Below are 104120 nucleotides of genomic sequence, written 5' to 3'. Positions count from 1 at the left end.
ATCTGGCCCATCTTTGGACACTGTGTTAATTAACCTCCAGACGAGCTTCAATGCCATACAACTGTCCTTCCGTGGCCTCCAACTGCTCTTAAAGGCAAGTAAAACTAAATGCATGCTCTTCAACCGATCGCTGCCTGCACCTGCCTGCCCGTCCAGCATCACTACTCTGGATGGCTCTGACTTAGAATATGTAAAATTAAATCTAGAATCGGCTTCCTATATCGCAACAAAGCATCCTTCACTCATGCTGCCAAACATACCCTCGTAAAACTGACCATCCTACCGATCCTTGACTTCGGTGATGACATCTATAAAATAGCCTCCAACACTCTACTCAACAAATTGAATGCAGTCTATCACAGTGCCATCCGTTTTGTCACCAAAGCCCCATATACTACCCACCACTGCGACCTGTATGCTCTCGTTGGTTGGCCCTCGCTTCATACTCGTCGCCAAACCCACTGGCTACAGGTTATCTACAAGTCTCTGCTAGGTAAAGCCCCGCCTTATCTCAGCTCACTGGTCACCATAGCAGCACCCACCTGTAGCACGCGCTCTAGCAGGTATATCTCTCTGGTCACCCCCAAACCCAATTCCTCCATTGGTCGTCTCTCCTTCCAGTTCTCCGCTGCCAATGACTGGAACGAACTGCAAAAAATCTCTGAAGCTGGAGACTCATATCTCCCTCACTAGCTTTAAGCACCAGCTGTCAGAGCAGCTCACAGATCACTGCACCTGTACATAGCCCATCTATAATTTAGCCTAAACAACTACCTCTTCCCCTACTGTATTTATTTATTCATCTTGCTCCTTTGCACCCCAGTATCTCTACTTGCACATTCATCTTCTGCACATCTACCATTACAGTGTTTAATTGCTATATTGTAATTACTTCGCCACCATGGCCTATTTATTGCCTTAACTTACCTCATTTGCACTCACTGTATATAGACTTTTTGTTTTCTTTTGTTCTACTGTATTATTGACTGTATGTTTGTTTTACTCCATGTGTAACTCTGTGTTGTTGTATGTGTCGATTGTTATGCTTTATCTTGGCCAGGTCGCAATTGCAAATGAGAACTTGTTCTCAACTAGCCTACCTGGTTAAATAAAGGTGAAATAAATAAAATAAAAAAATACCACCTGGTTCGGTGGTTAGGTGATTTGTGGCAAAACTGCAAGCCCTCTATAGCCATTAAATTCTACTGTGCAAATTTACCGTGTATTATAAGAAAATAATGCACACTCTAGAATGCCCTTCAAGCCAATCAGAAACAAGTATTCAACAATGTTATTGTATAACATCATATTTAAGTGATAATGCCCGAGAAGACGGTGTTGAGGATATCGTGACAATATATCCTCCAAACAGTGGAGCAGGTTGAGAGCTTCCTTGGTGTCCACATCACCAAACTGTCAATGGTCCAAACACACCAAGACAGTCGTGAAGAGGGCACGAGAATGCCTATTCCCCCTCAGGAGACTGAAAAGATTTTGCATGGGTCCTCAGATCCTCAAAAAGTTCTACAGCTGCACCATCGAGAGCATCCTGACTGGTTGCATCACCGCCTGGTATGGCAACTGCTCGGCCTCCGACCGCAAGGCACTACAGAGGGTATTGTGTACGGCCCAGTACCTCACTGGGGCCAAACTTCCTGCCATCCAGGACCTCTATACCAGGCGGTGTCAGAGGAAGGCCCCTAAAAATTCCAAGGACTCTGCATAGCAAACGGAAACGGAGCGCCAGGTCTAGGTCAAAAAGGCTTCGTAACAGCTTCTAAGCCCAAGCCATAAGACTCTTGAACAGTTGATCAAATGGCTACCCGGACTATTTGCATTGTCCCCACCTCACCTCCCATTTTTACGCTGCTGCTGCTCTCTCTCTATTATCCATGCATAGTCACTTTACCTCTAACTACATGTACATATTACCTCAATTATCTCCACTAACCTGTACCCCCACACATTGACTCTGTACCGGTACCCCCTGTATATAGCCTCCACATTGACTCTGTACCGGTACCCCCTGTATATAGCCTCCACATTGACTCAGTTCCGGTACCCCCTGTATATAGCCTCCACATTGACTCTGTACCGGTACCCCCTGTATATAGTCTCCACATTGACTCTGTACCGGAACCCCCTGTATATAGCCTCCACATTGACTCTGTACCGGTACCCCCTGTATATAGCCTCCACATTGACTCTGTTCCGGTACCCCCTGTATATTTTATCTTATTTCACCTTTATTTAACCAGGTAGGCAAGTTGAGAACAAGTTCTCATTTACAATTGCGACCTGGCCAAGATAAAGCAAAGCAGTTCGACAACATACAACAACACAGAGTTACACATGGAGTAAAACAACATACAATCAATGATGCAGTAGAAAAAAATAAGACTATATACAATGTGAGCAAATGATGTGAGATAAGGGAGGTAAAGGCAAAAAAATGCCATGGTGGCAAAGTAAATAAAGTATAGCAAGAAAAACACTGGAATGGTAGATTTGTAGTTTGAAGAAAGTTCAAAGTTAAAATATAAATAATATGGTGCAAAGGAGCAAAATAAATAAAATAAATAAATACAGTAGGGGAAGAGGTAGTAGTTTGGGCTAAATTATAGATGGGCTATGTACAGGTGCAGTGATCTGTGAGCTGCTCTGACAGCTGGTGCTTAAAGCTAATGAGGGAGATAAGTGTTTCCAGTTTCAGAGATTTTTGTAGTTCGTTCCAGTCATTGGCAGCAGAGAACTGGAAGGAGAGACGACCAAAGGAGGAGTTGGCTTTAGGGGTGACCAGAGAGATATACCTGCTGGAGCGCGTGCTACAGGTGGGTGCTGCTATGGTGACCAGTGAGCGGAGATAAGGGGGGACTTTACCTAGCAGGGTCTTGTAGATGACCTGGAGCCAATGTGTTTGGCGACGATTATGAAGCGAAGGCCAGCCAACGAGAGCGTACAGGTCGCAGTGGTGGGTAGTATATGGGGCTTTGGTGACAAAACGGATGGCACTGTGATAGACTGCATCCAGCTTGTTGAGTAGGGTATTGGAGGCTATTTTGTAAATGACATCGCCGAAGTCGAGGATTGGTAGGATGGTCAGTTGTACGAGGGTATGTTTGGCAGCATGAGTGAAGGATGCTTTGTTGCGAAATAGGAAGCCAATTCTAGATTTCACTTTGGATTGATGTGAGTCTGGATATATATAGCCTCCACATTGACTCTGTACCGTAACACCCTGTATATAGCCTCCACATTGACTCTGTACCGGTACCCCCTGTATATAGCCTCCACATTGACTCTGTACCGTAACACCCTGTATATAGCCTCCACATTGACTCTGTACCGGTACCCCCTGTATATAGCCTCCACATTGACTCTGTACCAGTACCCCCTGTATATAGCCTCCACATTCCCCTGTATATAGCCTCCACATTGACTCTGTACCGGTACCCCCTGTATATAGCCTCCGCATTGACTCTGTACCGGTACCCCCTGTATATAGCCTCCACATTGACTCTGTACCGGTACCCCCTGTATATAGCCTCCGCATTGACTCTGTACCGGTACCCCCTGTATATAGCCTCCACATTGACTCTGTACCGTAACACCCTGTATATAGCCTCCACATTGACTCTGTACCGTAACACCCTGTATATAGCCTCCACATTGACTCTGTACCGGTACCCCCTGTATATAGCCTCCACATTGACTCTGTACCGGAACCCCCTGTATATAGCCTCCACATTGACTCTGTACCGGTACCCCCTGTATATAGCCTCCACATTGACTCTGTACCGGAACCCCCTGTATATAGTCTCCACATTGACTCTCTACCGGTACCCCCTGTATATAGCCTCCACATTGACTCTGTACCGTAACACCCTGTATATAGTCTCCACATTGACTCTGTACCGGTACCCCCTGTATATAGCCTCCACATTGACTCTGTACCGTAACCCCCTGTATATAGTCTCCACATTGACTCTGTACCGGTACCCCCTGTATATAGCCTCCACATTGACTCTGTACCGTAACACCCTGTATATAGTCTCCACATTGACTCTGTACCGGTACCCCCTGTATATAGCCTCCACATTCACTCTGTACCTTAACCCCCTGTATATAGTCTCCACATTGACTCTGTACCGGTACCCCCTGTATATAGCCTCCACATTGACTCTGTACCGTAACACCCTGTATATAGTCTCCACATTGACTCTGTACCGGTACCCCCTGTATATAGCCTCCACATTGACTCTGTACCGGAACCCCCTGTATATTGCCTCCACATTGACTCTGTACCGTAACACCCTGTATATAGCCTCCACATTGACTCTGTACCGGAACCCCCTGTATATTGCCTCCACATTGACTCTGTACCGTAACACCCTGTATATAGTCTCCACATTGACTCTGTACCGGAACCCCCTGTATATAGTCTCACTATTGTTATTTTATTGTTGCTCCTTAATTAGCTGTATCACATCTGGCTGTAATTGGGAGTCCCATAGAGCGGTGCACAATTGACCCAGCGTCGTCCGGGTTTGGCCAGGGTAGGCCGTCATTGTAAATAAGAATTTGTTCTTAACTGACTTGCCTAGTTAAATAAAGGTAAAATTAAATAACAATTTATTATATGATGAAAGTGGCTCTCATGAGGACCGCCACAGGAAAGGAAGACCCAGAGTTACCTCAGAGTTACTAGCCTCAGAAATTGCAGCCCAAATAAATGCTTCACAGAGTTCAAGTAACAAGCACATCGCAACATCAACTGTTCAGAGGAGACTGCGTGAATCAGGCCGTCATGGTTGAACTGCTGCAAAGAAACCACTACTAAAGGACACCAATAAGAAGAAGCAACTTGCTTGGGCCAAGAAACACGAGCAATGGACATTAGACCGGTGGAAATCTGTCCTTTGGTCTGATGAGTTCAAATTTGAGATTTTTTGGATCCAACCGCCGTGTCTTTGTGAGATGCAGAGTAGATGAACGGATGATCTCTGCATGTTTGGTTCCCACCGTGAAGCATGGAGGAGGAGGTGTGACGGTGCTTTGCTGGTGACACTGTGATTTATTTTGAATTCAATTCAGCATTCTGCAGCGATACGCCATCCCATCTGGTTTGGGCTTAGTGGGGCTATCATATGTTTTTCAACATAACGTGTTATTTCACGTGTTATTTCATAGTTTTGATGTCTTCACTATTATTCTATATATATATATATATATATATATATATATATATATAAATGTCTATATATATATATATATATATATATATATATATACATATATATATATAAATGTCTATATATATATACATATATATATATATATAAATGTCTATATATATATATATATATATATATATATATATATATATATATAGAGACATTTATTACCAGTCAAAAGTTTGGGTTTTTCTTTATTTTTACTATATATATTCCGGACTCTGACATTGCTCGTTTTGATATTTATTATACTAAACAAAAATATAAACGCAACATGCAACAATTTCAAAGATTTTACTGAGTTACAGTTCATATAAAGAAATCTGTCTATTTAAATAAATTCATCAGGCCCTAATCTATGGATTTCACATGACTGGGCAGAGGCACAGCCATGGGTGGGCCTGGGACAGGCATAGGCCCACCCACTTGGGGAGCCAGGCTCAGCCAAATCAGAATGAGTTGTTCTCCACAAAAGGGCTTTATTACAGACAGAAATACTCCTCAGCTTAGCAGCTGTCTGGGTGGCTGGTCTTACACGATCCCGCAGGTGAAGTAGTGGTCCTGGGTTGGCGTGGTTACACGTGGTCTGCGGTTGTGAGGCCAGTTGGACTTACTGCCAATTTCTCTAAAATGACATTAGAGGCGGCTTATGCTAGAGAAATGAACATTCAATCTGGCAACAGCTCTGGTGGACATTCCTGCAGTCAGCATGCCAATTGTACGCTCCCTCAAAACTTCAGACATCTGTGGCATTGTGTTGTGACAAAACTGCACATTTTAGAGTGGCTTTTTATTGTCCCCAGCACAAGGTACACTTGTGTAATGATCATTCTGTTTAATCAGCTTCTTGATATGCCACACCTGTCAGGTGGATGGATTATCTTGGCGAAGGAGAAATGCTCACTAACAGGGATGTAAACAAACTTGTACACAACATTTTTGTTAAAGAAGCTTTTTGTGCCTATGGAACATTTCTGGGATCTTTTATTCCAGCTCGTGAATCATGGGACCAACACTTTACATGTTGCGTTCATATTTTTGTTCATTATAATTTCTTTCTTTTTACTTGTTGGATTATGTGTGAATTGTTCTGTATTGCTAGGTACTCTATTAATGTACTGTTGAAGCTAGAAACACAAACATTTAGCTGCACCTGCGATAACATCTGCAAATCTGTGTACGCGATGTCACAGCTCCTCCTCTGCAGTGCAGGGGCGGTTCCTCCTGCAGGCAGAGGAGGGTCGTTAGTGATTGGAGCCACCTGGGCTCAGGGTATTTAACAAACTGCTCCACTAACCTCTCTCTCTCTCTCTCTGCTCCTCCAGGTATGATCCTGTTTTGTTTGTTCCCTTGTAGGTTTATTTAGTTTCCACTCAGTCATGTTCCCACACACATATTCATGCATCCATGCACTTTACATACACCCTACATTATGACATTTCCACACCTCATTACTTTTTCTTTGGTTAAAGTTAATAGTTTTGTTTACAATAAAGAACCTTTTGATTGGCCTATACCTGTTGTTGATGTCCCCTCATTTTTGCCACAGGCTATGAGCCGGCCTGTGACAGCGATCAATAAACTTTGATTTGATAACTTTGCCACAACTGGAAACTAGTGTCTTTGACTTATTTTCGACTTCGCCATCTCCAAAGTTTTGGCATCTTCCACAAATTGCGGCCGCGAATCCGCCATAGAAATAAGGTGAAGCTGTAAGATGATAAATATTTCTTTGGGACAGAGATGCATGTTTCTACATTCTAACGGACAACGTGCAACCACAGATACAACAAAGAGCCAGATGTTTCACTGGATGTATAAATCTGAAGCATCCGCTTGGAATTTCTACTCAACACCAAATATGGTGAGGAGAGGAAGTCCAGTGCTGGCAGTGCGGAGAAGCGAGATGGAACTGGGCCGACATTCTGCTGGAATCTTTTACAAACAGAGTGCATTAAGTTTGGTAGACTTGACCTAATTGTTTATAAAGATCACTTTGTTTAGGACGAGTGTACTAGGTAGAGGACATTTTCTTAATGAAGCCATTTGACTGACATCTGATAAACCAATAAACGAGACTGTGAAAATCCCTCCCCACACACTTGATCCCACTCGGCTTCACCAGCCTCCCATTGGAAACGACCAGCTGTAGTCCATCTTGGGTTTGTTATTAAAATCTTTGGTGCAACCTTTGGTAGGTTGGCTGCTGGCAGGCTTCGGCTGCGGTACAGCAGAGCCAAGTCAACCTGTGCTCATGGTTCTCACAGGGGAAGTGAAATGATAGGCTACAAGGACTGTTCTCATGATGCACGCCACAAACGACACCTAACAACACCCTGAGTGCAGTGGACACGAAACACCAATACAAATGTAACAGCAGCACAACAACATAGATAAACAAGTTCCTTCCATGTTCTTTTGCGGGTGCCTTTTCATTATCATAGACACTTGCGGTTTAGCTGTATCAGATCCGGCCGTGATTGGGAGTCCCATAGGGCGGCGCACAATTGGCCCAGCGTCGTCCGGGTTTGGCCGGTGTAGGCCGTCATTGTAAATAAGAATTTGTTCTTAACTGACTTGCCTAGTTAAATAAAAGGTTAAAACGCTGCACCAATCAAAGCAGTGGAGGCGAGTGTTGTGATTCAAAACTTTATTGTTCAAAACCATTGATCTTGGGGCGACGGGGGAAGTGGGGTCATATCATGCATTTACACCATTTATAAAATGGTGATATGAATATATATAATTTTGGTGTGAACATGTCCAAATGATCCAATAGATTATAATTTTCTGGTAAAAAGGTGGATGTGCAAAAACAAAAGTTGTAATTTGCTCCAAGCCCCACCCCCACACCTGCCTTTCCACAAAGCCCCACCCACACACCTGCTTTTACACAAAGCCCCACCCCCCACACCTGCCTTTCCACAAAGCCCCACCCCCACACCTGCCTTTACACAAAGCCCCACCCCCACACCTGCCTTTCCACAAAGCCCCACCCCCACACCTGCCTTTGCCCCACCCCCACACCTGCCTTTACACAAAGCCCCACCCCCACACCTGCCTTTCCACAAAGCCCCACCCCCACACCTGCCTTTCCACAAAGCCCCACCCACACACCTGCCTTTCCACAAAGCCCCACCCCCACACCTGCCTTTACACAAAGCCCCACCCAGTAGTAATTTGCTCCATGGCTCAGTCGACAAAATAACTTCACAGCTGTTTCTGATGAATAAATAAGGCCATGCTGGTTGGTGGTAACATTCAAATAAAACCTTGAAATGAAGCGCAGGCTGACGTCATCTCGTAGGAATAGACGCGGAATTCCATGAATGTCCCACTTCTGATTTGTCACTTCAAGGCCAAATATATCATACTTTGGCACCACAACAAACCTGCCAAGAGAGGGCTGCCCACCAAAACTCACAGACCAGGCAAGGAGGACATTAATCAGAGAGGCAACAAAGACACCAAAGATAACCCTGAAGGAGCTGCAAAGCTTCACAGCGGAGATAGGAGTATCTGTCCATAGGACCACTTTAAGCCGTACACTCCATAGAGCTGGGCTTTACGGAAGAGTGGACAGAAAAAAGCCATTGCTTAAAGAAAGACATAAGCAAACACGTTTGGTGTTTGCCAAAAGGCATGTGGGAGACTCCCCAAACATATGGAAGAAGCTACTCTGGTCAGATGAGACTAAAATTGAGCTTTTTGGCCATCAAGGAAAACGCTATGTCTGGCACAAACCCAACACCTCTCATCACCCCGAGAACATCATCCCCACAGTGAAGCATGGTGGTGGCGGCATCATGGTGTGGGGATATTTTTCATCGGCAGGGACTGGGAAACTGGTCAGAATTGAAGGATGGGGCTAAATACAGGGAAATTCTTGAGGGAAACCTGTTTCAGTCTTCCAGAGATTTGAGACAGGGACGGAGGTTCACCTTCCAGCAGGACAATGACCCTAAGCACACTGCTAAAGGAATACACGAGTGGTTTAAGGGGAAACATTTATATGTCTTGGAATGGCCTAGTCAAAGCCCAGACCTCCATCCAATTGAGAATCTGTGGTATGACTTAAAGATCGCTGTACACCAGCGGAACCCATCCAACTTGCAGGAGATGGAGCAGTTTTGCCTTGAAGAATGGGCAAAACTCCCAGTGGCTAGATGTGCCAGGCTTATAGAGACATACTAAGACTTGCAGCTGTAATTACTGCAAAAGGTGGCTCTACAAAGTATTGACTTTGGGGGGGTGAATAGTTATGCACGCTCAAGTTCAGTTTTTTTTCTTATTTCTTGTTTGTTTCACAATGTTGTGAAAATCAAATGATACAAACCCCCCCAAAATATATTTTAATTCCAGGTTGTAAAGCAACAAAATAGGAAAAATGCAGAGGGGGATGAACACTTTCGCAAGCCACTGTACATGTAATAGGCTGCACTTGTTTAGAATTATTAAGCCTTGTAGATTGAGTCATTGAGCTGCAGTGAACCATTAATTATGAAGCCTTGTAGATTGAGTCATTGAGGTGCAGTGAACCATTAATTATGAAGCCTTGTAGATTGAGTCATTGAGATGCAGTGAACCATTAATTATGAAGCTTTGTAGATTGAGTCATTGAGATGCAGTGAACCATTAATTATGAAGCCTTGTAGATTGAGTCATTGAGCTGCAGTGAACCATTAATTATGAAGCCTTGTAGATTGAGTCATTGAGCTGCAGTGAACCATTAATTATGAAACCTTGTATATTGAGTCACTGAGATGCAGTGAACCATTAATTATGAAGCCTTGTAGATTGAGTCATTGAGATGCAGTGAACCATTAATTATGAAGCCTTGTAGATTGAGTCATTGAGCTGCAGTGAACCATTAATTATGAAGCCTTGTAGATTGAGTCATTGAGCTGCAGTGAACCATTAATTATGAAGCCTTGTAGATTGAGTCATTGAGCTGCAGTGAACCATTAATTATGAAGCCTTGTAGATTGAGTCATTGAGATGGAGTGAACCATTAATTATGGAGCCTTGTAGATTGAGTCATTGAGCTGCAGTGAACCATTAATTATGAAGCCTTGTAGATTGAGTCATTGAGCTGCAGTGAACCATTAATTATGAAGCCTTATAGATTGAGTCATTGAGCTGCAGTGAACCATTAATTATGGAGCCTTGTAGATTGAGTCATTGAGATGCAGTGAACCATTAATTATGAAGCCTTGTAGATTGAGTCATTGAGCTGCAGTGAACCATTAATTATGGAGCCTTGTAGATTGAGTCATTGAGATGGAGTGAACCATTAATTATGCCACTTGGGATGTACTGATGTCTGATCTGGCTGTTGTTCACCCAATAAAAATACACACAAAACAACAACTTGAATGGTTACCAGTGTCTGATTAGGCTCCTGCCGATAAAAGTATGAATATCAACAAGAACAGATTGTCAAAGTTTATTCTTAGCTTGGTTTAAAAATGATTACACAAATATAAAGATAAACTGCATTTGAAAACACATGCATATATAAACATGATCAAAATACTAAATAATAGTTCTGGCGATCAGTTATTATTGAGCTGTTCTAAGGTGATACACAGACTACAGACAGACAGACCAAAGGCAGACAGACAGACAGACCAAAGGCAGACAGTCTACAGGCAGACAGACAGACCAAAGGCAGACAGACTACAGGCAGACAGACAGACTATGGACAGACTACAGGCAGACATACAGACTACAGGCAGACAGACAGACTACAGGCAGACAGACAGACTACCAGACAGACAGACTACAGGCAGACAGACAGACTACCAGACAGACAGACAGACTACCAGACAGACAGACTACAGGCAGACAGACAGACTACAGGCAGACAGACAGACTACAGACAGACAGAAAGACTACAGGCAGACAGACAGACTACAGGCAGACAGACAGAAAGACTACAGGCAGACAGACAGAAAGACTACAGGCAGACAGACAGAAAGACTACAGACAGACAGAACTTACATGCAGACAGACAGAACTTACATGCAGACAGACAGAACTTACATGCAGACAGACAACAGGCAGGAAATATGGTTCTATACACATAGTATCAATACTATAGTATAAAACACATAGTATCAATACTATAGTATAAAACACATAGTATCAATACTATAGTATAAAACACATAGTATCAATTCTATAGTATAAAACACATAGTATCAATACTATAGTATAAAACACATAGTATCAATACTATAGTATAAAACACATAGTATCAATACTATAGTATAAAACACATAGCATCAATACTATAGTATAAACACATAGCATCAATACTGTAGTATAAAACACATAGTATCAATACTATAGTATAAAACACATAGTACCAATACTATAGTATAAAACACATAGTACCAATACTATAGTATAAAACACATAGCATCAATACTATAGTATAAAACACATAGCATCAATACTATAGTATAAAACACATAGTATCAATACTATAGTATAAAACACATAGTATCAATACTATAGTATAAAACACATAGTATCAATACTATAGTATAAAACACATAGTATCAATACTATAGTATAAAACACATAGTATCAATACTATAGTATAAAACACATAGTATCAATACTATAGTATAAAACACATAGCATCAATACTATAGTAGAAAACACATAGCATCATGCATAATAGAAATACAATATTAGAGGTTTGCTTTAATTTACATGGTGTGTGTGTGTGTTGTGTAGGGTTGTGTGTTAAGGCAGTGTTTACACAGGCAACCCATTTCCGATATTTTTTTCACTAATTGGTCTTTTGACCAATCAGATCATCCTCTGAAAAAGATCTGCGATAACATCAGATGTGATTGGTCAAAAGACCAATTAGTGAAAAGAAATATCCGAACTGGGCTGCCTGTGTAAACACAGCCTAACTGTCCCAGACTGATGTAGCATTCTGTCCCATTATCATAGCTACATATAAATACACTGCCTTCAGAAAGTATTCATACCTCTCAACTTTCTCCACATTTTGTTGTGTTACAGCCTGAATTCAAAATGGATTAAAATGTAATGTTTTGTCACTGGTCTACACACAATATCCCATCACATCAAAGTGGAATTAGAAGTGGAATTAGTGTTTTTAGAATTTGTTTCAAATTAATACAAAATAAAAAGCTGAAATGTCAATAAGTATTCAACCCTTTTGTTACGGCAAGCCTACATATGTTCAGTATTAAAAATGTTCTTAACAAGTCACAAAATAAGTTGCATGGACTCACTCTGTGTACAATAATAGTGTTTAACATGATTTGTAAATGACTAGCCCATCTCTGTACCCCACACATAGTTATTTGTAAGGTCCCTCAGTTGAGCAGTGAATTTCAAACACAGATTCAACCACAAAGACCAGGGAGGTTTTCCAATGCCTCACAAATAACTTATTGTTAGATGTAAAAAAACAACAACATTGTAGTGACTCCACAATACTAACATAAATGACAGAGTGAAAAGAAGGAATCCTGTACAGGATAAAAATGTTCCAAACATGCTTCCTGTTGCAATAAGGCACTAATGTAAAACTGCAAAAAATGTAGCAAAGAAATGAACTTTATGTCCTGAATACAAACTGTTTTGTTTGGGGTAAATCCAACACTTCATATTTTCAAGCATGGTGGTGGCTATATCATGTTATGGGTATGCTTGTCATCGGCAATGACTAGGGAGTTTAAGGTAAATGAAACAGAAAAGAGCTAAGCACAGGCAAAATTCTAGAGGAAAACTTGGTTCAATCTGCTTTCCAACAAACACTTGGAGACAAATTCACCCTTCAGGAAGACAATTACCTACACTGTAGTTGCTTACCAAGACGACATTGAATGTTTCTGAGTGGCCGAGTTACAGTTTTGACTTAAATCGGCTTGAAAATCTATGGCAAGTCCTGAAAATGGTTGTCTAGCAATGATCAACAACCAACTTGACAGAGCTTAAAGAATTTTTAAAGAATAATGGGAAAATATTGTACAATCCAGGTGTGCAAAGGGGATACCTGTTGTACAACTGTTGTACAAATGAATGCCTTCAACTGAAATGTGTCTTCCGCATTTAACCCAACCCCTCAATCAGAGAGGTGCTGGGGGGGGGGGGGGGCTGCCTTAATCGACATGACGTCTTCGCCGCCCGGAGGACAGTGGATTAACTGCCTTGTTCAGGGGCAGAACAACAGATTTTTACCTTGTCGGCTCGGGGATTCGATCCAGCAACCTTTCGGTTACTGGCCCAACGCTCTAACCACTCTAACCCACTCTTAGTTAGCCAGAAAGACACCCAGATGTAATCGCTGATTATAACATGAATACTTACAGTTGAAGTCGGAAACTTACATACACCTTAGCCAAATACATTTAAACTCCGTTTTTCACAATTCCTGACATTCAATCCTAGTAAGAATTCCCTGTCTTAGGTCAGTTAGGATCACCACTTTATTTTAATAATGTGAAATGTCAGAATAATAGTAGACAGAATGATTTATTTCATTCCCAGTGGGTTAGAAGTTTACATACACTCAATTAGTATTTGGTAGAATTGCCTTTAAATTGTTTAACTTGGGTCAAACGTTTCGGGTAGCCTTCCACAAGCTTCCCACAATAAGTTGGGTGAATTGTGGCCCATTCCTGCTGGCAGAGCTGGTGTAACTGAGTCAGGTTTGTAGGCCTCCTTGCTCACACACGCTTTTTCAGTTCTGCCCACAAATGTTCTATATCATTGAGGTCAGGGCATTGTGATGGCCACTCCAATACCTTGACTTTGTCGTCATTAAGCCATTTTGCCACAACTTTGGAAGTATGCTTGGGGTCATTGTCCATTTGGACAAGCTTTAACTTCCTGACTGATGTCTTGAGATGTTGCTTCAATATACCCACATCATTTTCCTCCCTCATGATGTCATCTACTTTGTGAAGTGCACCAGTCCCTCCTGCAGCAAAGCACCACCAAAACATGATGCTGCCACCCCCGTGCTTCACGGTTGGGATGGTGTTCTTCGGCTTGCAAGCTTCTCACTTTTTCCTCCAAACCTAACAAATCAAAATCAAATCAATTTATATGGCCCTTCTTACATCAGCTGATATCTCAAAGTGCTGTACAGAAACCCAGCCTAAAACCCCAAACAGCAAGCAATGCAGGTGTAGAAGCATAACAATGGTCATTATGGCCAAATGGCTCTATTTTTGTTTCATCAGACCAGAGGACATTTCTCCAAAAAGTACGATCTTTGTCCCCATGTGCAGTTGCAAACCGTAGTCTGGCTTTTTATGGCGGTTTTGGAGCAGTGGCTTCTTCCTTGCTGAGCGGTCTTTCAGGTTATGTCAATATAGGACTTTATTTACTGTGGATATAGATACTTTTGTACCCGTTTCCTCCAGCATCTTCACAAGGTCCTTTGCTGCTGTTCTGGGATTGATTTGCACTTTTCGCACCAAAGTACGTTAATCTCTAGGAGACAGAACGTGTCTCCTTCCTGAGTGGTATGACGGCTGCGTGGTCCCATGGTGTTTATACTTGCATACTATTGTTTGTACAGATGAACATGGTACCTTCAGGCGTTTGGAAATTGCTCCCAAGGATGAACCAGACTTCTGGAGGTCTACAATTTGTTTTCTGAGGTCTTGGCTGATTTCTTTTGATTTTCCCATGATGTCAAGCAAAGAGGCACTGAGTTTGAAGGTAGGCCTTGAAATACATCCACAGGTACACCTCCAATTAACTCAAATGATGTCAATTAGCCTATCAGAAGCTTCTAAAGCCATGACATCATTTTCTGGAATTTTCTAAGCTGTTTAAAGGCCCAGTCAACTTAGTGTATGAAAACTTCTGACCCACTGGAATTGTGATACTGGAATTGTGATGAATTATAAGTGAAGTAGATGTCCTATCCGATTTGCCAAAACTATAGTTTGTTAACAAGACATTTGTGGAGTGGTTGAAAAACTAGTTTTAATGACTCCAACCTAAGTGTATGTAAACTTCCAACTTCCACTGTACCTAATGTCAAAATCTTCCACTTTGACATTACTTAGTATGTTGTGTAGATCGTTGACAATTAAATGCATTTTAATCCCAATTGGCAACACAACAAAATGTGGAATAAATAAAAGGGTGTGAATACTTTATGAAGGCTCTGTATGTATGTTATAACTGGTCAATTCTATTACAACTGCTGAAGTGGAGGAATATTCTGTTCATCTTTCATGCCTCAATTTAGCAGCCTGCAAGTTAAACAACACGTTGAGAAATTGTCCCACTTATAAAGAAGATTGTTTGTTGATATATGTAGGCATAACTAACAAAGATACATACTTATGGGAAGGGAAAGGCAGGTGTGAAGTATACAGGGATGAAAGGCAAACTGAAGATTCTCTCTCCTGTGAAAGGGAAGGAGGGAGGGAGAAAGGAGGAGGGAGAGGGGAGGAGAGGAGGAAGGAGAGAGGAGAGGAGAGGAGGAAGGAGAGAGGGGAGGAGAGGAGAGGAGGAAGGAGAGAGGGGAGGAGAGAGGGGAGGAGGAGGGAGAGGAGAGGAGAGGAGGAAGGAGAGAGGGGAGAAAGGAGGAGGGAGAGGAGAGGAGAGGAGGAAGGAGAGAGGAGAGGAGAGGAGGAAGGAGAGAGGGGAGGAGAGAGGGAGAGAGAGGAGGGAGAGGAGAGGAGAGGAGGAAGGAGAGAGGGGAGGAGAGAGGGGAGGAGGAGGGAGAGGAGGAAGGAGAGAGGGGAGGAGAGAGGGGAGGAGGAGGGAGAGGAGGAAGGAGAGAGGGGAGGAGAGAGGGAGAGAGAGGAAGAGAACACCAGCCACATTCCTTAGTACCACATAATGTATCTCTCTATCTCCAGTCGTCAAGGGCCACAGTGTCTACTGGGTTACATCCTGGGAAACCAGCCAATCAGTGGCCAGCTAGGTTCAAGGGAGACAGGTAACACCCAGGAGAGGAAGTGGAGGGGTGGAGTCTCGTTCCCTGTTGTGTAGTCTATAACTCATCAAGTCAGTTCATTATGTACTACTGTTGTGTAGAGTCTATAGCCAAGTAGGTGTGTCTATAGTGTGTGTGTGTGTGTCTATAGTGTGTGTGTGTGTCTATAGTGTGTGTGTGTGTGTGTGTGTCTATAGTGTGTGTGTGTGTGTGTGTGTCTATAGTGTGTGTGTGTCTATAGTGTGTGTATGTAGTGTGTATGTAGTGTGTGTGTGTCTATAGTGTGTGTGTGTGTGTGTGTGTGTGTGTCTATAGTGTGTGTGTGTCTATAGTGTGTGTGTGTGTGTGTCTATAGTGTGTGTGTGTGTGTGTCTATAGTGTGTGTGTGTGTCTATAGTGTGTGTGTGTGTGTGTGTGTGTCTATAGTGTGTGTCTATAACCAGAGAACAGTATCCATGTCACTCAGGAGGTCTGAGCTCAGGGCTTCCTGGATGCTGGGCATTAGCTCCTCCCCATCGGTAGCCATGCACACCCCTGGGCCCGCCTCCAGGAATGCCATTGGCTGGCCTGCTCCAGAGTCACCTATCACAGCACATAATACAGTCATTAGGATGCTGTGGGTGTTGCTAGAGCTCTGAGATGTAAGTATATATTAATGTGACTATGGTAACCTGTCAGTTACCAAGCATTTCACTGTTAGTCCTGTTGTTGACAAAGTGATAAATAACATTAGGTTATTGTATTTGACCTTTAAAAACGTCCCATTTAAACCAAGGTGTGTGTGTTACCTGTATCCATGAGTTCCACAGTGTTCAGCAGGTCGTCAGGAGTCCGTGTGAAGCTGCTGCCACTCAGACCACTGTCAGTACTCTGGTTACGGGAGTGGGCCCTACGAGCAGTAACCAACACACACAGTTCTAATATTGGCTAAAACATAGAAATATTTATTTTAGAAGTGACTACCTCTACATGCACACAGACAGACAGACAGACAGGCAGGCAGGCAGGCAGGCAGGCAGGCAGGCAGACAGGCAGGCAGGCAGGCAGACAGACAGAGACAGACAGACAGACTCACCCGTTGAGGGCGGGGTCTACATGGTTGTTCCTCATTTTCCCATCATGCTCCAGTCCACTCCTCACCGCCACATCCTGACAGGGGTTACATTATTTATTAATTATTTATTACTAGTTTACTTTATTTTACTTCCAGTATTATTATTATTGGTTCTTTAAAAACAACTGATATTTAAAACTCTGCTGGTACTTTGCTGTTACAATAAAAACCTTTTAAATAAATAACTCAACATATTTACACACACATATACAATGCATTCGGAAAGTATTCATTTACTGGCCCAACGCTCTAACCACTAGGCTACCTGCTGGTTACTGGCCCAATGCATTCGGAAAGTATTCATTTACTGGCCCAACGCTCTAACCACTAGGCTACCTGCTGGTTACTGACCCAATGCATTCGGAAAGTATTCATTTACTGGCCCAACGCTCTAACCACTAGGCTACCTGCTGGTTACTGGCCCAATGCATTCGGAAAGTATTCATTTACTGGCCCAACGCTCTAACCACTAGGCTACCTGCTGGTTACTGGCCCAATGCATTCGGAAAGTATTCATTTACTGGCCCAACGCTCTAACCACTAGGCTACCTGCTGGTTACTGGCCCAATGCATTCGGAAAGTATTCATTTACTGGCCCAACGCTCTAACCACTAGGCTACCTGCTGGTTACTGGCCCAATGCTCTAACCACTAGGCTACCTGCTGGTTACTGGCCCAATGCATTCGGAAAGTATTCAATTACTGGCCCAACGCTCTAACCACTAGGCTACCTGCTGGTTACTGGCCCAACGCTCTAACCACTAGGCTACCTGCTGGTTACTGGCCCAACGCTCTAACCACTAGGCTACCTGCTGGTTACTGGCCCAACGCTCTAACCACTAGGCTACCTGCTGGTTACTGGCCCAACGCTCTAACCACTAGGCTACCTGCTGGTTACTGGCCCAACGCTTTAACCACTAGGCTACCTGCTGGTTACTGGCCCAACGCTCTAACCACTAGGCTACCTGCTGGTTACTGGCCCAATGCTCTAACCACTAGGCTACCTGCTGGTTACTGGCCCAATGCATTCGGAAAGTATACATTTACTGGCCCAACGCTCTAACCACTAGGCTACCTGCTGGTTACTGGCCCAACGCTCTAACCACTAGGCTACCTGCTGGTTACTGGCCCAACGCTCTAACCACTAGGCTACCTGCTGGTTACTGGCCCAACGCTCTAACCACTAGGCTACCTGCTGGTTACTGGCCCAACGCTCTAACCACTAGGCTACCTGCTGGTTACTGGCCCAACGCTCTAACCACTAGGCTACCTGCTGGTTACTGGCCCAACGCTCTAACCACTAGGCTACCTGCTGGTTACTAGTCCAACGCTCTAACCACTAGGCTAACTGCTGGTTACTGGTCCAACACTCTAACCACTAGGCTACCTGCTGGATACTGGCCCAATGCATTCGGAAAGTATTCATTTTGTTGTTACAGCTTTATTCAAAAATGGATTCAATAATTATTTTCCCGCATCAATCTACACACACTACCTCCATAATGACATCACAATACCTCCATAATGACATCACAATACCTCCATAATGACATCACAATACCTCCATAATGACAAAGTGAAAACAGGTTTTTAGAAATTTTAGCAAATGTATTACTTATTTACATAATTATTCAGACCCTTTGCTATCAGACACGAAATTGAGCTCAGGTGCTTCCTGTTTCCATTGATCATCCTTGAGATGTTTCTACAACTTGATTGGAGTCCACCTGTGGTAAATTCAATTAATTGGACATGATTTGGAAAGGCTCACACCTGTCTTTATAAGGTCCCATAGTTGACAGTGCATGTCAGAGCAAAAACCAAGCCATCAGGTCGAAGGAATTGTCTATAGAGCTCTGAGACAGGATTGTGTCGAGGCACAGATTTAAATGTTGTATTTTTATTTAACCTTTATTTAACTAGGCAAGTCAGTTAAGAACAAATTCTTATTTACAATGACTGCCTAGGAACAGTGGGTTAACTGCCTTGTTCAGGGGCAGAAGGACAGATTTTTACCTTGTCAGCTCAGGGGTTTGATATAGCAACCTTTCGGTTACTGGCCCAACGCTCTAACCACTAGGCTACCTGCTGGTTACTGGCCCAATGCTCTAACCACTAGGCTACCTGCTGGTTACTAGTCCAACGCTCTAACCACTAGGCTACCTGCTGGTTACTGGTCCAACACTCTAACCACTAGGCTACCTGCTGGTTACTGGACCAACACTCTAACCACTAGGCTACCTGCTGGTTACTGGTCCAACACTCTAACCACTAGGCTACCTGCTGGTTACTGGACCAACACTCTAACCACTATGCTACCTGCTGGTTACTGGACCAACGCTCTAACCACTAGGCTACCTGCTGGTTACTGGACCAACACTCTAACCACTAGGCTACCTGCCTCCTCTAACCACTAGGCTACTTGCCGCCCCGATCTGGAGAAGGGTAGGGTACCACATTTTTTTGGCAGCCTTGAAGGTCCCCAAGAACTCAGTGGCCTCCATCATTTTTAAATGGAAGAAGTTTGGAACCACCAAGACTCTTCCTAGAGCTGGCGGCCCGGCCAAACTGAGCAATCAGGGGAGAAGGACCTTGGTCAGGGAGATGACCAGGAACACAATGGTCACTCTGACAGAGCTCCAGAGTTCCTCTGTGGAGATGGGAGAACCTTCCAGAAGGACAACCATCTCTGCAGCACTCCACCAATCAGGCCTTTATGGTAGAGTGGCGAGAGGGAAGCCACTCCTCAGTAAAAGGCACATGACAGCCCGCTTGGAGTTTGCTAAAAGGCACCTAAAAGACTCAGATCTTGAGAAACAAGATTATCTGGTCTGATGAAACTAAGAACTAACTCTTGGGCCTGAATGCCAAGCGTCACGTCTGGAGGAAACCTGGCACCATCCCTACAGTGAAGCATGGTGGTGGCAGCATCATGCTGTGGGGATGTTTTTCAGCAGCAGGGACTGGGAGACTAGTCAGGATAGAGGAAAAGATGAACAGAGCAAAGTACAGAGAGATCCTTGACAAAAACCTGCTCCAGAGCGCTCAGGACCTCAGACAGGGGCGAAGGTTCACCTTCCAACAAGACAACGATCCTAAGCACACAGCCAAGATAACGCAGGAGTGGCTTCGGGACAAGTCTCTGAATGTCCTCAACTGGCCCAGCCAGAGCCCGGACGTGAACCCGATCGAACATCTCTGGAGAGAAAATAGTGAAAATAGTTGTGCAGCGACACTCCCCATCCAATCTGACAGAGCTAGACAGGATCTGCAGAGAAGAATGGGAGAAACTCCCCGAATACAGGTGTGCCAAGCTTGTAGCATCATACCCAAGAAAACTCGAGGCTGTAATCGCTGCCAAAGCTGCTTCAACAAAATACTGAGTAAACGGTCTGAATACTTATGTAAATGAGATATTTCAGTATTGTTTTATTTATACATTTGCAAAAATGTATATAAACCTGTTTTTGCTTTGTCATTAGGGGGTATTGTGAGTAGATTGATGAGGGGTAAAAACAATTTAATCAACAGTGAATTACAAGTGAAATAATCTGTCTGTAAACAATTGTTGGAAAAATGACTTGTGTCATACACAAAGTAGATGTCCTAACCGACTTGCCAAAACTATAGTTTGTTAACAAGAAATTTGTGGAGTGGTTGAAAAACGAGTTTTACTGACTCCAACCTAAGTGAATGTAAACTTCCGACTTCAACTGTATATACACACACACACTACTGGTCAAAAGTTTGGTCACACCTACTCATTCAAGGGTTTTTCTTTATTTTTATAATTTTTTACATTGTAGAATAATAGTGAATACATCAAAACTATGAAATAACACATAAAGAATCATGTAGTAACCAAAAAAGTGTATATAACTGGGTATTTGACATTCTTCAAAGACACCCTTTGGCAGCTTTGCACACTCTGGGAATTCTCTCAACCAGTTTCATGAGGTAGTCACCTGGAATGCATTTCAATTAACAGGTGTGCCTTGTTAAAATTACATTTGTGGAATTTCTTTCCTTCTTAATGCGTTTGAGCCAATCAGTTGTGTTGTGACAAGGTAGGGTTGGTATACAGAAGATAGCCATACTTAGTAAAATACCAAGTTCATATTATGGCAAGAACAGCTCCAATAAGCAAAGACAAATGACAGTCCATCATTACTTTAAGACATGACGGTCAGTCAATATGGAACAATGCACTAACTGTAAGTCGCTCTGAATAAGTGTGTCTACTAAATTACTAAAATGTCAAATGAATGCAACCTCTCGGGGATTTCACCATTTGGCCAATGGTGACATTAAAACGGTTACAGAGTTTAATGGCTGTAATAGAAAACTGTCTAGAAGAAAAAGAAACGCACACCTATTAAGGCGAGGTGCTGGCTAGCGGAGTAGAAAACTTGAAAATAAGGGAGAGCCGCACACTCTAGGAGCTCAGATGCAAAAATGTAATATCCAACGTATTGATACCCTGATGAAGACAGCTTGGCTGTCGAAACGTTGGATATTACATTTTTGCATCTGAGCTCCTAGAGTGTGCGACTCTCCCTTATTTTCATGTAATAGAAACCTGAGCATGGATCAACATTGTACTTACTCCATAATACTAAACTAAATGATAGAGTGAAAAGAAGGAATCCTGTACAGAATAAATATATTCCAAAATATGCATCCTGTTTGCAACAAGGCACTAAAGTAAAATGTGGCAAAGGAATTAACTTTATATCCTGAATACAAAGCTTTATGTTTGGGGCAAATCCAACAACACATCACTGAGTACCACTCTTCATATTTTCAAGCATAGTGGTGGCTGCATCATGTTATGGGTATGTTTGTCATCGGCAAGGACTAGGGAGTTTTTTGGGATAAAAAGAAACAAAATAGAGCTAAGCACAGGCAAAATCATAGAGGAAAACCTGGTTCAGTCTGCTTTCCAACATACACTGGGAGATTAATTCACCTTTCAGCAGGATAATAACAAGAAACACAAGACCAAATCTACACTGCAGTTGCTTACCAAGACAACATTGAATGTTCCTGAGTGGCCGAGTTACAGTTTTAACTTAAAAACGGCTTGAAAATCAATGGCAAGATTTGAAAACGGCTGTCTAGCAATGATCAACAAACAACTTGTTTTTAAAAGAATAAATAGGCAAATACTGAACAATGCAGTGCAAAGCTCTTAGAGACTCAGAGCTGTAATCACTGTCAAAGATGTACTGGTTCAGAGAGCCGAATACACTGGTTCAGAGAGCCGAATACACTGGTTCAGAGAGCCGAATACACTGGTTCAGAGAGCCGAATACACTGGTTCAGAGAGCCGAATACACTGGTTCAGAGAACCGAATACACTGGTTCAGAGAACCGAATATACTGGTTCAGAGAACTGAATACACTGGTTCAGAGAACTGAATACCAAAAGTATGTGGATACCTGCTCATCGAACATTTCATTCCAAAATCTTGGGCTCCCAAGTGGCACAGCGCTCTAAGGCACTGCATCTCAGTGCTAGAGGCGTCACTACAGACACCCTGGTTCGAATCCAGGCTGTATCACAACCGGACGTGATTGGGAGTCCCATAGGGCGGGCGCACAATTGGCCCAGCATCGTCCGGGTTTGGCCGGTGTAGGCCGTCACTGTAAATAAGAATTTGTTCTCAACTGACTTGCCTAGTTAAATAAAGGTTAAATAAAATAAATAAATAATACATTAATATGGAGTTGGTCCCCCCCTTTGCTGCTATAACAGCCTCCACTCTTCTGGGAAGGCTTTCCACTAGATGTTGGAACATTGCTGCGATAACAGCCTCCACTCTTCTGGGAAGGCTTTCCACTAGATGTTGGAACATTGCTGCGGGGACTTGCTTCCATTCAGCCATAAGAGGTGAGGTCGGGCCCTGATGTTGGGCGATTAGGCCTGGCTCGCAGCCGCCGTTCCAATTCATCCCAAAGGTGTTCGATGGGGTTGAGGTCAGGGCTCTGTGCAGGCCAGTCAAGTTCTTCCACAACGATCTTGACATACAATTTCTGTATGGACCTCGCTTTGTGCAAGGGGGCATTGTCACGCTGAAACAGGAAAGGGCCTTCCCCAAACTGCCACAAAGTTGGAAGCACAGAATCATCTAGAATGTCATTGTATGCTGTATCGTTCAGATTTCCCTTCACTGGAACTAGAAGACCTAGCCCGAACCAGCCCCAGACCATTATCCCTCCTCCACCAAACTTTACAGTTGGCACTATGCATTGGGGCAGGTAGCGTTTTCCTGGCAACCGCCAAACCCAGATTTGTCCGTCGGACTGCCAGAGGCAGTGTTGCAACTGAGGACAGACGATTTTACACGCCACGCCACGCGGTCCTGTCCTGGGAGCTTAATGTGGCCTACCACTTCCCGGCTGAGCCGTTGTTGCTCCGAGATGTTTCCACTTCACAATAACAGCACTAACAACTGACCGGGGCAGCTCTAGCAGGGCCGAAATTTGAAGAACTGCCTTTGATGGAAAGGTGGCATCCTAAGACGGCGCCATTTTGAAAGTCACTGAGCTCTTCAGTAAGGGCCATTCTACTGCCAATGTTTGTCTATGGAGATTGCATGGCTGTGTGCTCGATTTTATACACCTGTCAGCACCGGGTGTGGCTGAAATAGCCAAATACACTGTTTTGAAGGGGCGTCCACATACTTTTGTATATATAGTGTATATTACTCTCTAGAGACAGTAGGAGCGGTAGAGATATTCTCAATGATTGGCTATGAAAAGCCAACTGACATCAATAAAAAAACAAAAAAACATTTGGTTTAAAAAAAAAAAAAAAAAATGCATGAAATTGTATGAAATGTATGCATTCACTACAGTAAGTCGCTCTGGATAAGAGCGTCTGCTAAATGACTAAAATGTAAATGTAAATGTAATTTACTCTTGAGGTGCTGACTTGTTGCACCCTCGACAACCAATGTGATTATTATTATCTGACCATGCTGGTCATTTATGAACATTTGAACATCTTGGCCATGTTCTGTTATAATCTCCACCCGGCACAGCCAGAAGAGGACTGGCCACCCCCTCATAGCCTGGTTCCTCTCTAGGTTTCTTCCTTGGTTCTGGCCTTTCTAGGGAGTTTTTCCTAGCCACCGTGCTTCTACACCTGCATTGCTTGCTGTTTGGGGGGTTTTAGGCTGGGTTTCTGTACAGCACTTTGATATACAGTGAGGGAAAAAAGTATTTGATCCCCTGGTGATTTTGTACGTTTGCCCACTGACAAAGAAGTGATCAGTCTATAATTTTAATGGTAGGTTTATTGAACAGTGAGAGACAGAATAACAACAAAAAAATCCAGAAAAACGCATGTCAAAAATGTTATAAAATGATTTGCATTTTAATGAGGGAAATAAGTATTTGACCCCTCTGCAAAACATGACTTAGTACTTGGTTGCAAAACCCTTGTTGGCAATCACAGAGGTCAGACGTTTCTTGTAGTTGGCCACAAGGTTTGCACACATCTCAGGAGGGATTTTGTCCCACTCCTCTTTGCAGATCTTCTCCAAGTCATTAAGGTTTCAAGGCTGCATTTGGCAACTCGAACCTTCAGCTCCCTCCACAGATTTTATATGGGATTAAGGTCTGTAGACTGGCTAGGTCACTCCAGGACCTTAATGTGCTTCTTCGTGAGCCACTCCTTTGTTGCCTTGGCCGTGTGTTTTGGGTCACTGTCATGCTGGAATACCCATCCACGACGCATTTTCAATGCCCTGCCTGAGGGAAGGAGGTTCTCACCCAAGATTTGACGGTACATGGCCCCGTCCATCGTCCCTTTGATGCGGTGAAGTTGTCCTGTCCCCTTAGCAGAAAAACACCCCCAAAGCATAATGTTTCCACCTCCATGTTTGACGGTGGAGATGGTGTTCTTGGGGTCATAGGCAGCATTCCTCCTCCTCCAAACACGGCGAGTTGAGTTGATGCCAAAGAGCTCCATTTTGGTCTCATCTAACCACAACACTTTCACCAGTTGTCCTCTGAATCATTCAGATGTTCATTGGCAAACTTCAGACGGGCATGTATATGTATTCTTGAGCAGGGGGACCTTGCGGGCGCTGCAGGATTTCAGTCCTTCACGGCGTAGTGTGTTACCAATTGTTTTCTTGGTGACTATGGTCCCAGCTGCCTTGAGATCATTGACAAGATCCTCCCGTGTAGTTCTGGGCTGATTCCTCACCGTTCTCATGATCATTGCAACTCCATGAGGTGAGATCTTGCATGGAGCCCCAGGCCGAGGGAGACTGACAGTTCTTTTGTGTTTCTTCCATTTGCGAATAAACGCACCAACTGTTGTCACCTTCTCACCAAGCTGCTTGGCGATGGTCTTGTAGCCCATTCCAGCCTTGTGTAGGTCTACAATCTTGTCCCTGACATCCTTGGAGAGCTCTTTGGTCTTGGCCATGGTGGAGAGTCTGGAATCTGATTGATTGCTTCTGTGGACAGGTGTCTTTTATACAGGTAACAAGCTGTGGTTATGAGCACTCCCTTTAAGAGTGTGCTCCTAATCTCAGCTCGTTACCTGTATAAAAGACACCTGGGAGCCAGAAATCTTTCTGATTGAGAGGGGGTCAAATACTTATTTCCCTCATTAAAATGCAAATCATTTTATAACATTTTTGACATGCGTTTTTCTGGATTTTTTTGTTTTTGTTGTTATTCTGTCTCTCACTGTTCAAATAAACCTACCATTAAAATTATAGACTGATCACTTCTTTGTCAGTGGGCAAACGTACAAAATCAGCAGGGGATCAAATACTTTTTTCCCTCACTGTATCAGCTGATAGAAGGGCTTTATAAACACATTTGATTAGTGTTTTATTTTTCATAAATGTTTTACAAATGTTAGAATTTTTGTTCCACTTTGATATTAGAGTATTTTGTGTAGATTGTTGACATACATTTTTTTTTAAAAGACAATGAAATGCATTTTAAACCCACTGTAATAAAATGTGGTAAAAGTCAAGGGGTGTGAATACTTTCTGAAGGCACAGTATAGAACATAATATCCATATATATTCCAGTGTGTTTGACCCCTGACCTGTACTCTGATTGGACGGGCCAGGTCCTGTTGTTTCCGCCTCAGCCTGTCCTTCTCCACCTGCAGCTGCTGCCTGCGCTTGGTTACCACTGTCGCAATGCCAACCGGGTCTGAGGTCAGGGTTGAGGGCTTCACCTGGGCTACAGCACTCTGGACTGGAGGGAGAACAGGGTCAGAGGTCAGGGAGGGAGGACAGGGTCAGGGGGGGAGACAGGGTCAGAGGTTAGGGAGGGAGGACAGGGTCAGAGGTTAGAGAGGGAGACAGGGTCGGGGGGGAGACAGGGTCAGAGGTTAGGGAGGGAGGACAGGGTCAGAGGTCAGGGAGGGAGACAAGGTCAGGGGGGGAGACAGGGTCAGAGATTAGGGAGGGAGGACAGGGTCAGAGGTCAGGGAGGGAGACAGGGTCAGGGAGGGAGACAGGGTCAGGGAGGGAGACAGGGTCAGAGGTTAGGGAGGGAGGACAGGGTCAGAGGTTAGGGAGGGAGACAGGGTCAGGGGTTAATGTTAGGGAGGGAGACAGGGTCAGGGGTTAATGTTAGGGAGGGAGACAGGGTCAGGGGTTAATGTTAGGGAGGGAGACAGGGTCAGGGAGGGAGACAGGGTCAGGGAGGGAGACAGGGTCAGGGGTTAATGTTAGGGAGGGAGACAGGGTCAGGGGTTAATGTTAGGGAGGGAGACAGGGTCAGGGGTTAATGTTAGGGAGGGAGACAGGGTCAGGGAGGGAGACAGGGTCAGGGGTTAATGTTAGGGAGGGAGACAGGGTCAGGGAGGGAGACAGGGTCAGGGGTTAATGTTAGGGAGGGAGACAGGGTCAGGGGTTAATGTTAGGGAGGGAGACAGGGTCAGGGGTTAATGTTAGGGAGGGAGACAGGGTCAGGGGTTAATGTTAGGGAGGGAGACAGGGTCAGGGGTTAATGTCAGGGAGGGAGACAGGGTCAGGGGTTAATGTTAGGGAGGGAGACAGGGTCAGGGAGGGAGACAGGGTCAGGGGTTAATGTCAGGGAGGGAGACAGGGTCAGGGGTTAATGTTAGGGAGGGAAACAGGGTCAGGGGTTAATGTTAGGGAGGGAGACAGGGTCAGGGGTTAATGTTAGGGAGGGAGACAGGGTCAGGGAGGGAGACAGGGTCAGGGGTTAATGTTAGGGAGGGAGACAGGGTCAGGGGTTAATGTTAGGGAGGGAGACAGGGTCAGGGGTTAATGTTAGGGAGGGAGACAGGGTCAGGGAGGGAGACAGGGTCAGGGGTTAATGTTAGGGAGGGAGACAGGGTCAGGGAGGGAGACAGGGTCAGGGGTTAATGTTAGGGAGGTAGACAGGGTCAGGGGTTAATGTTAGGGAGGGAGACAGGGTCAGGGGTTAATGTTAGGGAGGGAGACAGGGTCAGGGGTTAATGTTAGGGAGGGAGACAGGGTCAGGGGTTAATGTCAGGGAGGGAGACAGGGTCAGGGGTTAATGTTAGGGAGGGAGACAGGGTCAGGGAGGGAGACAGGGTCAGGGGTTAATGTCAGGGAGGGAGACAGGGTCAGGGGTTAATGTTAGGGAGGGAAACAGGGTCAGGGGTTAATGTTAGGGAGGGAGACAGGGTCAGGGGTTAATGTTAGGGAGGGAGACAGGGTCAGGGAGGGAGACAGGGTCAGGGGTTAATGTCAGGGAGGGAGACAGGGTCAGGGGTTAATGTTAGGGAGGGAGACAGGGTCAGGGGTTAATGTTAGGGAGGGAGACAGGGTCAGGGGTTAATGTTAGGGAGGGAGACAGGGTCAGGGAGGGAGACAGGGTCAGGGGTTAATGTCAGGGAGGGAGACAAGGTCAGGGGTTAATGTTAGGGAGGGAGATAGGGTCAGGGGTTAATGTTAGGGAGGGAGACAGGGTCAGGGGTTAATGTCAGGGAGGGAGACAGGGTCAGGGGTTAATGTTAGGGAGGGAGACAGGGTCAGGGGTTAATGTCAGGGAGGGAGACAGGATCAGGGGTTAATGTTAGGGAGGGAGACAGGGTCAGGGGTTAATGTTAGGGAGGGAGACAGGGTCAGGGAGGGAGACAGGGTCAGGGGTTAATGTTAGGGAGGGAGACAGGGTCAGGGAGGGAGACAGGGTCAGGGGTTAATGTTAGGGAGGGAGACAGGGTCAGGGGTTAATGTTAGGGAGGGAGACAGGGTCAGGGGTTAATGTTAGGGAGGGAGACAGGGTCAGGGGTTAATGTTAGGGAGGGAGACAGGGTCAGGGGTTAATGTTAGGGAGGGAGACAGAGTCAGGGATTAATGTTAGGGAGGGAGACAGGGTCAGGGGTGTGTGTGACTGTTAGGGAGGGTGTTATCTACCAGTTATTCCTGTTTAACCAGACTGTTCTCTCTGGCCTTGAGGCAATTCTCCCTCTCTGTTTCGGTCTCTCCCTCCCCCTCTCTCTCTGCCTTCCTCCGTCTCTCGCTCCCTCCCTCCCTTCCTTCCTTCCTCCCTCCCTCCCTGTCTGTCTGTCTGTCTGTCTGTCTGTCTCTCTGTCTCATTTTGAACAAGCATATCTCCTGTGCTGTTTGAGCTGCAGTCATGACATTTTATACATATACAGTGCATTCGGAAAGTATTCAGACCCGTTGACTTTTTCCACGATTTGTTACGTTACAGCCTTACTATAAAATGTATTACATTGTTTTCTCCCCTCACCAATCTACACAAAATACCCCATAATGACAAAGCAAAAACTGGTTTTCAGAAATGTTAAAACTCAGAAATATTACATTTACATAAGTTTTCAGACCATTTACTCAGTACTTTGTTAAAGCACCTTTGGCAGTGATTATAGCCTTGCGTCTCCTTGGGTATGACGTTACAAGCTTGGCACACCTGTATTTGGGGAGTTTCTCCCATTTTTCTCTTCAGATCCTCTCAAGCGCTGTCAGATTGGATGTTGAGCTTAGCTACCCAGCTATTTTCATGTTCGATCGGGTTCAAGTCCGGTCTCTGGCTGGGCCACTCGAGGACATTCAGAGGCCTGTTTCCGAAGCCACTCCTGCGTTGTCTTGGCTGTGTGCTTAAGGTTGTTGTCCTGTTGGAAGGTGGACCTTCACCCCAGTCTGAGGTCCTGAGCGCTCTGGAGCAGGTTTTCATCAAGGATCTCTCTGTTCTTTGCTCCGTTCATCTTTCCCTCGATCCTGACTAGTCTCCCTCTCCCTGCTGCTGAAAAACATCCCCACAGCATGATGCTGCCACCACCATGCTTCACCGTAGGGATGGTGCCAGGTTTATCCAGACGTGATGCTTGGCATTCAGGACAAAGAGTTCAATCTTGGTTTCATCAGACCAGAGAATCTGGTTTCTCATGATCTGAGAGTCTTTTAGGCAATCTCCAAGCGGGCTGTCATGTGCCTTTTACTGAGGAGTGACTTCTGTCTGGCCACTCTAACATAAAGGCCTGATTGGTGGATTGCTGCAGAGAAGGGAGAACAGAGGAAATCTGGAGCTCTGTCAGTGTGACCATTGTGTTCTTGGTCACCTCCCTGACCAAGGCCCTTCTCTCTGACTGCTCAGTTTGGCCGGGCGGCCAGCTCTAGGAAGAGTCTTGGTGGTTCCAAACTTCTTCCATTTAAGAATGATGGAGGTCACTATGTTCTTGGGGACCTTCAATGCTGCAGAAATGTTTTGGTCCCTTCCCCAGATCTGTGCCTTGACACAATTCTGTCTAGGATCACTACGGACATCTGTTTTTTATTGTTAATACATTTGCAAATTTGTAAAAAAAATCTGTTTTCTCTGTCATTATGGGGGATTGTGTGTAGATTGATGAGGATTTAAAAAAAAAAACAATTTTAGAATAAGGCTGTAACGTAACAAAACGTGGAAAAAGTCAAAGGGTCTGAATACTTTCCGAATGCCCTGTATGCAGCCTCTCATAAGGACCTACAAGCTCCGCCCATTAGATGTTCTACTAATTAGTCACCCAGCAGACTTTGAATAAGCCGCCCAGCTTGCCCTATTTTGACAAGCCGCCCTGTTTGCCTTATTTTGACAAGCCGCCCTGCTTGCCTTATTTTGACAAGCCGCCCTGTTTGCCTTATTTTGACAAGCCGCCCTGTTTGCCCTATTTTGACAAGCCGCCCTGCTTGCCTTATTTTGACAAGCCGCCCTGCTTGCCCTATTTTGACAAGCCGCCCTGTTTGCCCTATTTTGACAAGCCGCCCTGCTTGCCCTATTTTGACAAGCCGCCCAGCTTGCCCTATTTTGACAAGCTGCCCAGCTTGCCCTATTTTGACAAGCCGCCCAGCTTGCCCTATTTTGACAAGCCGCCCAGCTTGCCCTATTTTGACAAGCCGCCCAGCTTGCCCTATTTTGACAAGCCGCCCAGCTTGCCCTATTTTGACAAGCCGCCCAGCTTGCCCAATTTTGACAAGCCGCCCAGCTTGCCCTATTTTGACAAGCCGCCCAGCTTGTCCTATTTTGACAAGCCGCCCAGCTTGCCCTATTTTGACAAACCGCCCAGCTTGCCCTATTTTGACAGAACTTGGGTGAATGATGTCTTGGCATCGACATCTGTCATTTACAAAAATACACTGATTGGCCCAAGGGGGGCATTGACCTGTTTAAAGGTCTTGCTCACATCGGCTACCGAGAGTGTTATCACACAGTCATCCAGAACAGCTGGTGCTCTCGTGCATGCTTCAGTGTTGCTTGCCTCAAAGCGAGCATAAAAGGCATTTAGCTCTTCTGGTAGGCTCGCGTCACTGGGCAGCTCAGGTTTCCCTTCGTAATCGTAATAGTTTTCAAACCCTGCAATCTTAATCTTGTATTGATGCTTGTTTGATGGTTCGTCTGAGGGCATAGCGGGATTTCTTATAAGCGTCCGGATTAGTGTCCCGCTCCTTGAAAGCAGCAGCTCTAGCCTTTTATGGCAGAGGTACAATCAGTAAAATGATACAAATATCTTTGCTCCTGCTGTGCGCCCCTCAAATGATACATAACAGCCAAAGTGCACTGAAAAAAGCAATACAGAGGGAAGAAACAATACAGACAGAGGGAAGAAACAATGCAGGCAGACGGAAGAACAATGCAGACAGACGGAAGAACAATGCAGACAGACGGAAGAACAATGCAGACAGACGGAAGAACAATGCGGACGGAGTAACAATACAGACGGAGTAACAATACAGACGGAGTAACAATGCAGAAGGAGTAACAATACAGACGGAGTAACAATGCAGACGGAGTAACAATTCAGACGGAGTAACAACGCAGACGGAGTAACAACGCAGACAGAATACAGGTGGAGTAATAATACAGACAGAGTAACAGCGCAGACGGAGTAACAGTGCAGACGGAGTAACAGCGAGCACGGAGTAACAGCGCGGACTGAGTAAAAGCGCGGACGGAGTAACAACGCGGACAGAGTAACAGCAAGGACGGAGTAACAACGCGGACGGAGTAACAACGCAGACGGAGTAACAGCACGGACGGAGTAACAGCGCGGACGGAGTAACAGCGCGTACGGAGTAACAGTGCGGACTGAGTAACAACGCGGACGGAGTAACAGCAAGGACGGAGTAACAACGCGGACGGAGTAACAACGCGGACGGAGTAACAACGCAGACGGAGTAACAGCACGGACGGAGTAACAGCGCGGACGGAGTAACAGCGCGTACGGAGTAACAGCGCGGACGGAGTAACAGCGCGGACGGAGTAACAGCGCAGACGGAGTAACAGCGCGGACGGAGTAACAGCGCGGACGGAGTAACAGCGCGGACGGAGTAACAGCGCGGACGGAGTAACAGCGCGGACGGAGTGACAGCGCGGACGGAGTGACAGCGCGGACGGAGTGACAGCGCGGACGGAGTAACAACGCGGACGGAGTAACAACGCGGACGGAGTAACAGCGCGTACGGAGTAACAACGCGTACGGAGTAACAGCGCGGACGGAGTAACAGCGCGGACGGAGTAACAACGCGGACGGAGTAACAGCGCGGAAGGAGTAACAGCGCGGACGGAGTAACAGCGCGGACGGAGTAACAGCGCAGACGGAGTAACAGCGCGTACGGAGTAACAGCGCGTACGGAGTAACAGCGCGGACGGAGTAACAGCGAGGACGGAGTAACAGCGAGGACGGAGTAACAGCGAGGACGGAGTAACAGCGCGGACGGAGTGACAACGCGGACGGAGTAACAACGCGGACGGAGTAACAGCGAGGACGGAGTAACAGCGCGGACGGAGTAACAGCGCAGACGGAGAAACAACGCAGACGGAGTAACAACGCGGACGGAGTGACAAGGCGGACGGAGTAACAGCGAGGACGGAGTAACAGCGAGGACGGAGTAACAGCGAGGACGGAGTAACAGCGCGGACGGAGTAACAATACAGACGTAATGTATGGTAATGTATGGTAATGTCTGGTAATGTATGGTAATGTCTGTTAATGTCTGGTCTGAGTGATAATCTTTCTAGCGGCACTGGTGCTCCCAAATCAACATTCCCCAGGTCACATTTAAAACAGATCTAGACGAGGGAATATTGGGTAGGCCACATTTAAAACAGATCTAGACAAGGGAATATTGGGTAGGCCACATTTAAAACAGATCTAGACGAGGGAATGTTAGGTAGGTCACATTTAAAACAGATCTAGACGAGGGAATGTTAGGTAGGTCACATTTAAAACAGATCTAGATGAGGGAATGTTGGGTAGGTCACATTTAAAACAGATCTAGATGAGGGGAATGTTTGGTAGGCCACATTTAAAACAGATCTCGACGAGGGGAATGTTTGGTGGAACACTAGAGTTCCCTAAGGCACAGCAGCTGAAAACCACTGCACTAGACTGGGGCTTCCATAACTGTTCCTGTGAATGAGTGGGTGGGTGTCCGTCCTATCTGCTGTAATTCTCCTGTTTTATCAGGTGTTCTGTGATTCTCTCTCTCTTTATGAATGCTTGGCTATGAAAAGACAACTGACATCTACTCCCAAGATATTGAACTGTGGCATCCTCTATAACCACTGGGATTCTCTCTGTGGCATCCTCTATAACCACTGGGATTCTCTCTGTGGCATCCTCTATCACCACTGGGATTCTCTCTGTGGCATCCTCTATAACCACTGGGATTCTCTCTGTGGCATCCTCTATAACCACTGGGATTCTCTCTGTCTCTCACCCTGCTCTCTCACTACTTAATAAAAAATTTAAAAAATATTAAAAAATAAATATATATATATATATATATATATATATATAATTAAAAAATAATAATAATTTAGGTAGTGATATATATATATATATAAATTGTAATTAGATCGCCAAGATGGCCTATTTATATAGTGATATATATATATATATCACCTTTATTTAACCAGGTAGGCCAGTTGAGAACAAGTTCGACCTGGCCAAGATAAAACAAAGCAGTGCGACAAAAACAACAACACAGAGTTACACATGGAATAAACAAAACATACAGTCAATAATACAGTAGAACATCTATATACAGTGTGTGCAAATGAAGTAAGGAAGTAAGGCAATAAATAGGCCATCGTGGCGAAGTAATTACAATTTAGCAATTAACACTGGAGTGATAGATATGCAGATGAGGATGTGCAAGTAGAGATACTGGTGTGCAAAAGAGCAGAAAAATCTAATATGGGGATGAGGTAGTTGGTTGGATGGGATATTTACAGATGGGCTATGTACAGCAAAAATGATCGGTAAGCTGCTCTGACAGCTGGTGCTTAAAGTTAGTGAGGGAGATATGAGTCTCCAGCTTCAGTGATTTTTACAATTTGTTCCAGTCATTGGCAGCAGAGAACTGGAAGGAAAGGCGGCCAAAGGAGGAATTGGCTTTGGGGGTGAGCAGTGAAATATACCTGCTGGAGCGAGTTGCTATGGTGACCAGTGAGCTGAAATAAGGAGGAGCTTTACCTAGCAAAGACTTGTAGATGACCTGGAGCCAGTGGGTTTGGTGACGAATATGAAGCGAGGGCCAGCCAACAAGAGCATACAGGTCGCAGTGGTGGGTAGTATATGGGGCTTTGGTGACAAAACGGATGGCACTGTGATAGACTGCATCCAATTTGCTGAGTGGAGTGTTGGAGGACATTTTGTAAATGACATTGCCGAAGTCAAGGATTGGTAGGATAGCCAGTTTTACGAGGGTATGTTAGGCAGCATGAGTGAAGAATGTTTTGTTGCGAAATAGGAAGCCGATTCTAGATTTAATTTTGGATTGGAGATGCTTAATGTGAGTCTGGAAGGAGAGTTTACAGTCTAACCAGACACCTAGGTATTTATAGTTGTCCACATATTCTAAATCAGAACCGTCCAGAGTAGTGATGCTGGACAGGCGGGCAGGTGCGGGTAGCGATCAGTTGAAGAGCATGCATTTAGTTTTACTAAAGTTTAAGAGCAGTTGGAGGCCACAGGAAGGAGAGTTGTAGCTCGTTTGGAGAATTAGTTAACACAATGTCGAAATAAGGGCCAGATGTATACAGAATGGTGTCGTCTGCGTAGAGGTGGATCAAAGAATCACCCACAGCAAGAGCGACATCATTGATTTATGCAGAGAAAAGAGTCAGCCTGAGAATTGAACCCTGTGGTACCCCCATAGAGACTGCCAGAGGTCTGGACAACAGGCCCTCCGATTTGACACACTGAACTCTGTCTGAGAAGCAGTTGGTGAACCAGGCGAGGCAATCATTAGAGAAACCAAGGCTGTTGAGTCTGCCAATAAGAATACAGTGATTGACAGAGTCGAAAGCCTTGGCCAGGTCGATGAAGACGGCTGCACAGTACTATTTTTTATCGATGGCGGTTATGATATCGTTTATGACCTTGAGCGTGGCTGAGGTGCACCATGACCTGCTCGGAAACCGGGTTGCATAGCGGAGAAGGTATGGTGGAATTCGAAATGGTCGGTGATCTGTTTGTTAACTTGGCTTTCGAAGACCTTAGAAAGACAGGGCAGGATGGATATAGGTCTGTAACAGTTTGGGTCTAGAGTGTCTCCCCCTTAGGAATCTCAGAGGACACGAAAGAGAGGTTGAACAGACTAGTAGACTAGGGGTTGCGACAATGGCGGTGGATAATTTTAGGAAGAGAGGGTCCAGATTGTCTAGCCCAGCTGATTTGTAGGGGTCAAGATTTTGCAGCTCTTTCAGGACATCAGCGGTCTGGATTTGGGTGAAGGAGAAGTGGGGGAGGCTTGGGCCAGTTGCTGTGGGGGGTGCAGGGCTGTTGATCGGGGTAGGGGTAGCCAGGTGGAAAGCATGGCCAGCCGTAGAAAAATGCTTAATGAATTTCTCGATTATCGTAGATTTATCAGTGGTGACAGTGTTTCCTAGCCTCAGTGCAGTGGGCAGCTGGGAGGAGGTGCTCTTATTCTCCATGGACTTCACAGTGTCCCAGAACTTTTTGGAGTTTGTGCTACAGGATGCACATTTCTGTTGAAAAAGCTAGCCTTAGCTTTCCTAACTGCCTGTGTATATTGGTTCCTAACTTCCCTGAAAAGTTGCATATCACGGGGGCTATTCGATGCTAATGCAGAACGCCACAGGATGTTTTTGTGCTGGTCAAGGGCAGTCAAGTCTGGAGTGAACCAAGGGCAATATCTGTTCTTAGTTATACATTTTTTGAACGGGACACGCTTATTTAAGTAAAACTAAATGCATGCTCTTCAACCGATCGCTGCCCGCACCTGCCCGCCCGTCCAGCATCACTACTCTGGACGGTTCTTACTTAGAATATGTGGACAACTACAAATACCTAGGTGTCTGGTTAGACTGTAAACTCTCCTTCCAGACTCACATCAAACATCTCCAATCCAAAGTTAAATCTAGAATTGGCTTCCTATTTCGCAACAAAGCCTCCTTAACTCATGCTGCCAAACATACCCTCGTACAACTGACCATCCTACCGATCCTCGACTTCGGTGATGTCATCTACAAAATAGCCTCCAACACTCTACGCAACAAATTGGATGTAGTCTATCACAGTGCCATCCGTTTTGTCACCAAAGCCCCATATACTACCCACCACTGCAACCTGTACCCTCTCGTTGGCTGGCCCTCGCTTCATACTCGTTGCCAAACCCACTGGCTCCAGGTCATCTACAAGACCCTGCTAAGTAAAGTCCCCCCTTATCTCAGCTCACTGGTCACCATAGCAGCACCCACTCGTAGCATGCGCTCCAGCAGGTATATCTCTCTGGTCACCCCCAAAGCCAATTCCTCCTTCGGCCGTCTCTCCTTCCAGTTCTCTGCTGCCAATGACGGGAATGAACTACAAAAATCTCTGAAACTGGAAACACTTATCTCCCTCACTAGCTTTAAACACCAGCTGTCAGAGCAGCTCACAGATCACTGCACCTGTACATAGCCCATCTATAATTTAGCCCAAACAACTACCTCTTCCCCTACTGTATTTATTTATTTAGCTCCTTTGCACCCAATTATTTCTATTTCTACTTTGCACTTTCTTCCACTACAAATCTACCATTCCAGTGTTTTACTTGCTATATTGTATTTACTTTGCCACCATGGCCTTTTTTGCCTTTACCTCCCTTATCTCACCTCATTTGCTCACATTGAATATAGACTTATTTTTCTACTGTATTATTGACGGTATGTTTATTTTACTCCATGTGTAACTCTGTGTTGTTGTATGTTGTTGAACTGCTTTGCTTTATCTTGGCCAGGTCGCAATTGTAAATGAGAACTTGTTCTCAACTTGCCTACCTGGGTAAATAAAGGTGAAATAAAAAAATAAATACATTTAAGATGGTGAGGAAAGCACTTTAAGAATAACCAGCATCCTCTACTGACGGGATGAGGTCAATATTCTTCCAGGATACCCGGGCCAGGTCGATTAGAAAGGCCTGCTCGCTAAAGTGTTTTAGGGAGCGTTTGACAGTGATGAGGGGTGGTCCACAGACCCATTACGGACGCAGGCAATGAGGCAGTGATCGCTGAGATCCTGGTTGAAAAAGGCAGAGGTGTATTTAGAGGGTAAGTTGGTCAGGATGATATCTATGAGGGTGCCCGTGTTTACAGATATAGGGTTGTACCTGGTAGGTTCCTTGATAATTTGTGTGAGATTGAGGGCATCTAGCTTAGATTGTAGGACGGCTGGGGTGTTAAGCATGTCCCAGTTTAGGTCACCTAGCAGTACCAACTCTGACGATAGATGGGGGGCAATAAATTCACATATGGTGTCCAGGGCACAGCTGGGGGCAGAGGGTGGTCTATAGCAAGTGGCAATGGTGAGAGACTTGTTTCTGGAAAGGTGGATTTTTAAAAGTAGAAGCTCGAACTGTTTGGGCACAGACCTGGATAGTAGGACAGAACTCTGCAGGCTAACTCCGCAAACTTTAGCAGATATCTTGACGGAAAATGTTTTATGGAAATTTCAGAATTTTTGGTGGCCTTCCTACTGTGACCTAGGTACTGTGACCTAGGTACTGTGACCTAGGTACTGTGACCTAGGTACTGTGACCTAGGTACTGTGACCTAGTTGCGAGTCTCTCTGTCTCTTGCTCATTCTCTCATTCTGAGTCTCTCTCTCTCTCTCTCTCTCTCTCTCTCTGTGTCTCAATGTCTCTCTCTCTCTCATTACTGTTACCTAGGTGTGGGTCTAACCAGGAGGTGGTCTTGGTGATGTGGTTGATGTAGTAGACCTCTCCTTCAGGAGTCACTGCCTGTTCCCAACCCTCTGGCAGGGGGCCTGGAGCAGACACACAGGACAGAGGGAGGCATGGAGAGAAAGGAGAGCGCTACTTTTAGTGGTACTGTCAACAAGAATGAAATATAATCAATTAATAAAACATGTAAGGAGAGAAAAAGACAGAGAGAGACAGAGAGAGAGACAGACAGAGACACAGAGAGAGAGAGACAGAGAGAGAGACACAGAGACAGACAGAGACAGAGAGAGAGACAGACAGAGACAGAGAGAGAGACACAGAGACAGACAGAGACAGAGAGAGAGACAGACACAGCGAGAGAGACAGACAGACACAGCGAGAGAGACAGACAGAGACAGACAGACAAACAGACAGATCAGAGAGACAGACAAACAGACAAACAGAGCGAGAGAGACAGCGAGAGAGAGAGAGCGAGACAGCGAGAGAGAGACAGCGAGAGAGAGAGAGACAGCGAGAGAGAGACACAGAGAGAGAGAGAGAGAGAGAGAGAGAGAGAGAGAGAGAGAGAGAGAGAGAGAGACACAGAGAGAGAGAGAGAGAGAGCGAGACAGAGAAGAAGAGGGTGGTACCTGTGTTGGAGCTGGTGTTACTCTGTGTGTGTGTGTTGGGTGCAGGGTGTGCCAGGGTGTGTGTGTGTGGCGGGGGAGCAGAGAGCAGGTGGGGCGCTGCGTTGGTCTGGAGATGGGAGAGACGGGGGTCATGCCATGTGGTCGTCTGGTCCAGGTGACTACACACACACACACACACACACACACACACACACACACACACACACACACACACACACACACACACACACACACACACACACACACACACACTTAGGAGGCGGTAGAGGATGTAGATTTCTGAGCCATGTAATTGGTTGTTGGTTAGCCAGTCAGATTGGTTAATGTTGTTTCTCCATGTAAGGTTTTTCCCTAACAGGCTTCCATAGTCTGCTGTGGTTTAGGACTGGGTTTACCTGCTGGTTTAGGACTGGTTCTACCTGCCACACAGAGATACCTACTTGAGGAAGTAGCACTGTCCTGAGGGAGTCTTGGTCATCTCCCAGCCCGGAGGGAGGGGCACGTCGTCAGGGAGCGGCTGTGTTGCCATGGCACTGGTTGCTGGGGCAGAAAGGGCGTTGATGGGGAGCGAGGCGGGAGAGGAGTGGGCCCGCACATGATGAGGTGTCAGAGACCCAACGATGGTCCCATCTGAACTGGCCTAGACAGACACACAAGCACACATTTAGTGTCTAGGGGCAAGTTCAAATGATTGAGGTCTGATGGTTGAATGTGTGGCGACCTAAATGCCAGAACGGACAAGAACCTGACACCCTCAACACACAGGGGGACAAATACCTGCCTGGAGGTGACAGTATTCCCTCACCACACAGGGGGACAAACACCTGCCTGGAGGTGACAGTATTCCCTCCCCCATATGCCCCCCTAGACACAACTACCTTCCCTGTGGCTCAGTTGGTAGAGCATGGTGTTTGCAACGCCAGCATGGTGTGTGCAACACCAGGGTTGTGGGTTCGATTCCCACGGGGGGCCAGTACAAAAAAATGCATGAAATGTATGCATTCACTACTGTAAGTCGCTCTGGATAAGAGCGTCTGCTAAATGACTAAAATGTAAATGTAAACTACAACAACATAACCAACAAAAACAGGTCACAACTCCTGCAGCTCTGTCGCACGCTGTGTCTGTACATAGTCAATGGTAGGCTTGGAGGGGACTCCTATGGTAGGTACACCTATAGCTCATCTCTTGGCAGTAGTACTGTAGACTACTTTATCACTGACCTCAACCCAGAGTCTCTCAGAGCGTTCACAGTCAGCCCACTGACCCCCCTATCAGATCACAGCAAAATCACAGTCTACTGGAACAGAGCAATACTCAATCACCAGGCATCAAAGCCAAAATAACTGCACAATATTAAGAAATGCTATAGATGGAAGGAAAGTAGTGTGGAAATCTACCAAAAAACTATTAGGCAACAACAGATTCAATCCCTTCTAGACAATTTCCTGAACAAAAGGTTTCATTGTAATAATGAAGGTGTAAACTTGGCAGAAGAAAATCTTAACAGTATATTTGACCTCTCAGCTTCCCTATCAAATCTAAAAAATGCAAACAGAAAACCAAAGAAAATGAACAATGACAAATGGTTTGATGAAGAATGCAAAAACCTAAGAATGAAATTGAGAAACCTATCCAACCAAAAACATAAAGACCCAGAAAACCTGAGTCTACGCCTTCACTAAGGTGAATCACTAAAACAATACAGAAATACACTACGGAAAAAGAAGGAACAGCACGTCAGAAATCAGCTCAATGTAACTGAAGAATCCATAGACTCTAACCACTTCTGGGAACATTGGAAAACACTAAACAAACAACAACACAAAGAGTTATCTATCCAAAATGGAGATGTATGGATAAACCACTTCTCTAATCATTTTGGCTCTATAACAAAGAACAAAGAGCAAAAACATATACATGATCAATTACAAATCTTAGAATCAACTATTAAAAGACTACCAGAACCCACTGGATTCTCCAATTACCTTGAATGAACTACAGGACAAAATACAAACCCTCCAACCCAAAAAGGCCTGTGGTGTTGATGGTATCCTGAATGAAATGATAAAATATACAAACAACAAATTCCAATTGGCTATACTAAAACTCTTTAACATCATCCTCAGCTCTGGCATCTTCCCCAATATTTGGAACCAAGGACTGATCACCCCAATCCACAAAATGGAGACAAATTTGACCCCAATAACTACCGTGGGATATGTGTCAACAGCAACCTTGGGAAAATCCTCTGCATTATCCTTAACAGCAGACTCGTACATTTCCTCAGTGAAAACAATGTACTGAGCAAATGTCAAATTGGCTTTTTACCAAATTACCGTACGACAGACCACGTATTCACCCTGCGCACCCTAATTGACAAACGAACAAACCAAAACAAAGGCAAAGTTTTCTCATGCTTTGTTGATTTCAAAAAAGCCTTCGACTCAATTTGGCATGAGGGTCTGCTATACAAATTGATGAAAAACATACAACATTATAAAATCCATGTACACAAACAACAAGTATGACCATGTTCTGTTATAATATCCACCCGGCACAGCCAGAAGAGGACTGGCCACCCCTCATAGCCTGGTTCCTCTCTAGGTTTCTTCCTAGGTTTTGGCCTTTCTAGGGAGTTTTTCCTAGGGAGTTTTTCCTAGCCACCGTGCTTCTTTCACATGCATTGCTTGCTGTTTGGGGTTTTAGGCTGGGTTTCTGTACAGCACTTTGAGATATCAGCTGATGTACGAAGGGCTATATAAATACATTTGATTTGATTTTGAAGTATGCGGTTAGAACTGGCAAAAAAAACACATTTCTTTCCACAGGGCTGTGGGTTGAGACAGGAATGCAGCTCAAGCCCCCCCCCCTTCAACATACAGTTGAAGTCGGAAGTTTACATACACTTAGGTTGGAGTCATTAACCTCACTAGGGTAGGGGGCACTATTTTCACCTCCGGATGAAAAGCGTGCCCAAAGTAAACTGCCTGCTACCCAGGCCCAGAAGCTAGGATATGCATATAATTGGTAGATTTGGATAGAAAACACTCTAAAGTTTCCAAAACTGTTAAAATAATGTCTGTGAGTATAACAAAACTGATATGGCAGGCGAAAACCTGAGAAAAATCCATCCAGGAAGTGGGATTATTTTATGTTTGTAGTTTTCTATTGAATACCATTACAGTATCCATTGACTTAGGACTCAAATTACACTTCCTATGGCTTCCACTAGATGTCAACAGTCTTTAGAAATTGTTTCAGGCTTGTATTCTAAAAAATGAGGGAGTAAGACTACTTTGAGTAAGTGGATAGTGGGAAGTCCCCAGACCTGTTTCCTGCGCGAGACCGAGAGCGAGCATTTCTTGTTTTTCTTTTATATTGACGACGCTATTGTCCGGTTGAAATATTATTGATTATTTAGGCTAAAAACAACCTGAGGATTGATTATAAACATCGTTTGACATGTTTCTACGAACTTTACGGATACTATTTGGATTTTTCGTCTGCCTTTGAGCCATTGGATTACTGAAAAAAATGCGCCAACAAAACAGAGGTTTTTGGATATAAAGAGGGACTTTATCGAACAAAACAAACATTTATTGGGTAACTGGGAGTCTTGTGAGTGCAACCATACGAAGATTAAAAGGTAAGGCATTTTTTATATCGCTATTTGACTTGTGTCGCACCTGCCTGGTTGAAATATGATTTTCATGCTTTTGTATGCGGGGCTCTGTCTTCAGATAATCGCATGGTTTGCTTTCGCCGTAAAGCCTTTTTGAAATATGACACGGCGGCTGGATTAACACGAATAATCTAAAACTAAATAAAAATATATAAAAACATTTTTTTATGAGAAGAGCACAAAGCAACACAAACTTCACAGAATCACAAAATCAAGTGCTGAGTCAGCGTGATTAGACAAAATATAAAGTAATACTAGAGAAAAAACGTAGATAGAACTAGAGTGCTATCAAACGCTGAATAAAAGAAACTCTAGCTAGCTAATTACAACAGTTACATTTGGAACGTTAGCAAAAAATAACTCACCGCCTCTTGGCATATTTGGTATAGGAACTTGAACGACTTTAATTGCCACTCTCTGTTGCACACAACAAACTTACATTCCCACTGTCACGAGAGGATTTATGGTTTAAGATGAAATGTTACTTTATTCGGCACTTAATAGGGTCATTTTTTTTACGTGAACTTGCTTTTTATGAAGTTAAGCATGTGCATTTTATGACCGAATGTAAAAATTAAGTGAAATCACCGTTTTTTTCCCTTCCAAGTTAGAAGAAAAAGATAACATCTAAAGAATCTAAAGAAATCAGCCAAGACCTCAGAAAAAAAGTTGTAGACCTACAGAAGTCTGGTTCCTCCTTGGGATCAATTTCCAAACGCCTGAAGGTACCACGTTCATCTGTACAAAAAATAGTATGCAAGTATAAACACCATGGGACCACGCAGCCGTCAAACCGCTCAGGAAGGAGATGCATTCTGTCTCCTAGAGATGAACGTACTTTGGTGCGAAAAGTGCAAATCAATCCCAGAATAACAGCAAAGGACCTTGTGAAGATACTGGAGGAAACAGGTACAAAAGTATCTATATCCACAGTAAAACGAGTCCTATATCGACATAACCTGAAAGGCCGCTCAGCAAGGAAGAAGCCACTGCTCCAAAACCGCCATAAAAAAGCCATACTACGGTTTGCAATTGCACATGGGGCCAAAGATCGTACTTTTGGAGAAATGTCCTCTGGTCTGATGAAACAAAAATAGAACTGTTTGGCCATAATGACCATCGTTATGTTCGGAGGAAAAAGTGAGAGGCTTGCAAGCTGAAGAGCACCATCCCAACCGTGAAGCACGGGGCTGGCAGCATCATGTTGTGGGGGTGCTTTGCTGCAGGAAGGACTGGTGCACTTCACAAAATAGATGGCATCATGAGGGAGGAAAATTATGTTAAGCTTGGTCGTAAATGGGTCTTCCAAATGGACAATGACCCCAAGCATACTTCCAAAATTGTGTCAAAATGGCTTAACCTCTCTAGGGGAGGTGGGACGAAATCGTCCCACACTATTCAACAGCCAGTGACAAATCAGAGCACCAAATTTAAAACCACAAAATGTCATAATTCAAAGTTCTCAAACATAGGACTATTTTACACCATTTTATAGATACACTTCTCCTGAATCGAACCACGTTGTCCGATTTCCAAAAGGCTTTACAGCGAAAGCAAAACATTAGATTATGTTAGGAGAGTACATAGACACAAAAAAACCACACAGCCATTTCCAAGCAACTAGCATGCATCACAAATACCCAAAACACAGCTAAATGCTGTACTAACCTTTGATGATCTTCATCAGATGACACTCCTAGGACATTATGTTATACAATACATGCATGTTTTGTTCAATCAAGTTCATATTTATATCACAAACCAGCTTTTTACATTAGCATGTGATGTTCAGAACTAGCATACCCACCGAAAACTTCCGGTGAATTTACTAAATTACTCACGATAAACGTTGACAAAATACATAACAATTATTTTAAGAATTATAGATACAGAACTCCTTTCTGCACTCGCTATGTCCGATTTTAAAATAGCTTTCGGCGAAAGCACATTTTGCAATATTCTGAGTACATAGCTCGGCCATCACGGCTAGCTAATTTGACACCCACCAAGTTTGGGACAACCTAAACTCAGAATTACTATTAGAAAAATTGGATTACCTTTGCTGTTCTTCGTCAGAATGCACTCCCAGGACTTCTACTTCAACAACAAATGTTGTTTTGGTTCCAAATAATCCATAGTTATATCCAAATACCGCCGTTTTGTTCGTGCGTTCAGGTCACTATCCGAAGGGTAACGCACGAGCGCATTTCGTGACAAAAACTTTCCAAATATTCCATTACCGTACTTAGAAGCATGTCAAACGCTGTTTAAAATCAATTTTTATGCTACTTTTCTCGTAAAATAGCGATAATATTCCAACCAGGCAATGTTGTATTCATTCAAAGGCTGAAAGAAATAAATGGAGAAGTCTCGTGAACGCGCATCTCAGTCTCACTGTCCCCAGGCTGACTACTTACAAACTCTGCTGCTGTACTTTGCCCAGAGACAGCAGACACCCTATTCAATTTTCTGGCGGCTTTAGAGAGCCAATGGGAGCCTTAGAAAGTGTCACGTTACAGCACAGATGCTGTAATGTCGATAGAGATGCAACAGAAGGACAACAAATTGTCAGACAGGGCACTTCCTGCATGGAATCTTCTCAGGTTTTGTCCTGCCAAATGAGTTCTGTTATACTCACAGACACCATTCAAACATTTTTAGAAACTTTAGAGGGTTGTCTATCCAAATCTACTAATTATATGCATATTCTAGTTTCTGGGCAGGAGTAGTAACCAGATTAAATCGGGTACGTTTTTTATCCGGATAAAGAAGGCCAGTTTTATTGCTTCTTTAAAATCAGAACAATAGTTTTCAACTGTGCTAACATAATTTCAAAAGGGTTTTCTAATGATCAATTAGCCTTTTAAAATGATAAACTTGGATTAGCTAACACAACGTGCCATTGGAACACAGGAGTGATGGTCGCTGATAATGGGCCTCTGGACGCCTATGTAGATATTCCATAAAAAAAATCTGCTGTTTCCAGCTACAATAGTCATTTACAACATTCTGATCAATTTGATGTTATTTTAAATGGACAAAAAAAATGGCTTTTCTTTTAAAAACAAGGACATTTCGAAGTGACCCCAAACTTTTGAACGGTAGTGTATATAATTATTATTTTATATTATTATAATTTTTTTGCTAAGTCGTCACTGGGCCTACTATATTTATTTCTTAACTTTCCAAATATTAAGCACATTGCTTATCTTTACAGCAGGAGTACTGCCTGGCTGGCATTCGCTATTTAAGTGCATAGATGACATGTATTTTTTCCTGCTGCCCTGGTTTCGATACAGGTGCATGATAATGTTCCATTCTAAATCAAAACTACTGTCACAGTGTGAATGACGGCCTAGCCCGGATGGGAGTGATGGAGTGCTGCATCAGATGACCTGGCCTCCACAATACCCCAATCGAGATGGTTTGGGATGAGTTGGACCGCAGAGTCAAGGAAAAGCAACCAACAAGTGCTCAGCATATGTGGGAACTCTTTCAAGACTGTTGGACAAGCATTCCAGGTGAAGCTGTTTGAGAGAATGCCAAGAGTGTGCAAAGCTGTCATCAAGGCAAAGGGTGGCTATTTGAAGAATCTCAAATATATTTTGATTTGTTTAACACTTTTTTGGTTACTACATGATTCCATATGTGTTATTTTATAGTTTTGATGTCTTCACTACTATTCTAAAATGTAGAAAATAGTAACAATAAAGAAAAACCCTGGAATGAGTAGGTTTTTCTTCCATTTAACCTTTATTTAATTGTAGTTGCAGTGTACAGTGACATTTATTTATTTTATTTAACTAGGCAAGTCAGTTAAGAACAAATTCTTATTTAAAATGACAGCCTACCAAAAGGACTCCTGCGGGGATGGGGGCCTGGGATTAAAATAAATACAATAGAAATATAGGACAAAACACACATCACAACAAGAGAGACAACACTACATAAAGAGAGACCTAAGACGACAACATAGCATGGCAGCAACACAACAACATAGCATGGTAGCAACACATGACAACACAGCATGGTAGCAACACATGACAACACAGCATGGTAGCAACACATGACAACACAGCATGGTATCAGCACAACATAACAACAACATGGTAGCAACACAGCATGGTAGCAGCACAAAACATAGTAGAAACATTATTGGGCACAGACAACAGCACAAAGGGCAAGAAGGTAGAGACAACAATACATCACCGAAGCAGCCACAACTGTCAGTAAGAGTGTCCATGATTGAGTCTTTGAATGAAGAGATTGAGATGAAACTGTCCAGTTTGAGTGTTTGTTGCAGCTCGTTCCAGTCGCTGGCTGCAGTGAACTGAAAAGAGGAGCGACCCAGGGATGTGTGTGCTTTGGGGACCTTTAACAGGATGTGACTGGCAGAACGGGTGTTGTATGTGGAGGATGAGGGCTGCAGTAGATATCTCAGATAGGGGGGAGTGAACGGGTGTTGTATGTGGAGGATGAGGGCTGCAGTAGATATCTCAGATAGGGGGGAGTGAACGGGTGTTGTATGTGGAGGATGAGGGCTGCAGTAGATATCTCAGATAGGGGGGAGTGAACGGGTGTCGTATGGGGAGGATGAGGGCTGCAGTAGGTATCTCAGATAGGGGGGAGTGAACGGGTGTTGTATGGGGAGGATGAGGGCTGCAGTAGATATCTCAGATAGGGGCGGGTGAGGCCTAAGAGGGTTTTATAAATAAGCATCAACCAGCAGGTGTGTCCAAACTTGACTGGTACTGTATATGTGTAGGACTCTGTGTTTCTGTGTAGGACTCTGTAGGTCTGTGTGTTTCTGTGTAGGTCTATGTGTTTCTTTGTGTTTCTGTGTGTTTCTGTGTAGGTCTATGTGTTTCTGTGTAGGTCTATGTGTTTCTGTGTAGGTCTATGTGTTTCTGTGTAGGTCTATGTGTTTCTGTGTAGGTCTATGAGTTTCTGTGTGTTTCTGTGTAGGTCTATGTGTTTCTGTGTAGGTCTATGAGTTTCTGTGTGTTTCTGTGTAGGTCTATGTGTTTCTGTGTAGGTCTATGTTTTTCTGTGTAGGTCTGTGTGTTTCTGTGTAGGTCTATGTGTTTCTGTGTGTTTCCAAACATTTCCCTTGGGAATAAAATAATACATCAGGTGTGAAAGAAATTGTGTTGGGAGAGAGTTGAGGAATTGACTAGACTGGAGGGGGTCGGGGAGGGAGTTGAGTTTTTGACTAGACCGGTGGGGGTCGGGGAGGGAGTTGAGTTATTGACTAGACTGGAGGGGGTCAGGGAGGGATTTGAGTTATTGACTAGACTGGTGGGGGTCGGGGAGGGAGTTGAGTTATTGACTAGACCGGTGGGGGTCGGGGAGGGAGTTGTGGTATTGACTAGACTGGTGGGGGTCGGGGAGGGAGTTGAATTATTGACGAGACTGGTGGGGGTCGGGGAGGGAGTTGTGGTATTGACTAGACTGGTGGGGGTCAGGGAGGGAGTTGTGGTATTGACTAGACTGGTGGGGGTCGGGGAGGGAGTTGTGGTATTGACTAGACTGGTGGGGGTCGGGGAGGGAGTTGTGGTATTGACTAGACTGGTGGGGGTCGGGGAGGGAGTTGTGGTATTGACTAGACTGGTGGGGGTCGGGGAGGGAGTTGTGGTATTGACTAGACTGGTGGGGGTCGGGCATGCAGGTGGTTGGCTGAAATTTGACAGAGGATGTCTTAATAAAGACTAACAATAATACATCTTTGTACTTTTTAAAGAGCTGTTCATATGTATGGCTATTGATTAAACGTGCGACAAAATATTGATTATTAATGACCTTTTACCTCTTAACCCTAATGATCTCTTACCTAGCTTGATTACTGTGGGCATTTTTGCTTACTTTTGTTTGTTCTAAATAGAGACAGCTCGAAGAGCCATGGGTCATATTGGATTGTATAGAAATGCAGGAAATGTGCTTTAGATACCAAAGAAATTGTGGGGGAGGACCCCAAGACTGGTTATCCCTCCCCCCATTACTGTATGTAGAGTCAATCACATTTTTTCACATCAACGTGAATTCTTGCTGGGTACTAAGTCATTCTTAGCTCTTTAGTTGTTTGTCTTCCAAATCAAATCCTGTCCTGCCCTCAGTGGAAAAGTTGGGCTGTTCTCCAACACCATCCATCCACGATGAGCCTGTCCTGCACTGAAGCCTCTGAACACCTCATACCCTCCCAAATGTGTGTAGCCCTCTAGTAGCAGCCCTCTAGTAGCAGCCCTCTAGTAGCAGCCCCTCTAGTAGCAGCCCCTCTAGTAGCAGCCCCTCTAGTAGCAGCCCCTCTAGTAGCAGCCCCTCTAGTAGCAGCCCTCTAGTAGCAGCCCTCTAGTAGCAGCCCCTCTAGTAGCAGCCATCTAGTAGCAGCACCTCTAGTAGCAGCCATCTAGTAGCAACCCCTCTAGTAGCAGCCCCTCTAGTAGCAGCCCCTCTAGTAGCAGCCCCTCTAGTAGCAGCCCCTCTAGTAGCAGCCCCTCTAGTAGCAGCCCTCTAGTAGCAGCCCCTCTAGTAGCAGCCCCTCTAGTAGCAGCCCCTCTAGTAGCAGCCCCTCTAGTAGCAGCCCCTCTAGTAGCAGCCCCTCTAGTAGCAGCCCTCTAGTAGCAGCCCCTCTAGTAGCAGCCCTCTAGTAGCAGCCCCTCTAGTAGCAGCCCTCTAGTAGCAGCCCCTCTAGTAGCAGCCCTCTAGTAGCAGCCCTCTAGTAGCAGCCCTCTAGTAGCAGCCCCTCTAGTAGCAGCCCCTCTAGTAGCAGCCCTCTAGTAGCAGCCCTCTAGTAGCAGCCCCTCTAGTAGCAGCCCCTCTAGTAGCAGCCCCTCTAGTAGCAGCCCCTCTAGTAGCAGCCCCTCTAGTAGCAGCCCCTCTAGTAGCAGCCCTCTAGTAGCAGCCCTCTAGTAGCAGCCCCTCTAGTAGCAGCCCCTCTAGTAGCAGCCCCTCTAGTAGCAGCCCCTCTAGTAGCAGCCCTCTAGTAGCAGCCCTCTAGTAGCAGCCCTCTAGTAGCAGCCCTCTAGTAGCAGCCCTCTAGTAGCAGCCCCTCTAGTAGCAGCCCCTCTAGTAGCAGCCCTCTAGTAGCAGCCCCTCTAGTAGCAGCCCCTCTAGTAGCAGCCCCTCTAGTAGCAGCCCCTCTAGTAGCAGCCCCTCTAGTAGCAGCCCTCTAGTATCAGCCCTCTAGTAGCAGCCCTCTAGTAGCAGCCCCTCTAGTAGCAGCCCCTCTAGTAGCAGCCCCTCTAGTAGCAGCCCCTCTAGTAGCAGCCCCTCTAGTAGCAGCCCTCTAGTAGCAGCCCCTCTAGTAGCAGCACCTCTAGTAGCAGCACCTCTAGTAGCAGAGTGTTACCTACCTGTCTGGAGTGTGTGTGTGTGTGTGTGTGTGTTACCTACCTGTCTGGAGTGTGTGTGTGTGTGTGTGTGTGTGTTACCTACCTGTCTGGAGTGTGTGTGTGTGTGTGTGTGTGTGTGTGTGTGTGTGTGTGTGTGTGTGTGTGTTACCTACCTGTCTGGAGTGTGTGTGTGTGTGTGTGTGTGTTACCTACCTGTCTGGAGTGTGTGTGTGTGTGTGTGTGTGTGTTACCTACCTGTCTGGAGTGTGTGTGTATGTGTGTGTGTGTGTGTGTGTGTGTATGTGTTACCTACCTGTCTGGAGTGTGTGTGTGTGTGTGTGTGTTACCTACCTGTCTGGAGTGTGTGTGTGTGTGTGTGTGTGTTACCTACCTGTCTGGAGTGTGTGTGTGTGTGTTACCTACCTGTCTGGAGTGTGTGTGTATGTGTGTGTGTGTGTGTGTGTGTTACCTACCTGTCTGGAGTGTGTGTGTGTGTGTGTGTGTGTGTGTTACCTACCTGTCTGGAGTGTGATCGGGGATCCGGCTGTCTGAAGAAGGAGTCTGGTAGTTTCCTCATCCTCATCGGCAGAGAGGAGGGGGGCAGGGCGGAAGTCTTAGGGTTCATCACTGAGTTAAACAGCGCCTCCAGGTCCGTCTGGGAGTCCCCGCGGACGTGCACGACCTGCTGCCCCACCGGGGGCGCGCACTGACCCTGCCGCGCGTCCATGTTGCCTTCCAGAGGTGATGCGCCCAATTAAAACAACTGAACACTTTATTATGAATGATAACGACTGATTCCAAAACGAGAAATGGTCCAGAGTCAAATGGAAGACGACCCCTAAACTGACTACAAAGAACGAATATTCTTTGGAGTTTAATTTGTTTTTGTGGATTTTAATTTTGAAAGTTCTTATAGTGTTTTGGGTAATTCGTTATTTGATAAACTGGCAAAACATTGTTATCCTGCACCATCAAATGAAATAGTTCTGTTAGTTTCCTTCGTGGATTTCCAAACTCCTCGGCGCTGAAAACACGCATCCAGCCAGCCAGACGGCCCGTCCCACAAACCTCAGACAGACGAGCTGTACTCAACTTTTCCCTACACAAACTCCGTCTGATGATCGCTTTTCTTCAACCGCTGGACTCGAAAACCGTCCCAGCTACTCCCAAATGTGATTTCTGCATACTGTCCGACATTCAGTCCTCTACATAGTTTAATTTGGTGAAAAATAAGTGTTTACGTGGTAATAAATCTCAGTTTTCCAAAGTTGTTCCAAACTGTCGATAGGACAGGCTACAGCCTCAGAGTCTCATGTGACCAGTGAGAGGCGGGGTTACAGGGTTATTTTTACCGTCTGTGGTTAAAGGCTTCCACCAGGGGGCAGTGCCTCCTTTACTGCTGCTTCTTCTTCTTCTTCCACTGGAGTGTAAATCAGTACACCGTGAAACAAAAGAAAAAGGAAAACAATTACCCTGCCAACTAACCCTTCACTTATAATTTTTGTATTTTTTTTAAACACCACCCCATTCCACTACTTTGACCCTTTCTGACCCTACACCACCAGGCAAACAGCCTGGGAGGACTGTACACTACCATTCAACACTCCCTGTAACTCCTCTGCAGTAAAATGTCATAAACCCAAGTACTTCTCTGCAGCTGCCACCACAAAACTATCTTCTGTAAAATGTTAATATTCCATTTCTGCGGTACAGTTGATAACCATGGCAATGAATGCAAAAGGTCTACTATTCACTGGGAGCCTCTTAGGATCCCTCACCCTTGACCTCACCCTTCCTCTACTTTCTTCACTGCCTCAGCATACAAAACCCTCTGTACTTCTCTGACCCTGGTAACCTCAACCTGCCTCTCTCGCACCGGATCCCAGCAACACCCTTACAGTTAACACTTTACGCTTCTTTTGTCAAAACTACACATTCCTTTGTCTCATGCCCTCCTGGAAACTTCTCACGTTTAGGAATCTCCCTCCTACACACTGCTGCAACATCACCATAAGCTTGGCACCTGAAACAAGGTAGTGGGTTCGGAACAAGAAAGAGAGATATAGGATATTTCAGGAAAAATGATATATCCTAACATTAGCCTTGTTATTGTTATTTTATTCTGTTGCTTTTTTATTTACATTTTTAAAGACAGTGACTCTTCTGTTTCACCGTTCTCGCCACCGGGCCTGCGTCGGACCTCTTCTGTTTCACCGTTCTCGCCACCGGGCCTGCGTCGGACCTCTTCTGTTTCACCGTGCTCGCCACCGGGCCTGCGTCGCACCACTTCTGTTTCACCATGCTCGCCACCGGGCCTGCGTCGCACCAGACGGCAGACGTCACAGACGCAGGGAATCTTCAACTTTAGTTGATCCATCTCCACCCTCACTACCACCCAGTAATCACTCAACTGAGCCCTGTTCCTGAGAGCAAAGCAAGTAACAGGTCTTCTCCCCAGTCGCATGGCACTTAGCGCCCGCTCCCTCTGGGCGGAAGAAACACTAAAAATAATCACAAGTCCACTTTGGGTTACTTTCACTGATTGAACAGCACCCAACTCCTCCTTCACCGGAAACCACATATGGGTCAACCTAAAGGCAGGGGTCCACGTTTTCCAGAAATATCACTCCTTCTGGACCAGAATAATTGTTATCTTGATCATCGATGCAAGGCTCGAGCTCCGAGATATCCACCACACCTGCCAACTCAGGTACTTCATCCTCATTCTCACCCAATTCACCTCCAGAGCTATTGGATTATAGCTCATTCTGTTTGTGCTTGACGCCCCGACTCCGTCATCATTGCTAGCTTCATCTGAAAACATGTAACCTACTTCCAACCATCTCTTCATCGACCCCAAACCTGGAGTTAAGCTTTCATCAGAATCCTTATCAGTAACCAGGTTTCCATCCAACCTTTTTATGCAAGTAAAGTACATGTCGGATAAAACATTTCCCGAAAGTTCTGATGGAAGCAGAACATTTGTCGGTAAGCTTTCAAAAATGTCCTGACTGGCCAGATGTCAAGAAAACAAAATACTCATCAGGGTCAACCAGGGAAGACACGATGAGGTCTTTCTGTGTCTGGAAAATTAATTATGCCAGAAATGTCGTTGGAAACGCTTTTATGCGCAAATATTGATATATAATCATCATATTGAAGTAAAGTTGGAGATATGTTGTGTATTCCTCCCTCTACGACTCGACGGGAAAGCATGCAGTTTATTAGGCTACAGATGAAATAAGTTATGATGAATTTCACAGGGTGGTGAAAGTGCAAGATGATGAGCTTGCTCCTTTCCAATAAATATCGAGGTCTTATTCTGGTGACATGATCATCGATGTTTGGCTGGCGTTTGACAAATAAAAATAATCTTGCTCTTTGTCCATCATAATATCATCCATGTAGCTCATACCCACACGTTATATTGCGAGCTGTTTGTTTTATATCTCCCTCACTAGCTTTAAGCACCAGATGTCAGAACAGCTCACAGATCACTGCACCTGTAAATATCCCATCCAACCTACCTCATCCCCCTACTGTATTTATTTATTTATCTTGCTCCTTTGCACCCCAGTATCTCTACTTGCACATTCATCTTCTGCACATCTACCATTCCAGTGTTTAATTGTTATATTGTAATTACTTCGCCACCATGGCCTATTTATTGCCTTACCTCCCTTATCTTACCTCATTTGCTCATACTGTATATAGACTTATTTTTCTACTGTATTATTAACTGTATGTTTGTTTTATTCCATGTGTAACTCTGTGTTGTTGTTTGTGTCACACTGCTTTGCTTTATCGTGGCCAGGTCGCAGTTGCAAATGAGAACTTGTTCTCAACTGGCCTACCTGGTTAATGTTTGATCTAGGGGGCAGTATTGAGAATTTTGGAAAAAAATATGTGCCCATTTTTAACTGCCTCCTACACCAACTCAGAAGCTAGAATATGCATATTATTGTTCAGGTTTGGATAGAAAACACTCTGAATTTTCTAAAACAGTTTGAATGGTGTCTGTAAGTATAACAAAACTCATATTGCAGGCAAAAACCTGTGAAAAATAGATTTAAAAAAAAGTGAATTTTGTGACTGTACTATTTAGTGTCATTGTTTTATAGATACCATAGTGAGAAAGGATTCAGTTCGCAACTCCTACGGATTCCACTAGATGTCAACGATCTTTATAAAGTTGTTTGAAGCATCTGTGATGAATACAGACCGAATTAGAATGCTTGTAAGTTGACACGTCTTCACTTCATTTTTTGCGCCTGCGCATAAATCTGAGAAGAGTGTCTTTGTCATAATCATTTATTCTAGACACTTGATAGGTTGTGTGAAAATATTACTGATGTTTACTGATGTTTCACGTTAAAAATGGACCAAAAGATTAATGCTAAACAACGTTTGACATGTTTGAACAAACGTAAATAGATTATTTACTAGTTTTTTTTTAGCTTTTCGGTGTGACTTTACACAACCCACCACGTTTTGTGGGAGCCTACTGAACGCTAACTATTTGGTGTTATTTGGACATAAATTATGAACTTTGTCAAAAGAAACCACATTTGTTCTGGACCTGGGATCCCTGGCAGCGCCTTCTGATGGAGATAATCAAAGGTAAGGGGATATTTACAATGTTATTATCGATATTAGAAGATGCTAACTGTATAGCTTAGCTTATAGCTTAGCTTATTGTTAATAGCATAGTACCACGTTTATTGCAAAATGTGATTTCCCAGTAAAGTTATTTTGAGATCTGGCCATTCGGTAGCAATTACGAGATGATAATATATTATTCTTTGAATGACAATATTATAATTTACCAATGTTTTCGAATAGTAATTCCGTGATTTGTAATGCTGGATTCACTGGGAGCATTCGAGCCGAAAAAAATTCTGAATTTCACCGCGACTGTAAATGCTGTTTTTGGATATAAATATGAACTTGATGGAACTAAAAATGCATGTATTGTATAACATAATGTCCTATGAGTGTCATCTGATGCAGATTGTCAAAGGTAAGTGCATAATTCTAGCTAGTTTTCTGTCTGTTGATGCCCTTCTTTGAATTGGCTAAACTTTACACACAGCTATTGTCAATGTACTCTCCTAACATAACCTAACTTTATGCATTCTCCGTAAAGCCTCTGAAAATCGGACAGCGTGGTTAGATTTAGGAGATATATCTTTCAAATGGAGGAAAATATTTGATTATTTGAAATGATTACTCTTGCAGTTTTGAATTCCCCGCCATGGTCACATGACAATGAATCCCAATACCGGGATAAGATCGGGATAAGATCCTCAACAGGTGAAATAAAAAAATAAATACATTTAAGATGGTGAGGAAAGCACTTTAAGAATAACCAGCATCCTCTACTGACGGGATGAGGTCAATATCCTTCCAGGATACCCCGGCCAGGTCGATTAGAAAGGCCTGCTCGCTGAAGTGTTTTAGGATGAGTTGTAGGGGTTTAATGGCACAGGCAGGGAGCCCCGCCAACAGGGAGTTGCAGTAATCCAGATGGGATTATGTATGTATAGTTTTTTTGTGTGCTTTGGGACAAAGGTGTCTTGATGGGATTTGTATTTGTGATCCTGGCGACTGGACCTTTTTTGGAACACCATTATTTTGGTTTTACTGAGATTTACTGTCAGGGCCTCATTTATAGTTATATATATTTATAGTCTGGAAGGAGAGTTTACAGTCTAACCAGACACCCAGGGCCTCATTTTATAAACGGTGTGTAAGCACAAAACAAGGCGTATGCCACTTTCTAACTGTATTAAAACAAACGGTAGAATGTGCGGTCCTCTACGGACACTTTTAACCAACGCACATAAACTGGAGAAATGAGAAACTGCAACTCCAATGGCAGAAGGATGAGACATATTTAATTGGACATGTAATTATGAAACAATACTTGCATGTTGTGAAATGTATTCTCATAAATAATAAGGTGAACAGTAGGACAAATTACGTTTAAACTGATGCCATTTTCGATTCCTGTTGGGCAGATACGAGTGCACAGTTTCATATATTGTTATCACATGTTCATTGCGCAGAACTGTCAATGTGATAATGGCCCTGTCATTGTCAGTTACAATCAGGGTCATTACCACACCTGAAGGTGTTATGCAATTGGCTTTGACAATCAAACGGGTGGCTATAAAAAGGCATGCAATTACAATGTATAATGACGCACAATGGCTGCTTTGGCACTGTTGGAAGATTTGGCGAATCGAAGAACTCGGAGAGAGCGAATTTTCAGAGACCAGTAAGATTTACTGGCCAATGATGATGAGTGGCTTATGAGCTGGTTCTGATTACCAAGAGCTGTTCTCTTGAATCTCTGTGCTGTAGTGGGCCCAGCTTTACAGAGAAGCACCTGCAGAAACCAAGCCGTGCCTGTCCCATTTCAACTCCTTGGCAACCTCGTTAATAGCGTCGATGGTGTCTCTTTGCGTTTTGCAGGACTGCATCTGTGAGGACACGGCCGCTGGAGGGTTGTGATGCACGAGGTGCAGTGGAGACTCCGGGGCTGGGCGCACTCCTGCTCAGCTGCAGCACCACCGACCCGGCTGAAACACAGGTGCATCAAAGCTGGGACCGAGAGACTGAAAAACAGCTTCTATCTCAAGGCCATCAGACTGTTAAACAGCCATCACTGACACAGAGAGGCTGCTGCCTACATACAGACTCAAAATCATTGGCCACTTTAATAAATGGAACAGTAGTCACTTTAAATAATGCAATTTTAATAATGTTTACATATCTTGCACTACTCATCTCATATGTATATACTGTACCTTATACCATCTATTGCATCTTCTCTATGCTGCTAGGTCAGGGCCCATCCATATATTTATATATTTATATGTACATATTCTTATTCCATCCCTTTATATTTGTGTATATTATGTAGTTGTTGTGGAATTGTTAGATTACTTGTTAGATATTACTGCACTGTCGGAACTAGAAGCACAAGCATTTCGCTACACTCACATTAACATCTGCTAACCATGTGTATGTGACCAATAACATTTGATTTGATTTGAGCTGTTGGCTAGAGCGCATGTGTCAATGCCATCGTGGGCAGACTCGCTATATATCGCCCCATTTTGGTGAGAAAACCATCTGTTCAGTTGAAAAAGCAATGGAAACACATTTAACTAAATGTTTTATTCGGTATTTTCATGTGCACTTTGTCATCACTCACAGCCTTTTATTTTCCACATGTCAATTTGATGGAAACATCTCTGGTGGGAAAATGCGCATATTGTTTTCTGCAGATTTTTGAATATTTGCATGAAAATCTGTCGCCAACTGAATGGAACCCTAACTACTGTCTCTGTCGGACTCCTTGTTTCTCCATCCACCATTTTTCCTTTACGTCAGACAGACGTCTGGATGCCTGTCTGATGCTCGTTGCTCCTACTTTTCTTGTTCCTCTATGACTCCTAATTTAATGCCTTTTAACCATTGCAAGAGCTGAGCGTCGCTTTCTAGCTAGCCTTTTTCGAGAGAGGCTTTGCTCATGCACACTCACCCACACCCTCAATGTTAAAGCTAAAGCCTTCTCGCGCAAGCCCTTCTGCCACTAAGTATCAAATGGACTTTGGTGGTCAAGATGTGTTGGTATCTGCACAAAAGCTATGACAGGGAGGCATAGTGGAGTGGTAATGTGCATGCAAGCAGTTGCTCCCGATGCCACTTGGGTATTTGGTCCTCCATAATAGAGAGAACCGCCTATATGTACTGTACTTGGTCAGGTAAAGGGCAGATCAGTGGAGTTGATTTATTCCTAATTATAAGGAGAAATCTCTATTTAGGATGCTGACGTTACTGGTGTAACACAATACATACTGGTGCATTCCTGTAAAACATATGCATATTATTGTTGCATGAAGAAAATTCAAACAAATCACTAATATATTATTGAAGAGGCGTCACTACAGACCATGGTTCGATTCCAGGCTATATCACAACCGGCCGTGATTGGGAGTCCCATAGGCGGTGAACAATTGGCCCAGTGTCGTCTGGGTTAGGGTTTGTCCGGGGAAGGCCGTCATTGTAAATAAACATTTGTTCTTAACTGACTTGCCAAGTTAAATAAAGGTTAAACAAAAAAAGTTGTGTAATACAATACAAATGACTGGTATATCAATACAATCCAAACTGACATCCTAACTAGCAGTAATGTTCTCTCTCTCAGCAGGGTCAGTGGAGAGGAGAGTCATAGATATATAGACATTATATACAAATAAAATCATTGATAGAAACAACTTTTTCAAAACAATAATTTTATTGATAAACACAAAAGGACAAAGACCATCATTAGTGTGTAGAGTTGCATTACATCTGGAGTATTGGAACAATCATACAGTAGTTGTAGAAGGAACAGTCCTACAGTAGTTGTAGAAGGAACAGTCAGACAGTAGTTGTAGAAGGAACAGTCAGACAGTAGTTGTAGAAGGAACAGTCCGACAGTAGTTGTTGAAGGAACAGTCCTACAGTAGTTGTAGAAGGAACAGTCCTACAGTAGTTGTAGAAGGAACAGTCCGACAGTAGTTGTTGAAGGAACAGTCCTACAGTAGTTGTAGAAGGAACACTCCACCCTAGCAGGCCACTTCCTGAGACAATAGACCAACTCAGTTTCTCCTCATTCTCCCTGCAGTAGGAACTCATTCACTCCCCCTAGCAGATTGTCCAAAACATTGGATTGGTGTGTGTTACAGCGTGAAGGCGCCTACTCCATAACAGTGGTAGAACACATAGACATGTCTTCTGAAGGGGTCCACTATGAGGTAGGAGAATGACTGATCCTCCTTTTCTCTGGCTGGGTAAATCACACCGGATGCATCCTGAAGAGAGAACACACAGGATGAGATACGGCTGAGAGTCTCTCTCTCAATTTCAATTTAATTTCAATTTAAGGCGCTTTATTGGCATGGGAAACATATGTTTACATTGCCAAAGCAAGTGAAATAAACAATAACAACTGAACAGTCAACATTACACTCATTACACAAAACAATAAAGACATTTCAAATGTCATATTGTCTATATACAGTGTTGTAATGATGTGCAAATAAAGTACAAAAGGGAAAATAAATCAACATAAATATAGGTTGCATTTACAGTGGTGTTTGATAATCATTCTATTTCAATAGCAGTAATAAAAATATAATAATAATATAATGTTACCAGAGCAGAGACTTTGATGACAGTGGAAACCACACTGATCTCCCTGCTCTCTGGATTCTTCTGAACACTAGAACACAAACATCACACACACCATCTATTAGTGTAGGGGTGAATGGTGTATGGTGTGGTGTACGGTGTGGTGAATGGTGTGGTGAATGGTGTGGTGAATGGTGGGGTGAATGGTGTATGGTGTGGTGAATGGTGGGGTGAATGGTGTGGTGAATGGTGGGGTGTATGGTGTGGTGTATGGTGTGGTGTATGGTGTGGTGAATGGTGTGGTGTATGGTGTGGTGAATGGTGGGGTGTATGGTGTGGTGAATGGTGGGGTGTATGGTGTGGTGAATGGTGTGGTGTATGGTATGGTGAATGGTGTGGTGTATGGTGGGGTGTATGTGTGTGGTGTACGGTGTGGTGTGTGGTGTACGGTGTGGTGTATGGTGTGGTGTATGGTGGGGTGTATGGTGTGGTGTACAGTGTGGTGTATGGTGTAGTGTATGGTGTATGGTGGGGTGTATGGTGGGGTGAATGGTGTGGTGAATGGTGGGGTGTATGGTGGGGTGTATGGTATGTTGTGGTGGGGTGTATGGTGTGGTGTACAGTGTGGTGTATGGTATGGTGGGGAATTTGGTGTGGTGGGGTGTGTGGTGTGGTGTGGTGTACGGTGTATGGTGTAGTGTACGGTGGGGTGTATGGTGTGGTGTGGTGTACAGTGTGGTGTATGGTGTGCTGTGTGGTGTATGGTGTGGTGTATGGTGGGGTGTATGGTGTGGTGTGGTGTACAGTGTGGTGTATGGTGTGCTGTGTGGTGTATGGTGTGGTGTATGGTGGGGTGTACGGTGTGGTGTACAGTGTGGTGTATGGTGTGGTGTATGGTGGGGTGGGGTGTATGGTGTGGTGGGGTGTATGGTGTGGTGAATGGTGGGGTGTGTGGTGTATGGTGGGGTGTATGGTGTGGTGTATGGTGTGGTGGGGTGTATGGTGTGGTGTACAGTGTGGTGTATGGTATGGTGGGGAATTTGGTGTGGTGGGGTGTATGGTGTGGTGTGGTGTACGGTGTATGGTGTGGTGTACGGTGGGGTGTATGGTGTGGTGTGGTGTACAGTGTGGTGTATGGTGGGGTGGGGTGTATGGTGTGGTGGGGTGTATGGTGTGGTGAATGGTGGGGTGTGTGGTGTATGGTGGGGTGTATGGTGTGGTGTATGGTGTGGTGGGGTGTATGGTGTGGTGTACAGTGTGGTGTATGGTATGGTGGGGAATTTGGTGTGGTGGGGTGTATGGTGTGGTGTGGTGTACGGTGTATGGTGTGGTGTACGGTGGGGTGTATGGTGTGGTGTGGTGTACAGTGTGGTGTATGGTGTGCTGTGTGGTGTGGTGTATGGTGGGGTGTACGGTGTGGTGTGTGTGGTGTATGGTATGGTGGGGTGTACAGTGTGGTGTGGTGTATGGTGGGGTGTATGGTGTGGTGTATGGTGGGGTGTACGGTGGGGTGTGTGGTGTAGTGTACGGTGTGGTGTGGTGTATGGTGGGGTGTATGGTGTGTATGGTGGGGTGGGGTGTATGGTGTGGTGTGTGGTGTATGGTATGTTGTGGTGTATGGTGTACAGTGTGGTGTATGTGTGTGGTGTATGGTGTGGTGTATGTGTGTGGTGTACGGTGTGGTGTATGTGTGTGGTGTATGGTGTGGTGTATGGTGTGGTGTATGGTGTGGTGTATGGTGTGGGTGCACTGTGTGTTGTACGGTGTGGTGCATGGTATGGTGTGGTGTATGTGTTCGAGTATGGTGTGGTGTGTGGTGTATGGGTATGAGTGTGGTGTATGGTGTGGTGTATGTGTGTGAGTATGGTGTGGTGTATGTGTGTGAGTATGGTGTGGTGTATGGCGTGGTGTATGGCGTGGTGTATGGTATGGTATGGTGTATGGTATGTGTGTGAGTATGGTGTGGTGTATGGTGGGGTGTATGTGTGTGAGTATGGTGTGGTGTATGGTGGGGTGTATGTGTGTGAGTATGGTGTGGTGTATGGTGGGGTGTATGTGTGGTGTATGGTGTGGTGTGGTGTATGGTAGGGTGTGGTGTACGTGTGGTATGGTGTATGTTGTGGTGTATGGTGTGGTATGGTGTACGTATACCTGACCAGGTCCCTATAAATGGTTCTAGTGGTGTCTATGTAGGGGCTGATGGTGTGGTGTAGGGTGTGGTGTGGTGTAGGGTGTGGTGTACCTGACCAGGTCTCTATAGATGGCTCTAGTGGTGTCCATGTAGGGGTTGATGGTGTGGTGTAGGGTGTGGTGTGGTGTAGGGTGTGGTGTAGGGTGTGGTGTAGGGTGTGGTATACCTGACCAGGTCTCTATAGATGGCTCTAGTGGTGTCCATGTAGGGGTGGATGGTGTCTTCATACTGACACAGCTCTCCTCCCAGAGTCACGTGTTTAAACAGAAGGAACAGGAACTCTCTCCTCTCCATCACTCCATACTCCTCACTGCCATCCTCCTGCAGCATCTACACACACACACACACACCACACCACACCACACCACACACACACCACACACACACACGATAGCATAATAGGAGGATAAAGACATTTTTAAGTTGCATAAATAGCGTTAATGTGAGTGTGTTTGTGAAGGTGTGTGTGTGTGTGTGTGTGTGTGGTGTGTGTGGTGTGTGTATGTGTGGTGTGGGTGGTGTGGTGTGGTGTGTGTGGTGTGGTGTGTGTGGTGTGGTGTGGTGTGTGTGTGTGTGTTACCTGTCTCAGTAGGTCGTAGTCAGGGTAGGTGTCATGGAAACATTTGGTGATGTGTCCAGAGGCTGTGATGATTCCACTGGAGTAGAGAGGGTCAAACATCTCCATACTAACCTTACTGCACGGCACTACCTCTGCCTGTACACACACCACCTCACCCTCTGGAACACACACACACACACACACACACCACACACACACACACCACACACACACACACACACACCACACACACACACACACACACACACACACACACACACACACACACACACACACAGTACTGTACTTGACCAATTCTGCTATTTTGTGGGGGTTTTTCTCCACAGATCTGAACTTTTTTTCCATAACGTGTCCGGCATCATTTCCTATGACTGAAAACAGCTTCTGGACATCAGAACAGCGATCACTAACCTCCATTTAGATGAAGATTTCTGCTTCAACATGTTGGCAGCTCTGGCCGTTCTGCTTATACCCCGGACTACAAAGAGGCAAGAAGGGCCGCGTCAAGACAAGACTACGTCGGTGAGCATCTACCCAAACACTATTTCGTTGGCAAATGTGCAGTCACTGGAGAATAAACTGGATGAGCTCTGTTCCAGACTATCTTATCAACGACACCTAAAAAACTGTAATATCCTCTGTTTCTTGGAGTCGTGGCTGAACGAGGACATGGATGTACAACTTGCTAGTTTTTCTATGCATCATCTAGATCGTCAAGGCCAGATGGCAGACTCGGGTAAGGCTAGAGAGGGACGAGTGTGTCTTTGTTAACAATAGCTAATGTTAAGGAAGTCTCGAGATTTTGCTCGCCTGAGTTAGAATACCTCATGATAAGCTGCAGACCATACTATTTATCTAGAGAGTTCAGATATATTTTTCGTAGTGGTCTATTTACTACCCAAAACTGATGTTGGCACTAAGACAGCCCTCAATGAGCTGTATAGGGCCATAAGCAAACAAGAAAATGCACATTCAGAGGCAGCATTTCTCGTGGCCAGTGATTTTATTGCAGAACACTGAAATCTGTTTTACCTCATTTTTACCAGCACGTAACCTGTGCAACTAGAAGCGAAAAAAACTTGTGACGATTCTCTTCAGGGTCAGGAGAGTTTGTAAACAAATTAAGCGAGAGGTCGACACAAAATCACACTAGAGAGAGCTCTTTCGAACAGGACAGTACCTAAATGTTTGTTTCTGGACCGCCCCAGGCCGCAGGCGTGGTCGAGGATAGCAGGGTTCTGTACACAAATCGGGTTCTCGGTAGATCAGGGTCCAAAACCGCCAACAGGTAAGTCCAAACAGTCCAGGTCATACACGGTAAATCCAGCAGATATATTATCCCTTCCTCAATGGTCCACAGGTCCACAGCTCCACAGGTCCACAGCTCCTTGCTCTCTCTCTCTTCCTGGTGTGGCTTGACCCGTAATATGTGGGTCGGCCCCACCTTGCTAGCGTTCCCTTTGCTTCTGGGTATTGTCGTTTCTGGCGGTCGACTATTTTGGGATCTGTAGTTCTTGTAGGGGTGGCAATTTTGTGCTTTGTAGTTCACCATCTGGCCATCCATTAGTGAGAGGTCAGAGCCCGTGTATTAATTCTACCCTCACATATCTGCCATTTATCACTCGGCCCCCTTCTTTGCCATAAACTCTAGATCACCTTTACTCCACACACAGAAACGCATACAAGGCCCTCCCTCTCCATCCCTTTGGCAAATCAGACCATAACGCTATCCTCCTGATTCCTACTTACAAGCAAAAACTCAAACAGGAAGTACCGGAAGTGGTCCGACGAAGCGGATACTAAGCTACAGGACTGTTTTGCTAGCACAGACTGGAATATGTTCCAGAATTCATCCGATAATATTTACATCAGTCACCGGCTGCTTCATTAATAAGTTCATCGACAACATTGTCTCCACAACGACCATACGTAGATACCCCAACCAGAAGCCATGGATTGCAGGCAACATCCGCACTGACCAATCGGTTAGAGCTGCCGCTTTCAAGGACCGGGACATTAATCTGGACGATTATAATAAATTACACTATGACCACTGACGAGCCATCAAACAGGCAAAGCATCAGCAATAGTCTGGGCAGCCATTTGATTAGATGTTCAGTAGTCTTATGGCTTGGGAGTAGAAGCTGTTTAGAAGCCTCTTGGACCTAGACTTGGCGCTCCGGTACCGCTTGCCGTGCGGTAGCAGAGAGAACCGTCTATGACTAGGGTGGCTGGAGTCTTTGACAATTTTGAATGGTGTGTGTGTATGTATGTGTATATATATACAGTTGAAGTCGGAAGTTTACATTCACTTAGGTTGGAGTCATTAAAACTTGTTTTTCAACCACTCCACAAATGTCTTGTTAACAAACTATAGTTTTGGCAAGTCGGTTAGGACATCTACTTTGTGCATGACACAAGTCATTTTTCCAACAATTGTTTACAGACAGATTATTTCACTGTATCACAATTCCAGTGGGTCAGAAGTTTACATACACTAACTTGACTGTGCCTTTAAACAGCTTGGAATATTCCAGAAAATTATGTCATGGCTTTAGAAGCTTCTGATAGGCAAATTGACATAATTTGAGTCAATTGAAGGTGTACCTGTGGATGTATTTCAAGGCCTACCTTCAAACTCAGTGCCTCCTTGCTTGACATCATGGGGAAAATCAAAAGAAATCAGCCAAGACCTCAGAAAAAAATTTGTAGACGTTTGGTTCATCCTTGGGAGCAATTTCCAAATGCCTGAAGGTACCACGTTCATCTGTACAAACAATAGTACGCAAGTATAAACACCATGGGACCACGCAGCCGTCATACCGCTCAGGAAGGAGATGCATTCTGTCTCCTAGAGATGAACGTACTTTGGTGCGAAAAGTGCAAATCAATCCCAGAATAACAGCAAAGGACCTTGTGAAGATGCTGGAGGAAACAGGTACAAAAGTATCTATATCCACAGTAAACCAAGTCCTATATCGACATAACCTGAAAGGCCGCTCAGCAAGGAAGAAGCCACTGCTCCAAAACCGCCATAAAAAGCCAGACTACGGTTTGCAACGGCAAATGGGGACAAAGATCGTAATTTTGGAAGAAATGTCCTCTGGTCTGATGAAACAAAAATAGAACTGTTTGGCCATAATGACCATCGTTATGTTTGGAGGAAATAGGGGGAGGCTTGCAAGCCGAAGAACACCATCCCAACCGTGAAGCACGGGGGTGGCAGCATCATGTTGTGGGGGTGCTTTGCTGCAGGAGGGACTGGTGCACTTCACAAAATAGATGATCATGAGGAAGGAAAATGATGTGGATATATTGAAGCAACATCTCAAGACATCAGTCAGGAAATTAAAGCTTGGTCACAAATGGGTCTTCCAAATGGATAATGACCCCAAGCATACTTCCAAAGTTGTGGCAAAATGGCTTAAGGACACAAAGTCAAGGTATTGGAGTGGCCATCACAAAGCCCTGACCTCAATCCTATAGAACATTTGTGGGCAGAACTGAAAAAGCGTTTGCGAGCAAGGAGGCCTACAAACCTGACTCAGTTACACCAGCTCTGTCAGGGGGAATGGGCCAAAATTCATCCAACTTATTGTGGGAATTTTGTGGAAGGCTACCCAAAAATTTGGACCCAATTTAAACAATGTAAAGGCAATGCTACCCAATACTAATTGAATATTAGGGTAGCCTTCCACAAGCTTCCCACAGAGCTGGGTCATTCAGAAGAACCCTGCTGCTAATGCACTGTAGATATTCTACACATGGCAGGGCCGTAATTATAATATATATTGGGGGACACACATCCCCCCCAATATTCAATATGCTCAAAATGTCCCCCCAAATATATTTAAATAAAAAATATAAATACTGTTTTATTTTGCTATGGTACAACAGGCAACCACGCACCGCCGTCTGAAATAATAATTAGCAAATGTAATCATAATCAGAACTGAATTTAACAAATTGCCATTATTATTACTACCGTTTCTAGTATTACGGTGTACTGCAGTTCTGCGTGTGGTTTGTCCAAGTGGAGTTGCCGTACCCCAGCAGAAGCCGTTGCTCTGTAAGGGTCCTGTGTGTAGCTGGTGTAGAGAGTCAGGCGCAGGACAGCAAATTTGGGTATTCAACGTACTCAAAATGACAAATGTACAAAGTAACATCACGAGCACACCATAACGGACCGAAAATACAATAAACAATCACTCACAACCAAACATGGGGAACAGGGCAGGGAGAGAGAGAGCATGAGGATGGGGAACAGGGCAGGGCGAGAGAGCATGAGGATGGTGACAGGGCAGGGAAAGAGAGAGCATGAGGATGGTGACAGGGCAGGGAGAGAGAGAGCATGAGGATGGTGACAGGGCAGGGAGAGAGAGAGCATGAGGACGGTGACAAGACAGGGAGAGAGAGAGCATGAGGATGGTGACAGGGCAGGGAGAGAGAGCGCATGAGGATGGTGACAGGGCAGGGAGAGAGAGAGCATGAGGATGGTGACAGGGCAGGGAGAGAGAGAGCATGAGGATGGTGACAAGACAGGGAGAGAGAGAGCATGAGGATGGTGACAGGGCAGGGAGAGAGAGAGCATGAGGATGGTGACAGGGCAGGGAGAGAGAGAGCATGAGGATGGTGACAGGGCAGGGAGAGAGAGAGCATGAGGATGGTGACAGGGCAGGGAGAGAGAGAGCATGAGGATGGTGACAGGGCAGGGAGAGAGAGAGCATGAGGATGGTGACAGGGTAGGGAGAGAGAGAGCATGAGGATGGTGACAGGACAGGGAGAGAGAGGGCATGAGGATGGTGACAGGGCAGGGAGAGAGAGAGCATGAGGATGGTGACAAGACAGGGAGAGAGAGAGCATGAGGATGGTGACAGGGCAGGGAGAGAGAGAGCATGAGGATGGTGACAGGGCAGGGAGAGAGAGAGCATGAGGATGGTGACAGGACAGGGAGAGAGAGGGCATGAGGATGGTGACAGGGCAGGGAGAGAGAGGGCATGAGGATGGTGACAGGGCAGGGAGAGAGAGAGCATGAGGATGCCGACAGGGCAGGGAGAGAGAGAGCATGAGGATGGTGACAGGGCAGGGAGAGAGAGAGCATGAGGATGGTGACAGGACAGGGAGAGAGAGAGCATGAGGATGGTGACAGGACAGGGAGAGAGAGAGCATGAGGATGGTGACAGGACAGGGAGAGAGAGAGCATGAGGATGGTGACAGGACAGGGAGAGAGAGAGCATGAGGATGGTGACAGGATGGGAGAGAGAGAGCATGAGGATGGTGACAGGGCAGGGAAAGAGAGAGAGCATGAGGATGGTGACAGGGCAGGGAGAGAGAGAGAGCATGAGGATGGTGACAGGGCAGGGAGAGAGATAACATGAGGATGGTGACAGGGCAGGGAGAGAGAGCATGAGGATGGTGACAAGACAGGGAGAGAGAGAGCATGAGGATGGTGACAGGACAGGGAGAGAGAGAGTATGAGGATGCCGACAGGGCAGGGAGAGAGAGAGCATGAGGATGGTGACAGGGCACGGAGAGAGAGAGCATGAGGATGGTGACAAGGCAGGGAGAGAGCGAGCATGAGGATGGTGACAGGGCAGGGAGAGAGAGAGCATGAGGATGGTGACAGGGCAGGGAGAGAGAGAGCATGAGGATGGTGACAGGGCAGGGAGAGAGAGCATGAGGATGGTGACAGGGCAGGGAGAGAGAGAGCATGAGGATGGTGACAGGGCAAGGAGAGAGAGAGCATGAGGATGGTGACAGGGCAGGGAGAGAGAGAGCATGAGGATGGTGACAGGACAGGGAGAGAGAGAGCATGAGGATGGTGACAGGGCAGGGAGAGAGAGCATGAGGATGGTGACAGGGCAGAGAGAGAGAGCATGAGGATGCCGACAGGGCAGGGAGAGAGCATGAGGATGGTGACAGGGCAGGGACAGAGAGAGCATGATGATGCCGACAGCGCAGAGAGAGAGAGAGCATGAGGATGGTGAAAGGACAGGGAGAGAGAGAGAGCATGAGGATTGTGACAGGGCAGGGAGAGAGAGAGCATGAGGATGGTGACAGGACAGGGAGAGAGATAGCATGAGGATGGTGACAGGGCAGGGAGAGAGAGCATGAGGATGGTGACAAGACAGGGAGAGAGAGAGCATGAGGATGGTGACAGGACAGGGAGAGAGAGAGCATGAGGATGCCGACAGGGCAGGGAGAGAGAGAGCATGAGGATGGTGACAGGACAGGGAGAGAGAGAGCATGAGGATGGGGAACAGGGCAGGGCGAGAGAGCATGAGGATGGTGACAGGACAGGGAAAGAGAGAGCATGAGGATGGTGACAGGGCAGGGAGAGAGAGAGCATGAGGATGGTGACAGGGCAGGGAGAGAGAGAGCATGAGGATGGTGACAGGGCAGGGAGAGAGAGAGCATGAGGATGGTGACAGGGCAGGGAGAGAGAGAGCATGAGGATGGTGACAGGGCAGGGAGAGAGCGAGCATGAGGATGGTGACAGGGCAGGGAGAGAGAGAGCATGAGGATGGTGACAGGGCAGGGAGAGAGAAAGCATGAGGATGGTGACAGGGCAGGGAGAGAGAGCATGAGGATGGTGACAGGGCAGGGAGAGAGAGCATGAGGATGGTGACAAGACAGGGAGAGAGAGAGCATGAGGATGGTGACAGGACAGGGAGAGAGAGAGCATGAGGATGCCGACAGGGCAGGGAGAGAGAGAGCATGAGGATGGTGACAGGACAGGGAGAGAGAGAGCATGAGGATGGTGACAGGGCAGGGAGAGAGAGAGCATGAGGATGGTGACAGGGCAGGGAGAGAGAGAGCATGAGGATGGTGACAGGGCAGGGAGAGAGAGAGCATGAGGATGGTGACAGGGCAGGGAGAGAGAGAGCATGAGGATGGTGACAGGGCAGGGAGAGAGAGAGCATGAGGATGGTGACAGGGCAGGGAGAGAGAGAGCATGAGGATGGTGACAGGGCAGGGAGAGAGAGAGCATGAGGATGGTGACAGGGCAGGGAGAGAGAGCATGAGGATGGTGACAAGACAGGGAGAGAGAGAGCATGAGGATGGTGACAGGACAGGGAGAGAGAGAGCATGAGGATGCCGACAGGGCAGGGAGAGAGAGAGCATGAGGATGGTGACAGGACAGGGAGAGAGAGAGCATGAGGATGGGGAACAGGGCAGGGCGAGAGAGCATGAGGATGGTGACAGGGCAGGGAAAGAGAGAGCATGAGGATGGTGACAGGGCAGGGAGAGAGAGAGCATGAGGATGCCGACAGGGCAGGGAGAGAGAGAGCATGAGGATGGTGACAGGGCAGGGAGAGAGAGAGCATGAGGATGGTGACAGGACAGGGAGAGAGAGAGCATGAGGATGGTGACAGGACAGGGAGAGAGAGAGTATGAGGATGCCGACAGGGCAGGGAGAGAGAGAGCATGAGGATGGTGACAGGGCACGGAGAGAGAGAGCATGAGGATGGTGACAAGGCAGGGAGAGAGCGAGCATGAGGATGGTGACAGGGCAGGGAGAGAGAGAGCATGAGGATGGTGACAGGGCAGGGAGAGAGAGAGCATGAGGATGGTGACAGGGCAGGGAGAGAGAGCATGAGGATGGTGACAGGACGGGGAGAGAGAGAGCATGAGGATGCCGACAGGGCAGGGAGAGAGAGAGCATGAGGATGGTGACAGGACAGGGAGAGAGAGAGCATGAGGATGGTGACAGGGCAGGGAGAGAGAGAGCATGAGGATGGTGACAGGGCAGGGAGAGAGAGAGCATGAGGATGGTGACAGGGCAGGGAGAGAGAGAGCATGAGGATGGTGACAGGGCAGGGAGAGAGAGCATGAGGATGGTGACAAGACAGGGAGAGAGAGAGCATGAGGATGGTGACAGGACAGGGAGAGACCGAGCATGAGGATGCCGACAGGGCAGGGAGAGAGAGAGCATGAGCATGGTGACAGGACAGGGAGAGAGAGAGCATGAGGATGCCGACAGGGCAGGGAGAGAGAGAGAGCATGAGGATGGGGACAGGGCAGGGAGAGAGAGAGCATGAGGATGGTGACAGGGCAGGGAGAGAGAGAGAGCATGAGGATGGTGACAGGGCAGGGAGAGAGAGAGCATGAGTATGGTGACAGGGCAGGGAGAGAGAGGGCATGAGGATGGTGACAGGGCAGGGACAGAGAGAGCATGATGATGCCGACAGGGCAGGGAGAGAGAGAGCATGAGGATGGTGACAGGGCAGGGAGAGAGAGAGCATGAGGATGGTGACAGGGCAGGGAGAGAGAGAGCATGAGGATGGTGACAGGGCAGGGAGAGAGAGAGCATGAGGATGGTGACAGGGCAGGGAGAGAGAGCATGAGGATGGTGACAAGGCAGGGAGAGAGAGAGCATGAGGATGGTGACAGGACAGGGAGAGAGAGAGCATGAGGATGCCGACAGGGCAGGGAGAGACAGAGCATGAGCATGGTGACAGGACAGGGAGAGAGAGAGCATGAGGATGGGGAACAGGGCAGGGCGAGAGAGCATGAGGATGGTGACAGGACAGGGAAAGAGAGAGCATGAGGATGGTGACAGGACAGGGAGAGAGAGAGCATGAGGATGGTGACAGGGCAGGGAGAGAGAGAGCATGAGGATGCCGATAGGGCAGGGAGAGAGAGAGCATGAGGATGGTGACAGGGCAGGGAGAGAGAGAGCATGAGGATGGTGACAGGGCAGGGAGAGAGAGAGCATGAGGATGGTGACAGGACAGGGAGAGAGAGAGCATGAGGATGGTGACAGGGCAGAGAGAGAGAGAGCATGAGGATGGTGACAGAGCAGGGAGAGAGAGCATGAGGATGGTGACAGGGCAGGGAGAGAGAGAGCATGAGGATGGTGACAGGGCAAGGAGAGAGAGAGCATGAGGATGGTGACAGGGCAGGGAGAGAGAGAGCATGAGGATGGTGACAGGACAGGGAGAGAGAGAGCATGAGGATGGTGACAGGGCAGGGAGAGAGAGCATGAGGATGGTGACAGGGCAGAGAGAGAGAGCATGAGGATGCCGACAGGGCAGGGAGAGAGCATGAGGATGGTGACAGGGCAGGGAGAGAGAGCGCATGAGGATGGTGACAGGGCAGGGAGAGAGAGAGCATGAAGATGGTGACAGGACAGGGAGAGAGAGAGCATGAGGATGGTGACAGGACAGGGAGAGAGAGAGCATGAGGATGGTGAAAGGACAGGGAGAGAGAGAGCATGAAGATGCCGACAGGGCAGGGAGAGAGAGAGCATGAGGATGGTGACAGGACAGGGAGAGAGAGAGCATGAGGATGGTGAAAGGGAAGGGAGAGAGAGAGCATGAGGATGGTGACAGGACAGGGAGAGAGAGAGCATGAGGATGGTGACAGGGCAGGGAGAGAGAGAGCATGAGGATGGTGACAGGGCAGGGAGAGAGAGAGCATGAGGATGGTGACAGGGCAAGGAGAGAGAGAGCATGAGGATGGTGACAGGGCAGGGAGAGAGAGAGCATGAGGATGGTGACAGGGCAGGGAGAGAGAGAGCATGAGGATGGTGACAGGGCAGGGAGAGAGAGAGCATGAGGATGGTGACAGGACAGGGAGAGAGCATGAGGATGGTGACAGGACAGGGAGAGAGCATGAGGATGGTGACAGGACAGGGAGAGAGAGAGCATGAGGATGGTGACAGGACAGGGAGAGAGAGAGCATGAGGATGGTGACAGGACAGGGAGAGAGAGAGAGCATGAGGATGGTGACAGGACAGGGAGAAAGAGAGAGCATGAGGATGCCGACAGGGCAGGGAGAGAGAGAGAGAGCATGAGGATGGGGACAGGGCAGGGAGAGAGAGAGCATGAGGATGGTGACAGGGCAGGGAGAGAGAGAGAGCATGAGGATGGTGACAGGGCAGGGAGAGAGAGAGCATGAGTATGGTGACAGGGCAGGGAGAGAGAGGGCATGAGGATGGTGACAGGGCAGGGACAGAGAGAGCATGATGATGCCGACAGCGCAGAGAGAGAGAGAGCATGAGGATGGTGAAAGGACAGGGAGAGAGAGAGAGCATGAGGATTGTGACAGGGCAGGGAGAGAGAGAGCATGAGGATGGTGACAGGACAGGGAGAGAGATAGCATGAGGATGGTGACAGGGCAGGGAGAGAGAGCATGAGGATGGTGACAAGACAGGGAGAGAGAGAGCATGAGGATGGTGACAGGACAGGGAGAGAGAGAGCATGAGGATGCCGACAGGGCAGGGAGAGAGAGAGCATGAGGATGGTGACAGGACAGGGAGAGAGAGAGCATGAGGATGGGGAACAGGGCAGGGCGAGAGAGCATGAGGATGGTGACAGGACAGGGAAGAGAGAGCATGAGGATGGTGACAGGGCAGGGAGAGAGAGAGCATGAGGATGGTGACAGGGCAGGGAGAGAGAGAGCATGAGGATGGTGACAGGGCAGGGAGAGAGAGAGCATGAGGATGGTGACAGGGCAGGGAGAGAGAGAGCATGAGGATGGTGACAGTGCAGGGAGAGAGCGAGCATGAGGATGGTGACAGGGCAGGGAGAGAGAGAGCATGAGGATGGTGACAGGGCAGGGAGAGAGAGAGCATGAGGATGGTGACAGGGCAGGGAGAGAGAGCATGAGGATGGTGACAGGACAGGGAGAGAGAGCATGAGGATGGTGACAAGACAGGGAGAGAGAGAGCATGAGGATGGTGACAGGACAGGGAGAGAGAGAGCATGAGGATGCCGACAGGGCAGGGGAGAGAGAGAGCATGAGGATGGTGACAGGACAGGGAGAGAGAGAGCATGAGGATGGTGACAGGGCAGGGAGAGAGAGAGCATGAGGATGGTGACAGGGCAGGGAGAGAGAGCATGAGGATGGTGACAGGGCAGGGAGAGAGAGAGCATGAGGATGGTGACAGGGCAGGGAGAGAGAGAGCATGAGGATGGTGACAGGGCAGGGAGAGAGAGAGCATGAGGATGGTGACAGGGCAGGGAGAGAGAGAGCATGAGGATGGTGACAGGGCAGGGAGAGAGAGAGCATGAGGATGGTGACAGGGATGGTGACAAGGATTACAGGGAGAGAGGAGCAGAGATGGTGACAGGACAGGGAGAGAGAGAGCATGAGGATGCCGACAGGGCAGGGAGAGAGAGAGCATGAGGATGGTGACAGGACAGGGAGAGAGAGAGCATGAGGATGGGGAACAGGGCAGGGCGAGAGAGCATGAGGATGGTGACAGGACAGGGAAAGAGAGAGCATGAGGATGGTGACAGGGCAGGGAGAGAGAGCATGAGGATGCCGACAGGGCAGGGAGAGAGAGAGCATGAGGATGGTGACAGGGCAGGGAGAGAGAGAGCATGAGGATGGTGACAGGACAGGGAGAGAGAGAGCATGAGGATGGTGACAGGGCAGAGAGAGAGAGAGCATGAGGATGGTGACAGGGCAGGGAGAGAGAGCATGAGGATGGTGACAGGGCAGGGAGAGAGAGAGAGAGATGAGGATGGTGACAGGGCAGGGAGAGAGAGAGCATGATGATGGTGACAGGACAGGGAGAGAGAGAGCATGAGGATGGTGACAGGACAGGGAGAGAGAGAGCATGAGGATGGTGACAGGACAGGGAGAGAGAGAGCATGAGGATGGTGACAGGACAGGGAGAGAGAGAGCATGAGGATGGTGACAGGACAGGGAGAGAGAGAGCATGAGGATGCCGACAGGGCAGGGAGAGAGAGAGCATGAGGATGGTGACAGGACAGGGAGAGAGAGAGCATGAGGATGGTGACAGGGCAGGGAGAGAGAGAGCATGAGGATGGTGACAGGGCAGGGAGAGAGAGCATGAGGATGGTGACAGGGCAGGGAGAGAGAGAGCATGAGGATGGTGACAGGGCAGGGAGAGAGAGAGCATGAGGATGGTGACAGGGCAGGGAGAGAGAGAGCATGAGGATGGTGACAGGGCAGGGAGAGAGAGAGCATGAGGATGGTGACAGGGCAGGGAGAGAGAGAGCATGAGGATGGTGACAGGGCAGGGAGAGAGAGAGCATGAGGATGGTGACAAGACAGGGAGAGAGAGAGCATGAGGATGGTGACAGGACAGGGAGAGAGAGAGCATGAGGATGCCGACAGGGCAGGGAGAGAGAGAGCATGAGGATGGTGACAGGACAGGGAGAGAGAGAGCATGAGGATGGGGAACAGGGCAGGGCGAGAGAGCATGAGGATGGTGACAGGACAGGGAGAGAGAGAGAGCATGAGGATGGTGACAGGGCAGGGAGAGAGAGAGAGCATGAGGATGCCGACAGGGCAGGGAGAGAGAGAGCATGAGGATGGTGACAGGGCAGGGAGAGAGAGAGCATGAGGATGGTGACAGGACAGGGAGAGAGAGAGCATGAGGATGGTGACAGGGCAGAGAGAGAGAGAGCATGAGGATGGTGACAGGGCAGGGAGAGAGAGCATGAGGATGGTGACAGGGCAGGGAGAGAGAGAGCATGAGGATGGTGACAGGGCAGGGAGAGAGAGAGCATGATGATGGTGACAGGACAGGGAGAGAGAGAGCATGAGGATGTTGACAGGACAGGGAGAGAGAGAGCATGAGGATGGTGACAGGACAGGGAGAGAGAGAGCATGAGGATGGTGACAGGACAGGGAGAGAGAGAGAGCATGAGGATGGTGACAGGACAGGGAGAGAGAGAGAGCATGAGGATGCCGACAGGGCAGGGAGAGAGAGAGAGAGCATGAGGATGGGGACAGGGCAGGGAGAGAGAGCATGAGGATGGTGACAGGGCAGGGAGAGAGAGAGAGCATGAGGATGGTGACAGGGCAGGGAGAGAGAGAGCATGAGTATGGTGACAGGGCAGGGAGAGAGAGGGCATGAGGATGGTGACAGGGCAGGGACAGAGAGAGCATGATGATGCCGACAGCGCAGAGAGAGAGAGAGCATGAGGATGGTGAAAGGACAGGGAGAGAGAGAGAGCATGAGGATTGTGACAGGGCAGGGAGAGAGAGAGCATGAGGATGGTGACAGGACAGGGAGAGAGATAGCATGAGGATGGTGACAGGGCAGGGAGAGAGAGCATGAGGATGGTGACAAGACAGGGAGAGAGAGAGCATGAGGATGGTGACAGGACAGGGAGAGAGAGAGCATGAGGATGCCGACAGGGCAGGGAGAGAGAGAGCATGAGGATGGTGACAGGACAGGGAGAGAGAGAGCATGAGGATGGTGACAGGGCAGGGAGAGAGAGAGCATGAGGATGGTGACAGGGCAGGGAGAGAGAGCATGAGGATGGTGAAAGGGCAGGGAGAGAGAGAGCATGAGGATGGTGACAGGGCAGGGAGAGAGAGAGCATGAGGATGGTGACAGGGCAGGGAGAGAGAGAGCATGAGGATGGTGACAGGGCAGGGAGAGAGAGAGCATGAGGATGGTGACAGGGCAGGGAGAGAGAGAGCATGAGGATGGTGACAGGGCAGGGAGAGAGAGCATGAGGATGGTGACAAGACAGGGAGAGAGAGAGCATGAGGATGGTGACAGGACAGGGAGAGAGAGAGCATGAGGATGCCGACAGGGCAGGGAGAGAGAGAGCATGAGGATGGTGACAGGACAGGGAGAGAGAGAGCATGAGGATGGGGAACAGGGCAGGGCGAGAGAGCATGAGGATGGTGACAGGACAGGGAAAGAGAGAGCATGAGGATGGTGACAGGGGCAGGGAGAGAGAGAGCATGAGGATGCCGACAGGGCAGGGAGAGAGAGAGCATGAGGATGGTGACAGGGCAGGGAGAGAGAGAGCATGAGGATGGTGACAGGACAGGGAGAGAGAGAGCATGAGGATGGTGACAGGGCAGAGAGAGAGAGAGCATGAGGATGGTGACAGGGCAGGGAGAGAGAGCATGAGGATGGTGACAGGGCAGGGAGAGAGAGAGCATGAGGATGGTGACAGGGCAGGGAGAGAGAGAGCATGATGATGGTGACAGGACAGGGAGAGAGAGAGCATGAGGATGGTGACAGGACAGGGAGAGAGAGAGCATGAGGATGGTGACAGGACAGGGAGAGAGAGAGCATGAGGATGGTGACAGGACAGGAGAGAGAGAGCATGAGATGGTGAAGACAGGGAGAGAGAGAGAGCAGGGATGGTGACAGAAGGGAGAGAGAGAGAGGATGAGGATGCCGACAGGGCAGGGAGAGAGAGAGAGAGCATGAGGATGGGGACCAGGGCAGGGAGAGAGAGAGCATGAGGATGGTGACAGGGCAGGGAGAGAGAGAGAGCATGAGGATGGTGACAGGGCAGGGAGAGAGAGAGCATGAGTATGGTGACAGGGCAGGGAGAGAGAGAGGGCATGAGGATGGTGACAGGGCAGGGACAGAGAGAGCATGATGATGCCGACAGCGCAGAGAGAGAGAGAGCATGAGGATGGTGAAAGGACAGGGAGAGAGAGAGAGCATGAGGATTGTGACAGGGCAGGGAGAGAGAGAGCATGAGGATGGTGACAGGACAGGGAGAGAGATAGCATGAGGATGGTGACAGGGCAGGGAGAGAGAGCATGAGGATGTGACAAGGCAGGGAGAGAGAGAGCATGAGGATGGTGACAGGACAGGGAGAGAGAGAGCATGAGGATGCCGACAGGGCAGGGAGAGAGAGAGCATGAGGATGGTGACAGGACAGGGAGAGAGAGAGCATGAGGATGGGGAACAGGGCAGGGCGAGAGAGCATGAGGATGGTGACAGGACAGGGAAAGAGAGAGCATGAGGATGGTGACAGGGCAGGGAGAGAGAGAGCATGAGGATGGTGACAGGGCAGGGAGAGAGAGAGCATGAGGATGGTGACAGGGCAGGGAGAGAGAGGAGCATGAGGATGGTGACAGGGCAGGGAGAGAGAGAGCATGAGGATGGTGACAGGGCAGGGAGAGAGCGAGCATGAGGATGGTGACAGGGCAGGGAGAGAGAGAGCATGAGGATGGTGACAGGGCAGGGAGAGAGAAAGCATGAGGATGGTGACAGGGCAGGGAGAGAGAGCATGAGGATGGTGACAGGGCAGGGAGAGAGAGCATGAGGATGGTGACAAGACAGGGAGAGAGAGAGCATGAGGATGGTGACAGGACAGGGAGAGAGCGAGCATGAGGATGCCGACAGGGCAGGGAGAGAGAGAGCATGAGGATGGTGACAGGACAGGGAGAGAGAGAGCATGAGGATGGTGACAGGGCAGGGAGAGAGAGAGCATGAGGATGGTGACAGGGCAGGGAGAGAGAGAGCATGAGGATGGTGACAGGGCAGGGAGAGAGAGAGCATGAGGATGGTGACAGGGCAGGGACGAGAGAGAGCGAGCATGAGGATGGTGACAGGGCACGGGAGAGAGAGAGCATGAGGATGGTGACAGGGCAGGGAAGAGAGAGAGGCATGAGGATGGTGACAGGGCAGGGAGAGAGAGCGGCATGAGGATGGTGACAGGGCAGGGAGAGAGAGCATGAGGATGGTGACAAGACAGGGAGAGAGAGAGCATGAGGATGGTGACAGGACAGGGAGAGAGAGAGCATGAGGATGCCGACAGGGCAGGGAGAGAGAGAGCATGAGGATGGTGACAGGACAGGGAGAGAGAGAGAGCATGAGGATGGGGAACAGGGCAGGGCGAGAGAGCATGAGGATGGTGACAGGACAGGGAAAGAGAGAGCATGAGGATGGTGACAGGGCAGGGAGAGAGAGAGCATGAGGATGCCGACAGGGCAGAGAGAGAGAGCATGAGGATGGTGACAGGGCAGGGAGAGAGAGAGCATGAGGATGGTGACAGGACAGGGAGAGAGAGAGCATGAGGATGGTGACAGGGCAGGGAGAGAGAGCGCATGAGGATGGTGACAGGGCAGGGAGAGAGAGAGCATGAGGATGGTGACAGGACAGGGAGAGAGAGAGCATGAGGATGGTGACAGGGCAGGGAGAGAGAGAGCATGAGGATGGTGACAGGGCAGGGAGAGAGAGAGCATGAGGATGGTGACAGGACAGGGAGAGAGAGAGCATGAAGATGCCGACAGGGCAGGGAGAGAGAGAGCATGAGGATGGTGACAGGACAGGGAGAGAGAGAGCATGAGGATGGTGACAGGGCAGGGAGAGAGAGAGCATGAGGATGGTGACAGGGCAGGGAGAGAGAGAGCATGAGGATGGTGACAGGACAGGGAGAGAGAGAGAGAGCATGAGGATGCCGACAGGGCAGGGAGAGAGAGAGAGCATGAGGATGCCGACAGGGCAGGGAGAGAGAGAGCATGAGGATGGGGACAGGGCAGGGAGAGAGAGAGAGCATGAGGATGGTGACAGGACAGGGAAAGAGAGAGCATGAGGATGGTGACAGGGCAGGGAGAGAGAGAGCATGAGGATGCCGACAGGGCAGGGAGAGAGAGAGCATGAGGATGGTGACAGGACAGGGAGAGAGAGAGCATGAGGATGGGGAACAGGGCAGGGCGAGAGAGCATGAGGATGGTGACAGGACAGGGAAAGAGAGAGCATGAGGATGGTGACAGGGCAGGGAGAGAGAGAGCATGAGGATGCCGACAGGGCAGGGAGAGAGAGAGCATGAGGATGGTGACAGGGCAGGGAGAGAGAGAGCATGAGGATGGTGACAGGGCAGAGAGAGAGAGAGCATGAGGATGGTGACAGGGCAGGGAGAGAGAGCATGAGGATGGTGACAGGGCAGGGAGAGAGAGAGCATGAGGATGGTGACAGGGCAGGGAGAGAGAGAGCATGAGGATGGTGACAGGACAGGGAGAGAGAGAGCATGAGGATGGTGACAGGACAGGGAGAGAGAGAGCATGAGGATGGTGCCAGGGCAGGGAGAGAGAGAGCATGAGGATGGGGACAGGGCAGGGAGAGAGAGAGCATGAGGATGGTGAAAGGACAGGGAGAGAGAGAGCATGAGGATGTTGACAGGGCAGGGAGAGAGAGCATGAGGATGGTGACAGGGCAGAGAGAGAGAGCATGAGGATGCCGACAGGGCAGGGAGAAAGAGAGCATGAGGATGGTGACAGGGCAGGGAGAGAGAGCGCATGAGGATGGTGACAGGGCAGGGAGAGAGAGAGCATGAGGATGGTGACAGGACAGGGAGAGAGAGAGCATGAGGATGGTGACAGGGCAGGGAGAGAGAGAGCATGAGGATGCCGACAGGGCAGGGAGAGAGAGCATGAGGATGGTGACAGGACAGGGAGAGAGAGAGCATGAGGATGGGGAACAGGGCAGGGCGAGAGAGCATGAGGATGGTGACAGGACAGGGAAAGAGAGAGCATAAGGATGGTGACAGGGCAGGGAGAGAGAGAGCATGAGGATGCCGACAGGGCAGGGAGAGAGAGAGCATGAGGATGGTGACAGGGCAGGGAGAGAGAGAGCATGAGGATGGTGACAGGACAGGGAGAGAGAGAGCATGAGGATGCCATGCAGGGCAGGGAGAGAGAGCATGAGGATGGTGACAGGGCAGGGAGAGAGAGAGCATGAGGATGGTGACAGGGCAGGGAGAGAGAGAGCATGAGGATGGTGACAGGGCAGGGAGAGAGAGAGCATGAGGATGGTGACAGGACAGGGAGAGAGAGAGCATGAGGATGGTGACAGGGCAGGGAGAGAGAGCATGAGGATGGTGACAGGGAAGAGAGAGAGAGCATGAGGATGCCGACAGGGCAGGGAGAAAGAGAGCATGAGGATGGTGACAGGGCAGGGAGAGAGAGCTCATGAGGATGGTGACAGGGCAGGGAGAGAGAGAGCATGAGGATGGTGACAGGACAGGGAGAGAGAGAGCATGAGGATGGTAACAGGGCAGGGAGAGAGAGAGCATGAGGATGGTGACAGGGCAGGGAGAGAGAGAGCATGAGGATGGTGACAGGACAGGGAAAGAGAGAGCATGAGGATGGTGACAGGGCAGGGAGAGAGAGCATGAGGATGGTGACAGGGCAGGGAGAGAGAGAGCATGAGGATGGTGACAGGGCAGGGAGAGAGAGAGCATGAGGATGGTGACAGGGCAGTGAGAGAGAGAGAGCATGAGGATGGTGACAGGACAGGGAGAGAGAGAGCATGAGGATGGTGACAGGACAGGGAGAGAGAGAGCATGAGGATGGTGACAGGGCAGGGAGAGAGAGAGAGCATGAGGATGGTGACAGGGCAGGGAGAGAGAGAGCATGAGGATGGTGACAGGACAGGGAGAGAGAGAGCACGAGGATGGTGAAAGGGCAGGGAGAGAGAGAGCATGAGGATGGTGACAGGACAGGGAGAGAGAGAGCATGAGGATGGTGACAGGGAGAGAGAGAGCATGAGGATGCCGACAGGGCAGGGAGAGAGAGATTATGAGGATGGTGACAGGACAGGGAGAGAGAGAGCATGAGGATGGTGACAGGACAGGGAGAGAGAGAGCATGAGGATGCCGACAGGGCAGGGAGAGAGAGAGCATGAGGATGGTGACAGGACAGGGAAAGAGAGAGCATGAGGATGGTGACAGGACAGGAAGAGAGAGAGCATGAGGATGCCGACAGGGCAGGGAGAGAGAGAGCATGAGGATGGTGACAGGGCAGGGAGAGAGAGAGCATGAGGATGGTGACAGGGCAGAGAGAGAGAGAGAGCATGAGGATGGTGACAGGACAGGGAGAGAGAGAGCATGAGGATGGTGACAGGGCAGGGAGAGAGAGAGCATGAGGATGGTGACAGGACAGGGAGAGAGAGAGCATGAGGATGGTGACAGGGCAGAGAGAGAGAGAGAGCATGAGGATGGTGACAGGACAGGGAGAGAGAGAGCATGAGGATGGTGACAGGGCAGGGAGAGAGAGAGCATGAGGATGGTGACAGGACAGGGAGAGAGAGAGCATGAGGATGGTGACAGGACAGGGAGAGAGAGAGCATGAGGATGGGGAACAGGGCAGGGCGAGAGAGCATGAGGATGGTGACAGGACAGGGAAAGAGAGAGCATAAGGATGGTGACAGGGCAGGGAGAGAGAGAGCATGAGGATGCCGACAGGGCAGGGAGAGAGAGAGCATGAGGATGGTGACAGGGCAGGGAGAGAGAGAGCATGAGGATGGTGACAGGACAGGGAGAGAGAGAGCATGAGGATGCCGTGCAGGGCAGGGAGAGAGAGCATGAGGATGGTGACAGGGCAGGGAGAGAGAGAGCATGAGGATGGTGACAGGGCAGGGAGAGAGAGAGCATGAGGATGGTGACAGGGCAGGGAGAGAGAGAGCATGAGGATGGTGACAGGACAGGGAGAGAGAGAGCATGAGGATGGTGACAGGGCAGGGAGAGAGAGCATGAGGATGGTGACAGGGCAGAGAGAGAGAGCATGAGGATGCCGACAGGGCAGGGAGAAAGAGAGCATGAGGATGGTGACAGGGCAGGGAGAGAGAGCTCATGAGGATGGTGACAGGGCAGGGAGAGAGAGAGCATGAGGATGGTGACAGGACAGGGAGAGAGAGAGCATGAGGATGGTGACAGGGCAGGGAGAGAGAGAGCATGAGGATGGTGACAGGACAGGGAGAGAGAGAGCATGAGGATGGTGACAGGGAGAGAGAGAGCATGAGGATGCCGACAGGGCAGGGAGAGAGAGATTATGAGGATGGTGACAGGACAGGGAGAGAGAGAGCATGAGGATGGTGACAGGACAGGGAGAGAGAGAGCATGAGGATGCCGACAGGGCAGGGAGAGAGAGAGCATGAGGATGGTGACAGGACAGGGAAAGAGAGAGCATGAGGATGGTGACAGGACAGGAAGAGAGAGAGCATGAGGATGCCGACAGGGCAGGGAGAGAGAGAGCATGAGGATGGTGACAGGGCAGGGAGAGAGAGAGCATGAGGATGGTGACAGGGCAGAGAGAGAGAGAGAGCATGAGGATGGTGACAGGACAGGGAGAGAGAGAGCATGAGGATGGTGACAGGGCAGGGAGAGAGAGAGCATGAGGATGGTGACAGGACAGGGAGAGAGAGAGCATGAGGATGGTGACAGGGCAGAGAGAGAGAGAGAGCATGAGGATGGTGACAGGACAGGGAGAGAGAGAGCATGAGGATGGTGACAGGGCAGGGAGAGAGAGAGCATGAGGATGGTGACAGGACAGGGAGAGAGAGAGCATGAGGATGGTGACAGGACAGGGAGAGAGAGAGCATGAGGATGGGGAACAGGGCAGGGCGAGAGAGCATGAGGATGGTGACAGGACAGGGAAAGAGAGAGCATGAGGATGGTGACAGGGCAGGGAGAGAGAGAGCATGAGGATGCCGACAGGGCAGGGAGAGAGAGAGCATGAGGATGGTGACAGGGCAGGGAGAGAGAGAGCATGAGGATGGTGACAGGACAGGGAGAGAGAGAGCATGAGGATGCCGTGCAGGGCAGGGAGAGAGAGCATGAGGATGGTGACAGGGCAGGGAGAGAGAGAGCATGAGGATGGTGACAGGGCAGGGAGAGAGAGAGCATGAGGATGGTGACAGGGCAGGGAGAGAGAGAGCATGAGGATGGTGACAGGACAGGGAGAGAGAGAGCATGAGGATGGTGACAGGGCAGGGAGAGAGAGCATGAGGATGGTGACAGGGCAGAGAGAGAGAGCATGAGGATGCCGACAGGGCAGGGAGAAAGAGAGCATGAGGATGGTGACAGGGCAGGGAGAGAGAGCTCATGAGGATGGTGACAGGGCAGGGAGAGAGAGAGCATGAGGATGGTGACAGGACAGGGAGAGAGAGAGCATGAGGATGGTGACAGGGCAGGGAGAGAGAGAGCATGAGGATGGTGACAGGGCAGGGAGAGAGAGAGCATGAGGATGGTGACAGGACAGGGAAAGAGAGAGCATGAGGATGGTGACAGGGCAGGGAGAGAGAGCATGAGGATGGTGACAGGGCAGGGAGAGAGAGAGCATGAGGATGGTGACAGGGCAGGGAGAGAGAGAGCATGAGGATGGTGACAGGGCAGGGAGAGAGAGAGAGCATGAGGATGGTGACAGGACAGGGAGAGAGAGAGCATGAGGATGGTGACAGGACAGGGAGAGAGAGAGCATGAGGATGGTGACAGGGCAGGGAGAGAGAGAGAGCATGAGGATGGTGACAGGGCAGGGAGAGAGAGAGCATGAGGATGGTGACAGGACAGGGAGAGAGAGAGCACGAGGATGGTGAAAGGGCAGGGAGAGAGAGAGCATGAGGATGGTGACAGGACAGGGAGAGAGAGAGCATGAGGATGGTGACAGGGAGAGAGAGAGCATGAGGATGCCGACAGGGCAGGGAGAGAGAGATTATGAGGATGGTGACAGGACAGGGAGAGAGAGAGCATGAGGATGGTGACAGGACAGGGAGAGAGAGAGCATGAGGATGCCGACAGGGCAGGGAGAGAGAGAGCATGAGGATGGTGACAGGACAGGGAAAGAGAGAGCATGAGGATGGTGACAGGACAGGAAGAGAGAGAGCATGAGGATGCCGACAGGGCAGGGAGAGAGAGAGCATGAGGATGGTGACAGGGCAGGGAGAGAGAGAGCATGAGGATGGTGACAGGGCAGAGAGAGAGAGAGAGCATGAGGATGGTGACAGGACAGGGAGAGAGAGAGCATGAGGATGGTGACAGGGCAGGGAGAGAGAGAGCATGAGGATGGTGACAGGACAGGGAGAGAGAGAGCATGAGGATGGTGACAGGGCAGAGAGAGAGAGAGAGCATGAGGATGGTGACAGGACAGGGAGAGAGAGAGCATGAGGATGGTGACAGGGCAGGGAGAGAGAGAGCATGAGGATGGTGACAGGACAGGGGAGAGAGAGAGCATGAGGATGGTGACAGGGCAGGGAGAGAGAGAGAGCATGAGGATAGTGACAGGGCAGGGAGAACAGTTGACATGGAGGTGAGTGAGAAAAGGAGCAAATATTGATGGTTAAGAACAAATAATGACATCACAAGAGTCTAATCCTAATGTTAATTTAAGATGAAATATGCCTCTAAGTATGACTTCTCATGTGTATTTCAGATAATACAATCAAGCAGGGAGAGTGAGTTTGAGACAAAGAGAGAGAGAGAGAGAGAGAGCAGACAGGCAGGCGAAGATGAAGGTGCAGGAAAGGGAGGGGAGGAGCTTGGACCTCGTCCCAATCAGCCAAATGTGAATGTCATACCTAGTCAAACCCTATCAAATAGGACACTCTACTTTCAGGAGAAATGGTTTAAAGATTATACTTGGCCCCTCCTTAAAGGGGGTCCTCTGTTTCTATTGTGCTAAATACTTTGCAACACAAAAGTCTAAGCTTGCGTCAAAAGCAGATTCAGCTTTTGTCAAGACTCGCTTTCAAAATTGGAAGAAGGCACTGGAGAAATGTAGTACTCATAAAGATAGGCAGTGTCACAAGTTAGCTGTGATGACTCGGATTCAGGAGCCAAAACCTGTTCATGTGCAACTTTCACGTGAGCTTGAAAGACAGCAGCAACAAGCGAGGAGAAATCTGATGAAGATTGTTGGGGTTGTGAAGGACTTGGCGCGGCAAGGTCAGGCTTTCGAGACGTTGATAAGGAGATTGGGAATTTCAGCCAGCTTCTAAAGTACAAGGCAGAGGGCGATGCAGAGCTGACTACCTGGCTGAAAGGTCACTTTGATTTCACCAGTCACTAAATGCAAAACAAAAATTTGAAGCTGGTGGGCAATACAAGCGTCAAAGAAATTGTGTTGGAAATAACATCAATGCCAGTGGTCCAGTTCGCACTTTTCATTGATGGCACCCAGGATATATCAGGATATATCAGGAGTCAATATGTTTGAATGGACCATCCCCTCAGTTCTCAGCCAGTATGAGTCAGTGCTGACCTGCCATCCCCTCAGTTCTCAGCCAGTATGAGTCAGTGCTGACAGCCCTGCCGTCCCCTCAGTTCTCAGCCAGTATGAGTCAGTGCTGACCTGCCATCCCCTCAGTTCTCAGCCAGTATGAGTCAGTGCTGACAGCCCTGCCGTCCCCTCAGTTCTCAGCCAGTATGAGTCAGTGCTGACAGCTCAGTTCTCAGCCAGTATGAGTCAGTGCTGACCTGCCGTCCCCTCAGTTCTCAGCCAGTATGAGTCAGTGCTGACCTGCCATCCCCTCAGTTCTCAGCCAGTATGAGTCAGTGCTGACAGCCCTGCCATCCCCTCAGTTCTCAGCCAGTATGAGTCAGTGCTGACCTGCCGTCTCCTCAGTTCTCAGCCAGTATGAGTCAGTGCTGACCTGCCATCCCCTCAGTTCTCAGCCAGTATGAGTCAGTGCTGACAGCCCTGCCATCCCCTCAGTTCTCAGCCAGTATGAGTCAGTGCTGACCTGCCATCCCCTCAGTTCTCAGCCAGTATGAGTCAGTGCTGACCTGCCATCCCCTCAGTTCTCAGCCAGTATGAGTCAGTGCTGACAGCCCTGCCGTCCCCTCAGTTCTCAGCCAGTATGAGTCAGTGCTGACCTGCCGTCCCCTCAGTTCTCAGCCAGTATGAGTCAGTGCTGACCTGCCATCCCCTCAGTTCTCAGCCAGTATGAGTCAGTGCTGACAGCCCTGCCATCCACTCAGTTCTCAGCCAGTATGAGTCAGTGCTGACCTGCCATCCCCTCAGTTCTCAGCCAGTATGAGTCAGTGCTGACAGCCCTGCCATCCCCTCAGTTCTAAGCCAGTATGAGTCAGTGCTGACAGCTCAGTTCTCAGCCAGTATGAGTCAGTGCTGACCTGCCATCCCCTCAGTTCTCAGCCAGTATGAGTCAGTGCTGACCTGCCATCCCCTCAGTTCTCAGCCAGTATGAGTCAGTGCTGACAGCCCTGCCATCCCCTCAGTTCTCAGCCAGTATGAGTCAGTGCTGACAGCTCAGTTCTCAGCCAGTATGAGTCAGTGCTGACCTGCCATCCCCTCAGTTCTCAGCCAGTATGAGTCAGTGCTGACCTGCCATCCCCTCAGTTCTCAGCCAGTATGAGTCAGTGCTGACCTGCCATCCCCTCAGTTCTCAGCCAGTATGAGTCAGTGCTGACCTGCCATCCCCTCAGTTCTCAGCCAGTATGAGTCAGTGCTGACAGCCCTGCCATCCCCTCAGTTCTCAGCCAGTATGAGTCAGTGCTGACCTGCCATCCCCTCAGTTCTCAGCCAGTATGAGTCAGTGCTGACAGCCCTTGAAGAAATGGCATCATGCAGCTCATTTGACACTTCAACTAAGGCTAATGGTCTTGATGGAACATTTCTAAAAGGGAACAATGTGCTCGGCCTTGTAATGGCTGAAGACCTGATGGGGGATGTGGAGTGCCTGAACACCTCCCTGCAGCTTAGGAAACAGACCGTTTCAGGCATGTTGGAGGCTGTGGACCATGTCAAAACAAGCATGCAGGACAAGCGAACGGGAGAGCACTTTGATGTCTTGTTCGCAAAAGCAACTGCTGTGACAACAAAGTTGGACCTACAACCTATTCAGGACGCCTCATATCCGCAAACGTACAAAGCGTTACACCGGTCAGGCTGCAGCCCATATCCATCCGGATGCCCAGTCTGTGTACAGAGCCCAGTTCTACGACGCCTTGGACACAGTGAATACTCAGCCCATATCCATCCGGATGACCAGTCTGTGTACAGAGCCCAGTTCTACGACGCCTTGGACACAGTGAATACTCAGCCCATATCCATCCGGATGACCAGTCTGTGTACAGAGCCCAGTTCTACGACGCCTTGGACACAGTGAATACTCAGCCCATATCCATCCGGATGACCAGTCTGTGTACAGAGCCCAGTTCTACAATGCCTTGGACACAGTGAATACTCAGCCCATATCCATCTGGATGCCCAGTCTGTGTACAGAGCCCAGTTCTACAACGCCTTGGACATAGTGAATACTCAATTCATAGAGAGGTTTGATCAAGCTGGATTCCACAAGCTGCAGCAGCTTGAAAATATGCTGCTTCGCGGAGACATGGACAAGGTGGTAGACGAGGATCCTGAATTGAGTTCAAGACTTCTGCAGGTGCAGCTGGCCATGTTTGGGGTTATTTACACATATCAAACTAGCTCAGGTGTTGCTAGCATTATTGGGGAAATGGTGCCAGAGGTGAGAGGTCTCTTCAGTCAGGTGGAAGCTTTAGTAAGGCTTCTGCTGGTCGTCCCTGCCTCCTCTGGAGAGGCTGAGAGGAGTTTTAGTGCCCTGAGGAGGCTTAAGACATGGCTTAGATCATCCATGAGTCAAACAAGGCTGAATCATGTGGCCATGTGTCACGTGCACTAGGAGAAACGGGACAGACTGGACCTTGAAGGAACATGCCAGTCTTTTATCGGTGTCAACCATAAGCGCAAAAAGGCCTTTCTCCTTTGTTTGAAGAATGGCAAGTCAAAACACATGTCATTGCCTGGAGAGGATATGAGAGGAGAGCAGAGCAGAGGAGAAGAGATGATGGTGAGGAGAATATAGGACCAGAGGAGAGGAGAGGATATGAGAGGAGAGCAGAGGAGAGGAGAAGAGATGATGGTGAGGAGAATATAGGACCAGAGGAGAGGAGAAGATAGGAGAGGAGAGCAGAGGAAAGGAGAAGAGATGATGGTGAGGAGAATATAGGACCAGAGGAGAGGAGAAGATAGGAGAGGAGAGCAGAGGAGAGCAGAGGAGAGGAGAAGAGAGGGCTGGAGAGCAGGGGAGAGGAGATGACTGGAGAGGAGAAGATAGGAGAGCAGAGCAAACGCCCCTGCTGCCCGCCCAAGTTTACTTGTAAGTAAAAACAACAATTTGCTAAACCTAAGGCCACAATATCTGGACCTGTCTTCATATAACAATGCATAGATTTATGTTTATATGATTATACTTCATTAATCCCTCATCTCTGCCATTACATACAGTGAAACAAGAAAAGGTGAAAAAAGAAAAAACAGAACAATGTAATACAATAGACTATAGACATTATTGTAAAAAAATTTAAATCAAAAAGTTCCTCCCATGTGTTAGTGAATTTTTAAATATTTTAGAATGGTCCCCCCCAATGTTGACTCTATGGCATCAGCCTTGGCACATGGACAAGCAATGTCCATACTACACTGAAAAAAAAATATGAATGCAGCATGTAAAGTGTTGGTCCCATGTTTCATGAGCTGAAATAAAATATCCCAGAAATGTTCCATACGCACAAAAAGGTTATTTCTCACAAATTAATTAACATCCCTGTTAGTGAGCATTTCTCCTTCGCCAAGATAATCTATCCACCTGACAGATGTGGCGGAAGAGTGTGGAGGAGTATTTCGGTCTGTAATAAAGCCCTGGCTCGTTATGCCTCCCAAATGGGTGGGCCTACGCCCTCCCAGGCCCACTCATGGATGTGCCCCTGCTCAGTCATATGAAATCCATAGATTAGGGCCTAATTAATTGATTTCAATTGACCTATTTCCTTATATGAACTGTAACTCATGAAATTGTTGCATATTTATATTTATATTTTTGTTCAGTATAGATGCCTATAGGCTATTTAAGTTAACTTATTTTCTTTGATCTGCATGTTTCTGTACTATTTTTATTTTATTATATTTACAATGTCACTTTGATTCCTTTACTATGTCACTTTTGTTGCCATTTTACTGTGTGAAAAGCCTGTCAATAAACCATTTAATTTGATTTGACTATTTATTTTTTGACACCTGTTGATCCAGGGAACCTGGACTGGCCCTCATTATCTGATATTTTGCACACACACACAATAATTTACAGTACTTATAAATACTTATAGGAAATCCCCAACTGTTTTTCAAATGGACATGGCATCCAACGTATCTTAAATAATACAAATCGATCAAAATAAGTGGTGACAGGGAGTAGGCACGCCACTAGCTTGACGCTGAAAAAGCATCTTTCCGCCGACTGGCAGCTGTAGCGTAGCGGGTCGAGAGAAGGGCGGGTGGGCTGCGTGAGGAAAACGGCACGTGAATGGCAGGAGCAAGGCTGCTGCTTGACAAAGTGTCATATCACCCCATGAATGAGGCAACTGGCAACAAAACCCTGTCGCACAGCGTGAGACCACTCTGGAGGGACGCAGGCCCTCGGATTGCTAACTGGATAGAGGTGACAGAGGTGACATACCCAGAGTAACCCAGGCTCCAGCCTCCATCTTCCTGAGGTTGGTCAGCACACAGGGGTCTCTGAAGAAACTCTGACACACACACACACACACACACACACACACACACACACACACACACACACACACACACACACACACACACACAGTTACTATTGGCTTTTTACAAAGTGCAGTGCCTGGAAACGTGTGTGTGTGTATGTGTACCTTAACTCACCAGTGTAAAGTCGTGGCTGTTGTATGGGTAGAAGGTCTGGTCAAAGCTGAAGGCCTGGGCTGAGATACGCCCTAGCATGGACCTGACACACACACACACACACACACACACACACACACGAATCCATTAGCTGGTTTCATTAGAGAGCTCTGACACACTGATATACCTAGCTAGTTTGTCTGTCTACATAGCTGGTCGGCTAACGTTAGTAACAGTAGCTAGCTATGACGTTGTTGATAACTATAGCTAACTAGCTATAAACATTGACAAATAAATGAAACAAAAACCATAACATCTATAACGTCACCATTTCATGAGGAGTTGTAGCGTGCTTTTGTCCTGAAGGAAGGAAAATGTCTTGTTTGGGAGGAGGTTGAAGGAAAACTTATTCTCCAGCGGACTATTCTTAGACGCCATGTCGACCGTCGGGTTGTTGGTGTCTGCTGGTCACCATGGCGACGGAACCCCACTACCAAAAGGTGCGTTCGTAAATTCACTCTGGAGCTATGGAAAGCCAAAATGTTCAGATCGTCTTACATGGAATACGTCTTAACGCTTGTAATTAACATTTTTCATTAACTTTTTTTCAGGAGTCAAAAGTCATTTTTACATGTGTTCATTACACTTGTCCATTGTTCATTTACAGGTGATTATGAACGGTTGTTATGGTCATTTTTGCATGTGTTCATTACACCTGTCCTGTGTGCAATTACAGGTGACTTTAACTCTCTAACCCAGTTACTGGATGGGCGCAGGGCAGGGCAGCCAGATCCCTTCTCCAGGGATATAGGGGAGAGGGCCAGAGAGGGCTGAGGCTGACCCAGGGAGGGGGGCCTGACCCCCAGAAAAGGGTGCCTAACCCCGCCCATGGCCACAAAGGGGCACCAATACACCCACCCAGTTCCCTTCACCAGGAAGGTTTCCTGACCCCCGCCAGCGCCCACAGGGGGTACTACTGCATCCAGCCAGCTCCCTGCCCCAAGGAGAAGGGGAGAGAAGACCCAGTGAGGGGGGGCCAACCCCTACATCCACCAGGGGGTGTCACTACATTTAGCCAGTCCCCTGCACGGGCTGGGGGATACCCAGGGAGGGGGGGCCGACCCCTGCCCACAGTCAAGGCCACCAGGGGGCACCACTACATTCAGCCAGCTCCCTGCCCCAGCTATAGACAAATAGTAATGGCGTCTTTTTGAAGGCACCAACTCCGCCATGGTTTAATCGACAGCCTATGGGATAATGAATGGTGTTTTTGTAGGGCTTTTTGATAATTGCTGAAAACAACTTATTTGGTAAATACAGAAATATTATACATTTTGTTCTATGAGATAATGTTCATCAGCTAACATCATATTTTGTGATTTTTTTTAAAGCATTTATTTATTTAAAAAAAATCACAAAGCACATAAAGGCTTCATAATTCATAAAGGTCATGTTAAATGACTGATATTATCTCATAGAAGAACATAGAAGAAGATTTCCTAAGCCTGTCCTAACCTCAGATCTTATTTTCAGTGTTTTGTCATATTTATACCATCATTACTGTACATTTGCATTTTATTAATTTGGCAGACGCACTGGTAATATTTAGCTAAATACATATAACTGGGCCATCTCTGAGCATTTTCCTCACAGTAACAAACTATTTCAGTCTTTCTTGGTCCTAATACACGAATATCTATTCCTTTATGGCTTTGAAAAATCAATTCAGTTCCTCCACATTGGAATGAATTGGTGGTCAACTTGAAAATAGGCTGCTGTGAATGATTTTACACTGAATCTATGATGACTCTGAAACTTTTCCAATGGGTGTCTTTGTTCTGTGGGACATTTGGTGTAGTTATCATCTAGGGTACCATGTGATAATAAAGCACATTGTCACGCCTGCTCCCGCTCTTCCCTCCTGGTGCTCGAGGGCGCCAGGCTGCCCTGCATTACGCACTCCTGCCACTATTATTTACGCACACCTGCCTTCCCTCGTCACGCGCTTCAGCGATATTGGACTCACCTGGACTCACTCAATTACCTGTTTATTAACTCCCCTATATTTATCAGTTCCCCAGCTCTGTTCCCCACTGCTGCATTGTTTGTCATATGTCCATGTTTACCGTGTGCTGACGCTGTTCCTGTCTTGTTCTATGTCTTTTCCAGATTAGATGTTTGACTCTCGGTATCTGCTTCTCATCTCCAGCGTCATCCCTTATAGAATGCAGTAGCCATCACACGAAGCATCGGGGAGTATTGGCGTTCCGGTCGGTGGTGACATCAGTCCTGGGTCGCCGCCGATGGAACCGGGTGTGCCTAGCCAGCTCGTCGGGCTTCCACGCCCTAGCTGGCTCGAGAGGTTTCCTTTCCCTGGTTGGCTCGGAAAGCACCTATCCCAAATCGGGCCTCAGCCGGATTGTCAGGCCTTGTTCGCCCAGCCGGCCCATACAACAGGTGTAGTAGACCTTACAGTGAAATGCTGAATACAACAGGTGTAGACCTCACAGTGAAATGCTGAATACAACAGGTGTAGTAGACCTTACAGTGAAATGCTGAATACAACAGGTGTAGTAGACCTCACAGTGAAATGCTGAATACAACAGGTGTAGTAGACCTTACAGTGAAATGCTGAATACATTTTTTACATTTGTTTACATTTTAGTCATTTTAGCAGACGCTCTTATCCAGAGCGACTTACAGTAGTGAATGCATACATTTCATACAATTTCATACATATCATACATATCATACATTTTTTTTTTCTGTGCTGGCCCCCCGTGGGAATCGAACCCACAACCCTGGTGTTGCAAACACCATGCTCTACCAACTGAGCTACAGGTGTAGTAGACCTTACAGTGAAATGCTGAATACAACAGGTGTAGTAGATCTTACAGTGAAATGCTGAATACAACAGGTGTAGTAGACCTCACAGTGAAATGCTGAATACAACAGGTGTAGACCTTACAGTGAAATGCTGAATACAACAGGTGTAGTAGACCTTACAGTGAAATGCTGAATACAACAGGTGTAGTAGACCTCACAGTGAAATGCTGAATACAACAGGTGTAGACCTCACAGTGAAATGCTTACTTACAAGCTCTAACCAATAGTGCAAAAAAGGTATTAGGTGAACAATAGGTAGGTAAAGAAATAAAACAACAGTAAAAAGACAGGCTATATACAGTAGCGAGGCTATAAAAGTAGAGAGGCTATATACAGTAGAGAGGTTATATACAGTAGAGGCTATATACAGTAGTGAGGCTATATACAGTAGAGAGGCTATAAACAGCAGAGAGGCTATATACAGTAGAGAGGCTATATACAGTAGAGAGGCTATATACAGTAGAGAGGATATATACAGTAGAGAGGCTATATACAGTAGAGAGGCTATATACAGCAGTGAGACTATATACAGTAGAGAGGCTATATACAGTAGAGAGGCTATATACAGTAGAGAGGATATATACAGTAGAGAGGCTATATACAGTAGAGATGCTATATACAGTAGAGAGGCTATATACAGTAGAGAGGATATATACAGTAGTGAGGCTATATACAGTAGAGAGGATATATACAGTAGAGAGGCTGTATACAGTAGAGAGGCTATATACAGTAACGAGTCTATAAAAGTAGCGAGGCTATATACAGTAGAGAGGCTATATACAGTAGAGATGCTATATACAGAGGCTATAACAGGAGAGGCTATATACAGTAGAGAGGCTATATACAGTAGAGAGGCTATATACAGTAGAGGATATATACAGTAGAGGCTATATACAGTAGAGGCTATATACAGTAGAGAGGCTGTATACAGTAGTGAGGCTATATACAGTAGAGAGGTTATATACAGTAGAGAGGCTGTATACAGTAGAGGGGCTATATACAGCAGTGAGAATATATACAGTAGTGAGGCTATATACAGTAGAGAGAGAGGCTATATACAGTAGAGAGGCTATATACAGTAGAGAGGCTATATACAGTAGAGAGGCTACATACAGACACCGGTTAGTCAGGCTTATTGAGGTAGTATTGTCATGTCCTGACCAGCAGAGGGCGTATTGCTTAGTCTAGGTCAGGATGTGGCAGGGGGTTTGTTTGTTAAATGTTGGGTTGATGATTGGGACTTCCAATTGAAGGCAGGTGTGTATAGTTGCCTTTGATTGGAAGTCCTATATAGGTGTGTGTGTTTGTCTTTGGGGTTGTGGGGAATTGTTTTTGCACTTGCTTTGTGAGCCTGCAAAACTGTTTGCTGTCGTGAGTACTGTTTTTGGTTTTCCAGTGGATACTTTACTTGTTTTGTTAATTAAAGAAAGATGAGTGTCCACACTTCCGCTGCGCCTTGGTCCTTCTCTCTCATGTATGACATTTTCAACGATGAGTACGACTTGTTCTGTGACAAGTATATACATGAATGTATAGTTAAAGCCAATGTGCGGGAGCACTGGTTGGTCAGGCCAATTGAGGTAGTATATACATGAAGGTATAGTTAAAGTGACTATGCATATACGTTGAAGTGCTTTTCTAATGATTTCTCCATGGTTACTGACTCGTAATATGCATAGATCGTCATTTCCAGTCACAACGTGCAGACTTGTTTACGTGCTGCTGTGCGTTTTGTTGCCAACCTTACTTTGCTACCGTTTAATTACCGTTTATATTTTTAGTTTTTCCCTCACTCAACTTTTTTCATTCAACTTTTTCACTCCGGACGTTTTATCTGGACGTGGTTCTACAGGACCTCCACCAGCCGAAGCTAAGTAGTAACATTAACATGATGCCTTCTAATTGCAGTCGCTGTACTCATAATATACAGGAGAACGATCGCCTTACGGCGAGGATAGCTGTGCTGCAAGCCCAGCTTCAGACACAATCGTTAGGCAAGGATAATTTCAGTGTAGGAAAGGATGAAACAGCGTCTGTGCCACCAGTAAGTACAGATAATAACGTTAGTATAAATCCCCTCCGACGGTCCTGTAACGGTAGTCGTAAGGATTGGACCAAGGTGCAGCGGGAATGTGTATACTGTAACGGCTGTCTGAAGAGAGAGTAGACCAAGGTGCAGCAGAGTTAGTGTTCATCATAGACGTTTAATTGACGAAAGAACACTATACAAAAAACAAGAAAACCGACAGCCAAACAGTACTGACAGGTAACACACTGAACAGAAACAATTACCCACAAAACCCAAAGGAAAAACATGCTCCTTATGTGTGACTCCCAATCAGCAACAACGAACTTCAGCTGTGCCTGATTGGGAGCCACACACGGCCCAAAACAAAGAAATACAAAAACATAGAAAAAGGAACAGAACGCCCACCCAATGTAACACCCTGGCCTAACCAAAATAAAGAACAAAAACCCCTCTCTATGGCCAGGGCGTTACATATACTCATCTTCTTTAATTGGTTAAAAGAAGGAAAAACAAACAAAACACATATACAAACACAACGAACGACACTAACAGTCCTGTCAGGTGCACAGACACTAAACAAGGAAGTAACTACCCACAAATCCCATTACAAAACACCCCTCTTAAATAAGACCTTCAATTAGAAGCAACGATGAGCAGCTGCTTCTAATTGAAGGTCAACCCCATAAACTAACATAGACATAGAAAGACTAGAACTAACATAGAAAAAGAACATAGACCAAAAAACCCCGGAACACATAAAACAAACACCCCTCTTACATAATACATAGCCCAACAAACCTCAAACCACATAAAACAAACGCCCCCTGCCACGTCCTGACCAAACTACAATAACAAATAACCCCTTTACTGGTCAGAACGTGACAGTACCCCCCCCCCCCCCCCAAAGGTGCAGACCCCGGATGCACCTTAAAAAAAACACAAAAACAACCCCAAAACAAAAATAATCCCAAACTAAAGGGAGGGAAGAGAGGGTGGCCACCGTCACCAACGGTTCTTGTGCTACACCCCCACTCCCCAACCCACCTACTATGGAGGTGGCTCAGGCTCCGGCCTTACTCCCCAACCTAACCTGTCCACCCCCGCTAAATATCTATTACATTTGACCCCTCCCGAAGTCTCTGGGCTATGGCGCATCGCTGAAGACCTCGGGCTGATGTACGTCGCTGGAGACCTCGGGTTGAAGGGCAACTCTGGCTGTGCCGATTCCGGACTGTAGGGCGACTCTCGCTGCGCCAATTCCGGATTGTGGGCCGTCTCTCTCGGCTCCGGACTGTGGGCCGTCTCTCTACGGGGCACTGTCGCCGGACACTCTGGACGGGGCACTGTTTCCGGAAGCTCTGGACGAGGCACTGTTGCCGGAAGCTCTGGATGAGGCGCTGTCGTCGGAAGCTCTGGACGGGGACTGCGCACTGAAGGCCTGTTGCGTGGGGCTGGCTTAGGACGCGCCAGACTAGGGACACGCACCACAGGGCTAGTGCGAGGAGCAGGAGCAGGACGAGCTGGACTGGGCTGACGCACTGGAGGCCTGGTGCGTGGGGCTGGTAGTGGAGGTACCAGACTGGAGACACGCACCCCAAGGCTAGTGCGAGGAGCGGGAACAGGATACACCAGGCCATGGGTAAGCACTGGAGGTCTGGAGCGCACCTCCAGCACAACCCGTCCTGGCTGGATGGTAATAGTAGCCCTGTACAAGCAGAGTGCTGGCACAGGGCGAACTGGGCTGTGCAGAGGCCTGATGGTTGCCGTGCGTAGAGCAGGCGTAGGGTAGCCTGGGCCTAGGAGGCGCACTGGTGGCCAGATGCGCTGTGCAGGCATCCTCCTTCCAGGCTGGATGCCCACTCTAGCACGGCACTTGCAAGGGGCTGGGATCGCTCGCACCGGACTGTGCGTGCGCATGGGCGAGATTGTGCGCACTTCCGCATACTCCGGCGCTCTCCACTCCATATGCTCCTCATAATAAGCACGGGGAGTTGGCTTAGGGCTCACCCTTGGCCCAGCCAAACTACCCGTGTGCCCCCCCCAGAACATGTCTTGGGGGTGCCTCTCGTGCTTCCCAATCGGAGCATATAAAGCCTCATAACGGCGCCGCTCCGCCTTGGCTGCCTCTATGTCCTCCGGTGGGCGACGGTATTCACCAGCCTGGTGCCATGGTCCAGCATTTACTCCCATGTCCACGACTCCCTGTATTCCACCTGCTGCTCCTTCCTCCGCTGCTTGGTCCTTTGGTGGTGGGTAGTTCTGTAACGGGTGTCGTGAGGATCAGACCAAAACGCAGCGGGAACGTGTATACTCATCTTCTTTTTAATGTTGAAGAAGGAAAACAAACAAATCACGTATACAAAACAAACGAACGACACTAACAGTCCGATCAGGTGCACAGAGACTAAACAGGAGACAACTACCCACAAATCCCATATAAAAAACATCCCTCTTAAATAAGACCTTCAATTAGAAGCAACGAGGAGCAGCTGCTTCCAATTGAAGGTCAACCCCATTAACTAAACATAGACATAGAAAGACTAGAACTAACATAGAAATAGACTAACATAGAACATAAACCAAAAACCCCGGAACACTCTAAACAAACACCCCTTTATATAAACACATAGCCCAACAAACCCTGAACCGCATAAAACAAACACCCCCTCTTACATAATAACATAACCCAACAAACCCTAAACCACATGAAACAAACACCCCCTGCCACGTCCTGACCAAACTACAATAACAAATTACCCCTTTACTGGTCAGAACGTGACACATTAGCACAGTCAGTGTAGTCAGCTCAGCTATCCCCATTGAGACCGTGTCTGTGCCTCGACCTAGGTTGGGCAAAACTAAACATGGCGGTGTTTGCCTTAGCAATCTCACTGGAATAAAGACCTCCTCCATTCCTGTCATTATTGAAAGAGATCGTGATACTTCACATCTCAAAATAGGACTACTTAATGTTAGATCCCTCACTTCCAAGGCAGTTATAGTCAATGAACTAATCACTGATCATAATCTTGATGTGATTGGCCTGACTGAAACATGGCTTAAGCCTGATGAATTTACTGTGTTAAATGAGGCATCACCTCCTGGTTACACTAGTGACCATATCCCCTGTGCATCCCGCAAAGGCGGAGGTGTTGCTAACATTTACGATAGCAAATGTCAATTTACAAAAAAAACAACAACAATGTTTTTGTCTTTTGAGCTTCTAGTCATGAAATCTATGCAGCCTACTCAATCACTTTTTATAGCTACTGTTTACAAGTGTAATACCCTTGTTTGAACCAGGTATTGAGTTTATTTGTTATAATTAATTGGTTATATATTTAAAAGATAATTGAATTACTCCTAACCTGTAATGTTGTTAATGCATTATGCTTTTGAAGAAATATTTATTTAATGTATAAGTGAATAGTTTGTTTTACTTTGAATTGTAAGTTTTGACCAATAAGGTCGCTCGTTAAGTTGTGGCCAATGGGAATTTGACCTGGTTAACGGGAGGCCTGGGAAAAAAAGAGAGGGAAAAAGACGTTGATGAGAAGGATGGACGTTTTACCTCAGGACGGTTGGTAAATTAATTATAAAAGAAGACGACAGAACTAGAACAAAACCCATACCTACTAGGATATGAAGGGAAATACATGTTTTATTTTATAAAAGAGTTGTTATAATTTTGTTAAAACTCAGTAAAGACTGAAGCTACCGTCTCGTCGTGGAGGTATTTGTCAGCATTGAGGTTAGCCTAGCATCGTGTGACACTGGGAGATAATTGCCTGGGAAGCTTAACGAGTTTGTGTTCCCATGGGATATCGGTTACGGCTAAGGAGTACTGTCTGCATGGGTAGCTGTGCTTGCCTTGGACTTTGTGAGGAAACCTGCATGGAATTGCCATACTTCGCTGAGGGAATATCTACCAAGCAGTGAGTAACCACAACGTGAGGTGCTTCAGGATATTTTTGGGTGTCATCATTTTTTGAGCTCCAACGTGCGCCAACGGTTTATTTAAGCGAACTTGAAATAATTTGGACTCATTGGGGTTTATTATTTTCTATTTCTTTTGTTGTGTCTGAAAATGTATTTGTGTTTGACAATGTTTTAATACACATATGGAACGTTATGTATATTGAGTTGGTGGAGTCATTGATTGTCTCAATTTAATTTAATGCATGGTCTATCCTGATTCAATAACAAAAACCTATAATCATTTATTCTGAAGTTAATACCCTATTGTCATAACCCTAGATAGTTTACAATAGGAATTCTTATTGGAGATGTCCTTCTCACCTAACATCCCATGCTGCTGAGATACTCTGCATAAGTTAATATTGTGAGAGTCATATTCGAGCCTGGTGAGAGGGTTACACAGGCCTCCTGGGCCATATACAGCGTTCCTCACTGAGTTCCCTGAATTCCGATTGGACATTGTAGTCACAGCAGATAATATTCAAATTTTTGGTGACTTTAATATTCAGATGGAAAAGTCCACAGACCCACTCCAAAAGGCTTTCGGAGCCATCATGGGTTTTGTCCAACATGTCTCTGGACCTACTCACTGCCACAGTCATACTCTGGACCTAGTTTTGTCCCATGGAATAAATGTTGTGGATCTTAATGTTTTTCCTTATAACCCTGGACTATTGGACCACCATTTTATTACGTTTGCAATCGCAACAAATAATCTGCTCAGACCCCAACCAAGGAGCATCAAAAGTCGTGCTATAAATTCTCAGACAACCCAAAGATTCCTTGATGCCCTTCCAAACTCCCTCTGCCTACCCAAGGACATCAGAGGACAAAAATCAATTAACCACCTAACTGAGGAACTCAATTTAACCTTGCGCAATACCCTAGATGCAGTTGCACCCCTAAAAACTAAAAACATTTGTCATAAGAAACTAGCTCCCTGGTATACAGAAAATACACGAGCTCTGAAACAAGCTTCCAGAAAATTGGAACGGAAATGGCGCCACACCAAACTGGAAGTCTTCCGACTAGCTTGGAAAGACAGTACCGTGCAGTATCGAAGAGCCCTCACTGCTGCTCGATCATCCTATTTTTCCAACTTAATTAAGGAAAATAAGAACAATCCGAAATGTATTTTTGATACTGTCGCAAAGCTAACTAAAAAGCAGCATTACCCAAGAGAGAATGGCTTTCACTTCAGCAGTAATACATTCATGAACTTCTTTGATGAGAAGATCATGATCATTAGAAAGCAAATTACGGACTCCTCTTTAAATCTGCGTATTCCTCCAAAGCTCCGTTGTCCTGAGTCTGCACAACTCTGCCAGGACCTAGGATCAAGGGAGACACTAAAGTGTTTTAGTACTATATCTCTTGACACAATGATGAAAATAATCATGGCCTCTAACCCTTCAAGCTGCATACTGGACCCTATTCCAACTAAACTACTGAAAGAGCTGCTTCCTGTGCTTGGCCCTCCTATGTTGAACATAATAAACGGCTCTCTATCCACCGGATGTGAAGCAAACTCACTAAAAGTGGCAGTAATAAAGCCTCTCTTGAAAAAGCCAAATCTTGACCCAGAAAATAGAAAAAACTATCGGCCTATATAGAATCTTCCACTCCTCTCAAACATTTTAGAAAAAGCCTTCCTGAAGACAAACAATGTATATGAAACGCTTCAGTCTGGTTTTAGACCCCATCATAGCACTGAGACTGCACGTGAAGGTGGTAAATTACCTTTTAATGGTGTCAGACCAAGGCTCTGCATCTGTCCTCGTGCTACTAGATCTTAGTGCTGCTTTTGATACCATCGATCACCACATTCTTTTGGAGAGATTGGAAACCCAAATTGGTCCTCACGGACAAGTTCTGGCCTAGTTTAGATCTTATCTGTCGGAAAGATATCAGTTTGTCTCTGTGAATGGTTTGTTCTCTGACAAATCAACTGTAAATTTCGGTGTTCCTCAAGGTTCGGTTTTAGGACCACTATTGTTTTCACTATATATTTTACCTCTTGGGGATGTAATTCGAAAACGTAATGTTAAATTTCACCGCTATGCGGATGACATATACAACCCACCACTGCGATCTGTATGCTCTCGTTGGCTGGCCTTCACTTCATAATCGTCGCCAAACACATTGGCTCCAGGTCATCTACAAGACCCTGCTAGGTAAAGTCCCCCCTTATCTCCGCTCACTGGTCACCATAGCAGCACCCACCTGTAGCACGCGCTCCAGCAGGTATATCTCTCTGGTCACCCCTAAAGCCAACTCCTCCTTTGGTCGTCTCTCCTTCCAGTTCTCTGCTGCCAACGACTGGAACGAACTACAAAAATCTCTGAAACTGGAAACACTTATCTCCCTCACTAGCTTTAAGCACCAGCTGTCAGAGCAGCTCACAGATCACTGCACCTGTACATAGCCCATCTATAATTTAGCCCAAACTACTACCTCTTCCCCTACTGTATTTATTTATTTTATTTATTTTGCTCCTTTGCACCATATTATTTATATTTGAACTTTGAACTTTCTTCAAACTACAAATCTACCATTCCAGTGTTTTTCTTGCTATACTTTATTTACTTTGCCACCATGGCATTTTTTTGCCTTTACCTCCCTTATCTCACATCATTTGCTCACATTGTATATAGTCTTATTTTTTTTCTACTGTATTATTGACTGTATGTTGTTTACTCCATGTGTAACTCTGTGTTGTTGTATGTTGTCGAACTGCTTTGCTTTATCTTGGCCAGGCCCGCAGTTGTAAATGAGAACTTGTTCTCAACTTGCCTACCTGGTTAAATAAAGGTGAAATAAAAAAATAAAAAACCCACAGATGTACATTTCAATGAAACATGGTGAAGCCCCAAAATTGCCCTCGCAAGAAGCCTGTGTTTCAGACATAAGGAAGTGGATGGCTGCAAACTTTCTATTTTTAAATTCGGACAAAACAGAGATGCTTGTTCTAGGTCCCAAGAAACAAAGAGATCTTCTGTTGAATCTGTCAATTAATCTTGATGGTTGTACAGTCGTCTCAAATAAAACTGTGAAGGACCTCGGCGTTACTCTGGACCCTGATCTCTCTTTTGAAGAACATATCAAGACTGTTTCAAGGACAGCTTTTTTCCATCTACGTAACATTGCAAAAATCAGAAACTTTCTGTCCAAAAATGATGCAGAAAAATTAATCCATGCTTTTGTTACTTCTAGGTTGGACTACTGCAATGCTCTACTTTCCGGCTACCCGGATAAAGCACTAAATAAACTTCAGTTAGTGCTAAGTACGGCTGCTAGAATTCTGACTAGAACCAAAACATTTGATCATATTACTCCAGTGCTAGCCTCCCTACACTGGCTTCCTGTTAAGGCAAGGGCTGATTTCAAGGTTTTACTGCTAACCTACAAAGCATTACATGGGCTTGCTCCTACCTATCTTTCCGATTTGGTCCTGCTGTACATACCTACACGTAGCTACGGTCACAAGACGCAGGCCTCCTAATTGTCCCTAGAATTTCTAAGCAAACAGCTGGAGGCAGGGCTTTCTCCAATAGAGCTCCATTTTTATGGAATGGTCTGCCTACCCATGTGAGAGATGCAGACTCGGTCTCAACCTTTAAGTCTTTACTGAAGACTCATCTCTTCAGTAGGTCCTATGATTGAGTGTAGTCTGGCCCAGGAGTGTGAAGGTGAACGGAAAGGCTCTGGAGCAACGAACCACCCTTGCTGTCTCTGCCTGGCCGGTTCCCCTCTCTCCACTGGGATTCTCTGCCTCTAACCCTATTACAGGGGCTGAGTCACTGGCTTATTGATATTCTTCCATGCCGTCCCTAGGAGGGGTGTGTCACTTGAGTGGGTTGAGTCACTGACGTGGTCTTCCTGTCTGGGTTGGCGCCCCCCCTTGGGTTGTGCCGTGCCGGAGATCTTTGTGGGCTATACTCGGCCTTGTCTCAGGATGGTAAGTTGGTGGTTGAAGAAATCCCTCTAGTGGTGTGGGGGCTGTGCTTTGGCAAAGTGGGTGGGGTTATATTCTTCCTGTTTGGCCCTGTCTGGGGGTTTCATTGGATGGGGCCACAGTGTCTCCTGACCCCTCCTGTCTCAGCCTCCAGTATTTATGCTGCAGTAGTTTATGTGTCGGGGGGCTAGGGTCAGTCTGTTATATCTGGAGTATTTCTCCAGTTTTATCCGGTGTCCTGTGTGAATTTAAGTATGCTCTCTCTAATTCTTTCTTTCTCTCTCTCGGAGGACCTGAGCCCTAGGACCATGCCTCAGGACTACCTGGCATGATGACTCCTTGCTCTCCCCAGTCCACCTGGCCATGCTGCTGCTCCAGTTTCAACTGTTCTGCCTGCGGCTATGGAACCCTGACCTGTTCACCGGACGTGCTACCTGTCCCAGACCTGCTGTTTTCAACTCTCTAGAGACAGCAGGAGCGGTAGAGATACTCTCAATGATCAGCTATGAAAAGCCAACTGACATTTACTCTTGAGCTGCTGACTTGTTGCACCCTCGACAACTACTGTGATTATTATTATTTGACCATGCTGGTCATTTATGAACATTTGAACATCTTGGCCATGTTCTGTTATAATCTCCACCCGGCACAACCAGAAGAGGACTGGCCACCCCTCATAGCCTGGTTCCTCTCTAGGTTTCTTCCTAAGTTTTGGCCTTTCTAGGGAGTTTTTCCTAGCCACCGTGCTTTTACACCTGCATTGCTTGCTGTTTGGGGTTTTAGGCTGGGTTTCTGTACAGCACTTTGAGATATCAGCTGATGTAAGAAGGGCTATATAAATACATTTGATTTGATTTGATGATTAACAGAGAGTAGCAGCAGCGTAAAAAGAGGGGTTGGGGGGCACACAATGCAAATATTCCGGCTAGCCATTTGATTACCTGTTCAGGAGTCTTTGGGGCAAAAAATGTTGAGAAGACATTTTGTCCTAGACTTGGCACTCCGATACCGCTTGCCATGCGGTAGTAGAGAGAACAGTCTATGACTGGGGTGGCTGGGGTCTTTGACCATTTTTAGGGCCTTCCTCTGACACCGCCTGGTGTAGAGGTCCTGGATGACAGGCAGCTTAGCCGCAGTGATGTACTGGGCTGTACGCACTACCCTCTGTAGTGCCTTGCGGTCAGAGGCCGAGCAATTGCCGTACCCGGCAGTGATGCAACCAGTCAGGATGCTCTCGATGTTGCAGCTGTAGAACATTTTGAGGATCTCAGGACCCATGCCAAATCTTTTTAGCTTCCTGAGGGGAGAGAGGCATTCTTCTTACCAAACAACATGACCTTTGTTTTGGAGGTGTTCAGAATAAGGTTAAGGGTAGAGAAAGCTTGTTGGACACTAAGAAACTTTGTTGTAGAGCATTTAACACAAAATCCGGGGAGGGGCCAGCTGAGTATAAGACTGTGTCGTCTGCATATAAATGGATGAGAGAGCTTCCTACTGCCTGAGAGATGTTGTTGATGTAAATTGAGAAGAGTGTGGGGCCTAGGATCGAGCTTTGGGGTACTCCCTTGGTGACAGGCAGTGACTGAAACAGCATATTTTCTGACTTTAAACACTTCACTCTTTGAGAGAGGTAGTTAGCAAACCAGGCCAAAGACCCCCTCAGAGACACCAATACTCCTTAGCCAGCCCACAAGAATGGAATGGTCTACCGTATCAAAAGCTTTGGCCAAGTCAACAAAAATAGCAGCACAACATTGCTTAGAATCAAGGGCAATGGTGACATCATTGAGGACCTTTAAGGTTGCAGTGACACATCCATAACCTGAGCAGAAACCAGATTGCATACCAGAGAGAATAATATAGACATCAAGAAAGTCAGTAAGTTGATTATTGACAACTCTTTTGATAAACAGGGCAAAATAGAAATAGGCCTATAACAGTTAGGATCAACTTGCTCTCCCCCTTTAAATAAAGGACTAACTGTGGCTGCCTTCCAAGCAATGGGAACCTCCCCAGAAAGGAGAGACAGGTTAAAAAGGTTGGAGATAGGCTTGGCGATGATAGGGGTAGCAACCTTAATGAAGAAAGGGTCTAAACCATCTCACCCAGATGTTTTTTGGGGTCAAGCTCCTTTAGCACCTCGGACTTAGTGACTGCCTGCAGGGGAAAACTTTGTAGCGGGGCAGGGGAATTAGAGGAGGAAACATCGGGGATAGTCGCATTAGAAGGGGTGGGAGATGAGGAAATGTTGGACGGCGAGGAGGCATGGCTGAGTCAAATAGGAATCCTGACTTAATGAAGTGGTGATTAAAGAGCTCAGCCATGTGCTTCTTGTCAGTAACAACCACATCATCAACTTTAAGGGACATGGGCAGCTGTGAGGAGGAGTGTTTATTCTCCAGGTCTTTAACCGTTTTCCAGAAATTCTTGGGGTTAGACCCACAGAGAGAGAACTGCTCTTTAAAGTAACTAACTTTGGCCTTCCGGATAGCCTGAGTGCACTCATTTCTCATTGCCTGAACGAGAGCCAGTCAGCCTGAGTATGCGTAT

General features: G+C 47.0%; 2 protein-coding genes across 2 annotated transcripts; both read right to left on the bottom strand.

Annotated features, from left to right (window-relative positions):
- Positions 1-16588: 16588 nt before the first annotated feature.
- On the bottom strand, positions 16589-50943 carry LOC115153796 (transcriptional coactivator YAP1). The gene is made up of 8 exons (XM_029699382.1): positions 50133-50943; positions 39043-39242; positions 38603-38760; positions 37955-38056; positions 26384-26538; positions 17267-17340; positions 16980-17080; positions 16589-16773 (listed from the first exon to the last, which is right to left on the bottom strand). Exons 1-8 carry the CDS (start codon positions 50340-50342, stop codon positions 16625-16627), a joined length of 1149 nt encoding a protein of 382 aa, XP_029555242.1. The 5' UTR covers positions 50343-50943; the 3' UTR covers positions 16589-16624.
- Positions 50944-57904: 6961 nt separating this feature from the next.
- Positions 57905-89197, bottom strand: cfap300 (cilia and flagella associated protein 300). The gene is made up of 7 exons (XM_029699380.1): positions 89051-89197; positions 88744-88825; positions 88529-88598; positions 61573-61730; positions 61159-61322; positions 58826-58892; positions 57905-58482 (listed from the first exon to the last, which is right to left on the bottom strand). Exons 1-7 carry the CDS (start codon positions 89158-89160, stop codon positions 58351-58353), a joined length of 783 nt encoding a protein of 260 aa, XP_029555240.1. The 5' UTR covers positions 89161-89197; the 3' UTR covers positions 57905-58350.
- Between the last annotated feature and the right edge of the window lie 14923 nt (positions 89198-104120).

The sequence above is a fragment of the Salmo trutta genome, chromosome 19 (assembly GCF_901001165.1).
Source record: "Salmo trutta chromosome 19, fSalTru1.1, whole genome shotgun sequence".
Taxonomy (NCBI): Eukaryota; Metazoa; Chordata; class Actinopteri; order Salmoniformes; family Salmonidae; genus Salmo; species Salmo trutta.
This window is presented reverse-complemented; position numbering and strand designations above follow the sequence as displayed.

Bases quoted from the DNA above. Each gene is read 5' to 3' on its own strand.
- LOC115153796 (XM_029699382.1), bottom strand. From the start codon at position 50,342: ATGGACGCGCGGCAGGGTCAGTGCGCGCCCCCGGTGGGGCAGCAGGTC. The intron at 17,341-26,383 runs GTCAGGGGTCAA...AACCCCTGTCAG, and splicing joins CCCGTCCAATCAGAGTACAG to GATGTGGCGGTGAGGAGTGG. The intron at 16,774-16,979 runs GTAACACACACA...GTGCTGTGATAG, and splicing joins TGTGGAACTCATGGATACAG to GTGACTCTGGAGCAGGCCAG.
- cfap300 (XM_029699380.1), bottom strand. From the start codon at position 89,160: ATGGCGTCTAAGAATAGTCCGCTGGAGAATAAGTTTTCCTTCAACCTC. The intron at 61,731-88,528 runs GTATGTCACCTC...TGTGTGTTCCAG, and splicing joins TGGAGCCTGGGTTACTCTGG to AGGGTGAGGTGGTGTGTGTA. The intron at 58,483-58,825 runs GTAACATTATAT...TTCTCTCTTCAG, and splicing joins TCATCAAAGTCTCTGCTCTG to GATGCATCCGGTGTGATTTA.